General features: G+C 45.9%; 2 protein-coding genes across 10 annotated transcripts; both read left to right on the top strand.

Moving 5' to 3' along the window:
* Nucleotides 1-8,111: 8,111 nt before the first annotated feature.
* LOC146188673 (uncharacterized) lies at nt 8,112-97,493 on the top strand. 9 transcript variants are annotated; one of them, XM_084603879.1, is made up of 5 exons: nt 8,150-8,315; nt 28,280-28,334; nt 80,088-80,167; nt 94,798-94,817; nt 97,249-97,493. In XM_084603879.1, the coding sequence occupies exons 1-5, from the start codon at nt 8,179-8,181 to the stop codon at nt 97,362-97,364; spliced, it is 408 nt and encodes a 135-aa protein (XP_084460005.1). In that variant the 5' UTR covers nt 8,150-8,178; the 3' UTR covers nt 97,365-97,493. The 9 variants fall into 9 exon arrangements, 5 of the variants coding, with proteins under 5 accessions (XP_084460006.1, XP_084460005.1, XP_084460009.1 ...); XM_084603881.1 differs by lacking the exons at nt 8,150-8,315; nt 28,280-28,334 and adding an exon at nt 79,797-79,923; XM_084603880.1 differs by lacking the exons at nt 80,088-80,167; nt 94,798-94,817; nt 97,249-97,493 and adding an exon at nt 35,282-36,172 and having other exon boundaries at nt 8,112-8,271.
* LOC146188674 (uncharacterized) lies at nt 16,273-17,592 on the top strand. The gene has a single exon (XM_084603415.1). It carries the CDS (start codon nt 16,273-16,275, stop codon nt 17,590-17,592), a length of 1,320 nt encoding a protein of 439 aa, XP_084459541.1.
* Nucleotides 97,494-102,507: the final 5,014 nt, after the last annotated feature.

Raw genomic sequence — 102,507 nt, 5'->3', positions numbered from 1 at the left:
TCGCTCCCTTAATTTGGTAAAGAAGGACTGCGCACTTTTTCACATTTAATGTGTATTGCAAGTCACACAACCAATTTTGAAGGAAACTCAGGTACGATTGCAGGCGCACATTGAGGTTTTGAGTGTCAGGTGCAGCCGTAAAAAACGCAATATCATCCGCATAGACATATGTGCGAACGTTTTGATGAGTGAGAATCGAGCTCTATAAGATGTTAAAAAGCACGGGCGAGAGAACTGCCCCTAAGGTTGATATCTGTCCAATGAACACCATTAATTGCACAATAAAATTGTCAGTTTTGAGGAGGGCTCATTGCGAGAACTGCACAATCTACAATCTTTGCAATAGAATGCTGAGCTGTAGACTGTCATAGGTTGCCTCTGCAAAATTCAATTTTTTTTTATTCCTTGACTTCTTAGGCTTTTCGGGACATTACTGCTTTTTCGGTTACATCCCCATAGGCGTTTTTCTAAATAAAGCGTCTCAACCAGACGCTTCATTTGGTTTGGTTTCATTTGTGGGGTTTAACGTCCCGAAGCAACTCAGGCTATGAGAGACGCCATAGTGGAGGACTCCGGAAATTTTGACCACCTGATGTTTTTTAACGTGCCATATGGTTGAAAACTCCTTCCTTCTCATTCTGTTCTTTCAATTTCCTTCTTTTTATTTACAAATTTTAGTCGTTGCTTTTTAGAACAGGGGCTTATTATTCATTCTGTTGATTTTTAATTAAATCTTCCTCAATTGTTCCTCTTAGAAATATATCCCGGTGTATTTGTCATTTTCCGAACTTTCTGAATACACCATTATACTGTCATAACAATCATTTTACGGTGATAAAGAGGCTACCTCATTTTTCTGAGCGAGAAAAACTTGTTTGGTAGTCGAGCCTTCACTCGGAGCAGTTCCTTTTTTTTCAATGACTGTTCAGTAATAAGCTCCAGCTACATGCCAGCTTTCTTCACATCAAGCGGAAGACTTATAGATGAATCTTCTCTTCTGACTCGGCAAGCATATTCGGAAATTCTGTAAGACCAGTCATTTTAGAGGGCAGCTTCTCGCTTTCCTGAGAAATATTACCTCAAGCAAAGTCATATGTTTTTGAAATTTCTGTTGCACTAACAAGTTGCTCCACGACCTTACTCGGGAGCTGGTCTCGCCCTTTTTTTGTTATGAGCGAGTGAGTCACTAGGCTCTTCCACTCAGTATTGAGATATGTTATCTCCACAGTCTCGGTAATACTACTCAACCGCTAAACCTCAGCCAGCTTGATCATGAGAACATTATATATTTTTTTAATTTTGTAGTTCTTTCTCCAACCTATGTTCGTTGCATTATTTCTCTTTTTCTTGTTGCCTATCTGCCTCTGCGTGCTTGTTCTGCCATTCTCTATCTTTTTCCTCTCTCTTTATTTTTAATCTCTTTCGCTTTCTAGTACGCCCAATATCGCAGTTCTGCTCATTTAAGATCTCCTGTAGGCCCACTTAATATACTCCTAGAGATTAGTTTTGAGCCCGGACTGCCCAAATGCTGAAACATAGCACTACTCAATGAACTTTACACAACCACTTCAGCGCGACACCTCTCATGATCTGTCTGCTGCTAGGCTGTTTACGACCTATTTGAGACCTTTCAGTCCTCAATCTCGCAGTTTTACGGCACCGAACCTCCTGTCGCGGACATCAGAAAAATTTTGCCCGTTAATAATTATATGCTTTTACGATGCACCACTTTTAGTGTGTATACTCCCAGGCACCCTTAGAATTGGTGGTGGTTGTTCCGGTCTCAAAGAAGATGCCCTCGATATGCGTGGCAAGCTCAGCAGGAACTCAACTATCTATAGTTAGAGAACTGGGTGGCCATTTGATGCCGAGCTTTCGTCAATTCAAGGCAGATAAAAGGTAGGAGTCAGAGGTAGTAGTCAAAAGAAACTCTTTTCAGCTAAATACGATACAGAGAAACTCACAAAATACTTAAACACATAGCAGAAGATCCACAAGAGCATTGCAGAGCGTACAACAAGAGATGTTATAATCACAAAAACAGAGGCCTCAAACCAATAAATATTCCATGAGAGCGTCAGAACAAGTAAACCCCCCATTTTAAACCGCGCATTGTCACAGCGAGATATCTGGAGAGTCATGTTGTGGTCGTCTCAAATACGAGCGCTAAACAGTTAGCCAAACAGTGGTTTAACCCCCGAAAGGCGAGCAGTCGCACTTGATCACTCACTGCAACACTCGGTAGCTTGCTGCAGCGCTTCGACCTTATTGTAAAGGAAGCGCCGCGTCCGTCTTTTACAACGTGTCAACGCAAGTGCGCACATACGCGTAACTTCAGTAGCACAAGTGCCTTCTCCATTTCACCGAGATGCGGATTGTCATTAGTCATGCCCGTCAGAGTTTTCTTGAGGCAACCAGCGGCTTCTCCTTGGGGTGATTCATCGCCTCCACCGAGGAATGGGGAGAGGTAACACGATCATGCACGGAGAATGGAAGAATGGTGTCCAAGAAGGTTGATTGTGAGCGCGCGTAAACAAGGAAAAAAAAAGAGGATATCCGGTCACTTCAAGCCTAGCTGTGTTATAAGCGTGAGTTAGAAATGGCTAGACGGCGTCCCAGCTCCTGTGTTTTGATGTTACGCACATAGATATCATGTTGATGAGAGTGCGGTTTAGATGTTCGGTAAGACCGTTTCTCTGTGGGTGGTAGGGAGTTGAATGACGGTATTCGGAGCCACGGAGTTGGAAAAGTTCCTCCACGATATCTGCAGTGAACTGTCGACGGCAATAACAGATGACAACTCACGGCGCGCCGTGGCGAAGGAAGATTCGGTGCAATAAAAATTCGGCACGTCAGTTGCTTTGACGTAAACGAATGCAGCCGTCTCCACATGCTGGATCAAATAGTCAATAGCTACGATAATCCAGCGATGACCGTCAGGCGATTTGGGGAGAGGGCCAATCAGATCAAGCCCAATTTTCTCGAAAGGCGACCTAAGCGACCTCAGCCTGCAGTGGCTGTGCTGCGCATTCCGAGTACACAGGTCGCGCGTCGGCGCCTTGCAGGTGCTTGGCCAGCTCTTCACTCACGACTCTATGGTCCAGAGAGGCGAGATCGCCGTGGACAGTTTAGTCAACGCTGGCGACTGTTTGGAGGTTGTAGAGGAGTCCAAATTTGGGTAAACTACATCGCATTGTTAAAGGTTCAAATGCAGGGCAGTACTGGAGAACTTCCGAAGTACTGGCTAGAGTTTCTTTTGTGATGAGAAAATGATAAACATCTTCGGCGAATAGTTCTAAGAGATGGCCAACCTTATTTGTCTATTGACGATGCGGCAGAGCTTCAGGACTTCCTCAGTGTATGTCGCGCAGGTCTCTCCAGGCAACTGTGCTCGTTGGGAAAGAGTTTGTTGCGCCTTGCGTCGTTTTGATGTGGAGCCTCCAAAACAGTTTGTTATCTCTTCCACAAACTTATCCCATGTTGAAAGGTTGGCTTCATGGTTCTCAAACCACAACAGCGCTGTGCCGGCGAGATGACCGAGTTCCTGTGATATTTTTTGCTGAGACGTTTGTGGTGTGTCAGCCAGTCCTCTACATCCTCATCAGTCAGACCGGAAAATATGCTTTACTCCCACTGATGTGGCCAGGAGGTAAACGGTACTTGATGCTCATGGCCTGAAAAAGAAGCAGCTCCAGTTGAGCGTGAAGAGTGACCTTCTCCGTCGTGGCTTGCCATGGCTGTTAGGTCATACGAGAGACCGGCCAAGCGTCTGCTTCGTCGATGTTTGGTACGATCCAGGACTATCCCGCACGCTCCACAAAGTTGTTACTGGGAAATCGGTTTATTGTTTGCAAAATATGCGGGGATGCAAGAAGCTAGGCTGTAGGGCTTGTTCCAGAACCAGTCGTCGCGCATCCACTTCGTCCTTCTCTTTCACATGCGTACCACCAAGCGCCGCAACGTAATTGACGTAACAATATGAATTATTTATTTATTCTAATTTTAATTCTTAGCTTCGCCGCAGTCCTCAACTCAAGCTGTGCAATCCTGCTTTCGCCGTCGTATAAAAAATTGCTTGACTAACATTCTGAGTTCCTAGTGAGTAAAAGCCCAACCCGCCTTCTTCATGTTTTGTTTTTAAGTGCATCAGGTGTACCATGCTTGAAAGCGTCGTCTCAACGCTGTTAGGTCCACCCGCTACCTTTACGTCTCAAATGGCAGGAGAGAGTATTTCTCTTGGAGTAAGTTTCAGTCAACTGCTCTATTGGTTTCAAATGTTGAAAATGCTCTGTAGTGTTTTACTGCCTCAATACTAGATGCTTCACAATATTGTCACGCCACTGACGGTGAAGGATTGTGATGGTCTGGGAGAAGAAGAGGAAAAAGCGTTGGTGCCTGGGGGCTAGTAGGCTTCACCTTATCCCACTGCCATATCACTGTAAATAAACACCCATTTGCTATTTCATCGTAACAACTTGGTGGAAGGTGCTCCATTCGATCCCTAAGTACGGCGCAGCAAGACCAACTGGAGTTTCGACGTAGTCGCCGCCTTGCTGGACTGCCACCACTTCCAACCATCATGGACCACACCGAATCTAACCGTGGCAGCCGCAACGCTGCAAGCCAGGCTGGTGACAGGCCTGCCCCCTCCAGCGCTATTCCCTGCCAGCCTTACCGGGAACCACGACCGTTTGCAGGAGAAGAAGGTGAGGACGTTGAGAAGTGGCTACTTCATTATGAAAGAGTTAGTCGGTACAACCGGTGGGACCCTATCATCATGCTTACAAATGTCGTTTTCTTTCTAACTCGCGCGGCTATGACCTGGTTCGAGAATAACGAGGACAATTTGACAACTTGGAAACGGTTTGCCACCGAGATCAAACAGCGTTTTGGTGACTCTGTACCGAACAAAAAGCGAGCTGAGCAGACACTTGATCAAAGAGCTCAATTGCCGGATGAAACTTGTACCACTTATACAGAAGAGATCCTCGGATTGTGCAAATGTGTGAATTCCAACATGCCCGAAGAAGACAGAGTGGGCCACATTTTGAAGGGCATCGCGGCTGACGTGTACAAATTTTAATCGCCAAAGACATTCTTGAAACCGTCTCCGATGTTATTAAACACATCCGCTCTTTTCAAGCTCTCAAAACACGTCGTATTTCGCCAAAATCTGGGCGGCTGGCCAACGTGCCTACCGTGGCCAGCCTTGATGACCACGCCCAACTAGATTTTCCGTCGACGATCCGGCAAATCATGCGCGAAGAACTCCTGCGGCTCAACCCACTTCCCCTGCATGAATTTGCTGAGGTCTCCGTCCAAAGGGTATCAGATGGCCGGCCTCACCACCACAAACGATTACAGTGCAGCCTTTCCCACAAGCTCCTGAAGTTGCAGCTTCTATTGACTATCCTCCTATGCATTTCGCCAGCCGGAATGCGTCGATGCCTGACGCCCCAAGGTATGACGTCGCCTCAAGTGCACATAGATCTTCCATGCGATCTACCAGGATCCCTGAGCAGAATGAGCATTCAGCCAGACCTACGACGCGCCCAGCTGTTCCCTGCTCTTATCCACAACAGCATTTTCTACCTTCGCCGCCGATACGCTACCGCTGCGGCGTCGAAGGTCACATCGCCAGATACTGCCGCAGTAGGTTCCCAGCTCGCTATAGCCGTCCGGCGCTTCTAACAGTACCCAACAATCGGCAATACAGTCCCGTTTTTTCAACAATCAAATACTCAGCATGGGTATTACCGCAACATCCATAACCAGAATCTCCGCGACCACTCCCCTGTATCTGATAGAAGTGTTACTCCACCACCCGCCTTCCGTGCGCGTCGTTCTCCCTCACCGCGACGGCGCTCCATGTCGCCTCAGCATCCTCAGCAGGAAAACTAACCAGCGCGACCAATGGGGGTGAGGCCACTGGAAATGTGCTGTGTGCCAACATCCCTCCAACTATAATGCTCAAAAACAAAATTTGTGTGTTCATTGATGGTGTGTGTACAGTCGAGCGCGATTTGAAGGTTATCACGCGAGCGTCGACCGAGAACATGAACAGCGCCATGGCCCAGAATTCTCTGCCGAGGCGAGAGAGGTATCAGGCCAGCTTCCCTCACTCTTTTTGCTGTTCCTTTAGCAGCCGTCACTCCCTGATGGGACATCACTTTCTTTTTTTCTCTTTTGGTTCTGCGAACAGTCAGTGATCGTTTTGCTCACGACGTATTCTTCGGTATTATCTGAAATTGGACACTTTATCGCAACAAATGGAAACCTTAAAATAGAGAGAAAGGGCGGTGCGTTTGTCGCGGGGGTGATGGTTGTTGTATGGAACAGCGAACGTGGGAAAGAACAGTGCGAAATCATGATTTTTCCTGTTGCAAACCGGGCCGCCAGGTGCCTGGAGTGCAAGGCTGGTCGACGCTCGCGCGATAACCTTCAAATCGCGCTCGACTGTATATTAGCTTTGGTGGATACGGGTGCGACTGTGTCTGTGATGAGTAATCAGTTTCGGCGCTTGTTGGGACGCAAAGTGATGTTTGAATATGACCGTGCTTCAACGCTTTGTGGTGTGAATGGAGAGGCGTGGCGGCCACTGGGTGTGTGTAGTGCGCAAGTGTCTGTGGGTGGTGCAATTTTTCAAGCCGAATTCGTAGTCTTACCCTACTCTACGCATGACATCATTTTAGGAATGGACTTCTTGAAGTTTTGTCGCGCTACCGTGGACTGCCGAAGTCAATAGGTTCATTTTGACGGCTCGCATCTGCCGACATTTTTTGAAAGTGGCCGCAATGAAGAAACAGTTTTTAGTATTACCGAAGACACAGTAGTTCCACCTTTGCCTGCCATGTTCGTCTCCGTGTCCGCTCCACTTCTTGACCAGGTTTCATATCAGGCCGTGGTGCACACTGTTCACTCAGCATGCCTGAAGAAAAATGTTATCCCTCAGTGTATGATCTCTGTGCATCACGGTAGTGCCTCGTTATGGACAATCAATCCATCGTCCGAGCCCGCAGTTTTACCAACGGGATTGAAGCTTGCCTCCTATGGACCCGATGCGCCCCACATCGTTGCCTTGGTCACAGGTGCTACGAGTGCCACCGTACCTCTGCCTGCTAATGAAACTTTGATCTTCCGCATGATCAGCGCCGATCTCAGCTCACCTCAACGCCGTACTCTTGTGGATATTCTTCTACCCTTTTCTATGTTTGACTTTTCTCAAACAGATGGACCGACCTCTCGCCCTGCACGTCGGACCCATCATACTATCGACACTGGTTCAGCTCGTCCCATTCGTCAAAAGCCATATCGCGTGTCCCCATCTGAGCGCAAAGTCATTCATGAGCAAGTGGAGGACATGCTACGGAAGAAGGTGATACAGGAGTCATCTAGCCCCTGGGCTGCCCCTGTTATTCTTGTACGCAAGAAAGACGGTTCGTGGCGATTCTGCGTCGATTATCGGCGTCTAAATTTTGTTACGAAAAAGGAGGTCTATCCTCTTCCTCGCATAAACGATGGCACCTGTAATAGATGGCATGGCACCTGGAATAGAAACCAACGGCGTCCTGGAGCCGTGAGTCAGACATGCTAATTTTAAACCAAGCAGGGATGTTGGTATGCCTTGATTAAAGCCACAGGTCTTGTCTATATTGTATGGTATATTACACCAGCACCTAAAGTATATTTGCGATTTGAATTTTAAGTGAAAATCGAAGTTACAGAGCCGATTTCCATTCGGACAAATCAAGTTAAACCACAGATCATGTTTCTGACAAAAAGAATGTTATGGCTTTCATTATATAACGACAAATCAGTGGCTGCTGGAACTGGACCCTTATTTCAACGCATCCTGAGAAATTAGAATATTTTGCCAAATGCATATAATATTTCCAAAATCTTAATCCCAGCAGAACGCTAATTTATCAGGGAGTACAAAAATATGATATTTCTCCAAATTTATTTCTGTTGAATGCCGTGAAATGTCTCGACGAATATGCGCATGAGCCACCTATTTTCCATAACAAATTTTGCGAGCTGTCAACGGTTGTCATCCCTTATGTCGCCTTTGGTCATGCAGGGATGCCATGATGTACAGCTGTGCCCACTGACGTTTCCTCCTTTTTTGAAATTCAGGTTCATGATGTTGGAATATTTTTCGCAGAAACAAAATTGTTAATGTCCTCCTGTATGTACAAGCTGTTTCTAAGAAGCAGATCCTTGAGGCATTGGAAGTCAGATATTGAGTGGTTAAGAGTAATGATTCATGGGGCGAGTATGCAGTTTTGCTTCCTCATCTTTACACTTTCTGTTGAGTGAGTGTGACATTTTTGTTTTATGGACATCAAATGCCTCCCGAATAGCAGATAATTGCTAATTGACATAATCGTATAGACTGCGAAGTCTCATGTCCGTAACCGAATTGTGTACAACAGTCTTGAGATAGCTTAGGCACATTGTATACATGATATGTGGCATGATCTGGAGGTTATGGTTGTTTTCTTATAAGATCACGGGCATTAAAGTAAAGTATTCATTGCTGGGAAACGAGATAAAGTAACTCACTAAGGAAATTTACTCAACCGAGCAGTAGCGTGTGCTTACGTGGCGAGGTTTATGTGGATGGCATTCTGATGTCACTCTGCGGCTGCGCGTCTGCCACCATTTGTTTACTCTGATGGGACTGCTTCGTAGGCACATTGAGGCATTGTTGTGGAGCAAAGCCAGAACTTTTGTACAAATTCTCGGGGGTAATTGTTGAACACAATGTTTTCTACAATCTACAGGGCATTTTGTATTGAAAGCTACACTACTCTACCCTTGGGCATTTCAGCAACATTTCACCGCTATACTTGAAAGTGCGCCAACTCGGGTCTCGCATTTTTGTGTGAGGGTGACATTAGAATCAGCCTGCCATGCCTGCCATGACATTGTAATTCACGTTACCCCTGTGCCACGCAGGCACGTTCACGCGGCTTAGTTAAGGCGGGGCTTTATATGTGGGCTGGTAGCCTACACTACCGCGTCATAGTCTTAAAGTGAATCATAGTTTTGTAGCGAAAGGCACACTGCCCTATCTTTGAGCACCTCGCCAGTGCTGGAAAGAGTGTCTTGTTGTCTAGCAACCGGTTTCGCCGATGTTGCAGAGAATGAAACGCAGCAGAAGAAGACAAATAAACCACTGGAGATAACAACAAAAACTCGGTAGTTGCCACCCTGGTAGAGATGAATGACCGCAGCCAGCTGCAAGGACAGAAGGTTCGTTCGAGCGTTGTGACGGCGGTGTGCCCTGTTATGCAACGTACAGACGATCTCATACCACTGGAATACTTCAACACCCGAAGGCTGATGGTCAACAAGAGGCAAGGGGTGCTCATACGGTGGGTGATTCCCCGTACGACGGACCGACAAGCGCAGCCGTTGCAAATTTCGCGGTGCCTGAAAAAGAGCGACAGTGCGCATGCGCCAAGACCGGTTTTCGCCACAGGTGTGCCGCGTGTTCAGCCGCTGGCTGCGCTCGCTACAGAGGAGAAGGAGGAGGGTAGTGGTATCCCAGCAGATACGCGCCGCCTCGGACAGTTGACCGAGAGGAACACGAAAGCGTCCGCCTCCATCGCATGCTCACGGCATAAAACAGGATTCTGCCTCGAACGCCGGGGAACTTGGTGCGTTCAATGGAAAGCTGGTTGTGTTCTATATAACGCTCGGTCGCCCGCAGCCAAAGCTTTCGCTCACAATCAGTGCAGCAGCGTTGAACCTCTATAATTTTTTTAACTGTTTACGGGGGGGGGGGGGGGGGGGGTAATCTTAAACCCTGTGAGAGAAATGCGTCAGTGTGGTCTACGCAGGAAGATTCTACAGTAAGGTGGATATTATGTACGGGATAGAGCTAAGTGGTTAAGCAATCAAATCAATTACATATTTCAACTGATGCACTTTTTAGCTTTAATGTCAGGAGCCAATAATATAGCAAGAAAATGATGGCCATTAACAAAAAAGTTGCATCCTCATTTAAATTTTCATTTTCAGTCGTGCAGTTCGAAATATTTAAAGTCGGAAATGTATGTTTTTTATCCAGTAAAACTCGTTTCCCACAACGCAAATCTTTAAAATAGCGTCATTTTGTCAGTTTAACGATGTAGAATCTGTAGCCATTATTTCTGCGGCAGTACCGCGGCCATAGGCCAATTATTCTGCACCAGCCTATCGCTTTAAGGTTTTAAAACAACAGTCTGTAAAAGTTAGTCTACTACCCGGTATAATTTTTCCAAAACAATAAAACAGCCATATATTCTGTCCCGCTGGCTTGTAGTTTTTTGCTGTTCTTTTTCAGAAGAAATGCACCACCGATTTTCCATGGCAGTGTTCATTACTTGCTATGAGCACAGCACAAATCACAAAAGCGAAATATTCAAGCACTTCGTGTGTTCATCAAAGTATTTTTGACGAAACACTCATAAAGTGCCTTGCAATATATGACACCTGTCTAAGAAGTTAGATAACTGTATATTTGAATATCTCACGCCTGCCTTATAACCATGTGCTCTATACTCCAGAAATCTGGACTTTGTTTTTCTAGAACAAAACACTTAAGCACAGATGGTACTTGAATATCTAGCGCTTAGACTAAAAGGGCCACTTCATGTCACTTCATGCCACTTCATGCCACTTCATGATTTATATGGCACCCGTTATACACAGAAAAAGGCGAAAAGAAAGCCTCCCTCTTTTGTGAAACGCTTCCAAAACCGCGGAAATGCATTTTTTTTTCTTTTTACTGTGCATATATTTCCAGCTAAAGACTAGTTAGTTGTACTAAAGCAGCCAATGCAAATAAGGGCTGCTACATGCGTCTGATGCATTTGTTTAGTGGAGAAAATGAGACATAGTGAGATTATATGAGCATATTTAAAAGAGAGAAAACTGCTATTCAGTGGGCTAGCTGCGTCTCGAATCAGTGCCGATGAGCTCTCGCGATGTCGAAGCGCACTCAGACGAGTTCGAAGCCGAAATTCGCGAGCAGCACGCTCGCCTCCAAGACTATACTACCAACCGTCGTTATGGTCCATGAGAAGGCGGCATTTTGACGACGGCATCGGTCGTGATCCTTATAAACGATTGCCAGATGGGAGTGGCTAACGCGCATGTAACCAGCGGGAGAACAGCGAGCGATTCTTACTGGTGATTTTAGCATTAATGTTTGATTGAAATAGCGGGAACAGCGAAGATTAAACGTTATTGTCAAGCGGCTATGCTGTAGAACCTCTGTAATGGAATTGCGAATCCCATTGTAGGCATTAATGCGGTTTCCTCTCGCTGCACGATGCTGCTGTGCTTTGCTAACCAAGACCAGTGACCGTGCTATTTGGCAGTGGTTACTATCAGGATTACCGGATTGTCTGAAATTTCTTTGCCCAAAAGGTACGATCTTGACAACAAGCAGTCCGCGGCTTCATGCCCCTCCTAATGGCAATATGTTGATTGGTTTGTTTCGTTTGTCGGGCTTTAGGTCCCAAAGCGACTCAGGCTATGGAAACGCCGTAGCGGAGGGGTTCGAAAATTTTGACCACCTGGAGTTCTTTTACGTGGACTGACTTCGCATAGTTCACGGGCGCCTAGCTTTTCGCCTTCATCGAGAAGCGGCTGCCGCGGCCTGGACTCTATTTCGTAACTTAGGGGACGACAGTCGAGCTCCCTAACCACTGCACCACCTCTGCGGGGCAATTTTAATGTTTAGTCTAGACAGACATGCAAGACCAAATAGTTCCGGAGCCGGCGTGTACTTCGTGCCCATTTGAATTATTGTGTCATTCGACCTCAGGACAGACGACGGGTGATAAGGTCGTCTTTCCTATGATTTCGATAAAAGGAACATCACGTACAATACAACGTTGAAGAGGATGAGAGTAGTTTACAAGGCGACAACTGGGGCTACAATAAATTATATTGTTACGTGGTGGCATGACAAGCGATGGAACACGGCGACACATCAGAAACTGAACGACGTTATGACATGACGATGAAATAGGCTTTAATGGCCAGCGGGCCTGGCGCGAGCGCTCCGCCCCGCGCCACTGCCCGCTTTGTCATCTTCCTAGCATTACCCGGGGCCACCGAGCGATCGTCCCGATCGATTGCTAGAAATCTATTGCATGAAGTGACGATGAACACAGACACAGGCTGAGGACATGAAACGCTGGACACCATAATGAATGCGAAGATGGGATGAATGTTTGTCCCAGAGCATCAGGTGCAATCTTACCCGTTTGCCGAAGGCCAAGGCTCATGGACACGCCGAACGGCTTGGGCGGGGGTGCTGTCTTCGCTCGAGTGGTCATGAGGTCGCTTCGTCGTGGGGTCGGTCGGGTTGGCTTTGGGCTCTTCCTGGTCGTCATGTGTTGTGGTCAGGGCTAGGGACGGGGCTGGGGAGAGCGGCTGGTCGGGTCTGAGCCCAAAGGGCTGGGGCAAGGCTGGGCGGCGATCTCCACGGGCTCTCGGCCGATCGACCCGGCGTATGGTTGGCTTCGACGGTGCAAGGCGAGGATGGGGATGAACCGCACCTCCAACCAAACGTTACGTGGTGGCATGACAAGCGATGGAACACGGCGACACAACAGAAACAGCACGATGTTATGACATGTCGATGAAATAGGCTTTAATGACCAGCGGGCGTGGCGCGAGCGCTCCGCCCCGCGCCACTGTCCGCTTCGTCATCTTCGTAGCAATATGAAGTGACAAAGTGTTTTTTTAAAATAAAATGCCAAGTAATCATCCAACATTATTCGACTGAGCAGCCAAACCTGAAGAACATGAACAAGATGCTTACTTACCTTACCATTCACTGTTTTGATCGATTACTGAACTATGAGGAAACGCCCGGCCAATAAGCAGTAGCAAGCCTCAAGAACAAGGCCGGATGAAACAAAAAGCTTTATAAGGCCCGCGACACTAATTGCTGTTTTTTTGGGATGCTCTGGTCTGTTCTGTGGTCCCTGAAGTGGAGCAACATTTGTCGCACTTCCACGTTTTCTCCTTACCTTAAAACGTATATTGATTTATTTTTCTTTAGTTTGCATAGAGACACATTTATTTTATTTTTCGAACAACAATTTCATTTTGCTAAACGGTGGCTTTTATTGACTACGCGGGTTACATTACTGGTGCGGCAGAGACCATTTCTGGCATGCCACTCTTAGTCTACTAAAGCATTTGTTGGGCGAGTTGGTGTTTTTGATGATCCCTCCTTCATCTCTGTCCTGTCGTTTATTGATCTGAGCCTACTCTCTTTGCTAAACGCTTGCTTCAGATTCAACAGTACAAATCCCGCTTGATCATTTGGCGAAGAATGATTTGGAGCGCTTACTACTGTTCGAGTTTTGCGAGCTCGTATTTGGTGGGGTCGGTATTGCGCTGTGTGAACTGGTAGATTATCTCAGCTTAAGGCGTGGTGAACGAAAAAATTATCGAAAACCAGTGGATGCTCTTCTAGACCACAATATAGTATTGAGCGCTAGATAGTGCTCTGTATTGCGCTCTCCTCTTATTCTCGGTAAGCTGGCAGAGAACGCCTCTAATCTGCTTCCTTAAAGATGGATTCGGGATCAGATCTCAGTTTCATCGAATTTGTAGGTCGCGGCTGGGGCATACCATTATCATTTCGCTGGATGACGGTTCTATATCGCTGTCACATCATTAAATATAATTTCCTTTGAATTGGATGGCTTTCGCACACAATGTAAATAATCAACTGGTAGACAAGAGCAATTATGTAGTAAGGATCAAACCTCATTCGCCATAGAATGAGTTAGGACACCTTATTTTATCTAGAACCGTGTATACACTCTGGGCAATAGTTACGCAGCAGAAATAATCATCGTGAAAAAATAATTTATGCACGATTTACGTTAAAAGATGTTTGGAGTTTTGTTTAAAAATGCTCGTTTTGGTAGATAGTTATTGTCATCGCAGGCTATCGCTGAAGCCCACTGCTCCTTGCCACTGCTGCGGCTGAGCTCTGCCGGCGAATGTCGATAATTCTGAGTTCTGAGTTTCTTCTCGGCAGCTTGTCGAGGTGCGTTTATCTGGAAGATTAATTTTCAAGCTGGGGGTGACAGAGCATGCAGCAATTTCGATGTCAATTACATATTTTGTGTGGCTGCACGCCTCTGCGTGGTCTATTCCCGCATTCATGCATGCCAGTCATAACATGTTTTACGTTTATCGCACCTTAGTCTGCAAGGCCTAAGTACTTCTACCGAGAATTATTCCCTCGTGGCATTCACGCGTAACCAAAGTCACGTTAGCACATGTTGATCAGTGGCAAATCCATTTTCTTTACAGAAGCTTTCGCTTCTTTGGAGCTTTCACTGATAGAGATATTTTATGCAGTCCCCATCTCAGAGAGACAGAAAGAGAGACTTCTAGCGAATGTCCAAGTTCTCTCTTGCTCGGCAAATATCCTGGGGCGCCCTTGTGCACTAGATGCTTCAGCTATGCCTGTCATTGTATCTGGGCTACTTGCGATACAGCTTCTTCATATTTATTACCCTTAGATAAACGAACCTTAGGACCCTTCAAAAGCTGCAAGCTCATCATCTTCGGTTATGCCTTGGACTCCCTAATTGTGCTTCAACAGCAGCGACTGTTCTTTTTGCCCGGGAACATCCTGTTCCTACATATTGCCACCTAGCATTGCCACTTGGTGCATGGCTTAGAAGTGGAGGAATACGAAGTTTAAAGGACGACGAAGTGTCGCTTGCGCTTGTGCGTCTGTGCTGTTTGCTGCCGCTGTGTCTGGGCTAACCCGCTGTCATAAATACATCCTTGTTATCCCGAATCACTATGTGGGTACGTGACAATGTATTGCTGTTGACAAAATGATTACACATATTTGGCACCTAATAAGGGTCACCAGTTATCACCTAGTGATCATTCCAGTAATTAGGACAAGCACTGTATTGGCCAAAGATATAGATAGGTCTAAGCTCATCGCATCTATATTCCTTTGAAGTTCACCCCTGCCGTAAGATCATCATGGAGTCTAAATAAACCGCGGGAACAAATTTATAGTCCTTGAATTAAAATGAAAGCCGTCACGCCCGCAGGCTGGCTGACACGGTTGAAGGAACGATCGCAAGCATATCGGCTTGCAGCTTTAACGGGGCCGGAGAGACACTGCCGCCGCTGATTTCGTTCACACAAACCACGATTGATAGCATCACAATCTTGCCGGGCGAATGCGCCAGTCCCGTAATTTTATTTGTATTTCGCGGGCTTTCTTTTGACCTGGAAAAAAGATACACCTCAGGCTTTCTTTATCGCAATTAATAAGTGGTGTTTTTGAAGGTGCTCTCCAATTTTTCAATTCACTTTAATGGTCTAGAGGCCATTTTAGTGAATTAACAAATTAGCCTAGTTAGCTGGTTAACTGGTAAACAAAAACTACCTGCGATGTGCAAGGCCAATGGTCATAGTATGCAACTAGTTTCCCCGGCGTACCTCAAAAATTTCATTTATTAACCCTTCGTTCAAGTTAAATGGAATACGGCAGCGAGACCTTGTTAGAAAAACGTCAAGTTGTCGTGAATGGCACAATTTCCTACACCAAAAATATTTGAGATGCAGGTAGTCGTCAGAACTTTAAAGATGTCCAGTCTGCGTGTTTATTAAAGTTTTTCTCTGAAACCTCCCTACGCCGGAAGGATAAATAATACGGGGCCAGCGAGTGACTCTATTGCCAAGTTATGAGCATATTCATTTAAAGTCACATTGCTGTGATCTGGCACCTTATACTATGTGCACAAATTTCAAATAAATGTTGAAGGATCAGGGATAGGAAGCGTTTTGCGGCTACAGAATCCGCTGACGAAGAGAGGGATAAACACAAGGATAGAGAGTCGGTAATTACAGCCACTGCAGAAAACGAGGAGTTTCGGAAAAGCGAGTACCACCGCCAGAAACTCTGCTTGAAATATTGGGGTGAAGTCGGGAAGACCAGTCTAGTTGCGGACAATATATTGTTACAGTCCATATGATAAATGAACATGAGGAACTCCGTAGTAGCTGGACGAAGAAGAAGGGAGTGGGAGTGCAAGTGCCGCCTGTTTCGTGTGGACCATTTTTTGGGCTCAGAAAGGTTGATTACATAGAGACAAGAGTATTACATTATTGGTGGAGGGTGCGGTTTCGATCCCACGTCATTTCGCCATCGACGCACCCCTGGAGCCTCGTCGCAGCCGCCGCCTTTCTGGATTCCCGCAACTTTTCCTTAAAATGCCGCCACCGACTGAGCCTAGCCCAGTGCTTCTTGCCACTTCAAATCAGGCGAGTTCCGGCTTTTACAAACCTTACCGACAGCCTCGTCCTTTCGCTGGCGCAGCGGAGGAGGACATTGACGACTGGCTCTGCCACTACCAACGGGTAAGCCGTTACAACCGCTGGGACTTCGCCACTCAGCTCGACAACGTCGTTTTCTTCTTGACCGACACCGCCCTTGTCTGGTTTGAAAACCATGAGGACACGCTGACGACATGGGACCGCTTTGTCACCGAACCCAAACAGTGTTTCGGCGATTCGTCAGCGCGCAAGCAGCAGGCCGAACAGACACTAGCCAATCGTGCCCAACTACCTGGCGATACCTGCACTACCTATACCGAAGCGGTCCTCAAATTGTGCAGAACCATCGATTCTCGCATGTCTGAGGAGGACAAAGTTGGGCATCTTTTGAAGGGCATCGCAGCTGATGCCTATAACTTCCTCATCGCCAAAGATGATATCTCGACTTTATCCGCTGTCCTCCGTCACATCCGCACATTCGAAGCACTAAAGACCCGTCAAGTAACTCCTAACTTTGGAAGGCTTATCAATGTGACAACCGTCGCCAGCGTTGACGAGCATGTTCCTCCGGACCTGACTTCAACTATCCGGCAGATCATTCATGAAGAATTACTCCGGCTCGATTCCCGCTGCCGGAACACGTCACCAGTGTCCTACCGCCCATCTTTTCCGTGTGAACCTGCCTACAATCTGCAATCGCAGCCTGAGTTTTCTTCTGTTCACGCAGCACACCCTGCCTCTTTCGAAGAATGCTGGCAGCAACATTTCGCAAGCCCTGTTTCTTCTAGACATCTTAATCAACGTAACGACCTTCGGCCGCGAAGAACTAGGCGAGCACCTCGGTTCACAGATCAGCGCGATCCTCGCCTTTATCGACAGCAGGACCATCCCCTTCTTCGGCCTACTCCTGTCTGTTACCGATGTGGCATCCCGGGCCATTTTTCAAGACAATGCCGCCGTCATCAACCATCGCGGTATGACCGACCAACGTATCCAGACCCGACCAGTGATCACCCAGTTGACTCCTGTCAGTACTGGTCGTCTCCTCCGCATGGCCAGTTTCAGCCCGGTGGCGCGCGAAACCACTCTCCGGCTTCTGACCGGAGTCTGACTCCACCGCCCGTTTTTCGTGCCCGCCGCTCGCCATCCCCACGGCGTCGTTCCCAGTCAAATCCTCCGGAAAACAAGGCGCCGCGGCCGATGGAGGTGAGGCCGCCGGTGAAAGCTCACTATTCGCAGAAATACCTCCTTCCGTGACTATGCTGAAAAATAAGATCTGTGTGTCTGTTGACGGTACTTCTACAATGGCATTAGTGGACACTGGTGCGACAATACCGATTATGAGTTTAAGATTTCAAAACTTACTGGGACCAAAAGTGATGTTTCTTTGCGACAGAAATGCAAAATTTGATAGCATTTGTGGCGATTTGTTGTATCCCGTTGGAGTGTGCAGTGCCAAGGTCTGTCATGGGGGAACCGTGTTTTCTGCGGAATTCGCCGTGCTACCCCACTCCACACATGATGTAATTCTTGGTATAGATTTTCTGCGCATGAGTGGCGCAACCGTAGACTGCCGCACGGGCGAGATCAGTGTTGACGGCTGCCTACCGCCTGAGTTCTTCGAGGAACCTCTTGTTTGTGAAGATGTGCTGTGCGTGTGCGACGATACTGTTGTGCCTCCGATGTCTATCTAGTACAATCCGGTTTCGTGTTCTCGTCGTGCAATCGAAACGTTTGAGGCGACCATGACACCTAACTATTCGAACTTCGCGAAGAAATCTCTTCTGGGTGATATTAAGATTCTGGGCAGAAGCCGGTATAAGACAGCGCGTGAACTTTTGGAGGCATTCCATATCTGGAAAAGGGGAGATATGTGTGTTCGCGATACGTCGATACGGCTCTGGAAGGCAGAGATCAGTTCTCTTGATCGTGCTTTGCAATATTCCTTGTTTTGAATTCTGTCTTTTTGCTGTTGGTACGTACTGCGCATGTCTCTTTTTCAGCATATATTTGCTGCTATTACAGAAATAAATCAGATGAAAGTAAGCGCGTGTCCTGTGTCTGCTTCTCTTGTGTGTGTTTCCTGTGCGCTTTATCTTTATTCAAGCAAATCTCTCCTGGTTCCTAATTGTTTGGTGTCGGTAACTAAATGCTGCATACGATTGTGGACAATTAATTGCTCCACGCAGCCAGTTCTTTTAGTAGCTGGAATGAAGCTTGCCTCTTAAAGTTCAGACATGCCAATATCAGTGGCTTTGGTTACGGACGCACCTCAGCAGAATGTCGCACCATCCCAAGTGAATGCTCAACTGCGTGGCATGATTAGTAATTCTCTGAACGCCACAGACCGTGATGCTTTGGAAGATCTGCTGTCGAAGTATTCATCCGTTTTTTACTTCTCGAAGCCCATCAGTTCACGTTCCTTTTCAGGGTATCGCACCAGTCATCGTATTGACACCGGCTATGCACATCCAATTCGCCAAAACCCGTATCGTGTGGCGCCATCCGAGCGCAAGGTCATCAATGAGCAAGTACGTGAAATGTTGGCTCAGGGTGTCATTCAAGAATCATGCAGTCCTTGGGTGGCTCCAGTAATTTTTGTGCGCAAGAAAAATGGCACATGGCGATTTTGTGTAGAATACCGCCGCTTGAATTCAATCACTCTACCCGCTTCCCCGCATTGATGACGCCATTGACTGCTTCTATTCTGCATCATACGTTTCATCAGTCGACCTGCGGTCAGGATACTGGCAAATCCCAATGCACCCAGCAGACAAGGGGAAGACGGCTTTCATCACTCCCGGTGGACTGTTTGAATTTAATGTTATGCCTTTCGGATTGTGCAATTCGCCCGCAACATTTGAAAGGTTCATGAATTATGTACTACGTGGTCTGAAATGGGAGGTCTGTATGTGCTATCTGGACAACGTAGTCATTTTTTGGCCGGACATTCAAAGAGCACAACGACCGCCTATAGTTCTCGTGATGCACTGCTTGCGCCAAGCTGGACTTTTTCTCAATTCAAAAAAGTGCCGTCTTGGTGAGCGACAGACATTGGTGCTTGGTCACCTCTTCAATGGTGACGGCGTCCGGCCTGATCCTGAGAAGACCGTAGCCGTTGCCGCGTTTCAACAACCTCGGAATGGGAAGTAGCTGCGCAGTTTTCTTGGCCTTTGCTCATATTTCCGATGCTTCATCCCTCGTTTTGCAGATGTCGCCTACCCGCTCACGTGTCTACTACATAAAGACGCTCCATTTCAGTGGACATCTGAATGCGACTCATCTTTCCGACAACTGAAGTTCCTCCTAACATCACATCCTATCTTACGGCACTTCAACCCTTCTGCTCCAACTGAAGTACATACGGACGCAAGTGGCATAGGCCTCGGTGCTGTCCCACGTTCAGCGCTATGAAGACCGTGAACATGTGATTTCTTACGCCAGTCGGACTCTCAGCAAGACGGAACGCAACTACACCGCCACCGAGCAGGAATTGTCTCGCGGTTGTTTTTGCCGTGCAGCGGTTTCGCTGCTACCTGTACGGACGGCCTTTCGTAAAAATAACTGATCACCATTCCCTATGCTGGCTACTCAATCTCCGTGATCCGTCTGGTCGCCTGGCAGCTGGGCACTTCGCTCGCAAGAATACGACTACAGCATTTCATACAAAAGTGGCCGACGGCACGCAGATGCGGACTGCCTCTCCCGGTTGCCACTTGCCACGACGGAATGCGACGCGGACAACTTCGAAAACTACGTCGCTGCTTTATGTCCGAAGTTTCCCGATACTCACACCTTTCGAACAGAACCACACAACAATTAGCATCTGGAGCCGTTCTTGAATGCTCCTCAAGACCCAGCCTCGAACAGCCAGTTCTGCTTCCGTGATGGGCTGCTATACATGAAAGTTTACTTAGACACTGGCCCTCGGTTCCTTCTGGTAGTACCTGAAAGCCTCCGTCTTTCTATTTTACGCGTCATGCATGATGATCCAGCTTCGGGACACCTGGGATCTTCGAGAACTTTGCACCGCCCTCAGGAGCGATTCTACTGGCCGCGGATGCGCCAAACCATTGACCAGTACGTTGCCAGATGTCCTCAGTGCCAGAGTCACAAAGGTCCTACTGGTGTTGCACCCGGAATGCTTCATCCTGTAGCGCCACCCAAGGCTCCTTTTGAGAAAGTCGGAGGCGACCTTTTGGGTCCCTTTCCAAAGTTGCAAGGGGGCAATTGTTGGATTGTTTTATACGTGCGGACCATCTTACCCGCTACTGCGAGACAGCCGCTCTTCCTGCTGCTACAGCAAACCAAGTTTCCCTTTTTGTGCTGCATTCAGTCATCTTGCGACATGGTCCCCCGAGAGTTGTAATTAGTGACAAAGGTCACCAGTTTACTGCCGATGTAATTGAAGAACTCCGTTTATGTGCATCTGATTTCAGACATTCGACCCCTTACCACCCTCAGACAAATGGTTTAACTGAACGCACCAACAGAGCTCACGAATATGCTTTCAATGCACTTCGCATCGGACCCTAAAACCTGGGACTGTGTTCTTCCGTTCATCACATACGCCTTCAACACTGCCAGGCATGAGACCACAGGATACAGTCCATTCTTTCTCCTGTACCCTACTGAAAAAATTGTATGAGGCAATAACCTCACATTTTCTCACACAATCTCCCACAATTCACATAAGAAATCACATACATGTCGCATATACATAAGGTCTCATAGCTTCTTGTATAATATCATGAATTATGTACGATATTTTATGATAATGATGTGCTCCATATGAGAGTATATGCGATTAGATGAGATTTTATGAGGTTATTGCCCCGTAGAATTCTTGGTTTTTCAGTAGGGTACTCCCGCTCTCCTCGACACCATCCTCCCATTTTCCACTGAAGACGACCCGTGCTTAGCCAAAACCCTTTGCTTGGCCGAAGAAGCGCGGAGAATAGCCCGACGGAGGACTATGGCAACACAAGAGCGATCGAAAGCTCGCTATGACGACCACCATCGCCAGATCATCTACTTCCCCGGTGACCGAGTCTGGCTTTGGAAACCAATGAAAAAGCGCTGCTTACACCAGAAAATGCTGGCGCGCTACACTGTACCCTACGACATCTTAGAACGACTCGGCGAACGTGACTATTGGATTGCACGCCTTATGACAAGTGGACGACCTTCAGCAAAACTGAGGTTACACATGTCGCCCGTTTGAAGAAGTGCCACTCTCGTGACAACACTTGACTCGTCCGGAGGGCTTCGTTTGCGAAAGGGGGGGGGGGGGGGGCAAATGTTACAGTCCATATGATAAATGAAGATGAGGAACTCAGTAGTAGCTGGACGAAGAAGAAGGGAGTGGGAGTGGAAGTGCCGCCTCTTTCGTGCGCACCATTTCTCGGGCTAGAGAAAGGTTGATTACATAAAGACAATAGTGTTACAATATACATACACCTGCTTTTTCGTTACATTGAGATGAGTCGGTTGCTATTGTTAAGCTAGCAGAAAGCCTTCCTAAATGATCTAATAATCTGTTTAGAGTTAAAGATGATGATTGTTTAGCATTACTCGGGAAAATGTCGTCAAAGACGGTCTAGCAAATTTTGCATCACAAATGCCTGTAGGGCGTGAAATCTAGGTCAATGAACACCGAAAAAGGAGGGCGGTTGACAGGAATAAATAGACATAGAGCGGTAAACTTCTGATTCATATATCGTTATGTACGTCTGAACAGTTAGGAATTGTACTCTACATAGCAAAGGCGGAAGTCGACCTGCGAGGTAGAGCCGATAATTTCAGTCAAATTTTGGAAGCCTAAGACACAAACGAAGCGCTTCCCGCTAAACGAAAACATGTGGGCAAATTTTATTAGCGGGCGAACCATAAAACAACACTGATACAAACTCTAAATTACACGGACATACATTAAATAAAGGATTAAAAGCGCATATATCCACATTCGAGACCGGGGGCGACTTATTCGGCACATCGTCGCTCCATCCAGCATCCAAAATATCCTCGTCGTCTTCAGGCATCACGGCTACACACCGTAAAACTACCCCCGCCCCCCCCCCCCCCCCCCTTCCGCAGAGAAAGCACGGATCCGCTGCTTGCTAAACCTATAAGCGGAAATAGTAGGATTTAAGACGAGCGACATGAACAGTTTGTGTAGGGGATGCAATGGAGTCTGGCGTGAGATACAGAGTTGTGATCTTGTAGGTCACGTCACGTAACAGGGAATGAGTTTGTCCCACAGACCCACACGACTGGTGGGAGCCAAGGAAAGACGATGGAGCCAGGCGAATAGCGTACATCTCGATGGCTTTTACTGTAACGATGTTGTTGGGCCGCCGGGAAAGGCGATCGAGAGCAATGTCTTGGGCGGCATCGGCGCGTGCTATGGCATCGGAGTCATACCTGCTGGGATGGTCTCCAGCAGGCAGCAAACTGTCGAAAGGGGGCGGAGTGTCGCGGCTAGAGAGAAGAGAAGAGGCTTAGCAGCCTGTTGTATCTTGACGGGACGAAATGTATGAAAATGTGATGAATGGCAAATTGATGTCCTAGTCACAATGGTGGTCAGAAACGCACATGGATAGCATGTCCGTAAGCGTCCGGTTAAGGCGCTTAGTAAAGCCATTCGTTTGGAGATGATAGGCTGTGGTGAATTTGTGGCGGGTAGAGCATGGCCGGAGAAAGTTGTCAACAACATTAGATATGAAGCAGAGGGGCCTTAATCAGTAAGCAGTTGACGGGGGGCACCATGAAGCATGGTGACGCCATGAAGTAGAAAATCAGGAAATCTAGCGTGATAGCCTGCCGAATTGTGTTATCAGTAAGGACCTTAAGGACCGCAATCCATCTGTTTCCGGAAGTCAGTGTCAGAAAAGTCCCAAGGAGTTAACGACTGAGGCGAGAAAATGCGTCAGGAGAAACTTCGATTGGTTGATGCTGACAACAAAGCTGATGCTGCGGCTTCACCCGACGCTGGTACAGGTCACAAGCTGCACCGTAGTGGTGAAAAGAGAGATAAATTCATGCCAGAAAAACCAATGGCGTACGCTATCATACGTGCCTGACACGCCAAGGTGTCCTGCCGCAGGGGTGTCATGAGGTTTGGCTAAACGTAGAGCGGAGGTGCGTAAGGATACGAGCAAAACGTCCGGACCATCTGAGCACATGTTACATAGGAACAATGTATCGTCACGCTTCGCGAATATATTGACGGAATGATCGGAGTCATTGGTGCACAGCTGGTCGATAATGGGCCGTAGGGAAGTGTCAAGACTGTTCGGCGCCGATATGCAGAAAGTCAGTGATTAACAACACGTAAGCAGTAAGGTCAAGTAAATCAGCGGTATCCACGGGAGGGCGGGACGAACATTCAACGTCTTGATGCAATCAGCCTGACTTGTAGGCAATATCTAATGTGTATTCCTGTAAGCGCAAGTCCCAGCGACTTAAGCGCCGAGTAGGGCCTCCAAGAAGCGAAAACCAGCACAAGACATGGTAGTCTCTCACTATGCGAAAGGGCCTCCAAAACAAATAAGAATGGAATTTAGTAATCGCCCAAACAACTGCAAGGTATTTCGGTTTGGTAATTGAATAGTTGCGCTCAGATGGAGGTAGCAGGCGGATGGCTTAGGCAATTACATGGGATACGCCATGTTCGAACTGCGAAGAATAACGTCAGTGCTATGGCCGCTGGCGTTGGTTCGAAGTTTCATAGGTGCCCAAGGGTTGAAACAAGCCAAGACTTGTCGGGCGGTGAAGGCCGAAATCATAGCTTGAAAGACGCGCGCTTCATTAGGGCCCCAGGATAAAGGCGCGTTCTTTTTAAAGAGAGCGGTGAGTTGACGGGCAACGTCAGCGATGGTCTGAGTGAACTGTGTGAAATAAGAACATAAGCCGAGGCAACTTCCCGCATCAGTTGTGGAACGCGCAGTTTAGCAATCACGGAAAGCACGGGCTTTACGAAGGTCAGACTTGACTCCAGTAGCATCAACTAAGTAGAGGACCTTTGCCAGGCGTAGGCCGAAGCTGCATTTTTTTTATTCAACTGGAGACCGGCATTGCAGAAGACAGAGATGACCGTAGGAAGACGAGCGAGGTGGGTTTCAAATTCCGGGAAGGATATGACGTCATCAAGGTAGCACAAGCATGGGGTTCGTTTGAAGCCATGCAGTAGAGAGTCCACCATACTCTCGAGAGTGGTTTTTCACGATCATGTTCATATGCCGCTATTTGCCAGTATACACCGAACGCAGATGTGTTGATGAGAAATAACGCGCTTCATGCAGGCAGTACAGCGTGTAGTCAACTGGGGGCAGAGGGTAAACGTCTTTCTTAGTGATCGCATTCAGGCGGCGGTAATCAACACAGAATCTCAAACTGTCGTCTTTCTTTTTCACTAAGACGACATGCGATGCCCATGGACTGTTAAAGGACCTGATGAAGGTGTTCGCCAGCACCTTGTCGACTTTAGTCTATGATTTGGCGCTCGGAAAGAGATACACGGCAAAGCCGGCGGTTTACCGGGCTAGCTTCATTAGTGTTAATGCAGTGTGTGAGAATGGAAGTTTGGCAGGGAGGAGATTTACCGAAATTAAACATGTCCCTGTAGGAATTCAAGCGTTGCTAAAGGGCGCGGACATAGTCTGTAGCAACCACTGCAGAAGTGAGGCGAGGATGGGAAGTGTCAATGATCAAGTTAGAGCTCAGGTGTGACAGCAGAAAGGGTGCACTCGGCGATGGGAAACAGGTTCGGTAGTGCGATGAATTGTGGGCAAGACTTCGACACAGAGGCTGAAGTTAAGATTTAGATGATAGACGCGGTGGTCAATGATGGTGACGACGGCGTGAGGAAGAATGAGGTAGCGCTGAAGATCTGTGATATAGCAGGCAACGTAGGCGCAATAAGGAACAGAGAAAAACGGAGACATGGGAGCATAGATGACAGCTTCGGATGGCAATTGAACACATTCAGCAGCGCCGAGGTGAAGCTTCTGAGATGCGCTGATAGAGCACAGCGGGAGGACCGACAGTGGGAGGCCAGTGGTGCAATTGATAAGGGCAACATCAATCCAGTTCAGTCGTTCAGTCGTGTCGGACTCTTCGTTACCCTATGGACCATATCACGCCACGCTTTCCGGTCTCTCACTATCTTCCTAATATCACATAACTTCATCTGCAGCGCCTCGAGGATGCCATCTAACCATCGCGTTCGCTGCCTACCGCTTCTCCGGTGACCCTCAACCTTTCTCAACATCAAAGCTTTCTCCAGCGACTCCTCTCTTCTCATCAGATGACCAAAGTAGCTGAGCTTTAACTTTAGAATTTGACCCTCATGGGATGTCACAAAGTCTATGCCGAGAATAACGTGGTGAGAACAGCGGTCTATAAAAGTGAACAGCACAGGAGTAGTACGGTTGCAAATACTAACATGAGCATTGCACATTCCAAAGACAGAAGCTGCACTGCCATTGGGGACATTAACGGTACAGGAAGTGGCGGAGGTCAAAACTTTTTTTCAGACGCCGGCGAAAGGATGAACTCAGGACAGAAACTTGGGCACAAGTATCAAATAAAGCAGAGACAGGTACACCGCCCACAGAAATGTCGAGAAGGTTTCGTCGACATCTGTAAAAACAATATGAGAGACCTGTAACAGCATGAGCAACCAATAACAATATCAGAGCCTGAGGAATGCAATGAATCTTCTCTTCTCACCAGTATTATTGTTGCTTTCATGCATTTTCGCCAGGTTATGCCGTGGAATGTTTGATCGAGTAAAATTTACATAGTCGTACGGTGCAGTTTTAGACGGCAATACAACTTTTCGGCTGGGTGTGCAATAAGCATGCACCAACTGGTCCAACAAGCGCCGCTTTTTCAGTAAGTGTTAGGATTATTTGTGCACAAAAAGAAAAGAAATGAACAATGCGAAAGGTTTTAGGTAGCGTGTGTCCCTCTCTGAATCATGGGCCACTGTGGCGCGCCAGTGTGTTATGAGCCAGTTGTCCAGTTCTGGTTTTTCGCAGTCTTAGTTCTTTTATGTTATTCTAATTCAAACTCAAAACTTTTCCCTTTCACTTCGTGATTGATTTATTGTGTCATTTGGCCTTTGTCAAACTTAGTCATTCAGTATTTGCTAGGGCATCCCTCATCATCCTCTTTCTCCTCTCTCCGATATCGAGCAGGCGAATCTTCATACATCCCTTTCAAAAAGCCGTAATGCCTGACAATTTTGACCTAAACGACACTCGTGCGGCTATCGCACTAGCATCAGCTCAACAAAGTGTTATCACAAATAAGTTAGACATTTTGAGTTACAACCAGTCTAATATTCCAAGAAAATGCCCTCTTTAAGCACAGGGTATTAGTGAGTGAGTGAGTGAACTTTATTAACTGCTCGGGGATCTTTTTCTTCGCCTCTTCAACCGAGGCTGACGAGCGGTTGGCGCCCCCAGTCCAGGGCACCACTGGCTTTCGCCAGTTTGCGAGCTCTTGTGACCAGGTAGAGCTGAGCCTCCGGGTCAGAGCTGGCCAGCAAAGCCTCCCACTGTCTTTCATTTGGGTTTTCAATTTTTTGTAGTTGATGTGAGCTGCATTCCCATGTTATGTGGTACAGGGTAGGGGTCTTCCCGCACCACGGGCACTCGTCTCTGAATGTCGTGGGATGCATCATGTGTAATATGTGTAAATTAATGAAGGTGCCCGTCTGTAGCCGCCTCAGATCTATGGCCTCCTCGTTGCTGAGCTTTTTATGCGGCTCCGGATATACTTTCCGCAAGCCTCTATAGTGTTGTAGTATTGTGGTGTAGTCAGGGTCAAGCGGAATCAGGTCCTCTGTCCCGAGACTGTTGGGCGCACGGTAGGTTGCATGTCCTCGTGCTACCCTGTATGCGTACAAATTCCCCGTGACCCCTGCATGCCCCGGAATCCACACTAGTGTTTGAGTGCATTGTTTTGTTGGCTCGCTTGTAAGCACAGGGTATTAGCATTTATCACTGATTTATAGGCCGAAATGCAGAAAGCACGATTTGTGCAGCACATTGTACTTTTACTATCATCGCGAATTTCAGGCTTTACCCATTCGATAAACATTACAGAATGCTTCATGTCAGATGTCTACGCGGATTTTGACAGTGAACCTGCTGTGAGAGCAGAATATCTGCAGCAGGATAAGCATTTAGCGTGATTACTGCAAAGCAGTGATACAAAAAATCTACAGAGCAACACATGTGCAACAAAACTGGACAAATATATGGCATTGAGCAAGAAGTAAACATTATTTTGTCGTATCTTTGACACGGTTCTGTAGTGCTTTTTGGTTTGGGGTCCTCGCGTAGAGATTGCTACGGAAATTTATCTCAAAGATGCATCATGTGTCTGCTTTTGTTAATTATCTGTGGATCCTCTCGAGAAAAGCTTTCCGTCCTACTATTGCGTGAATTTCTTCGCCGTTAAAATTTTCCAGGACATTGAATGAATGCATGAGCTGGCCATGTGAACAGATAAAAACGTGTCGCCTAATTTCATGTGTAGGGTCATTAATAACTCTCAGCTAAGCGTTAGTTGCGTATGCGAGCTCCTGGTTTTTAGTAATAAGATGCAATATATTGCTCTTAGCTTGATCTCTGATCTGTAAGCCCCACGTCACCTTGTTTTCTTGTTAACAATCTTCATTTATTTACAATACCTACAGCGCCCTTATGGGAATAGGTACGGTAAGGAGAACAAGAAACAAAACAGCAGAAGCTCATTTGCTAATCGACAACTAAAGGAAGCGACATATAGGATTTTTTTATAATATTTGCCTTTTTCAGATGCACTTACAACTGTAAGCAGAATCAACATGCTGCCGAAGCAAAAGCGAAGCAGTATATCACTCTTACAGGGATGTGATTTTAATCTGGGCTAAAAGACAATTTTTTTCCAGGGCAAGCGACGAGTGGAGACGCGTTCATCGTGCACACTCGCGCTGCAAGCAACCGGTATGTTCGTGAGTCAGTGCTTCCCTACTTAAAAACCAGATGTTCTACGGGGCAATAACGTCATTAAGTCTCATCTAATCGCATAGACTCTCATACGGTTCACATCATTATCATAAAATATCGTACATAATTTATGATAATGTCCAAGAAACTATGAGAACTTATGCGATTATATACAACTTGTACGTGATTTCTTATGTGAAATGAGTGAGATTGTGTGAGAAAATGTGAGGTTATTACCTCATACAATTTTTTTTCAGTAGGGTTATTCTGGAAAACTAAAATACAAAATGATTATCCAAGCAACGCATCCAATACAGAGGCGAAATCTCTTGGTCAAAAGTTGGATGTGCATTCATTTTTCCATCATGTTATTCACCTATGTAGTGGGAATAGATAGCTCTAATTCAACTGTGTTTTTAGAGAGTACTTTGAACATTCACTCTAAATTATATTTCCAAAATAACACTGGAAGTGGAGATATCTGCCATAAAAATCACTGTAATGTAGGCTATACAGATTTCTTTGTGTATTGTGTTACATTTCGCTTTTAGAACAGTCATAACTGTGTCTGTTAAGATGTTCACGTGATTTTATGCGCTTTTTCACTAAAGCATTTTCTCTACCAGTTTAGACTTCTGCAGTCTCCACCTTTTCATTCCTATATGAGATAGGCATAGCTTTTAAAAACTTCTCCTTTTTAGGGTTTATGTTCACATACATTTATCTACATTTCAATGCACTTAGACGCCGGTACTCTTTAAGACTTCTGGCGAAGCGGGCTGGGAAAACAGGTATACACCATACGATGAATGCAAGAATTAGAAATAACATGCGGTATAGAGCGCAGCAAAAAGCCAAAAACCGACGCCCATTGGGCCAAGGGGTCCACTAGGCCTTGCCGTTGAGTATTACTGAGACTGGCGTTCAGAAAGAGAAAAATTGTCAATTCTACTGACTAAGGCGAAAGAGTTTCATTTCAAGCGATTCGGGCCGATGCCCCTGCGGAGGGCGTGTCTTCTACACAGGTGGCAACCTTCGATCCATCTTGCTGAATAGCGGACTCAGGGGAGAACTTGATTGTCTACTACCACGCGCCACTGGTCACCAGAGAAATCAATGAGGCAGAAGTACACACAGGCCGAATAAATAGGCTACACTAAAGCTTCAAATGTGTCACCGTTGAGAGGCGATGGCTGAACTAGAGCGCATATTGTTGTCCGAACTGGTACAAAGCTGTTCTCGGGGGCGCTAAATACAGTTTTCGCATCTAGTGAACTTTATAAGGGAGCAGGCACAAGTGTCCGCTTGAAATAAGCCACATAACGTCGACAGTGAACAGTAACGCGACACATTTTCAAAAAGTCCAACCCTAAACTCACATCAGGGGTGGAACGAGAAGTGGCAATATTGTTTGGAAGACAGATCAGCCCAGTTAGACATCTGCACTACACACTCCCGAAGGCCGTAACAATTCACCGCTCACTTCACAAAACGTTGATGTAGTGACACAATGGAATATATCCTTGCGCCGTAGCAGTCGTTTCAATTTAAACTCATTGCAGAAACAGCTGCACCCACATCGATAAGAGCCGATGTCACTACACCATTCACAGACACGTTAACTTTGTTAAGAGCATTATTATCAGGATGCCAACTCAAGTCGTACAGCAAAATAGGGACCTCCCGAGAGTCGATATCGGCAATTGGGATAGGCAACCACAGGAATAACCGTGAAATAACCGGAATAACCGCAGGAATAACCGTGCCCGCTTAATCCTTTGGGATTAAACGGACAGGCCCAATTCGGGCTTGCCACACTTTTGCCATTTGCGCATCTTATAGGCGTGAAAGGGGCTATACTATGTAACATATTCCCATATCTGGGCATCAAGGGTTCCTCTTGGGTAATTTTAAGGCTGATAGAAAGCAAATTTGCGTTTTATTTATAAAAGCCGGAGATAAGATAAATAGGGCTGCTCACACAAAAGTCGAATAGGCCCCGCATGAGCCGCGGTGGGGGTAAAAACAGGAATGCCCACACATGCATACTTGGGACCCTTGAGGGGTACTCGAAGGAAGGTCAGACGGAACTGTTCAGAAAACGGTGCTGTTTCAAATGAGGACACCAACCAAAAGCCTCGATAGTTTCCGCATGGCCTGCGGCGGGGCTGGAAAGTACTCATACTCGCTTCTGCACACATCAGTTTCTTGCGCGGCACTTGAGCACAGATGCGATGCAATAGTGAATATAAAAAAAAATAAGAGATGGGCTAGTCCAAATGGGTCTGCCCACACAAAAGTCGAATAGGTCGCGCATGGGTTGAGGCCGAGCTGAACAGCGGGCATAATCTCACACTGTTCACACGGGCTTTTTTGGTGTATTTGCAGCCAACTGCAACTGATATTTGTATTCTGAGCAGTAAAAATAAGATGAGCCGAATTGGAACTGCCCATGGAAGGCCACAACGGGCCAAATTGGTCATAGATGGGCTTACCGCTCCAAAACCTCTCCATCCTATCTTTAAAAGTACCATTTTATTTATGCAATTCATTATATTAGCGTCGCTCATTGCTTCTTCTGGAGTTTGACATAACTGTTCAAAGCATATTCAAGTCATTACTCAATGCTTCTTATTATGGCAAATTTATTATTTATACAATATTGACAGAAAATAAGCACGAGTAACTGCTCTACTTTAGTATATACTAACCTACCTCCAAATCTTCCCTGCGCCATTTTATTCAACACACAGCAACGAAATAAAATTTCAGACAACAATTTAGGGGCAACGTGGGTTAGCTCACGTTATTATAGTGCTGGGAATAAGTTTCTCTTATGTTGATGTGCATAAAATACAAAGTGAATAAATAGTGCTCAGTATATCACTCCATAACTAATGGAGTTTGGACAGTCCCGAAAATGCCAGATTCAAACCATGAGGGCAACACGTGGGCCAGCTCCGCGCCGTTACAATTCGGCTATTGGAGCGATTAACCGACATGAACACTAAGACGTTCACCATTGTGACGGCACCCACCTGTGCAACGCGAATGATCATTAGTGATGTTAGTAGGCATCCCACATTCGGCTATATGGGCCGAGTGTGAGTAACCCTATTTCGGCTTTCCACGCTGGCAGGAATTGGCACCGATGGTGCAAAATTAGGTGGCCCACGCGGGGCCCTCTTGGCACGAGTTGCAAATCCAGCATGGAAGTCGTGTGCTGCCCCATGTGCTCAGCGCGGGCTGAAGTATGTGGTCAAAATTGTCAATAATGTGGTTTCCCACATCATAGCCCCCTTTGTGCTACTTGGGACTACAGTTCTTCAACTTTATTGGCAACCGTTTTTCAACAATTCTCCAGCCAAAACCAAAGGCACGTTTACGATGAAACCGAGCAGAACACTTGCCCTCTGTTGACCATTTTGTTGTGTAGGTAGTCTGAGATGCTTGCCTGGTTTGACCCTGAATGATGAGAAAGTAGAATAGCCTGTGACGAAATAAGAAACAACGAAAGACACTAACGCCAATTTTTTGGCGAAGGGCAGCGGTGGCGCCATCTAACCTCATCAGGCAAGCGTGCCACGCTTGCAATGGTGCTTTACACAAGCAGCCCTTTCCTCTAGCGACGCCAGGTGGCAGCGCAACTGCTTTTTACCGGAAATTTGTCGTTTGCGTTTTTTGCTCGTCAGTATTGTCTCAGACGGATCTAGTTTTTCATCACCTGCGGCGAACCCAGGTAAGTCCCACAATCAAGCTTACTAAGTAACAAAACGGTCAACAACGCGCAAGATGTTTGCACTATTTCCGCCCAAATAATCATCTGGTTGAGGCAGGAGGAGGATTCAAAACGGTTCCAATTAGTTTGCAGAACAGTAGATTTATATTGGTTTTGCTAGATATGCTCCTACCGCACGAACTACCTTACCCGGGACAAGTGCAGAACAAATTAGGATTGAAAATGAACTCTACTAGTGGTGGTATATATAAAAAACTACGTATAAATAAAAGCAAACAATGAGAACTTCAAATTCAGTTCAGTTCAATTCAGTCGTGTCCGACTCTTCGTGACCCTATGGACCATATCACGCCACGTTTTCCGGTCTCTCACTATCTTCCTAACATCACATAACTTCATCTGCAGCGCCTCGAGGAACGTCAAATTACTAGTTCAAATGTAAACATATAGAATACTTCACCGAACCCTGGACCACCCAAGCCCCCCAAATGCACCCTATTCAGATTTGGGACGTTTCTTGGAAGGGGGGGGGGGGGGGGGTGCGAGGTATAACTCGGTAATTGGTAGTCGCACACAAGCGGGGGTGGTACCGGAAGACTCCCGGGGGAGCATGGTACCGGAAGACTTCTCATGATAAAATCTATCAGAAATGGCTCAGCCTTGCAATCCATTTTAGTTTCATTTGCATAAATTACTAATATAGAATTTTTTATTTATATGATATTACTGGTTAATCATGGCTTTTCATGAAAATATATCGACACTTTTGAACCAGTTTTCAGTTTTTGTTATTTTTCTATTACTATTTGGTCAGTGCAATCTCTAAATGTTTAAAGTTAGCGTCACTAACCACTGACATTTTATTGTCAGCATTTACACACCTTGAAAAACCCCTTTACACTGTTTCTAATTTTTCAATTAAACGTTGTTGATTATTCGATAATTACAAACACTAAATTTTCTTCATTATCATCATATAAGCATTGCCATTTCTTTCTGAGCATTTTGACATCTTGAATTCCAAGTTTCTCGTTCTTCATACTTTTCAAGTATAGCAGTTATTCAGTTTAACTTGCACAATTAAACGTTCCCAATTAGCATTTATATTTATTCGCTTCATTCTGAGCATTATGAAAACGCCTTTCAACCATAATTTTCCAAATATTATCTTCTTATTACTTTACTTCATCAATAAATTACGGCAATTTCTTTAGCTTGTTATCCTCTATCAAGCCCCAATCAATTATATGGATGATTAGGTAAAGATATTACCATCATAAGGTTTTTTTTTTTTTCGGTGCCCCAATTATTTCCGACATCTGTTAGAGCTATGGCTACGGATTCTTGATAGATGGAGCTGTATAAGCTGCACACTATCCATAATATATCGCTAAATAACACGTTCGTTTACCAGAATATCGCTCCGAGGACTAGCGGCAACACAACGCGAACATTCTGTTATGAGAGGCCCAAGGCAAAACCGCGCACAAAAGGAATCCGGACCCTGTATACTCCACTTATCTGCCACTATTCCAAACTTAGCCTTTGCAGGTAGCCACAATCAAATTATCGAGACTCATGCTGTTTGACTTGCTCTTAACCGACAGTAACACGTCAAGCGCGAGCTTCACAGATCAGAAATGCGATCTTACATGTGGCATCATCGGCGCTCATCCGTGGGCAATAGCGCATCATGTATTACACCTTTAGTGGAAAAGACCCACATACCACCACCCTCTTCCACTGAGAGTCGCCAATCCGCATGGTTGCAGAAGGAAGGCGCATATTTATATACAATTGTTGTCCATATATATATATATATATATATATATATATATATATATATATATATATATATATATATATATATATATATATATATATATATATATATATGAATGAAAGAAGCCAACAGTCGGCGAGGCCAAGGAAAGCGTTTGGGATTGTACTTTGTCTTTTTTTTTTTTTCATTTATCTGCTTATATATATATATATATATATATATATATATATATGGGTGTCGATGAACATAAACTAGCATTCCATATTCACTATCCAGGCTATCAGTATCCGCTCCGCTTAGGAGTTTGTAGTAAGAAAGAAACTTGTAGTTCCACCTAAGTCTCACGAAAGCATTCATGGCCCGGGCGCAGGTTCTGCGAAATATTTCTTGAGGGTCTACTGGATGCGATCATGGGAACTGCTTGTTATGTCCTATTCAAATTGCAAATTGCAGGCAAATGTGCCCATATAAACTTTCCCTCTAGGGCAGGAGGATATAGCGTCGACATATATATCACTATACTTTGGGTTCAGCGAGGCTAAAGAAAAAACCAAAATTTTTATTAGATATTATTATCTTGGTCATTTCTGGTGTTGTATCGCGTCTAGCAGCTGCAGTGTAATTGACGTTGGCATGTCAAACTTCGTGTATTCATTCTAGAAACGTAGCCACAATTCAGCATGCCTAAAAAAGAAATATGCATTGTTACGTGCGTTTTGTACTGCATATCTACTGTCTTCGCCAAAAGTAACCAGGCTGCGTGTTTCGCTTCTCATTCGGATAATAGAAAATTCGTACCACTTCTTTATATGTAAATCTGTGCAAAGTGAAGGCGAGGTCTGTCCTGACTTAACAAGCTCTGACTCTCTAGGAACATATGTTGGCTTTAGAATACACGCGAGAAAAAAAAAAAGAAACATTCAGCCTTACTACGTTTAGCAAAGATAGTGCGTCTAGTGGGCCTGATTGTTGCCAGTCTTAGTGAGGTAGTTCGATTAAACTTTTTGCTTTTTTTTATTCATTCAGTGCGTTCCATGGAGAGCGCCACCACGGTGTCCGACAGGATGTCTCTGCCATCCAAAACTGAATTCCCCCCTCAGCGGGGAATGCATGAATCCTCGCATAGTGCTGCCCCCAGAATATAATCTTGCGGTGATGTCCGCTCCATCAAAGCCAAGCCTGCCATCTCTGAAAGATCGCCGCCGCCGTCAGTAAAACATTAAACATAGATGTGCAAACCTTCTTATTTGTGCGTGTTTTGTTTTGTGATATGCAAGAAAGGGAAGCGCAGAGTTGATAATGTCTAGCAATTTTGTTGATTGTGAAAGATTTCATCACCTAGAACGTATATTTCGAAAACAAAACTGTCACTCGTCGCATATCAAAAATGCTTGCTCACTAATTAATACTCACCATTTCCAGATCACTTATCTCCCCGGTAACCTAGTCTGGTTTTGGGAACCTACAAGAAAGCGCGGCTTACACCAGAAAATGCCGGCACGCTACACTGACCCATATGTGATTATAGAACGGCTAGGAGAACTGAACTACCGGATTGCACGCCTCATGGCCAGTGGACGACATTCGGCGAAAGCTGAGGTGACGCATGTCGCCCGCCTGAAGAAGTGTCCTTGTTACATCTGACTCGCCTGGAGGGCGTTTTAGAGAGGGGGCGGGGGGCAAATCTTAGACTAGATGGATGAAGAAGATGAGGAACTTGATGTAGGAGGAAGAAGAAGAAATTTGTGCGAGTTGAGGTGCCGTCTGGCTCGGGTACACCATCTTGTCTTATCTCTGTAACGTTGCTTTACGTGGGGCATCAAGAGTGTTACAATATTTTCCCAAATAAGTGCGGAAAAATTATTGGTAATAAGCTTTTTTCAGCGACATGTACACTACCTCGTCTGTACGACAACATTCAGAACAAAGCCAGCTGTAAAACCAAGCACAGAACAAAGTATGTGTCTTGTAGAACAGGAGTTACTGATGAAATCAGTCTTAGCTAAAGGTCAGTATATGTAGGACAGACAGGGCGCTCCATCAACAAACGTCGTCTAGAGCACTGCAACTACTTGGATTTTGCACTGTGGACAGCATTTGCCTAGACGCTTCCAGTGTTGCAAAAAAAAAGGGCAATAAAATAGGTGCGCCTCTTTCTAGCATACAAAGATTATAGGCCGTGCAAAGAGCAGAATGATTCGCGAAATCATTGAATTCTAGCATATTACAAGATATGAACCTGAAAAGTGTTTAATAGAGCATCAACTAAAGCAGGAAACTCGCAGCACCGAGAATGAAAATAAACACCTCCTTACTTACTGAGTACATAACAGTTGTGGTGGAGGTGGGAGTAACTCAACAAGGATCCCCATTGCCTTTGACGAAGCCGCCGACCCGCAGGTTTAACTCCCACATCACTACATATGGCTCAATACGGTGACGCCGGCCAAGCAACACATGCGGTGGGCAACTGGCCGTATTATCGCGAGTCCTGGGAATTTTGGTGAAAAATCCTACGAATACGTCGACAAGCGGCTAACCAACTACGAACGGGTGAGCGGGCAGAATCGTTGGGATTCGATCGTGAAACTAGCACACTTATTATTATTCTTGGAAAGCACTGCGTTAATTTTCGTTTGAATGTCATGACGACTCACCGGCAGGGATAGTTCCACAGAATAAATTGAGAAGGGCTTTGGCGATGATTCCGCGAAAAAGAAAAGCAGAGAGCAAGGTTTAGATGTCATCGTAAAACCTACAATCCTAACTGTGGAAGGAAGAGTCCCTTGGTACCTAGGTGCATAGTTTCAGTAACCAGAGGCCACACATTGCTGTGGGCTGTGAACTGGTCCGACGAGCCCACCGCATTACCTTGTGGCATGAAAGTCGCTCATTTCGAGGAAGGTGTGTTGATTTTCCGTGGCGGTCTTAATGTTGAATTCCCTTGGCAGATCGCGAGCGCTTGACCGGACCACAAACGAAGCGTATCGCTCCGGTGTGGACTCCTTCCTTCATATTTGCCAATGGAATGCGTTCGCTCCAGCGGGAGCATGCTCCCTGGTGGACGTAAGCTAATCAGCGCGAACATTGGTTCTCGTGGCTCCGTCCTCTGAAATGGCCGCCGTCACCTTCGCTCTGTTGAGAGCACTTTTTGACAGCTGCTGGCAAAACAAGCATATCTGATGGCGTCAATCTTTATGTTTCTGATAAAGTATAATCATATCTTGGATCGAAGCTAGCATATGCCTTTGAAGCGGCAGAGGTGCTATTTGAAAAAGCTGCCGACGCCGAGCGCAGCGCGACGGCATCTCAAGCGAAGGGAACGGAAGTTTTTCCTATCTGCATTAATTCAGAGGCTCGCACATTAAAATGCAAATCACGTAACGAATGCTTAAAAACATTATTATTTTGTCAGTTGGAATGCGGTACCGTTTACGAGATCCGAATTCGAAAAAAATATGCTTCGAATGTCGACGTTGTCATGGCTGGCTGCAGAGTTTCGTCGTCTTGCTGCCGCCGAATTGGGCAGGAACAAGGTTGGGATTCAAGCATACACTCACGTGACGTGTTTTCTACGGTTAACATAAACAAAAAGATTACGACAGATAAGTTCCGTCTTACGCTGTAGCAGCTTCTTTTGCTACCGATAGCCCCTGCTTGTCTATACAGCGTCGTTGCGACGGCTGCTCACTGCGATATGCCTGATGCCGTTGCTTGCTGGGGCGTCTGCTTCTTGTTCGATTCATTTAGATGCAGCCAGCCGCGCGAGATGTTTCACCACGAAAATTTCGCAGTGAAGGTTGACTCTTTTGAGGTCGGCAAGCAGGCGGAGCTTTCATATCATCGCTAGCTACTCCGACCACTGTGCAGTGACGAATAAGCAAGAATGCGCAGGTCGAGGCAGGAAGCAGAATCGTAAACATGAGCCGGGACGGGACGTACGCGCTTCCGGCCAAATCCCCCGATTTCGGTGGAGCAAATATCGTTGTCCCACGGAGTGGTCCGGGATCCACACCTTATCGCATTCTGTCATTGGAGTACAACTTTCCCAAACGGAACAGAAAAACTTGATACAGATCAGATGTGCCATTGGACCTCAACAATAGCAACTTTGCTCTTGAAGACAAAACACACTCATATTAAATAAATGTCATGAGGCGTGGACGAGAGTATATGTTTTTTGCGGATTCATTTAGTTATCCGGTATTTCCAAACCAGAAATTCTTGCGTCGAAGTACTATTCGCATTGAAAAAACCTTGAGTGCTTGAGTGGGCCTGCGAATGGCGGGAGTAAGGCACAAAGTTAACTGATCGTTCCTGCTCTCTTTTCGTAAGGTAAAAAAAAAAAGTAAGCGTGCCGGTTGTAGTTTGCATACAATACACGGAAGTGACAATATTATCTGCAGCAGATGTAATCAACACGCTCGTTGCGGCCAGCTGCTGCCGCGCTTCTGAAACTCACACAAATGGCCGACATTTTGCTAGGTGCTCTCACATGTGGCATAAAGCTTACTGCAGCCTGGATAGAAACTAACTTAACTGTGGCCGTCTATAGAAGCAAGCGACATTAAAAAAACAGAACCAGTGGTAGGTGGGTTGTGTATCACTGCGATGAGCACAAAATGAAATCGGTTTTTGATATCTTTGTGCATATAATATACTAAGGCGATCGAAATTACTGTGCTCATAACCTGGTTCGATGATTAACTTTTTATTCAGGCTATTAGCGAAACTTTAAAAGTGCATCTAATTATGAGGTTCGATTCTTTTTCTGCAAGATGGCCAGTTGTCTATTAGCAACTAATGCGCAAAAGCATTGGTCTGTACTAATGCCGGAATCGCGCTCTGCTCCTCACAGTGTGTCGTAGCTAATAATGGAAGCATTGAAGTATAATCCCATATCGACGTTCACTCCTTGATGTTTTGGCAGCTAGACGTAACATAATGGGAGCACATTGCAAAAAATAGCGGTTGAAAAGTTTGGCCAAGGGAGCGCTAACTGCTAGCTGTGGCCCGTATAGAGCTGGCTATTGTCGAAAAGCTAGAGGAAGAAGAGACCCGAAATTGTGGTATACTTCGTTTGTTGAGGGGATTGCCATGCGATGAGATGCGAATAGGCACCATGCCTCTTTCAGCTGAGCTGCCACAAACTAAGCACAATTTGCAAGGATGCGCTGCTTAGGTGTGAAGGGATGTGTCACAGAAATGCGCAGAGACGTTAAGCGCAATCTAATCTACCATATTAGGATTTATTCCAGGAGTTCGTAAGCAAAGCCAACGTAGCTTCCTCTTTCTGTTCTTTGTTCTCCTTTTTCTTCTTTCTCTTTTTCTCCTTCTTCCTCTTTTTAATTTCCTTCTTTTTTTTATTCCTCTTCTTCTTTCTTCTTCTTCTTCTGCCTTGATATATGGCACATACCCACGAAGGTGGATTGGCCAGAGTTCAGTGTGGACTGCCAAATGTCCTACACAAACTGAATTAGTACATTAAAGTAATTGTCAACTAAACAAAAACGTAAGTTTTAAGATCATACAATTGATTGAAAGAAAAAGTACCAAGCAAAAAATTGGAAATTTGTAAATTTGAAATACAGTTAGCAAGAGAATCAGTTCGTAGCTGTGATGTAGTCATGTAAGTACAGACAAATTTGAGGCAACGCAAATCCTTTCGCACTCGCACCGAAAGAGAGTAGAAGCGGGACCGACAACGTCAATCCCAAGCGTGCAATTAGAGTTTCTAAATGCACCCCCATCTGATGCGAAAACCTTCGGCAAGCGAGAAGTGATCAATATTTTCAATCTCATCGCAAGCCTCACAAAAGTTTGTGGGGCTCATCCCGCATCTACATAAAAAAAGATCTAGGCGAGGAATCCTGCATCTCATGAGAGTCATCGTTACCTCACACTGCCGTGATTTACATGAACGAACTTTCCATGAGTATATGAGATGCTGGTATTCGGCTATAGATAGCAAATGATCATTGCTTCTTTCCTTTCTCTTCTTCGTTTCTTTCTCTTTTTCTTCTTCTACTTCTTCTTCGACGCCACTTATGGTTGACGGCAGCGGCACCGCTCAATTTGCGGCGCACCGTGGCTACCGGCAGCGGCCACGCGACGACTTGAGCTGGTAGCCTAGCGGTAGCCACTCCTGCTGCCATGGCGATGGCAGCGGCGCCGCTTCATCTAAGACGCACCGTGGCTACCGGCCGCGGCCACCCGACGGCTTGAGCTACGAGCCCATCTGCAGCTGCTCTAAAGGTCGCCGTGGCCATCGGCCGCGGCTACGCGACGGGGGTTAGACCTGAAGTAGTATTGCTTACTCAATAAAACAAACGACTCAAATATGCACCGATGACGGTAAAAACGGAAGTCAACTGACCAAAACTTTCATTTCCGTCCGCACCCATCCGAAGCACACGCTTAAGCGACACTGTGATTCATTTATCAGTGCGCAGAAAATCTACTTCTCTTCCAGTGAGCGAAGTGGAGTTAACATATTCGCTCTTATCTGAAATTATGGTGAGGATATCAGCAACCTCGCGTGTTTTCCTAGCGTTTTCACGTACAAAAATGGCGAATTTTTAAGGATGCTTGACAGTTATGTTGTAGACAATGATCGGCCGAGTTTCTAGGAGCCTGCAATGCGCTACAATTCCTCCTGTGCTTTAAAAGCCTTTCATTTAGGCAGCGTCCAGTTTGCCCCTCGCAGCACTTGCCATAGAACTAAAAAAAATTTATAAACAACTCCAATGTGCATGAAGAAGAGGCGAAACATGACGCATAGCATAATTTAAAATAAGGGCGAATATGTTATCTCCTCATCCGTTGCGCTCACTTGAAGAAAAGTAGATTTCTTGCGTACTGATAAATGAATGGCATGAGTGTCGCTAAGCGCGTGCTTCGGTGGGGGGCGGAAGGCAATGAAAGTTTTGGTTGGTTGACTGGTTTCGTTTTCACAGTTATCGCTTCGCGGCATGTTTCGATAGTTTATTGTTTTTCTCCCGTTTATTGCGGGGCCATTCTCACGTATACTTGTTTTCTTAGTTCCAATCTTCTGGAATAAACCCTGAATTGATGTATTCCGCTTCACGTCTATGTCCGTTTCTTTGACACATCCCTGCATGCGTAAGCAGCGCATCCTCTCAAATTATGTCTTTCGAACGAGCCCAGTCCCAAGCATTTCTTAACACTAAACACAAATCCAGCTAAACTCGGGGAAAAGGCTTCTCCTGTAGTATTCTTTCTATACGAGGCTTATTTTCAAACGCTAGATCTGCCATCAAAGCAAATTCTGAGAAAAACTGCATAAGGGAGTAGCAGCGGGAGTACATTTGGGGCAGATTCTCGCTCTCAAAAAGCAAAAAAGAACGGAGTAATTAGGAGTAGCAGTGGGTGCGGATATAAGATGGATTTTCCCCCAAAATATACAGAACACTTAGTGTTGGTAATGGAAGCAGATGTTCACCGCAAAACATACGCCGATTTGTGGTTACTGTGAGATGTTTCTACTGCGGCGGCTGCTGTCAACGCTACTACGTTTTATTCGATATTGAAGTTAAGGAGAATACACCGCCGCCGAATGTCCATGTTTGTTTTCTTAAGTTTGTTAGCATTCGCGAGGAACGCAAAGACGAGGCGGAACGTTTGGAGTCCCGGTGCCAACTGATTTATTTTCTTTTATGACCCGGCCACGTCTCCAGTAATCGGTCGACTTCGGTCGGCTACGGTTTAATACTTTTAGCATTTCGTATTTTGGGTATTCACCACCCGAAATACGCCACATAGGTCACATGTTGCGGCTAGCGAAACGTAGCCTAGCTATGGCGTATCTCGGGTTCCCCACAAGGTGATACGCTGCGCATGCTAGTGGCGCCATGTATGGGCATGACGCCGTGGACGCTATCGCCACGCCGACGTCGTGAAAAAGGTAAATGCAGCGGTTCGATGTTATTTTTCCTTGGCTTTATCGTACCTTGGCATTCTACCAGGTCAGTAACGAGCGTGAAGCCCAGCTGTTGTAACTGTAGCCATAAATCTCTGCCCTTAGCGCTGTCCTTGCAATAGCCCCAGGAGGTGTGGGGTGCGTTAAATCTTCTACTATAACCCACCCGTGGTGCTTTGCGAGTTTAAGAGTTTTTCAGAAAAGAAAGCCAAATTTGTGTCGTCGTTCTCGTGGAGAGCTATATAAATTTAAAATGAAAAATGCTTGGATGGGCCCGTTTTTTTTGCCAAAGCTCTATCTGAACATGGTCTGTGCCGATGCCTTCGATTGTGTGTTGGATCGCTGTAAGATTACATTGAATTAGAAGGGTGGTGTTGAAATTTGTGGCGACGGGAAGTTTTGTGGCACCATGCGTCTCCTGCAAGGCGAGTATATCTGGAGGAGAGGAGGATGCTTGAATGAACTGTTGGAGATTCCCCCATTTCCGGCGGTATCCCCTGCAGTTCCATTGCCAGATCGTATACGTTTGGCGGGGAGCCATAGTGTAATTTAGCATGGTGGAGGAGGGGTTTCGCTGAAGCTGAGGCCGGCGAGCGGTCGTATGGCTTCATTCTATTCTCCATCACGGGAGCGTGCGTTGAACCTCGCTCGAGGGCAGTGACCTTGTTTTCGAGGCCATCTAGCCGCAAGCATAGCTGCTGGATTTGCTGCGAAATGGGCTGTACTAGTTCTTGCGAGTGCTGTATGAGTTCTTGGGCTTGCTGTTGCGTTTCCTGGTGTATTTGTTGTATCTGAAGTTGCATTTGTTGCCCGAGTTTTGCGATCGCGGTTTTTAGCGTTGGTATTTCCGAGACGGAAGGCGTCGTACAAAGGGTCATCCCAGCTTTACGTTTCGCTGGTGGAGCATCATTCAGTGATTGATCCTTTGGGGAGGAGGGGGAGGGTGTATTGGGGGTCACTGCCGAGGGAGTTTCGTTTTGTGACTTTAGTGCAGCACTTTCCTGCTGTTGCGGTGTCAGGTGCTTAAGTCAGCTTATTTCTAACCGTAAGGCCTGCAGCTCTGCGCTGTGTGTGCTGGTATGGTCACTCTGCGTGTTGCGGGAGGCCGCATATGCCCAGCTCACCTGAGTTTCGGCCGGTGGAAGGCTGCTTGTTGAGTCGTGTCGGCTCTCCAAGGGCGGAAACGACTGGGATCGGGAACGGTTGCGGCGCCCTGTCGTCTGGCGTCCTCGGGAGCCCGAGTGGCTTCCAGATCTGCTGGCAGAAGTGAGTCGCGTCCGGGAGCGGCTCATGTGGTCGCCTGCATTGGCGTCTTGTGTAGCTTGCATTCAGCAGATGTGCTGCTTGCATTCAGCAGATGCCATAATGTGCGTCCCGGAGCATATGGCGCTGACGGGATCACATTTGTGCTCTTCGGGCAGATTGTCATGACCACAACTCGAACATTTGAGAACTTTAGGGGTTGGGCAGATGTCAGCACAATGGCCGCATTTACGGCAAATTGTGCATGCTTCTACTTTTCTCTTGAAAATGCGGCATCGGTACATGGTGCCTCTGCAGCTAATCCAGTATGGGACTTTGGTACCGTAAAAGACAATAAGTACCGAGTTGGTTTGACCCAGTCGGCGTTCTTGAAGAATATGTGGGGCGGTATTATATTCCGTTAGGCTTCTGGAGATGTCCTTGGGGGTATCGTAATGTGGAATATTGTGGATTATCCATTTAGCTGAATGGTCTGGTGAGCTATTGTATGGCTCCAAAGCTGAGGGCCTGGATTGCTTGTTACTGATCAGCATGTTTCTCATAGGGGATACTCACAATGATGGAGTTATGGATGTAATTTAACCGTACCTGATCGGCCTGGGGTGCAGCAGGTGAAAGTCCGGCTTCCTTCTTTAGTGCTTCTGTGATCTGTGAGGCACTCCAGGTGCGAAGATCGACTCCCCCACAAAGCCGGAACACGATTTTGTAGTTATTGTTCGGAAGCGGTGTCTGTGGTGACGTCCGCAGACGCAGTTTCGGGAGCGGGGTCGACTGCTTGCTTCCTGTTGCTGCTTGCTTGCTTCCTGTAGTTGACGTGGCATTCGCCTCAGCCGCTTTCTGTTGAGCCGCTCGTAGTCGCTTACGGGCATGATGAACTGGTAGCCAGCCGCCTTTGGTGAGTTCTTCCCGGGTGCACTCCTCCCCTTCGACGGGAACTTCCAAGAAGTCGACGTGGCGCGCGGCGGCCAAGCGGCTGGCCGGTGCCGTTAGGCTTAGCTCGGCGGTTCGTCGGTTTGAGTGGAAAACGGCGTTTTCATGCACGGAGCGACGCCCACTTGCTTTGCACACAGTTCCAGACGATGACTGGCTCCTTCACGGGAACGGGGAGACACAAATTTGTATGATGGGCTGCGAGAAAAAAGTCACCACGAAAAAAGAATCGGAGCGCCCAGGAATGTCCGTCCGCGCTCGGCGGAGGCTAGAGGTGGCTTGACATGAAAAGAACCCATGGACTCGGTTGGATACATTTAAAGGACATGGCGAGGCCCGAACGCAAGTAGCCATCTAGAATGTTTACCACCTAAATATGCAGTTTGAAAAACCGGTTTTATGGACCTGCTAATCAGCATGATATTCCCAAGTTTAGCATGCGGTTTTAGTAGCAATTGTAAACATTTTGAACATCCTTGAAGAAAGAAACAACAGTGTAGGCTGTGACGCATGTTTGCATAGATGAAGCAAACTGGTTTCTTTTGAAGCTTGCAATATTGCATAAAACGAATATGAAAACTGTCAGCAGTGAAGAGTATACCTTTCACGCCGGGAGGCTGGTGGTAAAGGGAGCAAATTGGCGCCCTTAGCTTAGAGTGAGGCGTCATATTTGCGATAAATGCAGGATTTACATTGATGTCTTTATTTTTTTTCTTTATTGAATTCTTTATTCAATGATTACCCTGCTTAGTCCGAGGGCGCTACAGCAGGGGGGTTACAGAGTGAAAAAAAACATATCTTCATTTATGGAGCACACTTGATGACTTGAAAGCCGATTCCATTCACTGATGGATCGAACAAAAAAGGAACTGGCATACATGTTAGTTCTGGCACGGTATTCCAAAATTTTAAAACAATGATCTGTGCGAGCAGAGACATAATGTGACCTATGTAAGTATATTTCCTTTCGAATGCCTGTTTTGTTGTGGTATATTTGGTACAACAGTTTAAGTCGTAATTTCCGTCTCCGAGAGGAGAGGGTTTTCCATTCTAATTCATTTTTCATGACGGTGCAGCAATCAGTTCTCGGGTACCGACACAGGACAAACCTTGCTGCTCTATTTTGGATGTTTTCAATTTTATTGCTCAGTGTTATTTGCCAAGGGTCCCATACGGCACAGGCGTATTCGAGCAGTGGTCGAACGTGCATTAAGTAGGCTATTGATTTCAAACAAGGCGGCATGTGTTTCAGATTTCGCTGTATAACGTTTAAGGTCCTGGCGGCTTTTGCAACTACGGTACCCACATGTGTATTCCATGGACAGTCGGCTGTAAGTTTCACACCTAAGTATTTATGCGCCACTTTTTGCGTCCCTACAATACCGCTGATGCTATACTCTGAGGCTAACTTATGTTTTTTACGTGCAAACGTAACATGAACACATTTTTTAGTATTTAAGTTTTTTAGTATTTAAGTATTTAAGAGGTTTTTCACACCATGTGACAGATTACCACAGTATGTAAACAAGATGTGAGAGATGACAATGGTAAAAATTAAGGATTTAATGACAAATATAGTAGCAAGGTGAATTTACGGAGAAGAGGATCCACAGGGGCAGCAGAAGTAGGGAGCTGTTAACGCTGATGCGTCGTAACTTACTATGGAAGCTGAAGTATCCCCCCCCCCCCAATTTTTAACAATTTATTTCACTCGTTCCTAGCTGCGAATTTAGGCAAATTTTGCATTTATTTCTACTTCTCTGTACACTTATCGGTGTTCCAACTATAAAATGTGGTATCAGGAGCGCCTGGAACAATTAAGAGCATGTTTTACACAAAGTCAGAAATGGAGAAACAGGAACAGGAGCGACACGAGAAATGCCTAATCATAACAAAATATGCGTCATTAAGCACAGTAAACAGAATTGGGAGATTTATTCATAAAGACACGGCTTAAGTTCGTTTCAACAATAAAATAAACATTTCCTGTGTCCGTTTTGTTGAGGAGATGCGAAATAAAAAATTTCGGTAAACTCTCATCACATATTCTGACCTCTCTACCAATATAATCATTATTGTTTCACAATAACAGAAAAGCGCTATATCTGTCACACTTGTTCTGTAGACACCTGGGCAGCGCCCCAAGGGAAAGGAGGAAGGCAAGAGAAGGAAGTGTTTTTATAAAAAGCATACCGCACGAAATGACCCATTTTTGTCCCGCATTGTACAGCTGGTGCCACACAACAAGCCCTATGCTACAAGAAACCCTGAAATGTTTGAGGTACACAGATGTAGAACAAACAATGGTTTTGCTATGTTGAAATATATACTGCCAATGTGTTTGAACACTTTTCTTGACAGCAACATAACAAAATGACTTTTTCTTTCCTCCTAGAATTGTTCATTGATTAGGTTGTATTGATAAGGAATGCGTCTATCGACAATTCATATTTTTACTTTTTCCTTGTTATTGTATAATTTTTCTTCTGTTTCAAAGCACTGTCTCATTTTGTAACGTTTGAATTGTTCATTTTATATCGCACAAACTGCCACTGCTGTTCATCGTCGACTTTACGGGTGGTGAAGCCCGTCAAGCGGTCATTGCGAACTGCTTTTTTTTCGTCACCCGCACTTTTTGTACGACAAAAGCGGAATAAACATTCATTCATTCATTCATTCATTCATTCACAAGCAAAAAAAAAAGTGGAATGAGGGAACGAGGAGCCGAAGTGAAGGGCAACGGCGTAATTTCTACCAAATGAGGATTTTTACATGCACTGACATCGCACTTTACTCGGACTCTCCATTTCGCCTCCATCGAACCCGGGTGCTCTGGCACATTAGTCGTGCATATTAAACACTGCACCACCTTGGAGGGGCTCTGACAATATATCAAGTGATAATTAAAAAGCTTTCGCAAAGAGGCTATGACACAAATATTTGTCAAGCTATTATGTAAAAATAAAACATTTACAGGAAGCAAAACCAAAGCCTGGATTAAATTCAAAGTGAGAAACTGTTTTAATTACTTTTTACACCAGGCTGAAGAGATATAAAGTCGGACATGGCAATCGTATTTATCGCAGTTACACAGAGATCACATGTAAGAAAGTATACTGCACTGTAATGATTCGAATATTGATCGACCGATTCGAGCAATTCTTTATTTTTAAGCCAGCTTTAGATCTTGATGATTACATATAAAATAAATTCTCAAAACGTTATTCATAACATTATTTCTCCACTTTTACTTGACATCATGAGCAACACAATGGGATGCATTTTCTGCTAAACGTTCCTTCCATTCCTCTTGACCTTTATTTATCTATCCATCAATAAAAGTAAAATTCCGGCTGAATTTTGAAAAGGAAAGGGCCTAAGTTTCGGCATCAACTTGAGGCCCGTTTTCCTGTAATAAAGCAAATATTTGTTTTTTCATTGCGGATGGAAATAAAAATCACAAGCCGGCGTATTACATGACAAAGACTCATACAAGTCCAAGAAGTGCACAAACGCGCATACATATCTAATGCATTTTTGCAGAAACCAGTCTGTGGAATTATACAAAAGAACAGAGTCATGGTGCTGTCATTCGTGGCGGAATGGCGAATATAAGCACAATGATTCAATCATAATTGCAAAGCTCGGCTAGTTATCTTTGAATATATTTTCCTTATTTTAATCGTTTGTCAGTTGATTTTTTCTTGCCATTTAAGCACGAAAGCGCGGAATTTAATCTAGTGAAACCGCGGATTAATCGTCTCCCAAATTAATAAAACATTGGCGTAATTTGCATTGGGGCCTTTATAGTTTCTGACTAGCTAGCAACATCCACAGCGCAATTCACAACAATTTTCCCCTATCTTAGTTGAAAAAATATTAAACGCACTTTTGTACATCTCTATAGAGTACTATTAAGCCCCTTTTATCCAGGGCGTAAATGAACCCATAAGAATTATGAAAAAAGTTAAACAAATGGCACAATGTTGGCGAAATTGGCAATTTCATTAGCAGTTTCTCTATTAAAAGCAATTTTAAATTCTGAGATGACCTTCAAGGATGAAGAAAAGTAAAATCAAATTTTTAATTCATACAAGGCCCTCTGCGGAAAAGCACGTATTACTTACTTGCCTAATAGGAAATGAGGTAATGATGCTAATTATTCGGAACTGAGAATGCAGAAAAGGCAAATGGCTATTCGGGGACCAATCTGAACCAGCCAATGCTCCTAATAATACCATATGTGACACACTTGGAATTTACGATTTACAAGATTCAGTCCGGGACACTGGACAGTGCGGCTTCTCATGAAATGACCGAACTGACAAAGCTGCCTGGTTCATGCGTAGGAGACGACATATGCGCATACCAGCAACAAGTACTCACGCAGTCAACATGCTGAAAAGATTGGCGCGAGTGCTCACATTTACTGAGTAGCATGGCCGAGTTTATTAACCATCGCCCTAGTACTACATCTGACCCTCGACTACGCTGCTGCCTTTCTCCTAACGTTTTATGACGTGAATGACTATTTCTGCTTTACAAAGGAATCCTCACTTACTAATAGCATTGCCGATTCCTATGCAGGTGAGCATGATATCCTATGAGCTTGTTTATAAGACAAGCTTGGATCCGCACTGCGCATGAGAGATTGAGGAAGTAGTTCGGAAATCGATTGAGACATACAGGGTCTGTCCGGAAAGTAAAGAAATTAATTTTTTTCTGACGCTTAAGCCGATACTACCGTGCTCGTGTTAGTTGGCTTAGGCGATGGGGACTTTGAACTGTTCTCACTGCCTAGCACAGACTGCTCTAAGCTCTAGGAGTATATCATGATCGCTGTTTCCATGTACCCGCTAACGTCGTGTAATGGTATCCGTGCGCGAAAAACGGTACCCGATCAAGTTCTGTGATAAAATCAATAAAATCTTCCGACACCTATCAAATGATTCACCACGTCTGCTAAAATATCCATTGTCTTATTCTCATAGCGCCAAATACTCCTTCTCATAGCACCGTGAAGCGCCAAAGTTCCGAAAGACACACCTCCTAGCCCCTCGCTCCAAGACGGCAACAATGCGGCAATCTAAATGAAAACAATGCAAAAGTTTTTTTTTTGTTTTTTTGGCCGCCAAGGGTGCAGTTGACAAGGAATTTGTACCACAAGGACGCTGTCTACAAGGTGGATGGGCGCGAGAGACAAACAGGGTCTTTTGAGCGGGAAAGGAGACCGCCGATACCTGGGAGTTGCACCACAACACTTTCTGGGTAAGCACAACTCGTCGTCGCTATCCCAGCCCCTCATTAATCATTACCTAGCTCTGGCAGACTTCTTCCTGCTCCCGTAAAGTAAGAGTGCACTGAAAAAAGTCCGTCTTGCGACATCGGAGAGATCCAAACGGCCGTGACAAAGGCTGTAAACGATGCTCCTGTCGGCGCCTTCAAGGATGCGTACAGTGTATGGTAGAGTCGCTTGCAAAACATGTTTAGATACCAAAGAAGTTTAAACGTGTTAACGATGTCTTAAATAATTTATTTTCTATCGAAAAAATTGCATTACTTCCCGGACACGCCTTGTATATCGAATTAGACAATCATCTAGATGTCTTCTGTTGCGCTCTACGTGACTCGGGTTGCGTCAGCGTAATGTGTAAGACAGGCTGGATATTCCCTGCAATTGTGCGGCGCACGTCATATAAGGGGCGTTGTCGCTTAAAGGCTGAGGGACTGATTGACGGAGGTCGAGGACATTCTCGAGCTACGGTTGGACCCGGCGCTATCCGCTCGAGGTACTAGCCCGGTCTCTCCTTGGCCTCTCCTCGCGCCGACAATAGGCTCGTTTTCGATGGAAGGAGGTCTGTTGCTGAAGCCAGCAGGGCAAACGTTCGAAAGAGGATAAATTTTGATCATCTTGAGAATGTGAATAATGGATGACGGCCATCAAATGGCAATTGACGAGTTTATTCAAGGCTGGCATCGGGCGGCTACGTCGGAGCGACCGATACGAAAGAGGGTGAGCCATCGCAAATGTCACCTATCATAAAGCATCTACTGATTGAGTTCTGTCTCTATCACCACGAGAGATATGATAGCATGAGACCTAGACCACCTCAATCGTTGCCCTGTGATGAAAGCGAAGAACTGAGGATTATTTTAGGATATTTAAATGAAAATCGACTATGCTGTTGTTTTTACATCCGCATCAAAGTTGTCCTTTTTTTTTTTTTCATGCTTTTGAATGTTGGCCAAATACGAAGTAAAGCGGAGAATGAACGGCTAATTCAAAAGCTGAAACGTTTTTGCCGAAATAAAGACCTGCATGATAGCGAGAAAAAGATTCAATGGCTTCAACTTATAGAAGATGCCAGAGTTAGGGCTTTATATTGACAATTTTCTGTGTAAGGTCTCAGTTCCATATTCCTTTCTAATAATTATAAACAATATAATGCACCACATTTCTAGTTCCTAATAGTTCTGAGGTACGGGGGTATTGAGAGAGTTTAGTAAAAAATCAAAGTTGGTGTTTTCTAAATTAGAATCAAATTAGTCCTTTCCTGTTTTCGAAATTTGGCTAAATACTATACGTTGTGAATAATGCACCTAGTGGTCTAGAGCCTGAATATCTCCAAGAAATGAAGAGCATAGCCTCTATATTAAAGACAAAAATAATTTAGTGATAACAAATTAATGCTTCGTGCCGGAATGTAGGATTGAAATTGGACTTCTTTGCAGCGCGTTGCTCCTGGAACAAAGTTTGCGATGTTTTTACTAAAACAAATACACCTCAGAAATAATTGTAACAGGTCTCCTAAATTTAACAGTCAGATAGCTTTACTCGGTAAAAATAATGCACGACAAAGTTTTATTCCGCAAGCAGCAGGACTCCAAACACTCATCTTTTTGAATTGACAAAAGCGGTGTTTTCCACCTCTAGTGATATAAAAAAAATTCTTTTAGGAAACTACTAACTTACCAAACTAAAGTTTATTCATTTGAGTCCAGGCATTTCTCCACCACATTTCAATATTTAATTCAATACGAAAGATCTTAATTTTACCTTGATTTATCTCATTATGATTTTGCAGTACAAAAACAACCACACACGCTCTGAACGGACAAGTGTCCCGAAAGATGCAGGCCACTTATTTTTTACTGAAAAAGCTGCCCTTTTTGCCCGTCATCAAATATTCTTCCGGTCACGATTGTAGCAGTCGTGTACAGACTACAGAATAATTTTGCCAAAAGCATACCTGTAAAACATCTTGAAGAAAGGCTGAAGTATTTCAGGAATGCCTAATTAAAACACGAAGCGTGTAAACACGGAATATGTAACATGCAAATTGTATACGTGAATAAGAAGGTAAATTGTAACGTGCAAGGCAAAACAAAACGAATGAGCCTTCACCGACCACGCAACATGAGAGATTGAAAGCTAAACATTTCGACAGATTTGCCTGTCTGGTTGGGTTGATAACTAAATAAGACTTGAAATTTCTCCAACCAATACTTTTATTTTATAAAACCCGACGTTTCGGAGCCGGCTCGGCTCCTTCTTCAGGGGTGCATGACGCGGGGCTGCGTGCAGCTATAAGTAAAGGAATGGTCGAGGGGGAGAAGAAGGTGGGGGGGGGGAGAATGGGGAGGGGGTGGAATGTGTGTGAAAGGAATGAGAAGGAAGGGGGGGTTTAGACGAGTGAGGGTGCCGCAGGTGCAGGTGTGCTCGCTGGCGACTTTTTTCTTTTCTTCTGTGAAGAATAAATTTCGAAGAAACGTTCATCTTGGAGACCGAGACCAATTACCGCAAAAGACGCCTCCTCGAGTCATGGCACATACAGTCTACCGCAAATAACATCAACCGGACAACAGGCAACATCCCTGCTGTATACTTGCAAGGTCTTCGCTCTCTCCTGGCCACTTCACAGAAGAAAAGAAAAAAGTCGCCAGCGAGCACACCTGCACCTGCGGCACCCTCACTCGTCTAAACCCCCCTCCTTCCTTCTCATTCCTTTCACACACATTCCACCCCCGCACCTTCTTCTCCCCCTCGACCATTCCTTTACTTATAGCTGCACGCAGCCCCGCGTCATGCACCCCTGAAGAAGGAGCCGAGCCGGCTCCGAAACGTCGGGTTTTATAAAATAAAAGTGTTGGTTGGAGAAATTTCAAGTCTTATTTAACATGAGAGATGTGAAAAGTGTCAGCTACATCACACCTATCATGTGATCTGACTTAGTTCGTTATTGAGAGACTTGTACCCACTACAGATAACTTTTTTCTGTATTACGCCGATATTGTCCTTGATGTAGGCCCAAAATAGTCTTTCTTTCTTCACATTGCATCAAATTTGGCCAAAAGTTCAGAATATAAATAAGTGCGCAATTTTCATTCGAATATGAAAACAACACCATTTTCAATTTTCATTTAAATATCTTGATGCAATGCTTAGTTGTCCGCTCATATCTCTTGTCTTCTTGGGGGCTGGAACGAGAGAAAAGTGCGAGAACCATATCCGATGTCATTGCGTAGCCAGCTGCCCTGCGTGTAATATAACTCAAAGATTGTTCTGACTCCTCTTCGAGGACGGCGGTTACAATCTGCGAGGATATACAAGCGGTATAGTTCTTCAAATGCACTAACAGATTTGTTCCTGCCGCTTTACCTTATGTCGCAATACACGACTTTCTGTAACGACCGGTCGCATGCGAAAGTTCTTCCCCCTGTCTTGCTCCCATGAGGTGTCCATGTCGTTAAGAGAAGGTTAGGGTGCTACTTGCTCCAGTCGTAGCATGAACTACTAGCATTCGAGGACCCTGGTGTAGACCGAAACGTTAACTAGTGAAACGTGGTGCATTATGCGGCAAGTTTTTCCCACTTGTGAATTAGCTTATCGGTTACACCCTAAACATTTTGCACCTTTTTGGGTGCAAAAAGGGTGCTCGAGAGTCACCGTGCTAACACCTTACGTGGCAAAAAGCAAGGCAGGGGTAACGCACGGCAGTTAACAATCGAGGGATTTCGGTTGGCTACTCTGCGTTGTGTAAAATGGTAGGGGGACATAAAGAGCGAAAGAAAGAAATGCGGTCTGAAAGCCAAACACCGATGCAGCAGTGTCCTGAGCCCTGTGAGGGCTGCCGCGCGCTGCGGCCTCAACAGAACGCCGCATCCTCTTTTCGATCCCAAACAAATGAGATTTGCGCAACGAAGGATGTTCCACGATGAAGCGGCGCTGTTCTACTTATAGGGTGTTACTCCGGGGAAAGCGTTACACTTTTAATGATGTAAAAAGGTTTAGTGCGTAGTTTTGTCTTTACCTGCACACACTCGACATGTACACAATCTCCCGCCCTTAATGGAACCACGCTGACATTGCTGTATACTGCCTCCTTTTACTGGTTTCTTCCCTTAATGTATATGTTGTTTGCTCATGCCGTACTTGCAACTCAGATTTGAGTTTGGCTGGGTAATCCTTTGGAAGTTATATTGCCGTAGTCGCGGTCCATCAACCATCACGTTTGGCTTGTCACAGTAACGGCTACTCACAAGGTGAAGAGGCAGGATACTTACACTTGTACACTGGCATTCTATAAACAAACACTGCAAATGATACCCATAAGCCTACACCCTATTGAGCTCACGAAGCATAGTAATACAGCATTTTACTAATTCGGGTATGCCACGCCACATGTACACAATCTCCCGCCCTTAATGGAACCGCGTTGACATTGTCGTATACTGCCTCCTTTTACTGGTTGCTTCCCATAATGTATGTGTTGTTTGCTCATGCGGCACCTGCAACTCGGATTTGAGTTTGGCTGGGTAATCCTTTAGTAGTCAAATGACCGTAGTCGCTTGCCCGGGTTTTCTTGCCTATTGGCCACCCCCCTTTCACCGCGGCCGCACGTGGTGGGTGCTTGTTTTATTCAATGAATACTATATTTTCGGCAGAAATGGGCTAATCAGTGGAAGAATTTAAACTGGATGCCACCGAAGCCATTGGAAATGCCCTGATAAACGTACAATTGTGATGACGCGCTTTTGTTTCTGGCTTGGCTAACTCGCCTATGCGGCCTATGTCATCAGTCGACACCCTCACGAGTGCAAGAAACCAACATAGGTAGAATTTTGTGCCAGCCCCCCTTACACTGGTGTCCCGGATATACTTACCATGACGGAGCGACTTAGAGAGCTTCCAAGTTCGCAGTGTGAATCGAGGGCGCGCAGTGGGGGCCTGTAAAAACCACAAAAGCATGCCGCGGAACCACTAGTTTCTGCCGAAATCGGTTTGCGAACCTCTGCTTAACTGATACTGATATCATTCTAAGCCTCCGATTACGTCCTTTGGAGCGGTGAACACAACTGGGGAGATCTCCTCTTGCCTAATAGCATTCATTGTAAAAATTATATTACTTTCCTGTGGTTGACTATGAATACCATGGAAGTAGGTACACTAAATATCATCTGGCATTTTCACAAATGGCTCATCTAGAAGCGTACTGATCATTGTTTACAAGCCTGTTTAGATTTGGACTGAGTGAAATGTTTTTCTTAACGCATGCATCGCATGAATAAGGTAAAGTTATTTTCCTTCGCTTTTAATACTGTTGCCCAAGTTGGCAGCCCCTGTCAGTTTGACCATGCCGTTTTCTTCTGTGTCGCTGCAGAACCAACGTCGAGTCACTGCGTGATCATATACCTGTAAGCTACAACCCTCGAGACGCACCAAGAAAATCGCAAGTCAAGGGTGGACGCTAGAGACATTCGCCCTGTTGATCCAATTTACCCGATGAAATATTGACTCAACACTTTCAAATTTTTGTACCATTCAACTCACCAGTAAGCTGGAAGTAGCAAATAACGACCGTGCTAAACGCCCCATTCGTACAGAACAACATAGTGGCATTGTTCCCAACCGTTCAAAGCAACAACGGCTAGCAGGCTTTGCTCGGGTTTCTCAATCTAAAGGACATTTAATACCGGACACATGTAAATGAAAGGGTCTGCAGTAGAAAAAAAGAACGAACACATTTGGTATTACAGGGTAGGCGCGAGCATTCCTCAAGGCTACTTCAATAACTTTCAGCCTTAATTAACAGCTCAAACAAATCTATAATAACATGAAGGACAGCTTTGGTATCAGTGGTGTGCGCACCTTGGTCTTCAAAATTTTTAAAGTGCATGACTGGATTCGAACGCAGGAATACACCTAAGATTTTCTAGCATCCGGAAACAGATACAGAAAAAAATCTATTTCACGAGTTTGCTCTTGAGAACTATTGCGACGCAGGAATTAATTCAAACACATAAGCGCAAGTGTCATCATTGCAGTTACGAGGTTTCCGAAATTGTTTTCTCACTGCAGTACAGAAAGGTATTCATGAATTTCGCATTTACTGTCAGCAACAGCAGCACAACTATTGCACATTCGTGAAAGAATAAGCAAGTGGGCACACTCGGCCGTTCTTCAGATCGTTGAACGAAAATGAACTGGATTTTTTGGAAGCGTGAAGTGTTCTATATAATGTAGGCGAGCGCAAACAGCCCTTAGTAATTTATCCATGAATTCTAGAAAGTTTGCGCCTATGGCGGACACACCGATGCATTAAGTTTAAGCTTTAACGCCATATATAGGTTTAAGTAGTGCTTTATATTTAACTAGGTTGGCCTTTCCTATGATGGGATAGTTCTACGATAAGTGCGGAATAATTAGAAGGGTACTTGATTAAATAAAACAATAAATGTGCAGTAACGAACATCCACAAGGGCAGCAGAAGAAGGGACCCTTCCGTTGACGCGGCATAGCCTAGTTCAAAAAGCTAAGTATGCGTGTAATGTTTTATTTTCTATTTCTTCCACATGTAATTAACTGGACAGGTATGCAAAATTCGAATTTATTTTGTCTATAATATACATATACCGGTGTCCCAAGCACACAATGCTGGTGCGGCACCGTGAGAAATATGTTTCATGTGCGGTCTCGAAAGGAGCTACTGCAATGGACAGAACAAGAGAAAACCACAGCATCGCAGTTAGAATAGCAGTTTATTTTGATTTCTGCAATAAAAGTTGAATTCTGCAATAAAATCAAACAATTACTTTAGGTGTTTGGATCAGCAGAAGTGGTATAAAAGCCCTACATCTATCGATCGGGAGAAGGAGCGATGATATTGGGCAAAAGATTACTAGGCAAAAAAAAAATATTGCCATGCTAACTACCAATAAAACGTCTGCAAGCAGTGTGTCTGAGCCGTTGAAATTTGTATCAACAGTTCAAGTGCGTTTTTTTTTTCTGATGAGAAAAAAAAGCAAGCAGTACCACTGTTATGCACCGACATCTGCATTTATACCCATGATATTAAAAAATATTTCCCTCCGTTAGGCAAAAAACACAGCTGAAGTGCGAATGAAAGACTAGACATAGTACGTCTTGCTCTGAACATTTTAGTGCTCAGTGAAATGCGCTATGTGCCCCTCGCAATCGGCAGTAATTAATTTGTTCTAACACCGATGTATAGCGTCCATAAACGTCCTGGTAGCGAGAATTTAAGGAAGGTTCTGTTTAAGTAATCAAGTAGTCGCCTTTTTCTGTCTTTTGTGTCTTGCGCGTTGCTATCACATATCTCTATTTTTATGCGTTATCAATTTCCTTCCTCAGCTTGGTCTCCTTGAAGCTCTGGTTTACCCACAGTTTTCGGAGTAGACCACCTTGATTACTTTATCGTTGCTTAGAGGCGCTTTTTATTATCGACGTAAACACTTCTTGTGGCTTACAATTAGTTACGGTGGCAACCAGTGATCAGATCAGACCTCTGTCATCAATTTTCGCTGCCATTTTCATTCCACTCCTCCTCTGCTCTGCTACCTCCTACAGTCCATTCCATGCGCATTCGTCTCTTCCGCGAAGAAATATCGCTCAAGAATTTGGGAGCGTCTGCCTGATTCGATAGACGATTTCAGAGAAGATTGTCCCTTACGATAATAAGTATGCTAGCCACAGCATCAACCATGGACAACACAATTATTTACGCATGCCACTTCTCCACGAATTCATATATAGATGGGAAGCGTGCAACTATTTCCGTAGTACACGTCATCCAGATCATATATCGCAGGCTCGCAACTGATGCCACTAAGCAATTATTCCGGCCAGAGCAGAATTAACGCCGCTGCTTTGATAACTTGTGACTGAAGGAGCGGTTAGCAACATTAGCAGGCAAGAGCTTGAAACAACCTGACACAATCTATAATAGTTGTTTTAGCTTCTGGCTATAAGTTTCACCGGTCCGTTCAGCCGGTACAAACCCAAATTTGCGGAGAACTTTGGGCGATAAGCTCCTTCTTTGCAGACGTCACATCTTACTGTGCGATCAGCACGGGAAAAACTTTACTTATTTTTTCTTAGATCTGCTATTACAGCCAAGTACAGTAGCAAGTTCATGTTTTGCTAGTCAATGTGTATGGCCATTTTGCGGCCGAATGCAGCATCTGTTTATGAAATTTAAACGTAAAGCTAAATGCCAAAACTGGGTAGAACAATTAATGACAAAAAAAAATACCCAATCTATTGAAACGTTTGTCCACCCCTGTCACGTAATGCCATTCTCAAAACTAGTGACGACAGTTCTGTTCTCTAAGACATTTAACCTCATTGTCGCTGCCTGCCATGCTTACCTTGTGACTGACATGGGGTCTGACGGTGGAAAAATAATCCCATACCTTCGTTAACCGATTTCGCCATCTCGCCCTTAAAGTGACGCATATAGACAATTGTCCCACAAGCTCATTCTTGTCTTTTTTTAATAACACACCTTGACAAACACCGGTATTGTACTTTTTAATTAACTTTATTTTAGAAAATGGTCACATATTGTGGCGAGGCTCACAGATGTGGACGCGTGACGGGCGCCGCTATGAAAAGCATTTATGAGCAGTTGACGGGAATCGAGAAAACACATGTGCATGAACTAGCCGACAAGGAACAAAAAAGTCTTCAGCCATTCGGATGCGGCTCAGTTTTCAAGCTAAGGTCGAGGTAGCATCGCTTGGTCCAGCTGAGGTACGTTCCCGGAGGCATCATGTCTCGTCGAGCTCCACGTAGGTCTGCTCGGCTCCCGTGCACCGTTTCGGTTCTCTGAGATAAGGTGGAACTCATCACCTTACATACCCTTCTGGCTTCTTGGTCTTTGGAACCACCCTGCTGGCGCCAGAGATGTACTCTAACTTAAGCAGCATAGCAAAGTCAAACATGGCACTTCACGGCTCTTCGCATTCAGAATTGTCCAGCTCCTCTTGCAGTACATGATCGCCCCTTCAAACAACGCTACTGGGCTTCTCCGATTATCAGTGTTTCCTTCAATGTACGCTCGCAGCCCGTATGACACACGGGTAACTCAATCTCATCACACATATATTACTCTATTTGCTTTGTCGCTTCGTCAGCATGGCAGGTAAAGATACAATTCAGTTTGTCATTAAGAACCTCGCATTCTGAGACAAAAATTAGCTGCTGCCATTAATGAGTGCTACAGCGATTCTGGATATGAAAAAAGAAAACAAAATAGTACAATGCTTGATACAACTATGTGTAATAGAGTAACATCCTCATCATTATCATCAGCCTGACTATACCCACTGCAGGGCGAAGGCCTCTCCCCTATTTCTCCACTTCACCCGGTACTGTGGTAGCTGCATACACTTGACCCCTGCGAATTTCTTAATCTCATCCGCCAACCTAACTTTTCTGCCGCCCCCTGCTACGCTTTCCTTCCCTTGGATTCCAGTTTGTTACCTCAGCGACCATCGGTTATCCTCTCTTCTCACTACATGTCCTGCCCATGTCCATTTCGTCTTCTTAATTTCCACTAGAATGTCGGTAACTTGAGTTATTTCTCTGACCCACTCTGCACGCTTCCTATCTCTTTATGTTACCCTGGCCATTTTTCGTTCCATAGCCCTCTAGTAACATTTTTTCTCAACATGTCGGCAATATAGTCCGCTTCTCACGGGTGGCAACAAAACAGTCATGCAGAGTTCCGTTTTCGAATTTCGCGCTCTCCTGTTCCAAGCTTCATGTCTTTTTCGACAAGGAAATATTCGACCGAGACGCTATTCTGGGACCAGTTAGAAAGGCCTTCATTCTAGAGTACCGTCTGGACGCACAAAAATACTGGTGGTCCCTGAAAGCGAAAAAAAGGTATACCCCTTCTAAGCCAACCAGAGCGTCGATGAGTAAATCTATCATCGCGTTGGCAAAGAAGACACCCACAAAGACTAAGACCCAGACCGCTCCCATGATGAAAGCAAGGCGCGCAAACAGCGTTAAGTTACCATTTTTATCCCTAGCAGCGGCACTGTCGTCTTGGCTACGACGTCGCAACGCGGACGATGTCCTACGTATGTAGCACACCGTCTTGATGTACAGGACGACGCAAGTAAATAGTAGCGCCACGAAGGGCACCAAAAAGTAAATAATGAGGCCCCCTGACGTCCCCAACCAGCAATTTACTGCGCCATATCCAGGCGCCCACCAGGATCCAGGAGCAGCCTTATCAACGACAACTGCAGAGGCGACTACACAAAGAGGGAAGCCCCAAGACATCGCTCCGTAGGCGAGTAAGGTCCTTTCGTGCGACGAGCAATGCTTGAATGCAGTCACGTTCCTGCAAATATCGTACGAAAGTACTGTCGTCCAAGTCATTGTAGAGATGAAGCCAAAGTGGGCGATCACTGCGCTGGCTGAACACAGGATGGGGCTGAGGGTGAAGCAACTGGTTGTCAGGAATATGAGCTGGGTAAGTAGAAGCGTTAACGAGAGGCACAGTGTGCACTTAGATGAGAAGCTCCGTGCTTCCTTCCATGAGCAGAAGACGACAATCTTCATGATCAGGCAGCATATGGACAGCGACATGCTCACTACCGTTACATACGTGTGAATGGTGTAAACACCAGAAGGCATCCTTTTTGGGACTGCTGGTGTGACAGGCGACGCTGTCGTCGCGGTAGCAACACGAGCGCCGTCAGTTGTTGTAATCGGGCTGTAGACGCCAGGACGATGCTTAATGTAGCAAAGCCCATCGTGTTCGATGTAGCAAGAAGCCGTGGTGCGTACAGGTCTGAATAGTGCAGCCAGATGAGGCGTTCCACCACCTGTGCGAGCGAACCACATTGACATTTTTCTGCGAAGTGTCCAACGTAGCCTCGCGTGGAACGCCGGACTACACGACAAGCTTGACAAGTTAGCGCTATTGCAAATGGCGCAGTAGACATTCCTGTAAACCTGACCACCAAGGTCATCTTGAACGGGCGCGAAATAGGTACTGCATTTGCGGTGTACACTCTCTGGAGCGTCTTCAGGACATGTGTCCCCGAAGGTCCTCGTTACACATGGTCTTAGATGCAGCGCGGGTTGTTTCAGCACTTCATAGGGTATTATCAGCTTGACGTTCTGGTGTGTACTGTCCGTTGCTGCATTCCAGAAAGTGGCATTGACGAGGTCGTCATTGCAGAGTGCGCAGAATCCGTTTCTGGAACAAGCGGAAAAAGAACGAACAGTTTGGTTGAGAGTGGGAGCACACTTCTGAGCGGAGAAAAATGCACTTAGAAATTGGTTCCTGTAGTCTTGTAATGCATACCAATAAGAACTAGTTTGGTTTGGTTAGCACGGTTTAGAGGAGAAGAAAGATGAGGAGAAAAGGCAGGGAGGTTAACCGGTAAAAGAAACCGGTTTGCTACCCTGCGCTGGGGGAAAGGGGTGAGTGGATATAAAAGTTGTGGGTAAGAAAGGAATAGGGGGGAAGTCAGAACTGTCACATCACACACATGTCACATCATATCACGTCACAGTCATAAAGTACGGTTTAACGACCTAAAAAACCTAATGCTAGGAGGATTGTCGTAGTGGAGGGCTCTGAAAATGTCGAATTCCTAAATTTTTTTCACGTGCACCGGGATCGAATAGTACACGACCGACTTGCTTTCCGCCTCCATCGAAAAGCGGCCTCGCCGGGGCCGGGATTCGGTCCCGCATCCTTGAGCACAGTAGCCGAGCGCCTCACCAACTGAGCCACCACAGCGAGGCAAGGAAGAATGTCACAAAAGCGGATTTACAAATATTCACGCAGCGGTAGTGAATTTAATGAATTGCGGTACTGTGGCCAAGTATATTTGGCTAAAGCATGTATACCAAAAACAAATGTTTTCTTCTCATGATGCTGTTCATATACGCTCAATTCTGTAAAGTGTGTGTACCGAACCGTTATAAGGAAAATCGCTATTTTGCGTTGGCCTTAGCAACTGTTATATTCTTTCTAAATAGTAATGTCTGGCATGTAACAAAAAGATGCGTATTGTGCTTGTACATTCCCAATACAGTTTGGTTCAACTTGTAGGATTACTAATAAGAGAGTAATTACTCATCGTCTTTCACCCAAGCGCAGCCATGCGGCTACAAAGAACAAATGACAATGAGTAATTACTCCCTTAATAGAAATCTACTCCACTTTGAGGGATTCCCCTAAATATTTGACCAATTCGTAAGGTTTACCGTCCCAATGCGACTCAGGCTATCAAAGACACCGACCTCAGTGGAGGACCCCGGAAATTTTGGCCAGTTGAGGTTCTTTAACGTGCACTGACATCGCGCAGCACAAGGACACCACACCGTTTCACCTTCCTTGAAACGTAGCAGCCGGCGCGCGGGTTCAAACCCGAGTACTCTGGAACAGCATGTCCAATGTGCGTCGACCCAAACGTCTAGATTAGGGATCAACAAATATGTATTAGATATATAGAGCTTGCAGACCCTATGCTGCAACAGAAAACATGATCCTCTTAGCAACTCGGCAAGGCCCAAGGTGGTCTAAATCTCCGGAGTCCATCACTACGGCGTCTCTCATAGCCCGAGTCACTTTTGGAAGCTAAATGTCATGAACAAACTAACCAACGATTTCTCAGCAGCTGAGCAGTCTTCTTGCAAATGATGCACAAGCCAAACAAATAACAAAACGCTACTGCAGTCAACAACCCCACGATTAATGCACCATTGAGAACGAGTCCGATATAGGCGTTATTAGCGTTACCACGTCCACTACAGAGACAGGGGCCTTTTTCTCCCTGTTCTCTTTTTTTATGATTATCTATTTCCATGGTCGCTGATAATATATAAAGCTTACTCTGCCAACTGTGACCATGATAGCTCAACTACCGAGTTAAACCTATTCGTCCAACCCCACTTTCAGCCACTCATGGCTGCATTTGTTTTATTTTTTCTGAAATTTATGTTTTATTGGAAGGAATAAACGGACAACCTCATCTCATTCCCGGTGATTATTTCGCTCTTCACTTCAGATATCAAAAGCTAAAACTGGCTCTGCTGTCAACACTTCTCGTTTTCTGTGTATCAACGCTACGTTATTTTATTATCACAGCTGATTCCTATGCTGTCGGTTTTGTTTAAGCCTTATCGCTTAGCCCCAGGTTTCAACGCCATAGATTTTTACCGGAAGGAGTGCACAGTTTATAGCCCGTTACTACCATGACTTTGTTCAAAAATGGCTTATAGCCGACATTTAATTGTATGGATATTTTCTTTTCGTAGTCCGAGTTGGTGCTTACTAACTTACCAAGATTTACGCCTTATTACTTGCAATGCATCGCTACCTATCAAGAACAGTTTTTCTTTTGTTTACGCAGACTGCAGGATAACCCGCCTCCCAAACCGGTTATTACTGTTTGTAGTATTTACGCATCGGCCAAAACACAAATTTTGTTCTTATGGAGGTGCCTGCAAACGGTAATCCGATGTCATAATTAGCTGCAATATCATTGCAAACGCATGGCCAACAAGATTGGGTTTCTAAACAATAATTAAATGTTTAGCACTGCTAAACATAAGAAGACAAAGCTAAAGCGCGCGACTCCTCCATGGATGTCTGCGAACCTCAAGGACGCCCCAGCCAGGTCTAGACGACACGAAGATGTCGAGGGCATTTTGAAGTGGGAGCTCATGCGCAGTTATTAACCGTTCAGCAGCATCGTTCAGAACTGGGACTCCAGGCAGTAACGGCGTATACTTATAGCGATTGCTAACGTTGTACAGCGGGACTCTATCCTTGGGTAAATTGTCCTTGAAATTCTAGACGACACAAAAATGTCGAGGGCATTTTAAATCGGGAGGTCCCAGGCCTAGGCGAGCAAGATGTGCAGCGGTCGCGACAAAGGATAGGCAGGGGACTGGAAGGCTGTGTGGCGTTGTGTCGGCCAATGTTGCATATTTGTGGAGATATGTACCGCTACGAACGAAGTGTTCCCGGTGTATGAAGAAGAAGTAGGCGCGCGATGTCGAAGAACAAGCAAACTAGCAGCAGAACAAGCGAACGCCGCCAGTTCCACGTGTCATGCGTGCGAAGAAGAAACGGGAAGGATGCCGGAAACAGCGCATCGGCCGTTTGCCGAGGTCTAAATAAATGAGCACTTCGTCTGCATGTTTTCATTGTTTTCATTCTGTCTGCAAATTTCTGTTTCGTGCTATACTGCTCATTTAGCACTTGTGCGGTGTTTTGCTTTCTTTTGCAAAATTTGCGTCGCCTTTATTTAAGCATTCTGAATATATTGATTGCTGTGCTTGAGATGCCTCTCTTCTCCCTTTCTGGTGTGCTTTGCAGCCAACCTAGTTCAGCATTGCTGAACAAAGACGTTCTCCGCGGGATGAAAGCACAAGACGTTATTCGGACAACAATTGTTTTAGCTCTGGTTCTTCGAAAACTTCCGCTAGCATCCTTTCGACATCGCGGCGGAGCCATCGCCGGAAAGGATGTCGGCAGATTTTCTAAAATTTCCCTCCAAATAGCGTCCAGCAAAAAAATGTACTAACGAGATTTCTGCCCCGGGAATCTAATTCCGCATTCGACCAATATGAGCCAATGTGTCTGTACCAACGAGGATTTTTGTTTCCCGATGCCTCACACTGTGCATCCATGACCGCGAATCCACACGCTCTACTTTGCTACTGGTGTATCGTTATTAACTAAACAGGGCCTGCGCGTGATAGATGTTCTGACTTGGTGTGGGCTTGTAGATTCTGCGTGTAAGCTGAAGTAGGTAATTAAAAGTTATTGGAAACGGTTAGCTTTGAGGGCAAGGAGGAGAAAGTCTCAGATGGATTTAGCCGTATAGCGTGTGCGTGTGTGCGTGCGTGCGTTTGTGTGTGTGTGTGTGAGTGTGTGTGTGTGTATGTGTGTGTGTGTGTGTGTGCGTGCGTGCGTGCGTGCGTGTGTGTGTGTGTGCGTGTGTGTGTGTGTGTGTGTGTGTGTGTGTGTGTGTGTGTGTGTGTGTGTGTGTGTGTGTGTGTGTGTGTGTGTGTGTGTGTGTGTGTGTGTGTGTGTGTGTGTGTGTGTGTGTGTGTGTGTGTGTGTGTGTGTGTGTGTGTGTGTGTGTGTGTGTGTGTGTGTGTGTGTGCGTGTGTGTGTGTGTGTGTGTGTGTGTGTGTGTGTGTGTGTGTGTGTGTGTGTGTGTGTGTGTGTGTGTGTGTGTGTGTGTGTGTGTGTGTGTGTGTGTGTGTGTGTGTGTGTGTGTGTGTGTGTGTGTGTGTGTGTGTGTGTGTGTGTGTGTGTGTGTGTGTGTGTGTGTGTGTGTAGATGTGTGTGGGTGTGCGCGTGCGTGCGTGCGCGTGTGTGTGTGTGAGAGAGAGAGAAAGGAGGGGGGGGGCCTTACCTGTAAGTGATGTGATTGATGCTCGTTGCCGGGATATGGTAGAAGGTGCCGTTCAGAGAATCCGGTTGTTCACACGCCAATCTGACGTCATCCTGGGCCCATGTTGGTGGACAGCCGACAACCATGTAAGCGAACCTCGTCTGTCTGTAGAGACCTCGTATCTTGATGCACGCGGACAAAGACATGTGTGACCCGGAGGTCCCCTCGGCGCCCTCGACGTTCCAGCAGCAGTCGCGATATGCTTTGCAGTTTAGCGCACACGAACAGGTAATTTTGAATTTATCGGGTCCGCAGCGGACGAGACCTTTCGAACAGCCATGCAACTCGGCAGGACACTGCATTAACGCGCTGAACACAGAGTCCTGAAGGTCGTGGTAGGCTTTCCTTGGCACGGTCCAGGGCAACGTGGCGTTGCAATCTTCCTCACTTTGTTTTCTCCTGGAAGCCGGGAACTCAGCCACGTACACCGGTGCCAACATCAGCATCAACAATGTTTTCATGCTGCAGTAGTGACGTAATACAAAATTGTCCGTGTTATCTGCAAAAAGAGACAGAGAAGAAAAAAATGACGCTCTAGAACAAAGCAAGGCTCACCACTTCAGGGATGAGAATAGGTGAATAAAAACGATTCTGCCTATATTCTTGTCTCTAAAGAAAGGGTTCTCAGTGTACATACGATATGCACTGAGAAAACCGGTGGGTAACCGGCGGCACCAGGGAACGAACCCGGTACCTCCCGAATGCGACGCGGATGCTTTACCACAAGGCCACTGCGATTTAACCGAGAAGGCCATCTTTTTTAGTTCATGCTTTTGGTACCAGCAAAGGATCTGAGAATTTTAACAAGAAATGTGTAGCATTCTTTGCCTGATGAGAATTTCGCCCATATGGAACTATGGGCCTAATCGAAGTGAAACAACTAACAGCGGTATCGGCGATGGCAATTGAATCTGCTGTAGAGGTGTCAAGAAAAGAGGCCGTTTGAGCTTACGTTCTTGCGGGGTCAGTCAGAGGGACAGTTAAGCTCCAAGATACTTTGTTGGGCGAGTTGGTACTTATTCATTATTAATTTAAACAGCGCGAACACGAAAACAAAGGACAAGATAAAAGAAAGCCACAGTACAAGCGCTGACTCACAACTATATCTAAGCCCTTTACCCCGAGGCCCAGATAAAAACAAACATGAAGAAAACGAAACAATTACGGGAAACAACCTCTGGGTTCACCTGCTGCACAAAACGTCACTCAAAAAGGACACCTCTTTGCTTGAAAGAGCAGGAGAAGTCTTGCTGGCACACTTATTATCCGTTGAAATAAAATATAATTCTACTATCTCTCTCGTCATCTTTTCTTTGTGGCGATACTAAATCCTAACCTGGTCAAACTTAGGAGTGCACTTCTTCTTCTCCTTCTTCATTGTTTCACATGAATGGCAATGTGATACCAGAAACGTTTTGTCCTTGCCACTTTCCACGTTGTTCCGGTGTTCCTGTAGTCTCTTATTAATACACCGTCCTGTTTGTCCAATATAACAGGCTCCACAAGAGAGTGGAAGCCTGTACACAATACCTGTCTTGCATCCAACAAATCTTGTCTTTTGTCTTCGTGTTCGCGCTGTTTAAATTAATAATGAACAGTTAAGCTCCGCATCTAAGGGTATGACGAGACAGCATAGGTGTATATACCCAAAGATATAGCCCCGTTGTATTAAAGTCGTGTGAACGTGCCTGCATTACTTACGCGTAGTCTACAATGAGAGCGCTCTAAAACGCCCGCTCCTATTAGTCGGCGTCGCCACCTTGAAAAGATGCGTCACGGGATGCTGCGATCGAGTCACGGAGGCGGAAAAACAGATGACGTCGCGCACCTAATTATGCCCGTGGTTTTAACTATTTTTGTAGAGCACGAAGTGGTTTAAAATGTTTCATAACGAAAATCCCGGTGGCGTCCGTGGCGGAGTGGTGGCTGCGGTACTTGGTGTGGCCACACCGGACTCAGCAACGATGAAGGACGATGTGCGAGAATGCGTTCTACTTGTCCAGTGAATTGTTCCGACGCCTATTTCGACTTGCAAATTCGAAAGCGGGTTGGTTGTAACTTGTGCGACAAAATTGCCGATGAAGTGTGATAAAGCTTGCGGTCAAACGCTCTGTCGGCACGGCAGTAAGTGCCATGAGCGATCCAATTTTTCATTTCCTTCGGAAGATTTCAATTCTCCTGCAGATCGTCGACCTCTCATAACCGACGGTGAGCAGATGCGTGCGCCCAATGGCTGAACTCATCTGCACAGTTGTAACACTGAAGGGTGGATGTGTTTCGCAGTGCACCCAAACTAAAATGCGGCGGCGAAGGCGACATACGGTACAAAACGAATGAAAACGAGCGAGGTTGGTAGTGTACACTGCGCCGCACTGCTTTTTACTGTGCTCGTTCTAACTGAAGCATTTGTGTGTGAGACTTTCGTGCGGCCAAAAACGCTTATTTTTCCAAACGGAGCGTTATCTGAGGTCGCTCTTTCTTTTGTTTCTGTCTCCTAAAGAAAAACAACTGAGCCCCGTTTACACTGATTTTGATCCGATTTCTCCGCGCATTTAAAACCACCACACAGTATCTTGACTTCAGACGATTAGCAAAAAGCAGGAGCTAGCCGCAGAATTAGCTATTTTACTGAGGGGTGCCATTTTCATCGTTCTTTTACCTCTGCCAGCGCACCCTCACGGCGACAGAAGATATCCATGAGACCATTCAATTGCAAAACTGAAGCTGCTTCTTGATTTTTTGATAATTTTGAACTTCAAATTCGGCTTCTTGAAAAATAAAGCAATATTTAATTTATTTTCACGCTAAATTTATAAAAAAAAAAGTTAGCGAACAGTTCCTTGGTGTGCGAATAAACCTCTTGCCGTAAAAAATGAGCGGCGCGGGGCGGCACCCTGGTGATCATTGGTTGATTCCGCGTTTCATCACGCGTTGACGTTTCGCCGAAGCATCATGGTGTCGTCATGGTGACTTCATGCTCTAAAACTTTAGAGCGAGTCCCGTAATTCGGCCCCAGAACTATTGGTTCGTACGGGTTACATTTCTGTCTTTTTTTCCCCCAGCTTGGTCGAGCCTAAATGCTCCGATTACCTCCTATATCGAAAGGGACTCATTTTGCACTCAGTTTAAGAACCTGGAGTTCACGTCATACTTCCTACACTTTAGAATGAAATCCCTGATTTGTCAAAGTCACCTGATGCAAAACTCGCCAAGAATGAGGCTGCCCAGCAACGGCAAAAATTCCTTTTCCTGAGGGCATTATTAAATCTAGTTGCCCCGCTGACACATTCTTAGTGAATTATTTCTCAAGACTTCGTGTTGCAAGGCGTCAGCCCGCGTGTTTGCTAGAAGTACTACCCGCTTTAAAGGACATGCTAGTTAAAGATAACTCAGAAAGAAAATTATTTTGGTACCAAGGCCGATAGCAGTTATTCAAAACTTACTTCACAGCTTCCCTTTTCAAAGACCCAGGGTGAAAAGATATCAATGCTTTAATGTATTCAAACGAAAGCTCGAAACAGCTGAGAAAATCGCAGGTAAGAACAAAATTTTGAAATAATATGAATCCTACAAGAAAGAGCTCCCCCAGAAGCTTATCAGTATGACAGAATTTACGTTGCACTATGGCTGGCGCAAATCCATATAATGCACACGTCGTTTCTCGAGAAACATGCTTTAAGCCACATTGCTAATAGCAGGCGATAGGTACTCTAAATGACCGACCGTAAATAATCGTCACGAAATAGATCTTTCGAAATTAAATCATTTGATTGAGGCGTATTTTAAAAAAAAAACATGTTCCGTGAATTTTTGTCTAGTTTTGAGTTCTCAGTCAAGTCCAGGAGCGCAGCACTGCAACAAGGTTACACCAGGCATATGTTTGCGGCTTGTAGGGTGCCGCTTAGAGAGGTTCTCAGCCCCATTGACTCCACCGCTCCAGTGAAACTGCGTTCTACTACGCACAGGCGCACAAGCCTGAGACGCCGAGTGAATAGCAACCCCATGTATTGAATCTGAATTCAGCAGGATACGTTGTTGGGTGAGGCGAGTTGGTCCATGACGAAGGGAAAGTTTGTGCACACAGAAAGACAACAACAAGGGAAGAGGAGACAGGATGAAACGAGCGCAAACTTCAACTAATGTTTCTTTTTTTTTTCAAAAGGGAGGCAGGCTTACATAGTTTTCTAGCACAGGGTCCAAACGGTATAAAAGCACACATCGCAAAAAACATTGATCACAATCAAAAGTCGGGGGGGGGGGGGGGGAGATGGTGGGGATCGTACACATGCTGACCGCGTGTGTGAGATCCTATACTCTCAAAATTATGGCATCAGGTGCTGATGTTTCAAGATATTCTTCAAGTAGTGTGCTTCTCCCGAGATCCATAATGCTTGGTTGCACTCAAGTGGCGAGATACAAGGAGACATACAGCGGAAACTACTGAATACTGGAGGAGGCATAGGCTCAATCAAGTGCTTCCATGCTTCAACATGAACAAGACACAGTGGAATAGCTTAGTATGCCTTGGAGCAGCTGAAGTTTAGGAGAAGGTGGCGTCACTGCTGCAGAAAGGCCCCAAATTCAGCTTGGAACCGACTGTGGATCCTTATGGATGTCTAGCCATAAACCGCCAGGGCCAGAAGACCAAGAAAGGTGCCTTCCGGACGGCATGGACAGCTTCTCACGGTCAGTTAGCAGGTCTGCTCCTAAAAAGACCCAACAGGCAATGTTTACGCCTTCTTTAGAAGTAACGATCTCCACCTATTCGAAGCTGACAAGGATGGTAGCTTTGTCGTTCTACCATGGGTACTCTTTGGAAAAAAAAGCAACAGCGGCTGGGCTCAAGAACTTCAAACGAGTGTCTGTCAAAACTACGCGTGTAAAGAAAAAGACAGTCGCATTATGCGAAGGACTTCAACTCGATAAGCTACCACGCGCACTCTGCAGCAGTAGTAAAAGGCCTGTCAGGGTTCTTTTTCGCTATAATGCACTAGACTGCAGTACCCTTTAGAGCATCATAAGGGAAAGAGGTACGTGGCAACACAAAATCAGTCTATACCTACAGAAACACCTAAACAAGTTAACATCGAGAAACCTTTTGCGACAAAAGACTCCGAGGAAGTTATTTCGCTCCTGCCGACCAATGAGACCATTGGGTTTGGGTTCTCGTTTGATGCAGAAGACTCATTCCATGACATACCCCATCAGCCACTTGTTGAATCTGTGCGCAGCTGCACTGAAGCTAACGGTGCAGTAGGCTTTCTAAACTCAACAGGCATCTGGGTTGACAGTGCATTGCTCTTTTGGAACTTTACTTTAATTCTGCTTTTATCGCATTCGGCAACCAGACTTTTCTGCAAAAACAGGGAATGTGCATAGGGTTGTTCGTAGCACCAGTTTTAATCAGCATATTTTTAGGTAGCATTGAGCGCACCTTATGTGATGTAATAAACTATGAAGATGTAGTCTATGATTTAGATACGTTGGTGATTTTCTTTTGTTGTTGATGAATAAGAGTTATTGCGTGTATGATAATGCTATTGGTGACGTTTTGCTTTGGTTCAAAAGTAGTGCTTTAGGTTTAATCTTTACCCATGAACTCACTGTCAATAATACTCTTAAATTTATATCTTAATACAGCCTTCCATTATGAACATACTTGTTGGTGTTTCTGTCCCCGCACAAAAAAAAAACAGCTCTTGCCTTATAAGTCAACCCACCCAGAAAACGTTAAAAGGGATATTGCTTAACAGATTATTGCAAATTCCCTGAGGAAAATGTTGCACACATGCCATGCAGTCAAGCTTCAACCTGCAGATTTCAAGGTTGCGGGAAGCTGGCTTCCCTGGCGATGTCTCAAAGGCAGTTGTTGAAACGCTAGTCAAGAAGTTAGAGGCGCTTCCTGAATAAAAGGCCGATACAGATAGCGTTACTAATAGGCCAGTCGTCGTCCCCTATACCCACAAGACTTCTCACAACCTTAACAAAGTAAGGAATAAACACGGTGTCCGGCTGGTGTTTTCAGCGCCTTATAAGCTCAGCCTCCTATGTGCCCGAGTCGGTCGAAATGACCGCAGTGTGAAACACAAAAACCCCTATGTGGACTACCAAATGGGCTTAGTGTGTCAAATTCATCTGTCGTGCGATAATATATATGTAGGTCAGACTGACCGCTGCATCAATAACCGCTTAGCTGAACATGAAGGGCTTGACAATGTTTTGACAGGTGACGTCGATCAACAACGCCACCTGCCAAAACATTGTCCGGCTCACCAATGCAAGACGTTACTAAAAGAAAAGATGCTCCTGCGCAAGTGTAGCGATAAAATAGCACAAAAACTTGTTGAAGCCTATTACAGCAATAAACGAGGTGCAGAGTGTATTAGTGATACATCAATCAAACTTTACAGTAGTGAAAAACGTTTTCTCGGAGGCACCCTACTATGACTTGCCACTGCCACGTCCCCCTCCCCCCCACCCTGACATTTTTTTTTATTGGTATCAGATTTTGTGATTTATGCTTCTCCACCGTTTTGAGCCTGTACTGGCAAACTACGTAAGTCTACCTCCCATTCGAATAAACATTTGTTGAATTTTGCCCTCGTCCTGTCCTTCTCTCGTGATCGTTCTTTTTTTTTGCGCACATACCTTCGCTCAGTCTGAGTTGTTAGGAGCTATCAACGAAAATACTATTAGGTGCACAAGCTGTATGATTAGCAGAACGGTCCCTGATATCGATTTTAACGAAAACTAAATTCCATTCAAAAACCATTCACAGTCGTTCTGTGCTTGGATCTCGGCATCAGCACAGCTCACCTCTTCCCCCAAAATAATTAAACATATCACGAAGACTCCTTCCAAGATACTGATTTTCACTTACCTGTGCCAGCGTGCGCCGGGCTCGGAAGACGTCACCGGAGTCGAGGGCAGTCTCGATATCTCGATCAGAAACCTGAAAAAACACCTTAACGCTAGGGCGACTCCCTCCAGCTACTATTTTAAGAAGTGCGCGACGTTGATGTGCCTTCGGACCACTCCGACTCCCCTCCTTTCATAAGCTGTAGGCTTGATTTTTAATAAGCTTTTTTGCTCGTCGCTATCCCTCCCTCTGAAAATCATACGGTCATATTCCTTCGTTCGCGGGGCAAAGCGAACCACCATCCCAACTGAAGCATCACAGACTGCGATCAGTTTGCGCGCTTCGTCGTGACCGCCTGCTGCTTCGTATGTGAAAGTACTGGAGGCCGACAGAGACATTGTCCATGCGGTAGAGACGTCTGCACAATGGTGGTAATAGAATTAGTCTGGGCATGAGAAAGTACATATCGCGGGACGTGGTCTGCACTGGGACCCCGGCTAAATCGCTAATGCGCCCGCGTCCGTGCCTTTCCTTACATTTTATTTCCCAATCTGCCCCGGTGATCTCTTTTTCGTACAAAACGTCACAGAATTACGGCATCAACTAATTAGCGTGGAACATGTCGCAGCGGTTACACAGGGCTATATGCAACAAGAATTGCGTAACTGCCGATCTGTCTTCTGCAGTGTTGTGAAAACGCATAATGCTGCGTTTTTCTACGGGTTATGAATGCGGTTAATGAACTATAGGACAATATTAAATGCGCATGTGCAACAGTTGTACGGTGATATACATTCTTATTTCAACGAGCACAACGCAGACGGGAACATTGGGCAAAGCTTACAATGTATAATTTATTGCCTCGTCCTGTGGATCCATTTCAACCCGTATTTTTCATATTTGCAGTGTGTTGTTTTCACTGCGCATACACCGTTCACGTTTTGCCAACTTGCCACATTTGTCATCCTACACATAGCATAGATAACTGTCGCCCTCCTTGCTTCTCAAAAACGGTTCTGCTATTTTTTATAGCTAAATATTCCAGCTAAAGCACTTCTCTACTCAAAAGAAAGAGTGACTAGTCCAAGTAAAAAAAAAAAACACTTTTAGAAAACGAGAATGTAAACAAAAGCTATTGAACAAACTTTCCAGTCATGTTTCCAGACACTTTCAGTCGTGTCGAGAACTTAAAAAACAAGATATCACCGTTAGCTCTACATTTTCGCTTGGCCAGACAAAAGGCTGGATGTTATGAATCAGAACGAACATGCTTCTGGTGTGTGGTAGAAGACCAGTGACACTACGGGGAGGCCAGCAGGTTTCGACGTCACCACCTCAACTGACATGATCTAGTTGGCCGTAACTGCCAACTCGGGTAGTTCTTATGAGCTCGGAGAGGGTGACGGCAATCTAAGCTACTGGGACCGTCTGATTCCGTGTCAGATAAGCTACTCCAAAACCACTCAGGCACATTCCTATGGCTTATCAAATTGATTCCATAATGGGGTAGCTTACGCGTGTAATGAGAATGTGCGAGGTAAAAGGGGCACAAGTTAAGGGATTCGTCTATAAGCACGTAGCTGCTACTTGCTTCAACACGAATTCCTTAACTTGTGCCTATGTCCCCTAAAATGTCCTCGTTACTTCCATCACGTACAGTCGAGCGCAATTTGAAGGTTATCGCGCTAGAGTCGACCGGGAACATGAGCAGCGCCATGGCCCAGAATTCTCTACCGAGGCGAGGGAGGTATTAGGCCAGCTTCCCTCACTCTTTTTGCTGTTCCTTCAGCAGCCGTCACTCCCTGCAGGGACGTCACTTTCTTGTTTTTTTTCTTTTGATTCTGCGAACAGGCAGTGACCGTTGTGCGCACGACGTATTCTTCGGTATTATCTGAAATTGGACTCTTTATCGCAACAAATAGAAAGCTTAGAATAGAGAGAAAGGGCGGTGAGTTTATCGCGGGAGTGATGGTTGTTGTATGTAACAGCGAACGAGAGAGAGAAGAGTGCGAAATGATTATTTGTCTTGTTCCAAACCCGGCCGCCAGGTGCCTGGAGTGCTAGGCTGGTCGACGCTCGCGCGATAACATTCAAATCGCGCTCGACTGTACAAGCACGATAATACGCAATACAGCCTCATATGGGAATCATTACCGCTGTCCAATCATACCCTTAAAGGTGGAACTGGCGTGTTTCCATATTTACTGGTTCCCATGCCAGCAGCACTGTGAAGAAGATGCGATACAAAGGGTCCTGTTACGGTAATTGCGAGCGGTACAGAATTGAAGACACATTCAATGTTCGCTCTAATATGGAAACTTGTCTGCATCATTGAAAGCAGGTCAGCAGCCTGAATCGAATAATCTATTTGCACACATGAACACAAATCATATCTTCCTATTATCCTTCAAAATTTATATTTAAGCACACATTCAGTAAAAGTGCTAAACGTTCCTGCTTGTACGAAAAGCATAGTATCTTCTTCGGGCAGCGTACGAAGAACAGGTTGTTTATCCATTGTTCCCGGGAGCAAAAGGTGTCGAGAGCCATTGATATCACGCACCCAACTCCAAAATATTTCACCACGCAAATCCAATGTAAGCGCTCAGTAGAATTTTCCCTATCTCCATCACGCTCTCCAGGCCGAGAGCAATTAAATACGCTTGGCAATCTGGTTCACCAGCGCCACTAAGCTCTATGCAGGAAATGCGATGTCATCCCTAAAGCTGCACCTCTTCAGAAGAATGGACTGTTTCCACGAGCAAGGAGAAAAGCAGTGGCGTGCCCGTTTCTCCCTTCGCTGGCTGGTGCGGAAGCCGAGTGGCAATATGGCAGCGCCCACGTGGAATTGGTCTAGGCAGAAGATGGTTTGGTAACGCTTCTCGATTCCTGCCCACCCCAACCACAGTCGCACTGTCAGCACGTTACGGACAATCAGCCACTGACGCGCACATATTTAAGATCCATTGGTCTGGTGCTGTAGCAGACAGCGATTCATCGGCGGCCGACAACCCTCTCCGGTGACAAGTAACGGTGACTAGTGTGAGCAAGGATCGCGGGACCTTTGTTTCGCTTATCCAGGAATTATTTGGTTTATTGGGTTTCACGTCCGAAAGCGACTCAGCAATGAGAGACGCCTTAGCAGAGGGCTCCGGAGATTTCAACCACCTGCGGTTCTTTAACGTGCACTAACATCGCACAGCACATGAGCGCCTAGCTTTTCGCCTCCGTCGACAAGCAACCGCCGCGGCCGGGATTCGATCCCGAATCCTTAAGCAGAATAGTCGAGTGCCCTAATTACTGCACCACCACGGCGGGGCGTTTGTTCAGGAATATTGCCTGAAATGACTACCTGCTCGTAAGCTTGCTCCACAGCCTAGCCGGTGACACAGGCGGAGCTTCTCACCATTCGGGGCGCAGTATGCCTCCTCTGCCCGCTCGTGTTTGCTTTTAGCAGTCACCATCACATCGTCACAGACTCCTCGGTCTCCATCCGCGGTCTGTGCCGTGCTCAAATTTCCGAGGTTTTAGCGCAGCAGATACAAGACATACTTGAAAAATTCTCCATCAGAGCTCATAAGAGTTCATTAAGAGTCTACTAAGTTGATTTGTAGGAATACACACCCCCTAAAGACTTGGTGGACGAAGGAAGTCGCAACATCCTCCTTGTCAGTTTGAAACTACCGCCTCTTCTCCGGATACTAGACTTCTCGTAGAAAAGGAAATCTGTCATCTCAGCAAGTGAGCCCGTCTCCCACAGCATAACACCGACCTCCCTGACCGCATTGTGCGCCGGAACGTGGTCTCACTTCGAAGGATGCGCCCTCTTGTCGCCCTCATTCCTACAGTAAACTGGTTGTGACCGGCACAGTACCATGCCCCATTGCATTACACGTGTCCTTTCTATTCTGCTCCTGTCAACGAGACAGACACGGCACACCTCCTCTAAGACGGGCCTATCTGCGCATGCTCTGCGGCAGAAGTAGCCTCTCCAGGCTGTCTCGATAGTACCGCGTATCTCCGTTCAGGCTGGTTCACGCGCTCTCCCTCGAGACCGGCCGTGGCTGGTGACGCGCCGCGCGGCGCTGCAATTCTGGAGGCTCGCTATCGCCGTCAATGTGAAGACATGGCAGCAATTCTTGTTGCCGGCGCGCTGAAACGGCACGGCTTTCACCCATGCTTTAAACATTTAGGGCCGGTTTCCTGCAAAGCACAAGGTAATACCACAAGGATAAAAATAGTGCATGGGCAGTAAGGTGTTTTCAGCCAGCCATTTCTTTTCAGGGCGGTTTATTTGGTGCACATACAACGACTGCGTTAAATAAGGTAGGAATATTTACTCCATGTGAAATAAATTATTTTAGGCAACAAGTATTACAAGTTACATTGTTGCTAGGAAAGGCCAGCTAATGTCACAGATTCCAGGAGAACAAAAGGCCCAGTTTTAGAAAAGATGTAAACAATGAATTTTACTGGCTTGCTAAAGCATACTGTACCCCCAGAGACTGAAGTCGCCATGGTTTAAAATAGTTGACTGTTGTGCTAGTTGGCTGCGTGCCAATATAGCAATTTCATTAGGCACGAAAGGACACGACAAGAGAAGACGCAGGTAACAGACGCTACTCGCAACTTTTGAATGAAGGGAAGTGCACACGCACTGGCCTGCACAGTTACCGCATGCGATACACTGTGAGACGTGTCATCAGGATTATCGGGAAAAGTGTGGCAGAAATATTATCTCGGTGTCATAAATAAGCAGTTAAATATTAATGAGGCCGTTTGGCCCTGTTTCCCTGACAGGAAATGGTTTGATAGTTTCAAGCTGTATGTTTTGCTTACTTCTCGTGATTCACGCATCATAAGCATGTGGTGCACAATCAGTGCATACCATGCAACTCTACATAAAATGCGGGCTTTCAATGTTAATTTTTCGTTTACGTGCTCCTTAGTCGGTCTGGCCAATATGCGGTTTGTTACATCACAGGCGGATTGGTTCGGCTTTAGTTTGGTTTGTGGGGTTTAACGTCACGAAGCGATTCAGGCTGTGAGAGACGACGTAATGGAGGACTTCGGAAATTTCGACCACCTGAGCTTCTTTAAAGTGCGCTGGCATTGAACAGAACATGGATACCTAGCACTTCGCCTCCCCTTAAAAATGTGATCCGAGGCCGGCATTCGATCCCGCCCTCGTTTGCCAAAAAAAAAAACGCGTCTGGCGTTTTGCTGCCAGTCAGCAATTTTGGTTGGGTTGGGGTCTTTGGGTTATTCTCGGGGGGGGGGGGGGGGGGGATACCGGACACGGGTTATGCCAGCCTTAATTCGCAGCGGCACTCTTGGTGTCCGGGGGGAAGGGGAGATGGGATGTTGGGAGGGGGGGGGGGGGGGGTCATCATCGTGGAGTCGCTCTCGTCGTCGTCCTCGCCATCGGCTCCGTCACCAGTGCCGTGGCCAGCAGGTCAGCAGGCCCGGTGGTAGGCTACAGTTGTGCAGCCAGGCCGGACTTCGCCAGAAAGGCCAGCAGGAGCCGGTGGGCTGCCAGGGGGCTGCCAGGGGGCTCCTGGCCGGGAAGAGCAGGTGGTCCTCGGTGGCAGCAGGAAGTCCGAGGGCAAGGTAGCCTGCCTCCATCTTGCGACTGTGGTGAGCGTGTGCCGGGCACACACAGAGGAGGTGCCCCAGCGTTCCTGCATCACCGCAGGAGGGGCATGCTGGGGAGGGGGCCCGGTCACGGACATACAGCTCCGTGGGCGTCCGGGAACCTCCGATGCGGAGGCGTAGGAGGAGAGCTCGCTCCCTGCGGGCGAGCTTGTCAGACAGGCGGTGGAATGTCCTCCCCTCGGCGATGCGCCGATCGGGGTGCAGGGCCCTCGCCGCCTTCTTGAGGGGGAGCCTGGAAAAGTCAAAGGCAGATACATGATGAGTGATACCTGGTCGGAGTGGGCCGAGTTGGCAAGTGCGTCGGCCTCATCGTTGCCCTGGATGCCCGCATAGCCCGGGATCCAGTGCAGTGAGAGGACGAAGCCGGCATCCTCCAGGGCCTGGAAGCAGGACGGCTTGAGCAGGAGCTGCAGTGCCGGCCTCGAGTCGCACAGGATGGTGTAGAAGCCTGGGGGCTGACCAGTCTCCAGGAAGTCCGCTGCCAGGTGGAGGCCCGCCAGCTCGGCTGCAGTAGAGCTACCTGGAAAGGAGAGCCTGCAAGAGCTGGACACCCCCACCTGTGGGGCCGCCATAGCCGCTTCAGCTTGGCCCATGGAAGGCAGGACCGAGCCGTCGGTGAAGAGGAGGGTGCTCCCTTTGCACTCTTCAATCAGGGCTGCGGCGGCCTGGCCCAGGGCAGCAACTGGGGAGCGGCGCTTGCTGACCCCCTCCAGGTCAAGGGTGACCTGTAAAGGAGGACGTGTTGGTGGAGGAGGGAGGATGGAATACCCTGGGGCGTTTCCGATGAAGTCCTTTTATACAGCCGTCAGTTGTCCCATCCGTGAATGGGGGGCGCTGCGCAGCCGTGCCAAGAGGGAAGCTCCATCAGGGGCGTGGTGAAGGCGGTCCACGTGAGTGAGGCCTCTCTGGAGGAGCTGCAGGGTCAGGGGGTAGACACCGGCTTGCGCCAGTATTGCCGCAATCCTAGAGCACTGCGTTGCTCCCAGCAGGCATCGGATCCATTTCCTGCGTGCTCCGTCCAGGATGTTCACTCTGGTGGGCCTGAGGGAAACAATTTTATCGCATGTGGCGGCTCAGCGGCTCAACATTTCTCATTTAAGATTAAAACTTGAAAAAGGAGGGTTCAAAATTATAAGAGTGCTCAGAAGGGAAAGACAATGCTTGCTGGGGCTGATTGAGAAATATTTGAGCGTTAATTGGTCAAATAATAACCTTAAACAATTAAAAAATTAAAATGTGTTTCAAGGCGTCAAATTGCTCAGAATTGAAGGCAAGTTATAGTGCTCTAGAATATTCTAAATTGGAAATTCAAAAAAATATTCGAAAAGCGGCCGCTGAGGACGGGATACTATCCCGCACCATTAGGAACAGTAGTCGAGCGCCGTAACCACGCCACCCCGGCGTGGTACGAAAAAAAAAAGGGTGAGAAAGACGCGTGTCGCCACAGCCGTTGTCCACCCCCGAAACGGTAACCAGTGCGATGACAGCCTACAACAGATAAAAACATGATGGCAGGCTAGCCCCGCCGCAAGCGCCAATCACCTACCTGTAGAGCCAAGAGCAACCACCAACATCCCACCTTCAAGAAGCAGAACACACTTGCTATGCGGTTCAGGTATTAACGGAAAATGTGAAAGTATGGCGTCTTTCTTTACCTATAATCCAATACACAATATCAGCATGGGACTGTTGCTATGCTGTTCAGATTTCCATGCAAAAGTGTGATAGACACTTTACTTTCCTATGAGCCAAGACACAATGTCAGCTTGGGTTAGCCACTCACCTCCAGTACAAAGCGTGGATGCCAATATACTGTGCCTTCCTTTCCTCCAAACATTCGACCGCTCGAAGTGTAATGCCTCGTCGCGGTGGCGCAGTGGTTAACGTGCCCGACTAATGGGCCGGAGAACACGGGTCCGAACCCGACCACCGATGACTGCGTTCAGATGGAGGTGAAACGGAGAGGCCGAGTCGCTCTCGGGGGAAGGGGGGGAGGAGGGGGAAGAATACGTTAAATTCCATAAACCATGCATCAACCACACCCCTTCGGAAGAATGCATGATAAACTGGGAATAATAGCAATATATGAAATAGCACGCAGAAGTTGTGCTATGTATGCGCAAAGGCTTTGATACACTAGGGATTGCAGTTGGTCCTGTGTAAGCAAATATACCACTTAGGCGTCGTTATATGAAAAATCTGTATACTTTTGTAACAGCGCCGCACATTAGTGCGCCACATGCAAACATTCTAATGTGCCCAAAACGTCTGAAGCAGGTGAAAAGCCAGCATGACGTATTCATGCAAAGGCAGCTCTTCGAGGTATTTTAAATGAAAAGTGCAATGTTCTTTTAAAACATCTGCTTCGCATCACACTTGAAACCACGGCTGAACACTGACGGATGCGAACACATTACGAGGCCCACAAAAAAAGAGCAGTTGTCTTCTCTCAATCTTACCCATTATTATAATGCCAGGGACCAACAAGAAAGAAAGAAATTCTAATGTGAATCTGTTAATATGTTAACTGAGTAGTTTTATTGCTCCTGGCGGTTACGAAAGCGCAAGTGTTTGAAGCTCTTTCAGCAGCTGCGCCATCGACTCGGTGCTGCTGCTTAATGTTAGCGTCGTATACTTCTTATGTGTGCGTTCGCTTATGGCTCAATCCATAGGGTAAGAAGGAATTCACTCTTCGTTCCACAGTGAGTATTACAGTGGAGAAGCGCTCCACGTGGACGTTGAAGTCCGCTACTTCGACAGTTTCTAGGCATTGCACCGCCTTTTACGCGTGCTGAAATATTGTGGAATTTTCTTATTGACGGTTTTCTTGCATGCAGGTAACAATGCTTGGAATATTTTTACTCGTGGGTTTTCTCTCGGCAGCATCTAAGGTTCAACAACTTCTCGGCCGTCCAAGGTAGGTTCATCACACGCAGCTGCTCACAAAGCTGCCGAAAAGTACGTCGTTTAGGTCTTATATCAAAGCTGAATCGAATGAAACATATGCGTTTTCGCTGTTCGCCTATGTAAGCTAATCATACGCGCAGACAACATATCATTGCTCGGTATCTTGAAACATCAGTATTCCCAAACATATTATTATACGTTTACGTGAACGGCACATGTGACCACTATTCCAAACTATGCACTTTTGGTGAGATACACGCACATAGCTACTTGGTCAGTATTGTCGGCTTCCTTTCTTTTAAAGAACAATCATATTTTCGGTATATAGTTAGCAGCTGGTACTGAGTCCTCAGAGCTTTCTTTTGATCGGAAACAAAAACATTTTTGTACTATAAAGTGCCCGCACCTCGTACACAGTCTGCACCCATCGCATATAACAGCTGATGATATTTTGCGCTATAACGAGAAGGTGGGCAGACTCCCCTGATGGGGCTGGCACAGGTAGGTAACCGCCGCTTGCGGCGGGGGCTAGCCTGCCACAGAATTTTTATCTGTTGTAGGCCGTCCTTGCACCCGCCACCGCTTCGGTAGTGGACGACGGATATTGTGGCGGCGCGCGCCTTTCTCTCCTTCTTCTTTTTCTTTCTTCTCTATTTTCTCTTCTGTCTGCACGAAGCAGCGGAGGTGGCTCAGCTACAGAGCCAGTAGCAGGCCCGGGCATTTTCTTTTCCTCCTTCCTACAGCCACAACAACAACAACAGCGCTATAACGCGCAATATTTAAAGAAAATTACTGTCTATCCGACGCCTGTGGATAATCCGCAAAGCGAAAAATTTTGACATAACAGCGTTAGTGATCCCGTTCAGCAGAAAACGCGTTGCAATAGCTGTTCGCATGTCGAAAAAAAATTGGCATTGGCTGAGGGTGTCGTGACTTCACATGGACGCAGTTAAATCGTCAGATAGATTGAGACTTTGATGGCCTAGAGTTAACTAAATATTATTAGGCATTAATATTCGGAGGCGAAGGAAACGGTTGAAACCACCCTGGTCATTTCCGACCCTCGACTGTAAGGTCACGATTCCCCATGTAAACGTAAAGCGCAGTTCTCCTTTAGTGGCAACGCGTTCGCTCGTACTTAATCATTTGGAAAGACATTTCCTGCCATCTTCACATTTTCACTAATAGTTCTGTATGCAAGGTCAAAACATCTAGCTCAGAGGCTTTTAACATTCCTTCTATGGAATATACGTGATATCCACGCTTTACTGAAATCGTATCCTCCACAACGACCAAAAGTGTTGCTATTGAGGTGGCTTTACGGAAGCTAGGGTCTTGTCCAGCTCAACCTATTGTCATCCTAACAGATTCAAAATCTGCCCTTTAAAGGTTAGAGCACGGTTTTCCTACTGATGCCTTTTCTATAAGCTCTCTACGCTTGGTGCAGAATCTTCACAGCAGAGGCTTTACATTTCCAATGGGTACCCTCACACATAGGTGTCTGAGGCAACGAGGTGTCAGACAGTCTCGCCCATAAAGCACTCTCAAGTACTTCCTCAAAAAAGTCCCTCACGATAAAAAAGACTTCCGAGAAACGGCACTCAACCATTTTAGTACCCGGTGGAGTGCGCCCCACAAGCCATGTGCCACCAAAGGATTGAGAAGACATCAGGCCACTCTACTACATCGAATTCACACAAGCTCTGCTCGTACACCTGCCTGGATGCATACGTAGGGCATGGTATCTCCGCTATGTTCTATATGTTGTGTGCACGGGGATATAGACCATTATATTATGTGCTGTCCAGAGTACAACACGGAAAGGTGTCTGATGCTCGCTTCCTTCAAGAAACAGGAGCCCTTCACAGTGCACTTCAGGAGATTATTTACCCGAGTGGAAATCAGACATGCAGAAGGCAGGCTTCACGCCTTCTTTTACAATTTCTGTAGGACATTATTCTTTACTCTAAAGGGTGACAGCTGCAATGGACTATGTTCTGTTGTGAGTGAATGCGTGCGTAGATGGCGACTTCTAGAGTGGACTATGTTATACTGTGATTAAATGTCTGCATAGATTTCTACTGCTATAGTGGACTGTGTACTATTATAAGTGACTAAGCACATAGTGGGGCACATTTTACGGACATTAGCATTTAGTGACGCGCAAATTCCTAGGAGCAATTAGTGGCATAATATGCAAGGCTAATCTCACCTGTAGCATACAACAATACAACTCAGCTCAACTTAGCACACGTAAGAATAGAATGTAAATTAATCGCATTAAAATCATAGGTTTTTAACCTTTGTTGCATCAGCGATCGGGTGATAGCTATGGTATATATTTTCGGATTTTGCGGTTCGACATTTTACAATGAAGACGGCGCTCCAGCTTAAAGCTCTAAATTTAATCACATAAAACCTGCATAGTCGGCACAAGGTGAAGTGTCGGGCTGAAATTCGCTTTTAGAACTCATACTTGCACCACTTGGTAGGGCTATCGACCGTCTTGTCGGACAAAAGGTTGGTTGACTCAGCCCATCCAGTTAGGAGAGGAACACGGGTACGCTTCCGTGTCGAACAAAAGCTCCTCTCTTCCCTCTTGTCTTGTCCTGCTCGCCCGACGGTAGCCGCGAAACAATAGGGGGTTTTAAAATAAGGGGACCCAACAGGTTGGGGGATAGGGGAATAGCGCGGCGACAATGCGCACGCGTGGAATGCTGCGATGAGTGGGCGAGGGTGCAGCAATTATTCTGAACACGCGCACTTGCGCCCCGCTATTACCCTATTACCTTAACCCAGTGAGCCTCAATTGTAAATATCTCTAATTAAACTGTCTGGGAGCTCCTTCTACTCCTCGAGCGCCTGCGCGGGTATTCCTTGCTTCACGCTAGGTGTGGCGCGGCTTTTTCGGCCCTGCAGAGAAATGTTGAGAAATGCGCTGCCGGGTCGGAGCAGAGCCACCTAGACAAGGGAGATCTGGTCGGAGTCAGTAAACCCGGCATCTTACGTGTCCCGATTCTACCCGTAGCATCTGGCTCATATCAGTAAACGTCTTTTAGGAGCGCAAGCTCTTTTCACGTTTGGCGATTTCACATTTGGCGATTCCGGGGTTTCAATTCCGAAGCAATGTTCATCATGGTGGTGTGCCACCTTATCAATCCCAGATGTCGTCCACTCAAAGGTCTCAGGTTCGGACCGGTGCGAAAGGGTTCATTGCGCTGATGCACACAAAAGGGCTAGTCGAGTCGATCTCTGGTCATTGCAACCGTAACACGGGTACAACTTCCGGCCGCCGTGACGATAGATGTATAAATTGGTTAAGACGAAAGGAAAGGCGCATGTATCTGTGATACTTTTCGGTGGCCACCTAAGCCGCTCCGTAAAAGAAGAGAGGGAGGTGGGAGTCAAAGGAAGAGGTGCCGTAGTGAAGGGGCTCCTGAAATTTTGGGGGGTTTAAGCATGGCTTAAACCGAGTGATAGATTGAAAGTTGTGTGTGCTGCACCGATAGCCTCTGTTACACCGCCGTTTCATAATTTTTCTTGTAAATGGTTCACAGGGAAGGAAAGGCGCAGTATCTGCAACACTTGTTCCATGGGCACCTGAAGCAAGCCGCAATAAATCACAGATGATGGGAGTGAAAGTGGATAAAGAAAAAAAGGTGCCACAGTTGAGGGCTGCGTAGTATCTTCTACCACCTGGTGATCTTTAGGATGTGCGGTAGTGGAGGGCTGCGGAGTAATTTAGACCATCTCGAGATCTTTAACAGTTCCCGGCGATCGGGACAGAGCCTAAGTATATATATATATATATATATATATATATATGGTTGGTTGGTTTGTGGGGTTTAACGTCCCAAAGCAACTCAGGCTATGAGAGACGCCGTAGTGGAGGACTCCGGAAATTTCGACCACCTGGGGTTCTTTAACGTGCACTGACATCGCACAGCACACGGACGCCTTGCTTTTCGCCTCCACCGAAAAGCTGCCGCCGAGGCCGGGATTCGATCCCGCGTCCTTGGGAACAGTAGTCGAGCGTCGTAACCACTGCGCCACCCCGGCGGGGTTATATATATATATATATATATATATATAATCGGGAAAGTTGTGTGAGATCCGGTTTGAATATATATATATATATATATATATATATATATATATATATATATATATATATATATATATATATATATTCAAACCGGATCTCACACAACTTTCCCGATTATCTATTTTATAGATAATCGGGAAAGTTGTGTGACATCCTGTTTGAATTTAACTCTGGCCCATTATTAACAAGCAATCCATGTCTATATATATATATATAGTGTGTGTGTGTGTGTGTGTGTGTGTGTGTGTGTGTGTGTGTGTGTGTGTGTGTGTGTGTGTGTGTGTGTGTGTGTGTGTGTGTGTGTGTGTGTGTGTGTGTGTGTGTGTGTGTGTGTGTGTGTGTGTGTGTGTGTGTGTGTGTGTGTGTGTGTGTGTGTGTGTGTGTGTGTGTGTGTGTGTGTGTGTGTGTGTGTGTGTGTGTGTGTGTGTGTGTGTGTGTGTGTGTGTGTGTGTGTGTGTGTGTGTGTGTGTGTGTGTGTGTGTGTGTGTGTGTGTGTGTGTGTGTGTGTGTGTGTGTGTGTGTGTGTGTGTGTGTGTGTGTGTGTGTGTGTGTGTGTGTAAGAGAGAAAGAGAGGGTGGGGGTAATTTCGACCAGCTGGGGATCTTTAACGTGCATTGACATCACCCAGCACACGGACGCCACTTCGTTTCGCCTCCATGAAATGCAGCCGCTGGCGATTATAATAATAGTTAATAGCAATAATTGGTTCACAGGAAAGGAAAGGCGCAGTATTGGTCACATGTTCTTTGGAGACCTACTTTACGTTCACACTAACGGAAATGGCAGTACCTGATTTATTTATAGGAAGGGAAAGGCGCGGTAACTGTCTCACTTGTTTTCTATGGACACCGCAACCGCGCCGTAAAGGAAGGGAGGAAGATGGAAGTGAAAGTGGAAAGAGAGAAAAAGGAGCCGCAGTGGAGGGCTACGGAGTAATTTCGACCACCTGGGGATCTTTAACGTGCGCTAACATCGCACAGCACACGGACGCCTCTTCATTTCGCCTCCATCGAAACGCAGCCGCCGAGGTCGGGTTGGGCAGTACCTGAACCGCGCCATAAGAGAAGGGAGGAGGGTGGGAGTGAAAGTGGAAAGAGAGAAAGAGGAGCCGTAATTGAGGGCAACGGAGTAATTTCGACCACCTGGGAATCTTTGACTGCACTGACATAACTTAAGGTTTTGGGAAAGGAAGGTGCAGTATGCTTCGGGTGGACACCACGGAATCGTGGAGACCTAGGCCCGTATTCCGAGTTTGCGTCGTTATCGAAGTGTCGCTATCTCAGGTGACCTCGAGTCATTTGATTGGTCAAAACGCCGGAACCAGGTGTTGCCACTGTGGAACCGGAAAAGGGGGCAACATCATTTTCCAGCGTGGCAACATCACATCGCACAGCACACGGACGCCTCTTCATTTCGCCTCCATCGAAACGCAGCCGCCGAGGTCGGGTTGGGCAGTACCTGAACCGCGCCATAAGAGAAGGGAGGAGGGTGGGAGTGAAAGTGGAAAGAGAGAAAGAGGAGCCGTAATTGAGGGCAACGGAGTAATTTCGACCACCTGGGAATCTTTGACTGCACTGACATAACTTAAGGTTTTGGGAAAGGAAGGTGCAGTATGCTTCGGGTGGACACCACGGAATCGTGGAGACCTAGGCCCGTATTCCGAGTTTGCGTCGTTATCGAAGTGTCGCTATCTCAGGTGACCTCGAGTCATTTGATTGGTCAAAACGCCGGAACCAGGTGTTGCCACTGTGGAACCGGAAAAGGGGGGCAACATCATTTTCCAGCGTGGCAACATCATTTTCCAGCGTTTCCACAAATAAGTTCAAATTACTCCGTAGCCCTCCACTACGGCCCCCCTTTCTCTCTATCCACTTTCACTCCCACCTTTATCCCTTCCCTTACGGCGCGGTTCAGGTGTCCACAGAGCAAGTGTGACAGATACTGCGCCTTTCCCTTCCCATGAACCAACCAACCAACCAACAAATAAGTTCGTTTGGTTTGGTTTGTGGGGTTTAACGTCCTAAAGCGACTCAGGCTCTCAGAGAAGCCGTAATGGAGGACTCCGGAAATTTCGACCACATGGGGTCTTTAACACATAAAACAAGTGAGACAGTTACCGTGCCTTTCCCCTCCTATAAATCAATCAGATTTCTGTCCGCACTGGATTGCTTACATGTAGGCTCTCTAGTCCCCACGAGGCAGCGGAGCAGCTACAGAACCAGTAGCGGGCCCGCGCATCTTTTTCTCCTTCCTACAGCCACAACAACACAACTGTTATAAATTAGTTTATAAGAAAGGAAAGACACTATCTGTCAAGGTGAATTGAAAGTGAAAACCTCCCTGACGCTGACGGCTGGAAAAAGCTGGCGTAGCAAAGCTTTCGCTTCAATAATTTCCAGCACCTTGGGACATTTAACGTGCACTGACATCGCACAGCACACGGACGCCTTAGCATTTCCCCTACATTGAAACACGGCCTCCGCGGTCGACCGATGTGCCGAGGGCTCAGTGACCTAAGACATTTACGGGTGGACCTCAAGCTAACTACTGTATACTGTACCATAGTTTATATATTTCTTTTATTTTTACCTACCCTTTTCTTTCTCCATATCGCTCACCTCTTCGATTTCCTCTACCTTTTCCTCGCTATCTCTTTTATTTCCGCTGCCCCAGTTCAGGTGCTTCAGATATCATATAGCAGATACCGGGGCTGGCAAACATCTTTTCTTTCCTTTTGCATGTATACAATAAATAACCACTACCACCACCACCATCAAACCCGGGTACTCCTGTTCAGTCGCTGAGCGTCTTAACCACTGAGCCACCGCAGCAAATATAGCGGGCGATGCCCGAATTTGGAACGTAGAAAATTCAAACGTGCCTGCCAGTCAATGAAGAACCGCTTTGGACAGCCAATGCTGTTCCATCGATCGCTGATCGGTGGTGCGCTCAACTTTATATATTAATACAAAATCGTCGTTACGGTGAAATTGTGACATATGGATGTTAAGTGTGCCCGGCGTGATGTCTGACGATTAGTTTCCTTCGTACGCGTAAAATTGCAATTCAAAATCTACATTCATTTTGATGAAGAAGTCGCACCATCGAGTGCCTGTCTAGGCATCCCACCTAGTGTATACATCTTTCTGTACATATAATAAATGTTTTCACCACCACCACCACCATCGACCTCTCGGGCCATTAAGTGGTCAAAATTCGCGTTTGCAGGGGGAGTGAGTATCTGGCGAACCTCGGCGAGATTTATGCAAACTGAGATTGCCATGTATAACAGCTTACGCTCTTGCATTTCAACACCTATTGGCGGTGACTGCATTTTAAGGTTTTGAAACGATAGCTTCCCTACGCGAGCCAATGTCACCGTGTGCTGCCGATGACCTTCAAAGAGCTCCGAGGTCAAGTTGGAACTTAAACCACAGCCACTTTGTGTAGCTATGTCCCCACCAAAGGTCAAGGTCAAGGTCAAAGGCTAAGTGACGTGGGAAGTATCTTAACCCTTGAGCAGCTGCGCGAAGAGACACATGATCACTGACGTCAATCTCGAGTATATATCGAGGCGCGCCTCGGCCGGAGCCGCGCCATGGATTCAGAAGAAAAGCAACTGAGAAGCAGTCATGCTCGTTACGATCATCGAATGGCTGCATTTGACGATCCGGAGGACATTTCTTTGTCACTTGAAAGCTTTCGGAGGAGATTTGAACGAGGCTAAAGCCAAAAGAGCGGCGAAAATGCCGCAACAACGTGTCATGTGAAACGCCGCCTCGACGATGCTGCAAGGCGTGAGTGACGAGCAGCCCAGAAGCTGCAGGAACCGCCGCCGCTTCAGCGTCAACGCCGACAGCAACAATGACCGAATTAAGCTATCACTTCACACTAGGTTTGGTTGGTTGGTTTGTGGGGTTTAACGTCCCAAAGCAACTCAGGCTATGAGAGACGCCGTAGTGGAGGACTCCGGAAATTTCGACCACCTGGGGTTCTTTAACGTGCACTGACATCGCACAGCACACGGGCGCCTTGCTTTTCGCCTCCACCGAAAAGCTGCCGCCGAGGCCGGGATTCGATCCCGCGTCCTTGGGAGCAGTAGTCGAGCGCCGTAACCACTGCGCCACCCCGGCGGGGTTCACACTAGGTTTAACCAAAGCTAAACTAGAGCCAGTTCTTCCACAGAAGCCTCAGTGCACCTCATACAAAAAAATGGTGGAGTTGAACACGGTCGAGCCTAGACTGTCAAGCGTGAGCTCGGTTTTGCATGGTTTGACAACGACTAAGCAATGGTATAGCTATGCTCGTCAATGGCTATCCAGCGACATACTGCACTATATGTAGCATATTTGAATGCCAGTCATTTGCCCTAGTTAATTTCGTTGAATAATTAACTAAATTATGAGATCATACGTGATTTCACCCTTAGCTATTCGATGATATACTCGATATATTATCGATTACAAATTACTTTTACTAAATAAACATAACTAATTGCTGACTATCATATTATACTTGTCGTCAGTCGCTACTCAATGATATATCGCATGGTTCACTAGGCGAAAAGCAAGGCGACCGTGAGCTGTGCGATATCAGTGCACGTTAAAAAACCCCAGGTGGTCGAAATTTCCGGAGTCCTCTACTACAGCGTCTCTCATAGCCTGAGTTGCTTCGGGACGTTAAACTCCACACACCAACCAATTAGATTTTGCATTCCTAATTATACCTAACTACTACTTAATTTCCTTGTCAGAAATTAGTAACTATCTTATATACTTGCTCTCCGCAATTCCTATACAGTGATCCATACGCACAACACAGTTGTTTTAACGTGCACTGACTGTGCACAGCGCACAGCCGCCCCTTTGCGTATCACCGCATCAATCGAGATCGAGAAGTACGACAGGTACTGCGGCTTTCTTTTCCTACAATTCTATGTGCATTTCAATTTTAACCGATTTCTACGTAATGCGATTTGGCCTCTACCGAACATAAAGGACAAAGCAGAGTATGCAGAGAAGTGCCGATTACACACCCCCGGAGTAGTAAACCGTAAGCTCTAAAAATTCGGCACGGACAATTAGGACCCCCTAAGTGTATTATTATGGCAAAAGCTAGCTCGCGCGAAGCACTGCTGTGACTGCCCCTCCTCACTTTTTCTTCGGTGACGTGTGCCACCACGTGACTGGTAGCACGATGCCCTCTATACACTCATGGTGCCCGCTGCACTAGGTAACAGGAGGTGGTGAAGGGTGGCTGTTCCTGGCCCTACGGGGCTGGGACGGTAGGTCAACGACGCTTGCGGCGGGGGCTAGCCAGCCACCAAATCTTTATCTATTGTAGGCCGTCACTGCACCCGCCACCGCTTTGATGGTGGACGTAGGGTGCCTCGATGTAGCGCAGCAATATCGAGGCACCCTAGGTGGACGACGGCTGTTGCGGCGCGCGTCTTTCTTTCCTTCTTCCTTTTCTTTCTTCTCTGTATTCTCTTCTGTCTGCACGAGGCAGCGGAGGTGGCTCAGCCACAGAGCCAGTAGCAGGCCTATGCATTTTCTTTTCCTTCTTCCTACAGCCACAACAACAACACTAGGTAACAGGATGTGCTGAGATAATGAAAGCAAAAACACTGGACATAAACATGTCGTCGGTGCGAATTCCTGCCAAAAACTAGCCACTTGACTAGCAGATGACCACTAAATGGGAAGTGATACGGTATGCCGCTACCAGAAACACTCCGCAAAGAACGAATGCATCACAATACTGATGCAAAATGGGGCAAATCTTGCGCCACATGAAGACCCGTTGGTGATGCCTTAGGACGATGTCAGCCGAGCAGTGAGCCAGGTTGATTCCCCAATTTCTATAGAGATGCACTTATCTCATTTCATGACTACACTAATTACTTTAAACTAGAAAGGCGGATATATCCTCCACCAGACAAGAAACTTGACAAAAGGCAGGAAGTAACCTGGCGCCAGCTCCAGACGCGTGCCCTCTTCAGCTCATCTAAATTATCACACATGTACCCAGCACAATACAATCCAAATTGTAAACACTGCGGCGAAATAGCCGGCTACAATCATATATTATGCCACTTACTGGGCTCATAAGGTCGCCGAGAGCAACAGACTTAAGGCCATCTAAGGGTAGTGCCCACAAATCGCTGATTGCTGACAATAAATGTTTTCCAATCCAATCCAATTATAATGCTTATTATTTTTCGATACAACAAGGTGATCAGTTTGCGTGTTTTTAATACGAAACGATTCTTAGCTCATGAGTGCCGCGGGTAGAGCCTGTAAACAGAGCATGTCTGCGTGAACTGTCAGTCGTCAATTTCATGGGCAATGAGATCAACAGCTGATTGATGACTTGCGTAAACAATAGGATTCTTTAAATCAGTGAAACATTTAATTGGGGAATAAATTACTTGAACATGTTAAACAGTTCACGAGAGTAGTGAGCAGAGCGAGCCCTCAGGAACGCGAGCCCTCATCAACGCATGCCCTCACGAATAACCAGATATTTTTACAAAGTTTCATATCCATCTATTTCGAATACGACCAAATCAATGGTGACCTCCAAATTTGATGGGCCTCTTCGAAAATACGGCACCCTGACCGACACAACCAAAATTTCATCCTTCACAATTAGAATAAAATTGATGTCTAATCAGTTAAATCGATGCGCAACCTAATTAGAGCATTTCTAATTCAATTATAACTTTAAATCGGGATGAGCAATCTCCTAAATTCTGCACCCTAGACACCCTAAATTTCACCTAAATCCATGTCTAACGTACTCCGAACAGGGTCAATTCAGTGGTGAATTTAAAACTTATGTGACCCACCCCACGTCAAGTCCTCCCAGAACATTCGAAATTTGACTTCGTCTGAATTTGACAAAATTCGTGTCTAACCTTATTTGATTATGCCCGACTTAGCGTTTACTTGCAAATTTAGGGGGCCAACCTCAAAATTTGGCCCCTTGTACCCTGAAATTCGACTTCAGCCGAATTTGACCAAAATCTACCTCCCTTCCCTTACAGCGCGGTTCAGGCGTAGATACTGCGCCTTTCCCTTCCGGTGAAGGAATTATTATTAATATTAATTTCACTAACTGCCTGCCAAACCACGGCCACCCTAAACCCTTTGTCACTTGACCCCTAAATTTGGCATCACCCGAATTTTACTAACAGAAAGGGCGACTAAGCAACATTACTAAGCAACGAAAGGCAGTACAGAACTCGCAATGCATTCGTATTTCTGCACGTCAGCAGACTAAATTGCGCCTCTGCAATTTTTTTCATCATTTGTATCATTTGTCATGCTTGCTATCAGTGCAAGCAAGCTACAAACAGACAGCATTTTTGACCATAATTCGGAACTATTTAAGTTGTAATGGTGACCACACCCGCGTCTCTCTCATTGTGTTCCTGTTTTATTTCTGTTGGGAATTTGAAATCACGTAGCTTCAACATGGTACAAAAAGGAAGCGCTTTCCTTCCTTCTCAAAACCAAGCGGCTTGGGAACTGTCCTTAATCTTTATTGAGTGCGACCCGGCTGAGTGCTTTTATTGGGAACATGGCCGCATCGTGATGTAACAATGCTGCCTGCAGCTAGTTCAAGCTCGCATGGTAGAGCAGGGGCTCTTCATAGCCACGGTGAACATCTAAAAACCGTAGCGAAAGAAATCTCTACCGATAGGAGCCATATGACATGAATCGTCAAGATATAAGTTTTGCGTTTGTCAACTGTATGACATAGATCGCTTTTCCGACATGTAGATGAGCAGTTTGGGCAGTGAAGCCACATGGTGGGCGGCTCTGCTCATACAATTCATCGCTGTGGACGTGAGGTCAAAATTAACAACTAAGCAGTATGAGAAAGCTTAAGATGCACAAATCGCGATAAAAATACTCGAAGCAGTAAGTAGTGAATGAAAATTATACAGACCTATTTCTTCTTCTCCGACATTCAAGCTACTGGCTTATTTGTCTAAGAACAGTGCCCTAACACTGGTTTAGTAGTTCGTAGATAAGCCACTGTAGATAAAGAAAGATCCATGCTTTGGTAAGTTTAACGTTTTTGTCTACCAACTGATGGAAACCATATTGACCCGGTCAAAGATGTCGAAAACATCGCTACGAAAGACCATTTTGTTCATATTTGCGGCCCCGCCGGGGTGGTGCAGTGGTAAGACGCCCGACTACTGTGCCGGAGTACCCGGGTTCGAACCCGACCAAAACGAAGTGGCGTCCGTGTGCTGTGCGATGCCAGCGCACGTTAAAGATCCCCAGGTGGTCGAAATTACTCCGTAGCCCTCCACTACGGCTCCTCTTTTTCTCTTTCCACTTTCACTCCCACCTGCCTCCCTTCCCTTACGGCGCAGCTGAGGTGTCCACAGAAAACAAGTAAGACAGTTACCGCGCCTTTCCCTTCCTATAAATCAATCAATCAAGAATTGAGAGTACTCAGTAAATTTCAGCAAAAATTCGAACAGCACTATGGAATCGACACTGTAGAAACGCAAAAGGCGGAGCGTTGGTGCTGTACACGGAGCATCACGTTTGCTCTCACCATCATCAACTAAATGCGCCGTCATATCATTGCTACTGCGACCATTGTCATTATCTCTAATAGCAGCGTCATTCTCATCACTACTATTATCTTCACGGTAGACAAGGCGAATTATGATGTGCATTTCACGATCCCAGACGTTGTGCTAAACACATAACCTCATAAATGCTTGGTTTGTCATCGCAGAAAAACGTGAAGTCATCTGCGTAAACTGAAACCTTCAGTTCTTGAACCATAATACGAAAACTACTAACTGCTCTGCTGTTTATGCCACTTATACAAAGCGGTTCCAAGTATAGAGCGAACAAGAGCGGAGACAATGGGCATCCTTGTTTAACAGAGGACACGATTGAGACAGGTTGTGATAGATAGCCATTTACAATCAATCCTGCGGAACATCTTTGGAACAAAGGCGTATCGAAGTAGAAACAATGAACCCAAGATTGGCGCGATCTAAGAGAGAAAAAAGGAATGGGGGGAATGAGGCACACGATCAAACCTATTTGCCAGGTCAATTTGCCGCAGTGCCAACTGCTCGTGAGCGTCACTGCAATACCGTACGCACCACATGTAGATTAGGCTGAATAGACCATCCTCTGAAGCCACGCGTTTGATGAGGTCCAACCAAAGTAGAAATTGCAATCTGTAGCCACTTTGAGAGGTTTTTAGTGAAAGCCTTACAAACAACATTTGAAAGCGTGATAGGCCTGTAGCCGTCCATAAATCAGTTTTTTTTTTTTTTTATCATCAGCATTTGCTATTAGCACAATGTGAGTTTTGGTAAAGACTGCGACAGAAAGTCAACATCAATAATAGTCACAAAAATTCGGAGTAGGACACCTGAGAGAGCAGATTTGAATGTCTTCTAAAATTCATCTGATAGACCATCAGGTCCCGGAATTTTGGAAGGCGGCAAATCGCCAATTGCGTCTTCCGCTTGAATTAAGGTTAATGGAGAACTTATCACCTTACGTTCATCCTCAGAAAGCGGCTTAATCATAGAAATAAGACGCCCTACATGAACATCGTCAGTATTATACTTGCACTGGCAGAAAAAAGAACAGAGATCTTCGGTTCAGTGTCAGGTGCTTTAATCAACCAATCTAAGAGTTGCGGTCTCTGGTGGGCTCCGCTGTACTCGACGGAGCCCATCGATCGCACGTCCATTCGCTACGAGCGGCGAGTCAGGAATCCCGTGTATGCGTGAATCTCCTGGTGATGGCATCAAGAGTCATGACTTCATGACCGGATGTGACCTCTTCATCATTTCCGGTTATTAGATATGACCGGATGTGACATCCGGACATGAGTTCACGGCTGATGACGTCACCATGTGACGGCTATGGACGTCTTGAAACGTCTAACCATTACTATTGGTTAATGATAGTTAACCATTATTTGCACTTTCTGAGTATAAGGTAATATCTGGTTAGTGTTAGTAAAACATTCCTTAACTAATAAGTGATGGTTAGCGATAATTAGGATTACCTCCAAATGCATAGCCTCCAATGGGCATCTGCTTAACTATTTTATATTAGTCGTATATTATCATGACATAACCTTTAAAAAGCCCTAAATCATGTTCCGACATCCGATTGCTATTAAGTATATTCAATGGTGACTGGCGTATACCCATATAAGGCGTGCCCCCGAAACGCGAATACATTTGCTAACGACAGTATGAGGCACTAAAGGTTTTCGCCTTAATACCATGCCCCTACATGGAGTGCACTAGAGGACTTGCTACTCCCTTTTTACTCCCGCATATTGGTCTTTAGAGTGTATGTCCCCGCGAACTATGCCCTCAAACAACTACTCACCTTCAAATAAGCGCTGACGCTTGGCTGACAATATAGGAAATTAGGTTTTGTTCAGCGCCTGCTTGTTCGAGAACTTAGACGAGAATTCAAGGTCGAATTCTGCTTACGCTTACATTCCTAAAAATTATTTTTCAGCAAAGAATCAGTGTCAGCAGGTATCGTGATATTTTTTTCTCTTGCTTTTTCGATCACACATACAAAGAACCTTCGTCGTTTACCAGTTAAATAGGCACATGCTTAGTTCTTTCTTTTCCGAAAGATTAGAGTCGTAGTATTGTTTCTTGTTAAGTTAGTATAAAAATATTTCACAACAGGCTGTCATTGGTATTGTAAAAACATAATAAAGCTAAGTTAAAATATATATATATTAATCGACACCCAGGCTTGTTTTCCTGGTTTGTTTACACTAAGCACAGCCCAATAATACAAGCACCGTGAACATAAAACCACGCAAGCAAATGCCAAGAAGATATAGGGCCCTAAATATAATCGCAAAACAATCGGCTCACTAAAATATTCAATATCTGTGAAATCAAGAACAGAGATAAAATGTAGTTTTTCAATTAGCTGTAATTTAGCGCCAGTGTTAACCAGTTGTAAGGGTGGCATGCTAGAAATGAGCCGTTGAAATTCTACCCTAAACAGATATCTTTCGGCAGATTAGAACAGTGACATGTCTGCCGGCCGTAGACGCAAAAACAAAGGTCTTTCAATAAAGCGCCACAGCTTTGACAACCGGCTGGTGAGCACAGAGACGTGAGATCTAATCCTATAAAAACAGATTGCAAGCAAAAGATAAAACAGGCAACATAATTTATTTCACGAGTTTAGGAATAATTTACTCGTATGCTGGTTATAAACGGGCGTGACTTGTCAAGTAGAGATTCGGAGGAAGGTGCTGTTCAGTCCTAATTTTATTTCTAAAGCTTGCTGCATTATTTGCGAAGGAAATTCCGGCAATCAAAGCTTAAAAGAAGGTATGCATGAAATCAGCTAAAAACGTCGTTGAAGTTATGGCAGTAAATAAAGGAACAACTGTCATTTAGATTTAATCCTAAATTATCATGTGATTTTGATCCTGGCGTATCGTTTCACTGATGCAAAAGCATATCTGAAAATCTGTTCCTGGGCCCATGTATTGTGAAAAACAAAAAAAGCACATATATTTCGCCTTACATATCGTAGAGAATAAAGCACAATGTATAGCGGCACAGTAACCCTCGCGCAATGACTCTCCTTCCCCGGGTGCCCTTAATATTGGACTGACATCAGGAATCACGCATGTTGTCCTCTGCAACCTACGTCACTTTTGAAGCCTGTCCATTTCGATTATATCCCCGTCGTCCAAGAGAAGCACGAATGGTCAGCACTTCTTCAGTCGTTCCACATCAAAACATAGAAGTAGCCTCGCTTAACATCGAAGATATTAGCGATCAGAAATGATGTCTTATCTCAACACACACCGGAGTGCAAAACAAAATCAAGTTGCGACGGCTCCCCGCCCTAGATTCTCCCGCCCACGACCCTTGGGTGCACTCTGTGAGAAGGCTTTCCCGGACTCCTCGCTCTATATCAACAGGGCAAGGGCGGCACAGAGCGCACGGTGAGGTGTCGTCCTAGTCGGTCGCTAGTAGTAATTTTAAATATTATTTGTTGGTTTAGGATGCGGGCAGAGCTCTTGCAGTTTTCTCAAATACATACAAGCTCATTGTTATAGATTTGTTGCATTACAATATTACCATCGCAATCATTTCAAATACATTTCAATAACGAGCTGCAGTTATCTTTTGTAACACTGAATGCAGCTTTCTTTCAGAATCGTTACAACATCGCCACAATTGCGGTGAAAGCAACAAGACACTGAGAAGGAAACGATCGATTACAAGCACCACATGTCTGAGGGCTTCGGCTGTATCTCAGGCAACAAGCTCCACCAATACCTCTCGCAAACAAAGCATACTCTCTTTCCGGAGACCGACACAGCATAGACAAAGATAGCAAAGGACGCAATCCGCACTTTCGTGTTTTGTCGCTAATTGGCATCGCGTTTGTCAAAAGGGGAGGCCATGAGATTAGTTTTCTAACTGGACCTTCTGTACTGGACCTTCTGCACCATTCCTGTGAGTCCTACCCCTACAAGGTTGCAGGGCCAAAAATGTGCTTAGCTTCAGAAGGTTTGCAGCACTGGAAGTTCGTTACAGGCCACGAAAAGCGCCCTATAGAAGCAAACCCACAGGGTCTCGACAGTTTTGGGGAAAGGTGTACGTGGGTACATATATGCGTGAAATGAGTGGCATCATGGGTGTACCTCGGCAAATACCAGTGCAGCCTTTATCGCTGCCGACGTCCCCGATAAAGCAGAAAATGGCGATGCACCAAACGTAGCAATATAGATTAAGTCTTTCAACTTAATTAGCCTTAAAAATTGCGATAACAAATACAATTGTACCACTTCGCAGCAATGACACATCACAAAACACCAAATATGTTTATGTCACAGGGAATATGTTTTGTTTTTTTCAAGGACAGCACTGTTACTGCAGATCTTGACGACTGTATAATTTTCTGTTTATTTCCATCCAACAGCTACTCCGACTGTTCTATGCACTGATGCCATGAAGAAGCGATGCATGGAACTGGGACAAGTATGTGACGTCTCCCAAGGCATCGCGCAGTGCGTGAAGTCGCATCCTCGTAAATAAACTCCGCATCCGAAATACGTTGCGTATTTCGCATTAGCAGTGTGTACAGTCCAGGATAAAATGGTAATGAATATCGGGGAGGTGCTGTTCGATTATATAATAAAGGTTGTGCCGTAACGCCTGTTTTTTTCTTTTTTCGAATGAGATATAATTCGGAAGCGAGCACCTACGTGATGCAATGACATGCAAGCAACCTTATATCACGGTTCGTGCATGTGTTGTGTCGCCGTTCGTCGGCGGAGGGGCGGAGGGGGGGGGGGGGGGGCGGATTATAATTAAATGTAAATAACGCGTGATTGAGAACAGAAAAAAATTAGCATGAATGTAATTAAATTAAGAATATTGTTAAATGATCAGGCAGCCTTATTGGCGCCGGTCGAAGAACGCCAAGCTTCCTCGCCCCCTCGTCCGACGACACGTTGCCGGTCGGACAGCAGACTTCATTAAAGCTGTTTATTGATGATTAATTGATTTATAGGAAGGGAAAGGCGCGATAACTGTCTCACTTGTTTTCTGTGGACACCTCAATCGCGCCGTAAGGGAAGGGAGGAAGGTGGGAGTGAGAGTGAAAAGAGAGAAAGGGAAGCCATAGTGGAGGGCTGCGGAGTAGTTTCGGCCACCTGGGGACCTTTAACGTGCGCTGACATCGCACAGCACACGGATGCATCTTCGTTTTGCCTCCATCGAAATGTTTATTGATGACAGGAAACAATCGATATGTTTGTTTATTGATGACAGGACTACGCACAAGTCAATTGAGAGAAGGGCAACCAGACACGGCCGAGAATCGACGTGCACCTCCCTTTTCGCGCCAAAAGATCTCCTCAAATCCGAATTTTTGGTACTTTTTTTTTTCGATCAGAAATACGCTTACTGAAGGAAATCAGACAGTTTTTAGTTTTCTAAATTTTACTTGCCCAATGGCATTTTGGTGCGCACAAGCTTGTTTCTTCGCGAGCACAGCGTCCATTTCACGAAGTCTAATTTTAAGATCTTACCTTGAAGGCACATCAGATAATCTCCCATACAGCAGCAAAGGCATATAAAAAGCACTCTCAAGCGCCACAGCTACCAGCCATGACTCACGGTACAGACACACAGACGTCTGAGCTCAGCTGGCCGTCAGCAGGCGTGAAAAAAAAAAACCGCCCATTCCAGCGCAACTACTCGCATGCATGTTCTCAGCTGCCGGTAGCCTTCCTCTCGGTAAATTTTCAACTGTCCAAGAGCAGTCCTCTCCAAAAAGGCCATAACGGCCTGCCAACAATGCACCGGAAAGCGCGACACAAAGGCCCGGTCGCTCAGCGAGCATCTCCTTGCAGTGTCTGTTGTTGCGCGCACTATTGTCAGTGCATATTTCTACAGTCCTCTGCGAGTAGCATTTGCCCCTTTACCTTTGTGAAGGCCAGACGTTCAGGGTGAGGGTAACGGAGGGTGCAGCATAGAAAATCAGAAGGTGAGGATCAAATAAACAGCGTCCGGGTGTGAGATGCGCATGGCCCGCGGCCTGCAAATTTAACTGCTGCTATCGCTTTAAACGGTTATAATGCGTAAATGAAAGAAAATAGTTCCACCTCCCAAGCAATCCGTTATAATGACCAGTATGGTCATAAACGCAACTTTGAAGATATAGATGGACTACGAGTGCAAATACGAAAACTAAACCCTCTAACAATTTTAAACTGAAACTGAAGTGAGTCAAGCTTCATCAGTGTGTAATCCAGAGGATCCAAGAGCACATGACCAGGATCTTCAAAGCCAACGGTCTTCTCTGCTATCATGTCAGCAGGGACGATGCGAAACATTCAACGCACTCTCGGCGGTAGAATACCGTTGGCCGTGCTTGTATCTCCAAGGAAAAAATCTTCTGAGTCGCTGTGGTGCAGCAAAAGGGCGGACTCACGCAAGATTAATGCATCGAAATGACATGATTTTAGCAGAACTCTTGTGTCACTTCTTCGGGGAGGTTTTTCGAGGTCTTTCCAAGGCCGCGGGGAAATTTCAACTTGTACAGGTCATCTCGCCAATGGAGATGCGTGGTGATGCGAAGTTTTGTGATGTTTATACGTTGGCACTCAAAGCCGCAGCCACACATTCCTTGCAATTTCTGTAATGTCATATGCGCCTATACTTATCTCGAGTAATTGCAGCTAGGAGCAAGAGATTTCACATTGCTGTGTTGCTAACTGGGGCCTTATCACGAGGTTTCCGAGCGAGCTTTAAATATAGCGTAGCCGAGAAGTCTGTCCGAGAGACGACCATAGCCTGATGCTGGTTCAAGCACCATTCTCGCTTATTGCGAAGTGGACCGAGGCACGCGAAGTCAAGGCCGTGGCAGCAATGCAGCCGCATATTCAAGGGTTCACAGAGAGGCATGCCAAGCAGAACCAGTCTCTAGGGCAGCACAAGGCGGCATGGTGGGTCCTAAGTAGTCTGGCCCAGAGCAGCATCTTGAATACCACAGGCCTCTTGTGCAAAATGTTGAATTGGCTTGAATGTACACTCGTGAAGGTATGCCTAAATTGAGGTAAACACATTAAATGACCTGATCTACTTTGTTCGTTTCGGAGGTCTTAGCCACCCTCGCAGGAAATTCGTGCATCGCCCAAGCGTACTCGAGTACTTCTTCGCCCGGTTGATGAGTCCTAAGACCGAGACCATGCTGTACTCGCAGCTCGTGCTCAGCAAGTAAACGTTTCTCAAATTCTGACTACAATGTGAAAGGCGATTGCAGCCTTCATTAGCGCACAGTGGCGTCACGCAAACAAGCTGACATATGCGCTTCTGAAACATCCGTGCCCTTCACATAGCTTACCGTAGCTAACAAAAATATATATTTCACTCTTTCGAGTTTGTATTTTTATATCGCACTAAACATTGATAAAGACTAAAGTCTTCATCAATGTTTGGTTTGTGGATTTTAACGTCCCAAAGCAACTCAGGCTATGAGAGACGCCGTAGTGGAGGACTCCGGAGATTTCGGTCACCTGGGGTTCTTTAACGTGCACTAACATCGCACAGCACACGGGGCCCTTGCTTTTGGCCTCCATCGAAAAGCTGCCGCCAAAGGCCGGGATTCGATCCCACGTTCTTGGCAACAGTAGTCGAGCGTCGTAACCACTGCGCCACCTCGGCGGGGCTAATAAATACTTTAATCAAACTTTATCAAGCAATGTCAGAATTTTTAGTAAGCAGCAAATAATATTTATTCTGATATTAAGCCTCAGTTAGCCCCTACATCGAATTTATTGAATAACAGATATCTGCACTCCACGAAGGCATCGGCGATAACGAGCGTTATTACAAATTGAAGCCTCATTTTTAAAACTAGCTATTAACAACGATCCGACACCGTCAATTCTTCGTGCGCGAGAGCTGCCCGACAACCACAGCTTGGCACAGTCAAAGCATGGTGTCGAAAAAAAATTTTAAGGAACATCTTAGGTTTTCCCACTTTTTCCGAAGCTGGGCCGTCTTTTGCTCGACGCCACTTGCTTTGCTGTGCCTCGGAGGAAGCGCGAAGCGTATCCGAATATTTTCGATAATCTGAGCTTAGCCTTTCCATTTCTCTTCTAATTTCTCAAAAGTGTGTTCAGACACTTATCCAAATCCAGATTACTGCATGTTTATGGAAGGATCACCTTTCATACACTTCCCTGGTAAGCCTCTTTTTCACTATATCTTGAATTTGATGACAGAGATCGGATCTACGTGCAGATAACCCCGATGTCTCCAATTTTCCAGTTTTGTAGCTTAGCATGAAAAGGGGATTAAGAAGCGCGTTTAGACAATGGAGGCAACGAATCCCCACATTCCCACCATCCCCAGCAAAAATCGCCACCAAAAAGGGCTTCGATTCTTCTAACAAGATAATTTTTTTCCATTGGCCATGTATTCACACAAGGTGTTGTTTCCTTATGTCAGGTTTGAAGCCCGATTCTTTTCAGAGATCCGCTGGCTTCCAGCCAGATTGTTATTAAGCTCAGAACATGGCACTTGACGATTTAAAGTCCATAGACCCACTGTGCTGCATAATACCTGTAAACAATCTTCGGAAATACCTATGACAACCCGGATCTTTTTCGTTGCGCAAACGTCTTTCTTGACAACCTAATCTGTCGACCTTTAGCACCCCGGCAAAGATAAAAAAAAAATCCAGCCTGCTGTGAATCTGCATCTGCCCAAATGTTACGAAACTGCCAATTACGTTATGTTCAAATGTACAAAAATCAAATGGTGTTTCAGCCTAAAGTGGGGGAAGCTGTTAACTGTTAATTGAACTGTCTCGGCGATGTTGAGCGGAATATGCACTCCTCCCGTTGCTAATAAAATTTTGCAGCAATACATGTATCCGAAGCATATTTCTGTTGAAAATGACAACCAGTTAATAATAATTTAGAACAGACGGATAACGAATGCAGGGCTAAGGGCGTGTATGAAACAACAAAAGAGACAAACTCAAGGCAAAAAATTACTCTTCCAAAAACTCCTAGTTGAAGAAGAGGCCATTATTGAATTGAAATATAGCGAGAGATTGCCTATATAGGTTCTATATGTGCAGATGTGTTGAATTTATCGTTAAATTCTAAGCCCGCTGTTTTAATGTGTCAGTGACTGACACCTTATTTCGGCGCTAACAACCACCCAAACAACCACCATGTCTTGTGTCTCGTGCGCACCGGATGTCTTGATGGCGGTGGTCATCCGACCGATCCAACGCCAGCCGTCAGCCTTTGGGCATATGCACATCCGGGATGGTTGGCGCCATGCTGGTCGCGATTTCCGCGATTTTGTTTGTGATGTTTTTGAGAGCTGAGATTGCAATGTATTCTTGAGCTGGATGGGGCTGGACAGTGTTGCCTAGTACGATGCAGGCTAAGGGCAGGGAGTGGGGAGGTAGAACGCAGGATGGTGGGGAAGGGGTTAGGCCCCGGAGGGGGGGGGGGGATGTTCCTGGAAAGGCGCGGCGCGGAAACGTGAAATGTGAGCACGTCTTGGGGGGCTTGCTGTGATTTTGCGGTTTATCAAAAACTAATACTGCGTCATCTTTTTATTCACTATTGCAAGTTTTGAGCTCTGTTAGTCTCTCAATGGCCGCGTCATCATAACCAGCGCATATGGGCAACTCGACCTCGGTAGGCTA

The sequence above is a fragment of the Amblyomma maculatum genome, chromosome 5 (genome assembly GCF_055883805.1).
Source record: "Amblyomma maculatum isolate TAMU_Amacu chromosome 5, ASM5588380v1, whole genome shotgun sequence".
NCBI lineage: Eukaryota > Metazoa > Arthropoda > Arachnida > Ixodida > Ixodidae > Amblyomma > Amblyomma maculatum.
The sequence above is the reverse complement of the archived record's forward strand: the minus strand, read 5'-3'. Positions and strand labels throughout refer to the sequence as shown.

Excerpts from the sequence above, each read along its gene's own strand:
- LOC146188673 (XM_084603879.1), top strand. The coding sequence starts at position 8,179 with ATGTCCTCCTGTATGTACAAGCTGTTTCTAAGAAGCAGATCCTTGAGG. Across the intron at positions 28,335-80,087 it reads ACTCGCGCTGCAAGCAACCG|GTAACAATGCTTGGAATATT; the intron begins GTATGTTCGTGA and ends TCTTGCATGCAG. Across the intron at positions 80,168-94,797 it reads CAACTTCTCGGCCGTCCAAG|CAAAGAATCAGTGTCAGCAG; the intron begins GTAGGTTCATCA and ends ATTATTTTTCAG.
- LOC146188674 (XM_084603415.1), top strand. The coding sequence starts at position 16,273 with ATGCCGCCACCGACTGAGCCTAGCCCAGTGCTTCTTGCCACTTCAAAT.